The sequence below is a fragment of the Lemur catta genome, chromosome 3, assembly GCF_020740605.2.
Source record: "Lemur catta isolate mLemCat1 chromosome 3, mLemCat1.pri, whole genome shotgun sequence".
Classification (NCBI taxonomy): domain Eukaryota; kingdom Metazoa; phylum Chordata; class Mammalia; order Primates; family Lemuridae; genus Lemur; species Lemur catta.
Genome location: NC_059130.1, coordinates 113149785 through 113268974, shown reverse-complemented (window position 1 = coordinate 113268974; position 119190 = coordinate 113149785). Strand labels below are relative to the sequence as shown.

Here is a 119190-nt window from a genome sequence, read left to right as displayed (position 1 = left end):
ATACTGCAATGGGTGTAGCAGCACAGGTCCCTGGCGCTGGGCCTCTGAGCCCCGGTGGGTTTTGGCCTTGTCTTGGTGGCAGGATGAGTCTTGGTCAGCAAGGCAAGGTATAAATTCACAGACACATAAGAAATTAAAAAGGAGCTGGTTGGAAGTAAAACAGAAAGGTGGGTTGTTGGCGTGGTTGGTAGCAGCCGGGAATGCCGGCCACAGTTCAGACTTCATTCTCTTTGCAGCAAGGAGCCCTGGGGGTGCCTGCGCAGAGCTGGGTGTCAGCGAGACTAGACTGGGTGGGAGGTGGGAGAGGCTGGGGACCAGCAGGGCTGACTGCACGGGTCCAGGCAGAGATGATGCTGCCAGCCAGCCGGGCAGCGGGGTTGGAGGGGCGGGGCCACATGGGAGAGGGGGGGCCGCGTGGGAGAGGCGCTGCCGATTGGATGTGGGTGCCCAGCGAGAGGGCGGAGCCTGACTGGAGCAAGGACAAACTGAGCAGCATGGTTAGGTGTGCCAGCTTTGGGGGTGTTGTGAGGGTGGTGAGTTCTGATTTTTCTCTCCGTCAAGCTCAAACTGAACCACCAAGACAGCCCAGGAAAAAGTTGCAGCTCCCCTGCCCCTTCTCCACAAAGGTGGAAGGAGTTAAAATCTTTAGGAGAGATGAACTGTGATGTCAACGTTGTCAGCGCCTCTCTCCCCTAACTTGTTAGCCTACACGGAGCCAACGCTCAACTGGTTTTCTTTCCTTGCTCCAAGCCCCTGGAGAAATCCAGTCCACCTGGGTTCAAATCCTGCTGGAGCCACTTCCTAACTATGTAATCTCGAGCAAGTCACGTAAATCTCTGCGGCTCAGTTTCCCTATGTGTAAATAGGGAATAATGATCACTCACTCCTACCTCACTGGCAGGGTCGTGGTGAGCATCACATGCATCGATGCACATATAGAGCACAGAACAGCCCCTGGCGTTTAATAAGACCTCAGAGATGTTGGCTGTTATTATTACTGAGAATGAATGACTGGCCCACACTGCAGGTGTTCGGGCTGATGGTTTTGTTCATTGATAGTTATTGAGAGCTTAATATGTGCCAGGAATACAGCCACAAAACGGACAAATCCTAACCCTAACCCTAACCCTCACAGCCTTACAAAGGAGCCTCCCAACCTCCTTGGGAACTTAATCTCTCCATCTCTGTGATGAGGAGCTTCCCACAGTCCTCTGTACTGACAGCATGGAGGTCTGGGGCAGAAGATCTCTAAGACTCAGCTGTCCGTTATGGCTTCAGCTGTTTCCTCCAGGGAGGAAGCTCCCGTGGCCAAAGTAATCGAGCAAAAGCTGAGAATCCTTGAAAGTTCCTCTTTGCTCTGAAATATTAAGGAAGTCTAGGCCTTTATTATTCACAGCTCTATCAAGGTCTCAAGTTCAAGATAATAACAGTGTGGCCACAAGGTGGCACCACGACCCTGGCCCAATCTTAAAGTCATTTTTAAAATTATAGCAAAGTACAGATTAAAATACAACAAACATCTGTGAATCTATCACCTAGAATAAGCAAATGTTAAAGTTATTGCCATGATTTCTTTAGGTCTTTTTTTTTAACAAATAAAAGCCATCAAACAGAAAAAGCTAAAAGCAGGGAGACTAATATTCTATTCCACTACACACCAAGTGTTGCAAAGCTAAAATGCATGAGGCAAACGGTCTATCGGATACTCATCCCGTTCACAGCCCCACTGCCCCAGTTCATAGCAGCGGAAAACTTTAGAGGCGTTGCCAACCTCACAGAGCAAGTAGCAGAATTGGGATGAGGAACTCAGGACACTGGGCTCCACAGTCGTTCCACACAGCACCTCTTGAGTCACTGTTGCTCACATCACAATCCCTGGGCTGAAGGAGTTACTACGGGGCTGAATGTGTCACCATTGCACAGATGGGAACACTGAGGCCAACAGCTCGCACTGACATAGTATGGTAAAGTCTACAGATTACACTGTGTCATTTCATCCCCTCAACAACCCTGTGAGACGGGTGCTGTATTGTTCTGCTAACTATTGCAGAGGACAAAAGGTGACCCAAAGAGATGGAGCTGCTGGCCCTAGGTCCACAGAGCCAGTATGCTGTGAGCTGGATCCCAAGCCAGGTCTTTCTGACTCTCAGCTCCGGCTTGGTGTACACATCCTGTTCCTCGGGGCATGCAGACGCCTCACAGTGCTGCAGTGTGGTGTGGGGGGTGGGGTGGGGAGGGCAGGCCTCCTCCCCCTGCTGAGCAGTTCCATCTGTGGGCAAGACTGGGGCTCTGAGCACCCAGTAGCGGCTTAGGGGTGGATGGGGCGCTGCAGGGGCTGAGGTTTCTGTCAGGAGGTTTTTGACCATCTGTAGTGGCTCCCTCTGCCACAGGCATCGGGCAGACTGAGTTTCAGTTCCTGCTGGACCACTTGCTGCTGGTGACTGTGGGCCAGGACCTTGGCCTTTCAGAACCCCAGTTCTACTCGGCATTATTGTCGGGTAGGAATAAATACTTGGAGAAGTAGGAATATTGTAGGAGTAAGAACAGTGTAACAAAGCCCCTGGGAACAGAGCAAGAGCCTTAACTGTGGAAGGTGTTATAATATTTTTCTGTTTCTGTGGAGGGGGAAAGACCTCTCCTCATCCCCTTGGTACTACATTTTCTTTTTTTCCATAGCAGTTATCACTTTATGATTACTTTACTTTTTTTGTTTTTTTGAGACAGAGTCTTGATTTGTGAACTGGGCTAGAGTGCTGTGGCGTCAGCCTAGCTCACAGCAACCTCAAACTCCTGGGCTCAAACGATCCTCCTTCCTCAGCCTCCCGAGTAGCTGGGACTACAGGTGCACACCACCATGCCCGGCTAATTTTTTTCTATGTTTAGTTGCCCAGCTAATGTCTTTCTGTTTTTAGTAGAGATGGGGTCTCGCTCTTGTTCATGCTGGTCTTGAACTCAGCTCAAGCAATCCTCCTGCCTCGGCCTCCCACAGTACTAGGATTACAGGCGTGACCAACTGGCCTTACTTTACAGGTTTATTATGCTTATTATTTATTGTCTGTCTCCTTCCACTAGAGGGTAAGCACCATGGAGGTGCGGACTTTGTTGTGGTCACTGTAGTGTCCTGATTGGCCAGAACAATGCCTGACACCTAGTGGGCGCTCAATAAATATTTGTTGAATGAATGGATGGAATCCACAGTAACAATCGGCACAGCAGTGTTAGGTAGAGACTCTTCAGCCACAGGGAAGAGGTACACAGGGAGGTCACACTAAAGGGATGCCACACCTCACCTCTCTGCCTGCAGTGACTGCTACCGCACCTGCCTGGGCGATCCCCAATCTGTTCACACTCTGTTAGACTGGGAGTGCCAAGAGGTCAGGGACTTCATCCTTAGTGCCCGGCCCCTTTGGGGAACGGGATGGTTTCTCCTGGTAAGACCCTGGGAAGGGCAGCCCGCTGCTCAAACTAACTGTGAAGAGTGCCCAGAATTATTATTAACCCATTTTATAGACACAGCAACTGAGGCCAGAGGGGTGTCAAGTGATTTGCCTGTTTCCTAACTCCTGGGTTTCCCCGGAAGTGCGGTGACCTCGTTGCGAGTGGGCAGACCCCATTAGGGAGCAGTCCCCGGACAAAAGGAGGTCACAGCCCGCTTCTCTAAATTCTGCCTGCGCCGCCGCCGCGCGTGGGTTGCGGAGGAGTATGCGGGGGTGTGGGGGCTGCCATAGCCCGGGAGGCTGGCCGGCGCAGCTGGGGCCCTCGGATCGCTGGTCCCCAGGCCCGGGGTACCCGGCCCCGCCCGCCTGCGGGGCCCGGGCTCTGCTCTCCCCGCCCACCACGGGGCGGGACGCACGCTCCGCGGCGCGGGGACCGCGCGCTTCTGGCCCCATCCGCCCGCTCCTCCGCGCGCGCGGGCCCCTCGCGGCACCTCCCCGCTCCGGAGCCCCCGGCCCGCCGCCCACCGGCTCGCGGCGGCCTCTCCCCCGCCCAGCCCCGCGGCGCTCGCCGCAGTCGCGAGCAGAGAGCAGCGGCAGCGCCCCAGGTACCGAGCGCTGGCGGGAGGCGGCCGGCGACCCGGCGGCAGGGTGGGGAGGGGGCGCGGCCGCTGCCCTCCTCTCCCCGCGGGGCCTGGCCGGCCGCGTCCTCCCGCGCGCCGCGGGACCCGGGAGCGCCCGATCCCGGGGAGCCTCTGCCGGCGGCGACCTGCTTTCCCCGCCCGGGCTCCGCTCGGCCCCGAGGCCCCCGCCCTGTGACCCCCAGCGCTGCGGCACCCGACCTAGTGCCCCGCACGCCCACCGCCGCGGGGAGCCTGCCCTGCCGGAGAGCGCCCATTTGGTCCCTGCTCCCACCGTCCTCGTCCCCATCTTACCGCCCACCCCTCCAGGGGGCTCTGTTTCCACCCGAGGGCGCCCCCCACGACCTCCTCCCAACTTTCTTCCGCTGTCTTTAGGGGATTCGGCTCATTAGGTGCCCCTCCCTAAACTTCCCACCCGTTTGCTCCAGGTGTCCCTGTCCCACCCCCGAGGGCGCCCGTGTAGCTCCTCTCCGTCCTCCTCTGGTCGCTGACCCTGGACCTAGCGCCCCCGCCTCCGTCTTCCCACCTGCCCCCGCGGGGGAGGCGGAGGGACGCGGTCTGTTGTCACCAACGGCGCCCACCCAGCCTCCGCTCCTCCAGGCCACTCCATCACACCCTCACCCTCCATCCCCGGTCCCCATGGTCCCAGAGCCGGGGCCCTCCAACAACAGCACCCTGGCCTGGGGGTCGGGGCTGCCGGCGGCCGCGGGGGGCAGCGGCTGGGTGGCGGCCGGGCTGTGCGTGGTCATCGCGCTGACGGCGGCGGCCAACTCGCTGCTCATCGCACTCATCTGCACGCAGCCAGCGCTGCGCAACACGTCCAACTTCTTCCTGGTGTCGCTCTTCACGTCGGACCTGATGGTGGGGCTGGTGGTGATGCCGCCGGCCATGCTGAACGTGCTGTGCGGGCGCTGGGTGCTGGCGCGCGGCCTCTGCCTGCTCTGGGCCGCCTTCGACGTGATGTGCTGCAGCGCCTCCATCCTCAACCTCTGCCTCATCAGCCTGGACCGCTACCTGCTCATCCTGTCGCCGCTGCGCTACAAGCTGCGCATGACGCCGCCGCGCGCCCTGGCGCTTGTCCTGGGCGCCTGGAGCCTCGCCGCGCTTGCCTCCTTCCTGCCCCTGCTCCTGGGCTGGCATGAGCTGGGCCACGCGCGGCCGCCTGACCCGGGCCAGTGCCGCCTGCTGGCCAGCCTGCCCTTCGTCCTCGTGGCGTCGGGCCTCACCTTCTTCCTGCCCTCGGGTGCCATCTGCTTCACCTACTGCAGGATCCTGCTGGCCGCCCGCAAGCAGGCTGTGCAGGTGGCCTCCATCACTACCGGCATGGCCAGCCAGGCCTCGGAGACGCTGCAGGTACCCGGGGTGCGCAGGGAGACCCGGGCTTGTGGGATGGAGAGGAATGAGCAGCCACTGGGTGCCCTGGGGCATCACCACTCTGCACACACTTGCTGGTGACCTCCTCTCAGCCTTTCCTAGCTCCCACCTTTCTGGTCCACTCAGTGCCTGACCGTCCACAGGACAGCTCCATCAGACTGTGGGGCAGGCTTCTCCCAGGTCACATGTGCAACAAGGAATTTAGGGTGGCCCATCTCTCTCCATCTGCTCCTCCCCCGGTCTTCCCCATCATGGCAATGGCACCGTCATGGCATCCCACGCCAGAAACTTGGGAATAATTCTTGCCCTCTTGCTCATCCCATTCATTAGTGAGGCCTAATGGCATTGCTTCCTGAACAGGTGCCATCTTCACGGCCACTTCTTGCCTGGGAGCCTCTGATAGACTTCTACTGGCCCCCACTTCCGCTCCAGCCACTGCTGTGCATTTTCTGCACTGGAGCCAAAAACCCTGCTTCAGACCCTTCAGTGGCTCCTCATTGCACTCAAGGTAAAGAGCAAACCCATCTCAGGCTCTGGCCTCAGGATCTGCCCCTGCCAACCGCTCCAGCGTCACCTCCCCGCCCTCTCTTACTCTGCGGCAGCCTCGTGGCCCTTCTGACAGTTCCTAGGAGGCAGTGAGCTTCCTTCTGTGCCAGGGGCTGTATTTGCTATGCCCTCTGCCTGGAATGCTCTTCCAGCAGCTGCTTTGCCTGACTGTTAGCTCACCTCTTCCCAGGGGCCACCCCTGGCCACCCTGTCTGCAGACCCAGCCCTCCCCAACGCCGTTCCCTAGCAGGTCCCCTGGTTCATTTGCCCACTTGCTCATCCTGCCTCCCCGACTGGGATATAAGCTTTGTGAGGGCCGTGCATATCTGGGTCATTTTTGTTCCCCACTGCACATAGAGGGCGTGCCTATTTAGGTGCTTGTGAGTGGGGTAGGTGCTCTTAGCTCAAGGCCTTGCAGTGTCTGTAAGTGGAGTGGCTGCTCTTGCCACCCACACCACTCTGTGCTTGAGTCCCGCGGTCCACCCTATGGGGTGGGAGTGTACACTGCCCAGGCCTGGGTCCCAGGGACTTTGGCCACAGGCCCTGGGGAAAGTGCCAACTGGGCTCTCTTGGTGGAAGAAGCTCCAGGAGGATGGGGGTTGTCTTGGGGGGTCACTGGGTGGACAGGGACTTGGCCGAGAGGTGAAAGGCCAACATTCTCCTCACCCCATCAGTGAGGCCCAGAGCTGTGCCTGGCCCATCAGCTAAGAGGGCAGGGCCCTGTGTGGCCAGGGGGTCCTGGGAGCAGCCCTGCTCCTTCTCCCCATCTGCGCTCCCTGGAGAACGTTCTTGAGTCTCCCAGGTGGCTGTGACCCTGACTTGCTTCTCCAGGTGTGGGATGGCTGGCCTGGGCTGTCCACACTCTCTCCCTGGGTTCTTGTTTCCCAAACTTCAGGCGTCCGGGACATCTGCCTTTCTACCTCTCCCCACCCCCATCTCCAGCCACTTAATTCATGTGTACTTAGCTTTTTCTTTAAATCATCTGTCTTACCATTTTAGTTCCATGAATTTATTTAGAAAGAAAACTTCGTATCTCCTCCAGAAATGGAAAATCGGTATCCCTTGCCCTAGATTGAAGGCGATGATCACAAACACAACTTCAGTGATGTTGAAGACACCCTGAAGTCCAGCTTGGTGCACTTGAAGTGGCTGAGCCTGAAGCCTGCTTCCTCTTTGTTGAGTGTTAGAGGGTGTTAAAGACATAGTAGCACCAGCATGGGTCTTTCTCTTGACGTACCTGGAAGAGTTGGAAGAGAAGTGGCAAGGGCTAACGTTCTCTGATTCACTTATTTTATGGGGTGTCTACTGACCACCTGAGATTGGCACCATTCCCTCACTTGGGGAGGCTCTGCTCTCGTAGCTGGGGGTGTGGGACGTGGGCTTGTCTGGGTGAGGTCCGGGCAGGAGAAATCAGGATTCCAGGTTCCAGTGGCTCTGGTGACACAGGTTTTCTTTCCATTAAGCTAGTCAGCTGGTACCAGGATTGAGCTTGAGACTGTGGCCTCCGAACCCAGCCGGAGTCTCCCAGGTGCCATCAGGTGCAGCCCCGCAGTCTTTGAGCACTCACTATGTGCCAGGCGCCACTGAGCTAAGCTTATTAATCTCCCAATCACCCAGTGAGGCCAGTACTGCTGTCATCCCTGTTTGACAGATGGGGAAACTGAGGTTCAGAGAGAGGGGAGGTGGCTTGCCCAAGGTTACACAGCTGATGAGTGAGGTTCAAGGTCTGATCTGGCCAGTGCCACAGCCTCTGTCTGAACCAGTGCGCTGCTTTTGGGAAGTGATGCTCTTGAAACGCTGTGCTTGGGGACACCACACTGTGTCCCTTTACTTGTCTGTGCCATCTCAGTCTCCTCTGTCGGGTCCTCCTGATTCGCCCCAGCCGTGGCATTCCTGGGCCTCGTTCCCCGGCCTCTTTGCCCTTTTCCCACATTCGCTCCCTTAGTGATCTCATCTCGTCTCATGACTGCAGATGCCACCTGCACGCTGATGACTTCCTCCCTGGGCTGCTTACTTGACATGCTCGCAACAGAGCTCCGGATTTTCCGGGCCCCAGTCCTAGTCCCCCCATAGTCTTCCTTATATCAAGTCACTCGCTGTCCCAGAGCAAGTTGATCAGTTGTTCAGTCCAGGGACCGTGGAGGCAGTCTGGACGCCTCTCTTTGTCTCACACTCCACATCCAGTCCTCTTATGGCTACCGCGAAGACATGTCCAGGCTGGGACACTTCTCACCTCTCCACTGCTGCCCCCGGGCGGAGGCCCTCCAGCTGCTGCCTGGGTTGCTGCAGGACTCCCCTGGCTGATTTTCTCATGTCATCCTTGCTCCCTTTCAACCTCGTACAACAGTGAACACGATCCCTTTGAAGTGCAAGTCCTGCCGTGTCATTCCTCTGCCCCGTGACCTCCTGTCACCTGGCTCTCTGCTCGTTACGGGGCCTCGTCTCCTCCCACCGCCCCCCTGCTCTTTCTGTCTCAGCCACACTGCTCTCCTTGCCGTTCCTTGAACACACCAAGCATATTCCGGCCTCAGGATCTTTGCACTTGCTGTTCCCTCTGCCTGGGGTCCCCTTTCCTCACTTCCCCACGTGGTTCTCCCCCTGACTTCCACCGTTTCCTTCCAGTCTCTATTCAGTCGCCTTCCCCAATCCCTCTATCCACAGAAGCCACTGCCACCCCCTCCCCAGGTCCTGTCCAGCCCTCACTTCCTCAGTGATTTCTCTCAGCAGCGCTTACTACCCCCTGACATATTATGCACTTACCCCTTTATTTACTACTTTGCTCTACTAGAGCGTAAGCTCCGTGAGGGTGGGAACTTGTCTTTTTGATTTACTGCCGTGTTCCCAGCACCTAAAACAGCGCCTGGCTCGCCGTGGTGATCAGGAAGGGATGAAATGAACGCAGTGCCTCGGGGAGCCTGGGAGTCTATCCCCGTTCACGTGGCTGCCTTTTCTCTCACTCCTTTCAGAATCAGTTCTTGCATGTGACAACTTAAGCTTTTTATCATGTGGGTTCATTTGCTTGGTGACATGTACCGAGCACCTACTTTGTGCAGGAGCTGTCCTAGGCAGTGCACGTGCTGGCGGACAGGACTGCAACACCGGCCCGCCTGGGCTCTGTTCTAGCTGGGGAGACAGACACTGATCGTGAAACGCTACCATCATGAGGATTATGGAGCTTATAAGAGGGCACCTCACCCAGCGAACGTTCCCTGAGTATACGCTGGAAGGCTAAAGGGAGAAGTCACACTGAGCTCTAAAACCAAAGGCTGGGAGCAGCCTTCACGGGCTAGCCAGCACCCTACCTCTAAGGCAGAATGACCTGTGGGCCTCTCCAGCCAGAGATGTGTCTATTGGAATCCCCCACTTTCTGGAAAGCCTGTTCTGGTTCGTATGTGAAGTGTCAGCTCCTGGCTGCCGGCCTTGCTTCCAAATCACTTGGTTCCTAAGTGAGCCTTCTGCAGGCCTGTTTTGCTCATGGCCAGGAGATCGGGCTGTATTCTGGGAACTGGCTTCTGGGATGCTGCCTCTACTCTGACCTCCTGGGTCACCACCCCTTTCTTCCCACCGGAGCTGGCCTGTCTCAGAGACCGGCAGCTTCTAGCCTGGAGGTGGAGGCTCCCTCAATGCCTGGACCTAAAGGCACTGCTGAGAATAAATAAGACTTGGGGTGCGTCAGCCCCGTTTCCTCCTGTGCTCAGTCCCACTCACCCCTTGCTGCCGTCCCCAGTGCAGCCTCCAGCTTCCCTGCAGAAGGGAGGGAGCAGGGCATAGGTTCCCTAAGCCCCAATTTCTCTGGGGTCCAGATCATGGGAGATGGTAGCCTTGAGCATTTTATCCCTCCCATATAGACTATGCATGTAAATGGGCTTTTCTGCTTTTTTTTATTTTTTATTTTTGAGACAGGGTCTCATTCTTTTGCCCAGGCTGGAGTGCAATGGTGCAATCATAGCTCATTGCAGCCTTGAACTCCTGGCCTCAAGCCATCCTCCCGCCTCAGCCTCCTAAGCAGCTGGGACTATAGGCACATGCCACCACACCTGGCTAATTTAAACATTTTTTGTAGAAATGGGATCTTGCTGTGTTGCCCAGGCTGGTCTTGAACTCCTGGCCTCAAGTGATCCTCCTGCCTATAGCCTCCCAAAGTGCTGGGATCACAGGCATCAGCCACCACCGTGCCTGGCCTAAATGGGCTTTTAGAAAAACACTGGCTGGCTTAGTGGTTTCCCCAGGCCTTCCTGCTGCCCCAGGGGCTGGAAGGAGGGGCCCTGCTTAGTGCTAAGGCAGGGGCTGCGGGCTGGGGCTGCAGGGGTGTGGGGGCGGTGGTGACAGAGTGAGATGCTGCCAGGGGCATGTGCATGTGTGTGTGGTGGGGGGCGTGGGGACCAGACTGGGGTGGCCTTCAGCCTTGGGAGATTCCAGAGGCCCCAGGGTGCTGGGGCAGTTCAGGGGTGCAGCAGCAGTAGCCCAGCCTCTTCCTCTCCGTGCTGGGATTGCTGGGTCTCTCTGGCCCATGACCTCTGCCCACCTTCTCTGTTCCTCATCTTCCTCCCCCATTCCCTTCTCTGCTTTCTGTGTGCTTGTTTTCCCCTCCCCCCATCAATTTCTCCTCCTCCTCGTCTTTTCACCCTCCCTCACTCTCCTAAGCATTATTCTGCCTTAGTGATCCATCTTCCCTTCCATCTCTGTCCTTCCTCCTCCTCAGAGGAGGCTGTGATCACAGAAATATCTGCGAGGGGGAGGAGGGGGCTGAGCCGGGGAGAGGCTGGCAGAGCGGCACTGCTGAGTGTGGCGGGCATGGCTGCTGCTCGGAGCCAGGTGGCCTGTGAGCCAGGGCTGCGGCTGTGGCAGGAGCTTGGGTGTCTGGCTGCTCAGGGCTGGAGCTCTGCCTTGCATGGAAGCCGGATGACCTTGGACAAGGCATCTCACCTCTCTGTGCCCCAGGGGGAATGATGTTTATTCTCATGAGGCTGTTTGAAGAGCCAATGAGATAATATACATAAAGTACCCGGCACACATAAGGTGCTCAATATATGTTCCTTCCTCTCCTTTCCTGCTGGTGGGAAAATATATGCTTCTGGGAGCTCATGCCTTTGAGCCTTTCTAGGGAAAAAAGTCACCACTGCTGCCACAATGATCAAATAGCTGCAGCATCACAGTGGTCAAATAGCTGAGCCGGACACTAATAACAGCAAACAACAAAGACGAAAGCTAATGCTTACATGGTGCTTACTGCGTGCCGGGCACTGTTCCAACTTGCTGTGCGTTATGTTATCTAATCCTCGCTACAATCCTATGAGGTAGAAGCCATTATAATTGCCGTTTTGCAGAAGTGAAGGCTGAGACACAGAGAGGCGAAGCGACTTGCTGAAGGTCACTCAGCTAGTTAGGATTTGAAACCAGGAAGAGCCTGGTTAGGAGCTCCAGTTAGGAGCCAGGATTTGAAACTAGGCAGTGTGGCTCAGGTCTGTCTTATGATCCTCACACTATGATTAGGTGATGGCAAAAATTTTAAATTACAGAAGGGAATATGTAAGTACACTTTAAAATACAAATTCAACAGTAGAGATGAAATAAAAGACACCCCCTCCGAATTCCACCTAATCACCTTCTACTCCCAGGGACACTCTTATCAATTTAGGAAATGTCCTTCCATTTTTTTCTGCCTTTTTTTTTTTTTTTTTTTTTTGAGACAGGGTCTCGCTCTATTGCCCAGGCTGGAGTGTAGTGGCATCATCGTAGCTCACTGTAACCTTGAACTCCTCGGCTCAAGTGATCGTCCTGCCTTAGCCTCCTAAGTAGCTAGGACTACAGGGTAGTGCCACCATACCCAGCTAACTTTTAAATTTTTTTGTAGAGACAGGGTTGTGCTATGTTGCCCAGGCTGGTCTTGAACTGGCCTCCCAAAGTGTGGGGATTACAGGTGTGAGCCACTGCACCTGGCCAATTCATTCTTTAAAAACATCTGGGTAGCATTCTGGAGTGGGAATGTACCATGGTTTATGTAAGCACTCTTTCTGGGCATTTCGGCTGCTTTCAGATTTTTCCCATCATGCATAGTGCTGCGGGACACATTATTGTCTATGCCAGGTGAGCAAACAAGTGAGCAGGTATTTTTTGAACATAAGGACCTGTAGGATTGCTGGCTGGAAGGGCGCTGCCAGATTGTCCTCCAGGTAGCTGCTCTCTGACAGTGCCACATGCCGTGGACGTGTACAAGGGACACACAAACAACAGAACATGGCCATGAGGGGCCGTGAGGTGGTTACAAGGCAGAGAGAAGCCAGAAGGGTGATGCTGGTGTCAGCCAGATCCCAGGTGTGGCTGGTGGTTTCTCCTAGTTTCTGCTCCATGGGGGCTCTTGGTGACAGTAGGGGGGCTTCTTAACCCTATCCTGTCTGTGGCCCATGGATGCCATCCCCGAGTGTGCAGGTGACATGGTGAAGTGGGAAGAGTGCACTTTCTGGGGCCAGAAATGGGTCTCTGACTCAATTCTCACCTCCTTTGTGACTCCTGGCAAGTCCTTTTGCCTCTCTGAGCCTCAGTTGTCCCATCTGCAAAATGGGAATACTCATAACTATCTCTGAGAAAGAGCAAATGACTTAAGGAATATCAAATGCTCATGTGTAGTGCGTGCTCAAGAAATAGGGATGATAATGCTGAATTGAAGTCTCTCTGGTTTGTGTGGCCTTGCACTACTACAGTTGTGACCTTGGGAAGGTCCTCTGCCCTCTCTGAGCCTCAGTTTCCTTCTCTATTCCCTCTTGGCTGTGCTCTCTGGTCCACTCTTTGGGAAGAAGAGGAGGAGAAAGAAGGATCTTGGGTTGTTCCCACGGAGACCAGAGAGGAAATATCATTTCATCTTCACTCCCTTCCCTGGAGCTTCCTTCCAGATGGTTGCCCCGAGACATCCCCGAGTGCCTCAAATTCTCCCTTGCCCTAGAGCTCTCACAAGGCCAGGGTTGCTTCCTGCCCTCTCCCATCCCCAGGTCACCAGGGGGCAGAGGGGCACCTGGATAAGTGGGACCTCCTGGAGACAGTGTCACCTCCCTCCATAATGTCTGTCCCCATTGATGGCAGCAATTTGAAGGTGTGGCAGGTCTTAGGATGATTCTTTTGGGGAAGCAGGAGGCTCCTCCTCCAGGCTGACCATGGTGGGCCACAGAAACCATGTAGAGTCCACTTGGGAGGAGAGAAAAACTAGAAGAGGAGAGAGAAAAGCGGATGCTCTTTTTCTCCCTTGCTGACTTGGGCCAGACTTCGGAGCAGACTTGTGTATGGTGGGGTGGAGGTGGAGGGGCACCCTCCGGTCACAGAGCCTGAGCTGCAGGGTCGTGAGTCAGAGCTTCTGTCCTGGTGTCTTTGCTGCTTTGGGGAGGCCAGAGCTGCTGGCAGAAGGACAGGGACCTCGAGTGCTCAAAATCACCCCAACCTCACACACATATCACAGAACCAGCCTCGGGGCTATCATGTATGTAGCACCTACTCTGTTGGGCACTGTGCATGCATTTATTACCCACAGCCTCACTGCGTAAGCTGAGTATCATTTTTTGCCATTTTACAGATGTGGAAACAGAGGCTCTCTCAAGATCACAGAGCGAGTAAGTGGTAGAGACATGATTTGAAGCCAGCTCACCTGTCTTAAAAGCCCAGCTTTTGCCTCTGCAATGCTGTCCCACCAAGACAGCGGAGGGAAACCAAAGGCCTCTTAGGCTGCTCTTTTGCAAATTTGTCCTTGGTATTTGTGTAACCAGATTTCACCTGGATAAGCACGTTGAGAGGTGTGCTCCGCCCCCCTCTACCATTCCAGAATTAGAATCCCCGCTCCCGTGGAAAGAATTAAAACCCCCACTCCCATGGAAAGAGGGTATGTAGCTGGGGTTTCAGCACCATGGACAAGACACCAAGTTCGGTACCCGGAGGAGGCCCAGAGGAAGGATCCCGGGATGGAAGGAGAGCGCATGCGCATGAAAGTGGGTGGGGCTGTTGGCTTTGTGCTGCCCGGGTTGGCACATCTTGGCTTTGCCTCCTCCGCCCCCTTTCCATCTGCAGAAGATGGCCTGGGAATCTGGTTCCCTTCCTGCCTCCTCTGACCTCATCTCCCAATACCCAGCCCACCTCTGGCTGCCTCAAGAACTAAAGCTGGGCTTTATAGAAAGTGCTGGGCCTATCTGGCTGTCAAAACCCAGGTGTGTGCCTGGGCAGCGCACACCCCCTTTGCATAGCTCAGGATGAATCCCGCACACCATTGCACACTGGCATTTACTTACGCTGTAAATATGGGCGGGTCTCACTTCGTGTAAGTCTGATATATGAAAATCCAAATTGGTTGCAACACATGATTTGGAGGAGGGCTTCACATCCTAGCCTTTGTGGATGCCTAGAGGTTTCATGGTGGGAACCCACAGACTTCAAGGCAGTTTGTGAACCTTCTGGAAGTGTGGAACATTTTTTTTCTTGTGTGTATGTGTATACAAATGTATAAGCCTTTCATTTTCTGGGGAGAGGTTTTTTGTAGATTTTCAAAGGGCTCATGAGGTTTAGAAAGTGAAGAGAACTGCAGCACTGAGGGATCACACAGTTGAGAGAGGCTTTTAGTGTTTTGGGGCTGCTGGTTGCCAGTCTGCAAGGTCAAAATCTAACCTCCTACGCCCACGTCTTCCTGTCAGTCGCTCCTGGGGAGCAGCTTCTTTCTCCTCTGTCCCTCGTCCCCTTTCCTCCTCTTCTGTCCACTCCTGAGAACAGAGTAGCCTGCCAGTCCCACAGCATAATGGAGTTGTAAAATATCAAGGTCACTAGCATCCCTTGTAATCTGTAAAAGACTTAATTGCAAGCATTTGCCTTGTTGTGCATGTGTCCTCAAAAAATATCTTGTGGAACACAAGAGTAATCACACAGGCAAGACCATTACTCCCAAATATGAAGCGAATTCATATACAGAAAAATTGCCGAGCCTTGGACAGCAACGGGTCCTCTTTTTTTCAAGTACTGTTCCATTGCAGCTGATTGCAAAGGCGTTGGAAGGTGCTGGGGCTCGTTGTGATGCGTGTTGGCCTGTGTTGCCTGTTGTCTTTCCAGGGATGGTGGTTCTTCCAAAGCAACTGACTTGAGTTTGGGGTAGTGTTGCTGTGTCTCACTGTACTTCCTAGAGCTCCTTGTGAAATTCTGGGTCAGGGGCCGGGCTCAGTGTGGGACCAGGATCAGAGCTCAGTCTAGGTCCGTGGCTGAGGCTCAGTTGGAGACCTTGGCTTTGTAGGCCTTTATGGTAGGTGTCAGGATTCAGCCTGGACTTAGTTTATCGCTGATGTCAGGCCTCAGTCTAGGACTCCACCTGGGGCTCAGTCAAGGATCAGGGCTCAGTTTATTGCTGTACTAGGGCTCAGTCTAGAATTAGGACTGAGGCTCAGTCTGTGGCTAAGATCAGAGTCAGACTGCGGCTCTTTCTCAGCTGCCTCACGTGGGCCTTCCTTTCTGCAGGTGCCCAGGACCCCACGCCCAGGGGTGGAGTCGGCTGACAGCAGGCGTCTGGCCGCCAAGCACAGCAGTAAGGCCTTGAAGGCCAGCCTGACGCTGGGGATCCTTCTGGGCATGTTCTTTGTGACCTGGCTGCCCTTCTTTGTGGCCAACATAGCCCAGGTAATGCCACAGCGGGGGGCAGGTAAGTCCAGGCCTCGCTGGGGAGGCCCTGAGCCCCAGTCCAGGCTCGGGGAGTGGGGAGGGTGGCTGCCTCGCATGGTGCATGCCTTCGTGTGCATCTGCTTCGTCCCAGCTGGGTGGGGGGGTCTGTGTCCCTGCCCCAAAGCCAGACATGACCCGTCCCGTCCCCTCAGGCCGTGTGCGACTGCGTCTCCCCAGGCCTCTTCGACGTCCTCACGTGGCTGGGTTACTGTAACAGCACCATGAACCCCATCATCTACCCACTGTTCATGCGGGACTTCAAGCGGGCGCTGGGCAGGTTCCTGCCATGTCCCCACTGTCCCCGGGAGCGCCGGGCCAGCCTTGCCTCCCCCTCCTTTCGTACCTCTCACAGCGGCCCCCGGCCCGGCCTGAGCCTGCAGCACGTGCTGCCGCTGCCCCTGCCGCCGGACTCGGACTCGGGCTCGGGCGGCTCCTCAGGCCTGCAGCTCACGACCCAGCTGCTGCTTCCTGGGGAGGCCACCCGGGACCCCCCGCTGCCTACCAGGGCCGCTGCTGCAGTCAACTTCTTCAACATCCATCCCGCAGAGCCAGAGCTGCGGCTGCACCCACGTGGTTTCCCCACGAACTAACCCAGGCTTGGAGCTGGATTAGATGGAACTAAGTCTCTGGGGCCTCGGGCCAGCTCTTGGGTAAGAGCAGGAGGCTGCGGGTCTCCTCCGAGCTCCGGGGAGTACACAGGGCCAGCGCCTACTGCCCACTCCCGGGCCCTTTCCCGGACGGATGACAGCGGACTCAGATACAGCTTTCTGTAGAACGCCCCGGTGTGGACTGTAACCTGTGTGTACAGAGGACGGTTTGGAGGACTCAATGTTGGGGAGAAGGACCTCTTGGTTCAGGTTAGGATGAAAACAATCATGTCCTTTGCCCACGCCTCCATCTGCAGATGGGATCAGTGGTCGCCGCGCCCCTCACCACCCCCAGTGTAGTCAATGGACCATCATCATCATCGCCACCTCCTGGGAATTTGTTCAAAGTGCACATCTCCGCCCCACCCCACACCTGCTGAATCGGAATTGCCTGTTAACAAGATCCCCAGGTGAATCGTGTGCGCATTACAGTTGAGATGTGCTGGTGTAGGTGGTCTTTAACCCTGAGAATGATGCGCTGGCCGGTTTTCAGGTGTGCCGGCCCCTCGGCATGTGCGTGGCAGCACAGAAGAGCACGTGCCAGGTAGCCGGGCGTACACCTGAGTCTCTGCCCCACTCCTCTGGCACAGGTTACTCAACCTCCCTGAGTCTCAGCCGCCCCATGTGTAACGTGGGCTCGCGACGCCTACCTCACGGGACTGTCTTGAGAACAGACGTGTGCAGTAGACAGTCAGCAAGTCCTGCTACTCCAACCCCTGGCCGTCCAGCCCTGGCCTCTGGCTAGGGGCCAGGAAGGGCTGTTTGTTCCCACTGTTCCTTTCCCATTTTCCTCCTCTTCAGCCCCAGCCCAGAATCCCACAGCCTGACTCTGGTTCCCCAACCCCTCGTTCTGGATGCTGGGTGGGGCCCCGGCACTCAGGGACCTTCCCAGCCCCCAAGTGGCTGCACTATCTCTCCTGGGGGCAGAGGGGCAGACGGCAGTTTCTTGTTCAACCTCAGGGATGGGTTTTCCTCTACCCTGGGCTTCCTTGGACCTAGAAGGGAACAGCTGGGATAAACCCAGCCCCTCGCCCGCCTCCTGGCCTTCCCTGGGGCGAGAGATGGGAATGGCGGCCACTTGGGCCAGCAGAGGTAAAGAGGAGCTGTCCCTGGTGGTGGGGCCACCAAGCAGGTGGATGTACCCTGGCACAGGGGCCTTGTTTTGGGGGCCGGGGGTGGAGGAACTTTTGGTCCCTAAAGTTTACCTGCCAGAGGTCCCTTTCTAGCCTGAGGTTTTCTAAAGCTTCCGGTTCCCCAATTTCTATCAACCCAAGCTCCCGGGGTCCTCCACCCGCAGCCTGGCGCTCTCCTTGGTGCTGACTAGACTCAACTCCAGCCCTGGCGGCTGGCTGCAGAGGGGCCATGGTGCTTGCTGGGGCTTCCCCTGTCCCCCAAGACCAGCCGAGGGGACTGTCAATAAACACTAGCTGAAGGCTGTGGCTGTGGTGTGGACTGGATTCGATCGAGGGGCCACTTGGGGTTTGAGAAGCAGCTGGTGTAGTGGGAAGAGACCTGGGTGTAGGTGTCCTGGGTTCTGGTCCACACTCTGCCCCTAATTGCTTTGGGATCCCAGAAAAAATCATTTCCTCTTTCAGAGCCTCAGTTCTCCATGTGTGCCATGAGCAGTTTGGATTAACAGCAGCAGGAGCTCTATAAATATTTGTTGAATGAACAAATACACATACACCTAAGCAGCGATCCGCCTCCTATGTTCCATGACTCCGATTTCTCCTGCCCTCCTCCCGCCTCCCCCAGAGCCTGTCAGTACTGCCTCCACCTGGGCCTTGATTTCCCCATCTGCACAATGGGGGAGCATTATCTCTGGCCCTGTCATTGTGGGACGGTGTGGGGAGCAGAGGGAGGCTCCCATGGATGCAGATACAGTGGATAAAAGCTCGGGCTCCAGAGTCCAACTAACTGTTTTGTTTTGTTTTTTTGAGACAGAGTCTCACGCTGTTGCTCGGGCTAGAGTGCCGTGGTGTCAGCCTAGCTCACAGCAACCTCAAACTCCTGGGCTCAAGTGAGCCTCCTGCCTCAGCCTCCCGAGTAGCTGGGGCTACAGACTCGCACCACCATGCCTGTCTAATTTTTCTATTTTTAGTAGATACGGGGTCTCGTCCTTGCTCAGGCTGGTCTTGAACTCCTGACCTCAAATGATCCTCTCACCTCTGCCTCCCAGAGTGCTGGGATTACAGGTGTGAGCCACCGCGCCCAGCCTCAACCAACTGTGGTGTGAGACTTGGCTCCATCACTGGCCAGCTGTCTGACCCTCAGCAGGTCACCTGATCTCTCTGAGCCTTAGTTTCCCCAAGTATAAAATGCAGATTATAATAGTACCTACTTCATAGGTGGTTGTGAAGGTCATCGGAGCACAGGGTACATGGCAAATATTGAAGCAGCGGTAGCCATTGTTGTTATGTATTGTTAACCACCTCTGTTCCTGCTACAGGAAATCCCTTCCCCGTATAATTCATTCTTGTCAGAAGGCCCAGTTCCCAGCCACACTGAATGCTGATGCAGCATGTATTCGTGTTGCACAACTTTAGGGGGGCCACTCACACGTATCTATGTGAGTGATGCCCCTGTAGTTGTGCAGTGCACAGCCTGCCTGGCTGTATGGAGCAGATCTGTTTGGCTCTCCTAAGAGCAGAAGGAATAAGCTGCCCCGTTTGCCCCTGCGCCTGCTCTGTTGGTGCCAGGTGGTGTTGCCTGTGGGCTGGAGCAGGCCTGGGGTGTGGATGGAAGGCAGAAGGGCACCCAGCTTTACTGAGGCCAGGGGAGGGGCGGCATGGGAGCCCCAGGCTCCAGAGAGCCCTCTGGATCTTCTGACAAACAGCCAGACCCACAGCTGATCTAGAGTCCTCGTGCTCTGAACTGTGCTTGGCTGACTCCGCAGGTCTCTGGCCTGGCTTCCTCAGGGAGGGAGTGTTTTGTCCCCAAAGTCCCCTTCCTTAGATTTCCTTTTCCTTTCGGCTCCAATTCCTTCAACTTAGGAAAGACACTTGTGGAAATTCATCTACACCTTCACAGTCCCGTGAGGACCCCGTGTGTAAGAGTGAGCTGCACACAGCAATCTGGGAAGACGGCTCACGTCCCCCGCTGGGGTCATTCCAGCCCTGGGCAGGGCCCCTGGGTCTCGTGGGCACAGTCAGGGCAGCCCAGTGGGTTGGGGTCCATGCCATGGCTGCAGATACAGGGGCTCTCGGTGGAGTTGGCAGCAGCGGGAAGGGAGGCCCCCTCAGATTGGTCTGGCCCCGTTGGCACCTGGGCTGGGCTGGGGTCTGTGGACGTGGCCACTTTGGAGGTGTCTCCCGGTGTGGGACCCTGGGTTTGCCCAGCCTGGTGGGTGGTCTTGCCTGGTGTGGAGGCGCTGGCCGCCTGGCAAGGCTCCTCCCGGAGCAGGCTGCCCGGCGCCAGCAGGAACCCCTTCTCGTCCCAGCCCGGCTTGGTGCGGATGCCCACAGCCTTCAGGATGGCGTCCATCTGCTTGGCGTAGTCCAAGTGGCCGCTGACCTGCGGGAGGACAGTGAGTGAGGGCCACGGTGGGAGGGCTGGGCTCTGCCAGGGCTCCAAGCAAAGTCTCCCCTCGCCCTCGGCCAACCGGTCACCAAACCCAGGACTCCAGCTCTCAATGTCTCACATCCAGAGGGGGCTGGAAAGGCTCTAGGTTCAAAGCTGTTCTAGAGTTTATTAAATAAAGACGGAGGAAGTTTCTCTAAAAATTGTGGGTCCTCTGGGGGCAGGAAGGAACCTCCTGACAGATGGAAAGCTGGGGAGGAAGTTCTCATTCTGGGCCGCAGCTCCGGCTGCTGTACGAGGGCTCTGCCGCCCACCGTCCCTCTGGCTCTCAGTTGCCTCGGCTGTAAACTGGGGACAAGAGTGGCTGCACCACGGGGTGGCCGTGAGGACTTCCCCAGAAATAAAGCCGTGGCCCGGACTGCAAGGTACTGGCTATAGTCCACTCTCCCCCTTCTCCCTTAGTCATAAGAACCCCACTTTGTAGCTGGGCACACTCCCCGCCTCCCTTGCAGCCAGGGGTGGCATTGTGACTAGTTTTGCCCAGTGAGATAAAGCACTAGTGTGATGTGGTGCTCCTTGGAATTCTCTTTAAGAGGAGAAGTGCTCTTCTCCCCGCATCTCCTCTTTCCTGCAGGCTGGAATTCAGACAGGATGGCCAGAGCTTGAGCAGCCGTCTTGGGCTAGGAGTTGGCCCGCTAAGGAGGGCAGCGCAAGCCACAAGACAGGGAATTTTGGCCCCTGAAGACAGTGGAACCAGCCCTAAACTGCCAATCTGGCTTCTTCTATATGACAGAATCAACTCTCATGTGTTTAAGACGCTTAGCGGGGCCTCTGTTATACGGGCCTGGATCTTGACTAAGACAGAGGCCGAGGACTCGGAAGTGCCCACCCCCTTCCTCAGAGAGTAACACGTCCCCATTTTTGTGTCGGGATGTGTTGGTGAATGAAAAGTTGGGGTGTGACTGGAATGCCTGAGGCCCGGCTGTAATAATGCACAATGCCCAACACATAGTAGGTCCTTAATACATTGTGGCAAATAAGCTTATTGGACCTACTCCTTTGACAGGTGTCGGCTGCTAATTGTAGATGAAGAATCTGAGCCACAGAGAGGGAGAGTGACGTGGCCAAGGTCATACAGCTAGAACACATCAGAGCTGGGACTGGAATCCAGGCCTGTTGCTGAAGCCTGTTCTTTTCATAGAAAATCAGTTGGGGGTGGCTTTAAAAGCCATTCTCATTTGCAGATGAGGACAGCAGAGCCCAGAGAGGGATGCTGGTTTGCTTAATGACACACAGTGCGTGAAGAACAAAGCTGTGTGCGGTGCCAGACGCCGCCTGCAGAGGCTGCTTGGCGCAGATCTGCCCCCTGAGAGGGAGCTTCTCGCCCTCCCGGCCACTGGCGGGGACCGCTTCAGTGCCAAAGGCAAGCACAAGACAGAAGGCTCTTTTAAGGCTGGAGGGGGAAGGCTTATCTGTTAGCAAGAGAACAGGAAAACACTAGGGAGGCTCTTGTTGGGAATCTTAGCAAACCAAACAAAGACTCGGCTGGTAATGTCTGCATTTCCATTTGAATCACAAATCACACTGGGTTATTCAAATGATTTTTCAAGAACACAAAAAGATAATTCCCTGTACAGTTTTGTCATTTCTCACCACCAGCAGCTGCCTACCCCTTGTTCCTTTCCTTATTAATGCTTTTGAACAGCGGAAACGCACGTGTGTATCCACACATCTCAGTGCTTTTCAGGTCCCCAGGCTCAGGCTGGAGGTCAGGGTGGGGCCAGCGCCCTTCCCCAGCAGGGTGCGTATTTAGTGGCTGCCTGGGCACTAGAAAGAACGTTAGTTAGTAATCCGAGAAACTGGCTGGTCCTCACAATTCCTGAACCACGTCTTCCCCTAACCCTAACCCTAACCCTTCCACATCAAAGACTCATGACTTTGAATTCTCATTCAAAGAGATATTCAAGGGCCTGACAATTCACAGGAACTCAGTACATGCTCTCTTTCATTATTATGTTTCATATATGATCCAAAGTACTTTTAAAGAGACATTACCCAATTTGAGTTAGTGATACCTACCCGAATGGGTTGGTGAGAATAATATCTACAAATCATGAAGCACAGTGCCTGGTATGTAGCAGGTGCTCTGTAAATGAGTTCTCTTACTTTAGCTTCCCTAGAAGGGGGGATGAAGAGTAGGGAGGTAGCTGGGCTGATCCATTTGGGAGCCCAAGATAGCTGCTCAAGCTCCAGCCATCACGTCTGAATTCCAGCCAGCAAAGCTTCAGACCCACGGAGACAAACAGTGACTGCCTAAGGACAAACAAGAACTGCCTCCCTGTACCTTTTTAATGGAAAGAGCTGGTGCCAGGGCTAGAAACAGGCCAGGAAGGGAGGGAGGAGGTGTTTGTGGCCACTGGCTGCAGGTGATACCAAACAGAAACTCCACTGCACAGTTTCCCTTGAACACACAGCTCTTGCCCTCCTTGGTGACAAGTTGGTCTAGGTCTCAGGCAACCCTAGTCCCTGAGCCGTCATTTTACAAAGACCCAAGGGGAGCAGTCTCTGGCAGAGCTCTGGTTTCACAGTTAGTGGAGGGATGGGAGCCAGGGTGAGGTGCGCTGGGAAAGAGCCTCTTCTCAGCAGCGGAAAGTTCTGGTGTGGCTGATGTTGGATGAGGATTTCAGCCCCTGCCCATCTCCCTGGCTGTCCTGATTGGAATCTGCCAGCTGCCCAGATCTGCCCAGGACGTCACTGGAGTGGAGCAGCCTTCCTGGACTCCGCCTGCTGGTAGGGACCCGCCCTGGGGCTCCCCAGCCTCTGCGGACACCCTCGAGAGCAGTCAGTGACCCCGTCGTCACCTCCTGCTCATCCGTTTTTGTTCTCGGACAGACGGTGCGCTCCGCGAGAGCAGGGGCCACCTCCAACTCCCCCTGCTCCCAAGGCCAGCCCTGCACGTCCGGGGAGCTCCGCAGTTCCTGGGTCCACACAGCTATGGACGGGTCCCAGCACCTCCTGTTTCCTGCCTGTTAAGACACGTCAACTTGCTCAAATGGAGGCTGCCACCACCCACCTCTGCCTGCCCCAACAACTCCTTCCAAGCCCTTTGGGTTCCTTCACCTCTCGGGCCTCAGTTTCCTCATTTACAAAATGGGGCTAATAAGGATACTATAGCATGTGGGTGGGCTGTGAGGATTCAGTGAGCGCATGCGTGTAACAGGCTTGTCGGCATAGGTGAGAGGTCACCACCGGCGGCCACGGCGACGGATGAATGCGGGCAGCACAAAGGCAGTGGGTAAGAGCCCAGGTGCATCCGGCTCTACCGCTCACATGCTGTGGCACCTCCTGCTGCCTCAGTTTCCACATCTGCACAATAGGTTATTACGCCTTCATGGGACCATCAAGAGGATCAAATGACATATCGGTAAAGCACGCAGCGCCCGCTTCGCATCAGCTATTGTTGTTATTACAGGGCATCCACCTTGTGCCAAGCCCTTTGCGAAGTTCCAGAAGCCAGCTGGCATTTCCTCTGGGACGTGAAGAATCTTGCCCTGGGCTGGGTCTCTGCCCCCCAGAAGCCTCATGAGTTGGCCCCTGGGGTGGCGATTACCCCACCTGCTGCGACCCCATCCCCACGAGGGAGACTGAAGGGCAGAAGGGCAGCTTCATTCACCCCAGAGATGCCCCCTGCCTGTGACAGGGCCAGCCCCGTGGCGTGACCCCGAAGGGCCCTGCCACATCATCGGTCCAGCAGGGAGAAGTCAGGTCCTGCGGGTCTCTGCTCAGAGGAGAGGGCGACCAGCTGTCCCCGACAGCAGTGACGGAAACTCTGCCAGCGTTCTCAAGGAAAACAGGAGGGCAGCACAGGGCGGTGCTAATCACCTCTAATTGCCAGAGGAGGAAAGCACTGCTCTGCGCTGTGCTCCTAACGCGGTAAAGAGCTGTCATCAGGCAGGAGCTGGGAAGCCGCCACCCAGACAGGCTGAGGAAGGAGAGAAGTCTGGGGAGGCGCTGGGCCCAAAGGCAAAGGAACTGCTGGTGGTGGCAGGGATGGGACAGGAGGGAACTGGCATTCAGTGAGGGCCTCCCGTGCACCAGGCATCTCGCATGTGCTGCCCTGAAGTTAGGTAGTATCCACCATTTCATAGATGAGGAAACCGAGGCACAGAGAGGTTAAGTAACTGGCCCAAGGTCACACAGCCAACAAGCCAGTGGCAGAGCCAGGATTTGAAGCCAGGCCTCTCTGGTGCCAAAACTGTGCTCTTCCCACCAAATCCCATCCCAGGCAGAAGCTGGATCTTGTGGGGGCTTTGGGGCCTTAAAAGGAACTTTGATTTAAAAGGAATTTTTAGCTGATCTTTTTACTGTTGATTCTTCTGGAGAGGGAGGCTCTCGGGGCGGTGAGGCACAGAGTCACTGCTGCCCTTCACCCCATTCAGGGCTCAGCCACCCTCAAACGGGACAGGGATCCTGGACCCGGGCCAGGAGGCATCGCTCAGTCCTCGCAGCCCAGCTCACGTCATTCCTGCGGGGAAGCGGACCTGGGGTCAGAGTTCGGATTTACGGCTCTCTGGCTACGAGTCCATTCTCTTAAGCCTCAGTTTTCCAATCTGCGACTTGGGGATGCTTAACATCTGCCATGTGGGGTGGGTGTGAGGTTTACATCGTATGAGCCAAGAGTATCGGGGATAAAGATGGTCCGAAAGGCTTCCTGTGACTCTAGGCACGGTCTTTCCAGTGATGACTCTAACCAGGAGCAATCGGTTTCACAAATGGATGAGTCTAGAAACCCCTCTTATTCCTGGGCCTACACCAGTCCCCAAAGCTTCCAGTTAGGAAGGCACAGGGTGGCTTGATGTGTGCTCCCTGAGTAGGTGAGGACTTGTGTGTTAGGGTCCTGGGAATGTGGGAGGTGAAGGCAGAAAAGGGGATGAATTGGCTCCAGGGACCCTGTGTCAGGCCGAGTGACAGGCCCAGGTGGTCTCCAGGCAGGGACGTGGTCTATGGGCTGCAGGGGCAGCAGTGCCTGGTGAAGTTTTGGTTTCACGTTTTTTGTGCAATATTCCCCTGTGTTATCCAATGCCTCGTCAAGTCTCAGTGAACATGCTGCCCAGTCTGCGCCACGCTGGGGCACGTATCGGGGTCAAGGTGCCCCGCTTTATCTGCCACCAAGGCGCAGTCGGGGGGCGGTCAGGGCGGGCAGCTGCTGATGCTCAAGGGAGAGGCCAGAGCCCTTCAGAGGCTGCGCGAGCCGGGGGGGTTTCAGACGCGCAGGGAGGGGTCTGGTCTGTCTACTGTTACGCAGAAACTGGGTTACGCTCGGGCAGCCCTTGGCGCTTGATACCAGTAACTGGAAACCAAAGATCTTGTTCTCACGGGCCCCTCGCATCGCAGGGATTCTCACTGGCCGAAGTCGGCTTGTGGCTGTCACTGTGGCTATCACTGCCCTCCCCGGCCTGGTGTGGGGCACTCTCCCACCGCTTCTCATATCTCCCCGAGCGGGGGCTCCGTCCATCGGCTCCAGACGTGGGATTGCGTCCTGCTCTGCCATGTCCCAGTGGCATGACCCTGGGCAAGCCCCTCAGCCCACCAACCTCAGTGTCCTCATCTGTACAGTGGGGACAATAATCCCTGTGCAAGGCTTAGGGCGGAGCCATGCAGAGTCCACACGTGGAGCTATTAACTCCCTGTGACAGGTGTGTGGCAGGTTCCTTCAGGCCTAAAGGGGGATCTAGAAACTCCAGCTAAGTGTGTGTGGCTGCCCGGCAGGTCCCCGCCCACCCCATTCTCAGCAAGGATTCTGCCACCTGCCCCTGCAGCCCAGCCCAGTGTTTGCACGAGAACCCTCCCTTGGGAGCACATTTAAAATACAGACTCAGCTGTGCCCCTAGAGGCTGATGCGGACGGTCTGGGCAGGAGGGCCCTGGGCTCTGCATTCCAACCTTTCCCGGCCTGGCCCGGAGCCCTCCACCTGCATCCTGTGTGCTCTGCATGTTTCTGGGAGAAGCAGACGGTCCTCACCAGTTATCTGGGAGGTGGGTTGAAGGGGAGGCTTCAGGGCAGGACTGCAGGCTGGGGACAGGGTGGCAACATCGGGGCAAGAGCGTAGGCTCTGGAGGTTCCCATCTAGTCCTATTAATTGCTAGGAACATTTTTAAGCCTCGGTTTCCTAATCTGTGGAATGGGGACAATAGTGCCTACCCCAGAGGCCGTGTGAGGATTAGAGATGGTGTGTGCAAAGGGCCCAGGGACAAGGCCCCGCCCACAGAAGGTGCCTGGTAGAAAGGAGCTGCCTCTCCTCCAACGAATGCTTAGGCTCCCTCTCTGGGGTGGACCAGGCTGGGGCCAGGGGTCACTGGGCTGGGGTAACCAAGCCCCGCCCCGCCCCTCACCCTGGGCAAACGCAGAGCCCTGGGGGGAGGGACAGGCCGATACTCACCACCGAGGACAGGTCCACGTTCTCCACCCTCCTGTCCTGCAGCAGCACGGGCTGCAGGCCAGCGACACGGAGCTGCACGGAGGACGTGCGGTACACGAAGCTCAGCAGCCAGTCTCCCCTGCGGAGAAGGGAGCCAGCGTCAGCCTCAGGACGGCAGAGGACAGGACAGGACAGGACAGGACGGGCCCAGGCTGCCTCCTGGGGAAGCCTGGTGGGACTGGAGCTTCCGCTGGGTACCGGGGCCCCTGACTGTCCCGTGGAGGAACGATGGCGGGAGCAGCAGCAGCTGATGCTTTCGGAGCCCGGCCAGGGTGCCAGGCACGTGCCCAGGGCTTTGCACAAGTGCCACGGCAGCTCACGAAGGCTGTCTGCTTTGTTCCCTGCTGGGTGCCCAGTGCCAAGAACAGGGTCTGGCATGCAATAGAGGAGTATCTGTTGAGGGAATGAATGACTGAATGAATGAAGACACTGGATGAAGTTCTCGACAAGTCAGCGCGTTGCTCAGGAGAGCTCTCCTGGCTTGGGAGAGGGGCTGGTCCAGGGCTCCCTGGGAAAAGCGAGAAAGGAAGGGTGGGGAGTCGGGTCCTCCTCGGGGGAGGGGTGGAACTCTGGGGTCTGGGTGGCCCATCTGTGGCTGGAGGGACCAGCTCTGCTTTCTGAGGACAGGCCCAGGCCAGCCTGCAGGTCCTCCCTGCCCTCGGCCACCCTGGGGGAGGGGAAGGTGGTTGCCCAGGCAGGTCACAGTCCGGGGACACTCCTCCACTTTTGTGGGTGCTGTAAACCCCACTCCCTGCACCCTCCCCCAGCCAAACACACCCCCTACACTGTCCAGAGAAAATAACCCAACTCTCTGCTGGCCACTCTTCAGGTGCCGTGAGCACTGGCCACAGAGCACATGGTCTGAGGGGCCCACCAGGTAGCCTTCCCTCTCCAAGCCCTGGACTTTGACTGGGGTGGAGCCGGGCCACCCGAGGGCCTCTTGTGGGTGGAGGCCCTCCGTGCTCCTTCTACCACCCCCTCCCCACGTGGATCTGGAGCAGGGCCCACAGGGTGGCCTCTTGTCCCTGCGCTACAAGCAGTCCCACTGGGGACTCAAAACGAACCCTCTCGCCATGGAGTAAGACAGGTCTGAGGTCACACCTGGCTCTGCCTGTGGGACCCTGGGCGAGTCACTTCCCCTCTCTGAGCTTCACTTCCTCAGGGGTGCAACAGGGAGCAGTGCTACTCACCCCAGCTAGCTTCCAGAAGGTTCACGGAAAGCCCAAGTAAGTGAATGAATTTGCAGAGCTTTATCAACATAAACTACACATTTATAAATGTGTAGTTTGGTCATGTTGGCCTGAATTCCCTTCCCTCTCACTCCCCCCACCCCATGTTTAAGGATGTTCACAGCAATGATAAGGCCTTGGAGGCCAAGAAGCTGGAGCTTGATTTAACCAAGGAGTGACAGTTACTGTTTGGTCTATATGCGCCCTCCCCCCTTCCCTTTCTTCCTCCTCCTCCTCCTCCTCTCCTCCCTCTTCCTCCTCCTCTTTTCCGTCTATAGAGGGATGGCCCAGGGCTTCATAAAATAACTGAAAACCAAGAAATTAGTCGCAGGTGCTCATCAGAACAGATGGGTTTAATAAGATCTTGCTGCTTCCACACTGCACACATGCAGTTTTAATACATTCCCTTCGCTGTTTATAAAAAGTACCCCAAAATCATCTGTTATGTGAATAAGCCCAGCAATAAACACTATAGCTGCTATCATTTATTGGGCACCTACTAAGTGCCAGCCCTTTTGCTTCATAATGTCATTTAATCTTCCCAGAGCCCCTGAGCAGGAGGAACTGTCTTACAGGTAGGGACACTGAGATTCAGGGAAGCAGTTTGCCCAAAGCCACCCGAAAGGTAAATGGCAGAGCCAAGACATTAACCCAGGACTGTTGGACATCAAAGTCTTTGTCCATTCTTTTTTGTTTTCTTCTTCTAAAAACTATGCTTATTTTATTTACTTTTTTTGAGATGGGGACTTGTTATGTTGTCCAGGCTGGACTCAAACTCTTGGGCTCAAGCTATCCTCCCACCTCAGCCTCCTCAGTAGCTGGAACTATAGGTGTGTGCCACTATGCCCCACCAAAACTATTCTTACTTTAAAAACAAAATCAAATCAAAGTCTCTGTTATATCCTATTTCCAATCTCTGTCCACTCCTTAGGGGCGGCCACTCTTATGTTTGTCATGGTTCTTCTATACCTCACTGTACACTTATAGACATACACAGGTACATAGATGCATATGCAGAATTTTCTCCCTCCTAAATGGGATCGTAGTATAAACTGTTGCACTTGCTTTTTTTCACTTTAAATTTTCTCTATTTATGGCCATTTTTGGTTGTTTTAAATTTTTCATTATAAATGAAGCTGCAGTGATCTCTTTGGTACATCCTGCATTGCTATGTGTGAGTATCCTGTATTACAGAATCTTAGAATTCAAAATATGTGGGGTCAGAAAATAGGTACATTGGCCGGGCGCGGTAGCTCACGCCTGTAATCCTAGCACTCTGGGAGGCGGAGGCGGGTGGTTCGCTCGAGGTCAGGAGTTCGAGACCAGCCTGAGTGAGACCCCATCTCTACTAAAAATAGAAATAAAAAAATTATCTGGACAACTAAAAATATATATAGAAAAAATTAGCCGAGCATGGTGGTGCGTGCCTGTATTCCCAGCTACTCGGGAGGCTGAGGCAGGAGGATCGCTTAAGCCCAGGAGTTTGAGGTTGTTGTGAGCTAGCCTGACGCCACGGCACTCACTCTAGCCCGGGCAACAAAGCGAGACTCTGTCTCAAAAAAAAAAAAAAAAAAGAAAGAAAACAGGCACATTAAAAATTGTGACAGATACTGCCAATCGTCTCCTGAAAGGATTTACTAAATTCAGCCACCACCAACAGTGTTTGATGCCGCCCATTTCTCCAAATCTTCACTAACACTAAATGTTATTTATGTTTCAAATGTTTGATAATCTGATGGGCGATAAATAGTATCTCACTGATTTTACTTACTGCATTTATTTCATTGATGATGAGGTTGGGCATCTTTGCAAAAGTTTATTGATGATTTGTATTTATCCTATGAGTTTGTGTGGAGATATCCTTTGGTCATTTCTTAGATTTTTTTCATATTGATTTGTATGTGCTCTTTATATATTATGGCTTTTGGTCTTTTCTCTTGTTGTTCTTTCTACCATGTCCCAATTTTAAGCACTCAGTTTAGAGTATGAGTGATAGAGCCTAACTGATTGGCTGAACTCCTGTGTCCTAGTTAATGCCCTCTATTCACGGCTAAACCCATCTTTAGCTTTGAACTACTGAACTACTATTTCTGTGGGCTAAATCATCTGAATGATAAAGACTTTCCGAATCAATTCCATTTAGTTTTGGATGGTTGAGCTTAGATCAAAATTAAAGCTAACCGACCTCATCTGAGCATACACTAATTGCTAGCACGGGGAGGAAGCTAGCAGAAAAATATCATCTGGGACGAAAATTTTACTGTGTATGATTCAAACTGTAGATCAGCCGCTCACAGACTGGTGTGTTGGTAGTGCTGAAAACTCTCAACAAATAAGATCTGAATGCAGACTCCAGAAGGGCAGGGATTTCCATCTGTCTTGTTCAATGTCGGGGAGAATAGAGGGGTAGAGGGAGACAGTTCTGGTTTGGAGAAGACCCCAGTGCCTGGCACATGACAGGCACTCAATGAAGACCTGCTGAATGAAAGTAGTTTTAAAAACTCAAATATCCTATAAAATTGTGTCCTGGAAGGGAGGAAAACTCTCACAGAGGCCCATTAGTCTCATACAGAGTAATCAGACAGGCTTGACATAAATATTCTGGTTCTGTCATGATCTTGGGCGGGTGACTTAACCTCTCTGTGCCTCAGTTTCCTTACCTGTAAAGTGGGATTAGTAATACCATAGGGTTTAGGGGAAGATTGAAGGAGATAATTACAACAAAACATGGGGTCCGGCAGGTGGTAAAAGTCTAATACTTATTATACCCCTCCCACCATTGCTGCATTATTGCATTTTTAGATTTTTAAAAAATAATTGTGTTTCCATATGTGTCCTTTCTGTTAGACGTGTGCTTCTCTCATCTTGTCCATCCTGTATTCTCATGCCCAGAATAAGGTCTCAGGCACACAGTCTGTTGGATGCTTTTTTTTTTTTTTTTGAGACAGGATCTTGCTCTCATCACAGCTCACTGCAGCCTCCAACTCCTGGGCTCAGCCTCCCGAGTAGCTGGGACTACAGGTGCACACCACCGAGCCCAGCTAATTTTTCTGTTTTTTGTAGAGACAGGGGTCTCACTCTTGCTCAGGCTGGTCTTGAACTCCTGGCCTCAAGCGATCCTCCCACCTCGGCCTCCCAGAGTGCTGGGATTACGGGTGTGAGCCGCTGTGCCCGGCCTGTTGGATGCTTTTGAGTTGCCCCTGACCTCAGGCTGGAACCTCTTCCTCCTCCCATCCTGAAACACATTCCTCAGAATTGGGAACCCAGGGCTTTTCTCTTTCTCTGCTTTTTCCCCTTCCAACGCTCCCACCTGTCCATCCTTCTGGCTTCAGCTGTCGCCCAGGAGCCGATGAGCTCATGGGCCTTGCTCCGGTTCTAATTTCCCTCTCAGTTCTAGCACTGCCTTTCCAGCACCTGCTGCAAAATCCATGCTCATCGCTCAAAAGAATGGGCTGCTTCCCCTCCACATTTTTTTTCAATTGCTACTTTTAAAGTTGTGTTAATGGAGCCACTCACCTCCCATCAAAGCCCTGGCATCGTTTTTTCTTCCTTTTTCTTTTTTGCCTTCCAACAATAATCAGCCAACTTCACTGTTTCTTAAACTCCAAATGTGTCCTTCGGATCTGGGCTTAGAATGTCACCTTCTCTGGGAGACCTGGTCAGCATCCTATGTTTTTGTGGCAATGACTCCAAAATTATAGTTTGCTTATCCATAATCCTTCGGGGCGTATTGTGTTTCAGAATCCATAATATTTTGGATATTACAAAGGTAATGCTGCTTATAGCCGATATATCATAAGATATTCCTGCAAGGTTTGGGGTGGTGTCCCCCAGTCACTCAGCCATAAGCACAGGGGGACAAGTAAAGCCCATAATTGTCTCTCATCAGTTCAGGCCAAGTCTGTCACTACCTGAGTCTGCATTATACCTGGGGAAAAGAATCTTTGGTTTATTTATTTATTTTTTTTAGAGATGGGGTCTCACTATGTTGCCCAGGCCGTACTCGAACTCCTGGGCTCAAGCGATCCTCCTGCCTCAGCCCCCACCCCGAGGAGCTGGGACTACAGGTGCGGTTTTCAGAGCTCTTGGATCTTGGTGTCCCTGACAAGCTCGTGCACCTGCTGGAGTTGTCTGTTTTCCTGCCCGTCTTCCCTGCTGGATGTCACGATTCACAAGGCTGGGGCTGGGGCTTGTTTGCCCACCAGTGCCTGGCACGAGGTTGGTGCTCACTGAGTTTGCTGAATGAATATCCCAAGGGCTTGATGGTGATGATAAAAAAAATGGTAACATCACCTGTCACTCACAGGGCACGTATTTACCATATGCAATTGTGTAGTTCAAACATCATCACAAGCCTACGGGCAGTTGCTATTATTATCTGTCCTTTACTGATGGAGAAACTGAGGCAGGCATTAGGACCCTGGTCTGTGTGATTCCAAATCATGCACTCTGAAACACTGTCACCCTGTCCTTGGCTTCATCCAGAGGCTGAACAGACAGGCATCTTCTCAGGCTGATCCCCTGAGGGCTCGTGGCGGGCTTCACCCTTCCTCCTTCCTCAAAGTCTGGGTGGCAGCATTGGCAGAAACCCCGCAAGTCCTCCTTCTCAACCCCAAACAAGACTTGCTTCCTTTCCAGCCCCACAGTCATCAGCCTTCGCAGGTCCCCACACATGCTGGAGGGTCCGTCGTCGCATTTGGGCACTGGCTCCCCTATGGATTCAGCTTCCTGCTCTATCGCCCTGGCCCTGCCTTGGGCAGCGTTCAGACAGCTCAGCTTGGACCCGCTTCCCCCACCGCCAAAGATGAACATACGCGCTCTGTAGTCCTTGTTTTAAGACCTCCCTGTGGGCCCGTCTTTGTTTTTCAGTCTGTGTCCCACTTGCCCACGTACCTCACCCAGTTCCAATGGAGCAGAGCTCGTCCTGCAAGCTGCTCTCAGCCTGACACGGACGTCCTTTGCGGGATCTGCCCCTGGAGTCCATCACGCTATGGGCACCAACGCTTCCCAGGTCAGAACACCTGGCCTGGCCTTGCTCCTAACAGGGCCGTGCTGACGGGTTCCTGGGATCTTCCAGGACAGGCCTCAAATATGTGTCCCCTCACTCCAGGGCTCAGGCACACTAGGTGCACGGCAAGTGTTGTCACCTCCCCACAGGCGTGAGGCTTGCACAGACCTGCAGTAGCCATTGATGATCCTCCCGGACACCACCTTCCGGAAGGGCTCCCAGTGCTTGGCTTCTCCTTCCACGGGCGCACCCAGCAGGACGACATCCTCGATGATCCCTTGGCAATCTGGACAAAGAACCCAGAAATGGCCGTCAGTGTCCCTGGCCACAGTGGGTCCTGAGAGGGACTCTCCAGCAGTGGAGGATACAGGTGTCACACACATACACATGCATGCACATGTGAACACAGACACACACATGCAAATACACACGGGCACGCACAGTAATGGGGCCTTCCGCGGACTGAGCTCCAGGCCCTGGGTCAAGTCCCTGGTGTGCCTGATCTATTCCTTCAAAGTGTCATTATCCCTATTTTGGAAGTAAGGAAAACCAAAGGCATTTGCCAGATCACATGGCTGGCAAGTGACACAGCCCGGGTTGGAACCCAGGTCTCTTCCCACCGACCACGACAAAGCTCACACCAGCCGAGGACTCGGATTCCTTTAGAAGGGACTAACAGGCCCTGTTCCAGCGCACATGCCAGGTGGGAGACATCAGCACCTTCCTCTGCAACAGGTTCCCGGGGTCTGTGCAGCCGGGCGGCAAGATAGGGGTGAGGAGGACATGGGACGAATGGGTCCTGGGGCAGGGAGTGTCAGCTGCACTGATCTAAGGGTTCAGAAATATTTTAGGCCAGGGCTACTCAAAGTGCAGCCTGTTTGTCCTATAAGGACAGAAACAGAGACGCAGCACGTCTTTTATCTTGCTGCAGACTGGAAACCATAGCTGGATGGGTGTGTAGACCAGGCTCGGGCAAACACTGCTCTAGACAAATGAGAGGTGCACGCACACCCCCTCGCCCAGACACTGTCCCCTTCCTCTGCTTTATCTTCTTGTCACCTGTCACTGTTTATCATTTGTCTCCTCCCCTACCACTGAGGCTCAGTGAGGGCAGGTGCTCTATCTGCCTTACTCACAGCTGTGCGGCAGGGCTCAGTTGTGCCTCGTACAGAGTTGATGCTCAATAAAGATCTGAACGAATGAATGAATAAATGAGTGAATAAACTTCTGTCCACCAGGAAAGCCAGTGTGTGAACTTGGACACTGGTTCAAATCCCAGCTGAGCCACTTCTGAGCTATGTGACTTGGGCCAAGTCATGTAACTTCTCTGAGCCTAAAAGAAGACAAAGATACTGGCCTCATAGGGTCTTTATGAGGATTAAGTCATCGTGTGGGAAAAACCCCAGCACGGTGACCGCCCAGTGGAAGTGGGCATGCCCCCCGCCCTGGCCCCCCACTCCCTGCCCCCACCTGTGGCTCTTTCTTAGGATCCTGAGTCCCCTCACATCTGGGGACCTGCACACTCAGTTCATTCCTGGGGAATGTGCCCAGCTCTGTGGCTCTCTTGCTGAGTGACACAGGGCAGGTGGCCTCCTCTCTCTGTGTTCTGGTTTCTAACCAGAGCGCTTGCAGCTGTTGTCCATCTGGGCTTCCGTGTCAGAGTTTGTTGGAATAAAGGGTTCCAGGCTAGCAGGATTTTGAGGACCCCTGTGGTACCAAGCTCCCTGAGCTCTCCTCTGGTGCTGACGTTAAAAGATTCAGTGGCACCGAATTCTGGTTTCACTCCTTTTGCTTCCAGGAAGATGATAATCTGGCAGAAGGATTTAACACTTCAGTGAACTGACAGTTTGTGCGGAATGGCAAGGATGGCTCAGACACCCCTCGTGTGAGGGATGTTTCACGTGCGTATGTTGTTGGCAAGGCTGTCTCCGAAAGTAGAGATCAGTTTCATTCCAACCCCTTCTCTTGGGAGAGGAAGAAACAGGCTCAGAGAGGGGATGGGGCCTGCCCAAGGTCACACAGCCAGTGAGATTAAGTCTGGGACCAGAACCCAGACTACAGGAGAGCTGCCAGTCCCCAGGCCGTTCTCTCTGCTGTTTGCAGTAACAACACACACAGGGGTCACGTGCGGCTTATCGCTGCTCCCTGATTGTCAACTGGCTGTGGACCAGGGCTGACCACTGAGCTCAACGCTGGGGGCTGGCTGTTCAGGGCGGCTTCTCGGCCCAAAAGAGACCCGCCTCGCGGAAGCGCTGGGGGCTGCTTTGCAGCGCCTGGAGGGTGGGGGCCCCTTGTGGCCAGAAGCGGTAATAGCAGCATTCCTGGGCGACCGTTAGGGTCAGTGGAAAGCAGTCAGGAAAACCAAAAAAGGTAGTTAGTTGCCCCTGACCTTGAGCTGAGACTAGTAGCTGAATCTCATGGAACATTCCAGAGTGCAGCCAAACCAAGCCAGCGTGGGCGGTGAGCCGGCTTCTGTCTTATCAGGCCTCCCCCTTTCATCCTCAGGCTGTTGCCACACCCGATGTGCTCTCTGCACGGCTGCAGCCTGGAGTAGCCACGAGGCAGGGGCTCAGTGACGCGCAGGTGTGAGCTCGGGGAGGTTGGCAAGAATCACCTTAGACCCGCCCGAGGTGGCATCATTGGTGGCTGGTCAGAGCCCAGTACCTGCTGCCCCCAGCATGGGAGGGGCAGGACAGGAAACCTACGTTAGGACACAGACACTGCTGGCTACTATAGTCGCGGCTGGAAAGGGAAAAATGTCAAAGTCCACTGTTCGGTTCCCAAACCATATAATACCAGAAGATTTCAGCCTTCTAGGTAAAACACAAAAAATCCTCACTCAGGTACCACTTTTAGTGTCACGCAGGCCCTTTCCACAGGGACTGATGATCCCTCGATCGTGATGTGGGCTCAGTGTAGGATGCCCCCACTGCTCAAGACCAACAAAAGAAACTGGAACTGGGCGGGGCGCGGTGGCTCACGCCTGTAATCCTAGCACTCTGGGAGGCCGAGGCGGGTGGATTGCTCGAGGTCAGGAGTTCGAGACCAGTCTGAGCAAGAGTGAGACCCTGTCTCTACTAAAAAAATAGAAAGAAATTAGCCGGACAACTAAAAATATATAGAAAACATTAGCCGGGCATGGTGGCGCATGCCTGTAGTCCCAGCTACTCGGGAGGCTGAGGCAGGAGGATTGCTTGAGCCCAGGAGTTTGAGGTTGCTGTGAGCTAGGCTGACACCATGGCACTCTAGCCTGGGCAACAGAGTGAGACTCTGTCTCAAAAAAAAAAAACAAAAACAAAAACTGGAACTGAACATTTTAATAATAATTAATGTGAGACGACCTGCTTCTCTTTTTGCTGCAGGGACAATGAGCGTTTCCTAAAACGTGTTTGGGGTTTATTCCTACTGCTACCATCAGCGTTTCTTCTTGTGAATTCTTAAGGTGTTGAGTTAGTCCTACAGCTTTAGCGATGTTCAGACTTTTTATGTAAAAAAGGGCAGGGATCATCTTCAAGTTCGGAAGTCACAGACACATACAGCTTTAATGCTTGCATTTCTCATTTTTTAAACAGTTCTCTAGATGTTATTAATACCCTACTGTTACTGTCAGAGCTGGAAGCCTTTCATCCTGTTATAACTTTAGCATTAAGGCGGCTCCAAACCTCCGGTAGTTAAAACTGAAAAGCTCTACCAGGCACGTCGCTACCTCCCCCCTTAGAACTTTTTTGCCATTCACACGTGCCGTGAAAAACATTTCTTTCCAACACTCTTTGCTCTACTTCTTATTTCTATTCTTAACACGGGAGCCAAAGCAATCCTTTTAAAGTATAAGTCATAGGCATGAGGTGTCTTTTTGGGATGATGGAAATGTTCTAAAATTGGGTGATGGCTGCACAACTCTGTGTTTCCTAAAAATCGTGGAATTATATACTTAAAATGGGTGAATCTTATGGTACGTAAATTATACTGCAGTAAAGTCAGATCATATCACCCCTGTGCTGAAAACCCTCCTGGGCGGACCCATTTCTCATGGAGTCAAGATCAAAGTCATTGCAATGGCCCCTGAAGCCCTATCTGACCTTCTCCACTCTTCCCCCTGCTCCAGCCACACTGGCCTTGCTGTTCCAGAACACGTCAGGCCTTTGCCATTGCTATTCTCTCGTGCTGAAGGCTCTCCTCCCGGACACACATACCTCCCTCCTGTACCCCCCGACTCTGCTTCACTGTCACCCACAGGGGTAGGACAAGCAACCTCCCACCTGACCAGGTGCCCCATCCCCCTTCCCTGCTTTAATTTTCTCCATAGCACTTACCACTATCTGACTTCCTACCTATTTTTCTTTTTAAAATCTCATTGACAGTCTGTCTCCCACTAGAATGTAAGCTCCACAAGGGCTGGGATTATTGTCATTTGAGTTCACTCTTGAATCCCCAGTGCCTGGAACAGTGCCTGGCATCAATGCGGTGGTCGAGAACCATTTGTGGAGTGAATGAAAGAAAGCAATGAGACTCAGTGGTATGAACCTTCATGTTGAGAACAAATGCAAAGAGGGTTTTCTTTTCTTTGTTTCCTCTTGGCACAACTTCTTCCCAGCATCTGTGGTTGGGGACCTCTGAAGACTGGCTAAAAGCAAACGAAGAGTGCTAACTGCTGAAAGGACAGAGAAGAGTATTCAACCACCGTTCTCAGCTCTGCAGTTGCTTGTTTCTGGAGCTCTGCTCTGGGAGACAGATGCTACTGTCAGTGACAGCAGGCTTCAGGGGGTAAGAAGAACCGATGGTCCTGCCAGAAGCTAAAACCTCCTCCAGTCGCAGACAACGTGACTCGAAGGCTTGCGGGAACCCTCCCACGCAGTACCTAACACCGGCTGTAGTACAGAATCCCTATCACGTAGCTTAGCTTACGTTATGAAGGCTCAGGGTCTCCGGATCTTTCAGCTGATTCACAGCACATCTCAGGGGTGCCCCATCTCTGGGGGCAAAGATGCAGAGTGACTCTGAGGGCCTAAGAAATCACACGGGCACTAATCGCTGTGGGCCAACTAAATGCCTCGGATGTCTCACGAACCACGTGCCATGACTTTAAGACTGTTTGCAGATGTTGTGACTCGTAGACTTCCTGGATTCAGAGTCACTTGGACATTACATATTTTTTCAATCAGGAGACTGAACGTGTGACTACTACCATGTGTAGTCTGTGAAAATGTCTGCCATCAGAAAGGGTCCACGTGCTGAACAAGGTTGGGGACCACCGGTCCAGGGGAAGTGGCACAAAAGAAGCCTGGATTTGAATCCTGGTTTTGCCACTGTGGGAACTGGGGTCAGTTGTTTAATAACTTGGAGCTTCAGCTTCCTCGTCTGTAAAATGGAGAAAATGTGATGACACTGATGTCTTAGGGCCAGAGTGAGGTCACGTATACAGGGCAGTATCTGGCACGTGGCTTGGTCGGCAGTGTCTGTTCCACAAACACCACCAGCTTGGCAACCATGTAGAAATGGCGTGTATGAAATATTGTCTTTGGAGATGGCCTGGACACCTACAGCCAATGTATCTGTCTCTAGCCAGCCACCAAGTCCAGGTACTGTTTTGGGAGCTCAGCAGTAGTGACGCCTGGCAGGTGGCAGCAGTGACAACCACCATTGGTCTCCTTTAGAGCAGAGCCTCTGCAGAGAAGCAGCCAAAGAGCTATAAACTATGGTCAAACACTTCCTCATTTACTTTTCTCATTAAAAAATTTTACTGTGGTCAATGCATACAACGTGAAATTTCCCGTCGTAACCATTTTTGGTGCACAGTTCAGTAGCGTTCAGTACATTCATTGTTCTGCAACTATCCTCATTGGCTTTGAACAATCTGAATTTAGAGAATTTAGTTTATATTGTGTCTACTGCTTTTTTCGAGTTTTCGGTGGTTCACACTGGACTCCTGAGATGGCGCTTTTACCACCTGGCACTCACAGCAGCCTGGGATTATCTTAGCTTTTCAAAAAGAATCAAAATCAATAAAAATCAAGAGCTGGGAATGGACAGCTTCCTCACAATAGCAAACTTCAGTTCACACTACAGCCTTGGTCTTGAAAATTGTGTATAACTTGAGTTTTTGTAAAATTAAACTCAAAACTAAACCTAAAATGTTTTGAGGAGGATTGTGAGAATGTAAAAAAAGAAAGAAAAATATGAAAAAAATGATAATAAAATGTACCAAGCGGGGTCACTTTCAAAGAGCCTCATGGAAAACCCTTTTGGACAGGGAGGGGCCCTTTGCCAGCGGGAGCCACCCCTCCTAGCTTTACCCTTCGTGCCCTGCCTTTTCCTTACAGTAAGGCAAACCGTGCGGAGCTTCCCAGTCCCTCCGAACAGCCGTCCTTAGCTGTTACACCGGGATCTCATCACACGGCTGGCCAGGCGACACGGCCCATCCCGCATGCCTGGCACGTTGGCAATAATGAGATTCTCCTGGGCCTCAGAGACCAAAGGACTGCAAGTTTGAGAAGCAAAGAAGAAGGATTTTCCCCGTCCCGGCGGGGGTCCGTGTGTGCAGCGAGCGATAAGGTGGGACTAAGGAGGGAATTATCTCCCAGCGGGGCCAGAAAACAGACCTTGAAGGAAGTGACAGCAGCTGCACCTAGCACGGTTGAAATCCACACACACACACGTGTGCATGCACATGATAAACACACGGTGGGGGGCAACAAAGGGGAGAGGGGGACAGAGAAAGGAGAAAGCAGGGCTTTGACTGTCCCCCCAATCCCCCAGTGGAATGAGGTCCACACTGGAAAGAACTGCTTAAAGGAGCCGCTTTGGACATATTATCGGGATTAGGGATGGATTCTTTAAGGGAATGACTAAGCCTTCATCTCTCTCCTTTGGTTCTCATCTCTTATTTGGTCATGCACAGTGAGAGGCTGTTAGTAGGTTCCGGGACGCTGAAAATTAATCTGCATGGAGTGACCCTCCTCATCCCCCGCCACCGCCCCCCCGGGGGACCAAAGCCAGGTTTGTCCAAGGATAAAGTAACTGGTGGACACATCTGCAGTGCAGATTAATTTTCAAGAGGCAGTTTGGGGACTCAAGGGTCAGGATGCTGAAACGTATCTGTGCGAGCACACTGACAACCTCTTTTGCCTTGGTTTTATCTTGCAAACATCACGGGCAGTAGCGGTGGCCTAACTTCACAGGGGCAGGGAATGGAATTGGAGAGAGAGATTTTGCTGCAAAGGATTTTTTTTTTTTAAACAAAGTTCTGGAATTCTATATCTTAATCCTTCTCTGTCTCTGCCTGTCCTTGATCATCATCATCATCACTGTAGCTGGCTTCAGGCTAGGATCAAGACAAAGCGCTTCACTCAGCTCCCACTGCCTGAGGACAGTCTTCTCTGACCCTGAACCTGGGACTCAGAGACACCTGTATCCAGAGAGTGGAGCACCCATGGCCAGTCTCAAACTGTGGACTCAGAGACCCTCCCTTGACCCAGATCTGAGACCCACTTGTCTCCTGTGCTCAGCCCCTAAGCTGGGGCCTGGGGCAAGGCATTCTCAAACCCTGCACCAAAGCTTTTCCGGACCCCCACCCCAGCTTGGAACCTGGGTCAAGGCACTGCCAAATCTTGAATCCCAAACCCAAGTGTTCCCAGCCCCCATCTGGGTAGAGGGGGGTATCCTGATTCGTTGAACGCTTGGTCCCAGGTGACCCCAACCTTCACCAGTCCCACTCGCCTCCCTCCAGCTCTGCTTGGGATTTTGCTCCTTACCCCGATGTTCTGCAGTGTCCAGGACCAACGGGTGGGGTGGGGTGGGGGGAGGCCCCAACTGGGGGTGGGACACATATTATCAGTATTGCTGCTACAATAAAGGCGGTTGCATTTCTCAAGCCAAAAAAAAAAAAAGACGAAGTGCTTTATCCATCCGTTATTTCCTTTACTCCTCGCAACGATCCTGGGAGGAAAGCACCACTACTCCCATTTAGCGATGGGAGAGCCCAGGCTCAGAGACACCAAGTCGTTTGTCCAAGGTCACATAGGAAGTGGGTGGCATGGTGGAATTTTTGGTTGTTCCTAAATTTTCTCTCCTATTCTCCTGTTCTACTTCCCTTTGCAATCAAATATAATCTTGAACCAAAATATAGGTCCCTTTGACAACTGTGACATCTTCCCAAATTGTTTAAAAACAGTGCACACACACCCGCAAAGATTAACATTTCCAATCTGGCTGACTCAGGAACTACACTAGCAGGCTAAAATTTGCTAAAAGGTCAATATCCCGGCGCGTGGACCAGGCAAAGGGCACACAACTTCTTGCTTTGGTGCTCTCCGGCACATGTGCCAAATCAGAGGTGGGTGAAGAGATACTGCTAAGAAAAGAACAAAGGGCCATGTGAAACTCGACATGCTTTCTAGTTTGGTGGAGAGTTATGCAATCAGCCCACACCCTGCCACATGAACTTGACATTTCCTGTCAGAAGGATGAATTTAACCGAGTTAACAGACCTTAGCAATACCGCTGCCGGTACGCTGAGGCTGCGAGCCAGTGTGGAACCAGAAGTTTCACTACATCTGTGCATACCAGCAGCCCTCGCTGCACTGCGCCTCACTCTGCTGCACTTCACACTGTGTTTTTCACAAATTGAAGGTTGGTGGCAACGCCGCGGCAAGCAAGCGTGTCGGCGCCATTTTACCGACACCACGTGCTCACTTCGTGTCTCTATGTCTCATTTTGGTAATTCCTGCAATATTTCAAATTTCATCATTATTATACCTGTTATGGTGCTGTGATCCGTGATCTTTGATGTGACTATTGTAGTTGTTTGGGGGCGCCACACGCTGGGCCCATATATGACAGTGAACGTGACTGATAAGTGTTGTGTGTTCTGACTGCTCCACTGAGCAGCCCGTCCCCGTCCCCCTCCCTCTCCTTGGGCCTCCCTATTCCCTGAGTCACAGCTGTATCGGAATTAGGCCAGTAAATAACTGTACAATGACCTCTAAGTGTTCAAGTGACAAGAAGAGCTGCACGTCTCACTTTAAATCGAAAGCTAGAAAGGATTAAGCTTAGTGAGGAAGGCACGCTGAGCTGAGACAGGCCCAAAGCTGGGCCTCTTACACCGAACAGTTAGCCAAGCTGGGAGCGCAGAGGAGAAGTTCTTGAAGGAAATTAAAAGTGCTACGCCAGTGAACACACAAATGATAGGAAAGTAAAACATGCTTACCGCTGACATGGAGAAAGTTTGAGTGGTCTGGATAGAAGATCAAACCAGTCACGACACTTCCTTAGGCCGAACCCTAATCCAGAGCAAGGCCCTGACTCTCTTCCATTCTGTGAGGGCTGAGAGAGGTGAGGAAGCTGCGGAAGAAAAGTCTGAAGCTGGCAGAGGTCGGTGCATGAGGTTTAAGGAAGGAAGCCGTCTCCATAACATAAAAGTGCAGGGTGAAGCAGCAAGTGCTGATGGAGAAGCTACGGCAAGTTATCCAGAAGATCTAGCTAAGATCATTGGCGAAGGTCGCTGCACTGAACAACAGGTTTTCAGTGTAGACGAAACAGCCTTCTTTTGGAAGAAGATGCCATCTAGGACCTTCATAGCTAGAGAGGAGAAGTCAGTGCCTGGCTTCAAAGGACAGGCTGACTCTCTTGTCAGGGGCTAATGCAGCTGGTGACTTTAAGCTGAAACTAATGCTCATTTACCATTCTGGAAATCCTAGGTCCTTAAGAATTGTGCTAACTCTATCTGTGTTATCTAAATAGAACAATAAAGCCTAGATGACAGCACATCTGCTTACAGAATGGTTTACTGAATAGTTTAATCCCACGGTTGAGACCTACCGCTCAGAAAAAAAGATGCCTTTCAAAATACTACTGCTCATTGAAAGTGCACCTGGTCTCCCAAGAGCGCGGATGGAGATGTACAAGGGGATGGATGTTGTTTTCATGCCACTAATACAACATCCATTCTGCAGCCTACAAATCCAGGAGTAATTTTGACTTTCAAGTCTTACCATTTAAGAAATACATTTCATATAGCTGCCAAGACAGTGATTCCTCTGATGGATCTGGGCTAAGTAAACGGAAAACCTTCTGAAAAGGATTCACCCTTTTAGAACACTTGTGACACAGAGGAGGAGGTTAAAATATCAACATTCACAGGAGTTTGGAAGCAGCTGATTCCAACCCTCATGGATGACGTTGAGGGTTCAAGACTTCAGTGGAGGCAGGAACTGCAGATGGGGTGGCAACAGCACGAGAACTAGAATTAGACGTGGAGCCTGAAGATGTGACCGAATTGCTGCAGTCTCATGATAAAACTTGCATGGATGAGGAGTTGCTTCTCATGGATGAGAAAGAAAGTGTTTTTTTGAGACGGAATCTACTCCTGGTGAAGATGCTGTGAACACTGTTGAAATGACAACAGAGGATGTAGACTGTTGCATACACCTAGTGGATAAAGCAGTGGCAGAGTTTGAGAGAGCTGACTCCAATTTTTAAAGACGTTCTACTGTGAGCACAATGCTATCAAACAGGATCACCTGCTACAGAGAAATCTTTTGTGAAAGGAAGAGTCAGTTGATGTGGCAAACTCCTCCACTGCTGTGTTACTTTAAGAAACTGCCATAGTCACCCCAACCTTCAGCAACCACCACCCTGATCAGTCAGCAGCCACCAGTATTGACACAAGACCTTTCACTGTAACAAGATAATGACTTGCTGACTGTTAACATTTTTGAACAATAAAGTATTTTTTATTTATCTGAGACAGGGTCTCCCTCTGTTGCCCAGGCTGGAGTGCAGTGGCATCACTATAGCCCACTGCAACCTCAAACTCTTGGGCTCAAGTGATCCTCCTGCCTCAGCCTCCTGAGTAGCTGGGACTACAGGTGTGCGCCACCACACCCAGATAATTTTTTTATTTTTTGTAGAGATGGTGTCTCACTCCTGCTCAGGCTGGCCTTGAACTCCTGGCCTCAAGCAACCACCTGAGCCTCTCAAAGTGCTAGGATTATAGACGTGAGCCACCGTGCCCCGCCTGAACAATACAGTATTTTTAAGTTATGTACATGGTTTTTCTCTAGATGTAATGCTGTTGCACATTTAATAGACTACAGTAAAATGTAAATATAGGTTTTTTTTCTTTTTTTTAAGAGACAGGGTCTCACTCTGTCACCCAGGCTGGAGTGCAGTGGCACAATCACAGCTCACTGCCACCTCTAACCCCTGGGCTCAAGCTATCCTCCTGCCTCAGCCTCCTGAGTAGCTAGGACTGTAGGTATGCTATTTTATTTTTAATGTCTTTATATTTTACTCTTTCTTTTACTTATGACAAGTAATACTGACTGTCCATCTGAGGCAGAGCTGTATGAAAGTGACAGTGGTTAGGAAGCCTGGCCCTACATCCACAGTGGTTATTATTAACCTGCTCACGGTCACAACTGCCCAGTGTTCACAGCCTCCGTTACGGTTTAGCAAGCCTGTATCCACTTGCCTTTGATGTTCTCAGGACTAGAATGCCAGGCTGACTTCTTGACAGCACTTCTATTTTAAAAAGTGGTCATATTTCAACTGGTAATTTACTTAATTTGACTCGAAAATTCTCTGGGTACAAGATAAGATTTTCCCATGTTTGCTTCCCTTACCCCCTTCCCAAGCTCTATTACTCCTTTTTCTATTCCTGAAATAAATGCCATTCTGATCGCTGGTAAGAAATCGGCAATTATCTCTTCCTTTATTAAGGCAGGGAGTACTAATAAAGCCACGGGTGGTGATACATGTTTATGACCAATTATGCTGGCTCCTTGCATGAACAGCCCTGCCAAACTGCAGAGCCCCGAGTGGCTGGGGGTGGCCGCCAGCATCCTGCATGTCTGAATGTCCCTGTGAGCTGTGAGCATGAGTGTGTGTCCGTGGGCCTCCTTCGCCTAGGCCCAGGTCCCCAGTAGGGTTAGTGGTGACTCCCGGAAGCCCAGGGAAATGCAGTAGAATCAAGGCATGGACTTGGTCATCACTCCTCCTCCTCTCTAGTAATGACGTTTCAGGTTGGCCACATGTCAGGGGCCTCCTGGTTCCCTCCGGGATGCTGTGGAATTCTCAAAACATATTCCATCTATGAAAGACAAAGGGGCCACATGACCCTGATTTTGTATAGATTTAGTCATTAAAAAACAGGCAACTTGTCACTAATGGGTTCTAATTTTTATTTGTCTTTTCGTATAAGAGGAAAACCCCTTGTCCGACCATTTCTTCCTGACTCTTATCTGGGAGAAAAGGCCACTGAAACAACAGCGGATGTCGGGCAGCTGCTGCCAGAAAGTGCAGCCGTGCTCGGACGGGCACAGGGTCGGCTTTGCCAACAGGTGGGCAGGGCCTGACGCGGGTCCTGTGCCGCTTGGCTGTGCGGAAAATGACCCAAGAACCCTAAACCTGTGCTGTTGGGAAGGTTCCATGAGATGACGTCTAGAGACACCTGTCACAGCAGGCACTTGATACATACTAGTTCCCTCCCCTCTCTGTGTCTTTGGTGCCCAACGAATGCTTGTCAAGTCAGATGAGAACAAGGATGTAACTGCTGACATGAACGTTTCTCAGGATGTAAGAGCAGCTGCTGAGTCCTGCACGAGCCCTCAGGGAAAGGCAGTGGACCCTCCCAGCAAGCGCCCTCTGGAAACCCCTCTGGGCTGGGCTTGGGGGAGCCCTGGCTGTGGGAAACGCCCGCAAACCCTTCTCTGTGAAGCGCACCCCGGGCGCCACCCCCCCAAGCCGCCACAAGGTGGTGCTGTGGCGACCACAGGAGCTGCAGGTGTCTCCAGGGCTGGGCCCTACCCCAGTTCCTGGACTGCCACTCCTGTTAGGGAGGGAGAACAGCAAGGGGTGGCTGATCACACCCCGGAGTGCCTGCCCCTCCCTGGGGTCCCTGGGACGGAGCTATGGGAGGGCGACTCCAGACTTGCCCCTGCCGTTAACCCACTGTGCAGCCTGGGCCGGTTGGGTACACACTCAGCTGTGAAATCAAAGGGACAGATCAAGAAAGGGTCAGTAGGACAAAGCCTGGTGTGGGTGGGAGAAGGGTATGGGGCCTTCTCTTGGCTCCCTCGCTTATAAGTTATGTGACTATGAACAAACCTCCTGAGCTCTCTGTGCCTGTTCTCTTGAAAAACAGAGGCAGCACCAGGTGCCGTCCCAGCTGGCTATGAGGACTGACAAGATACCACATGCACGAGCCTGACCTGAAAAAGCCACCCTATCCTCTGTGTGGTGCAGGCCCTGTGCCCGGGCAGCCAAGGCCGGAGCCCCCAGCCCTGGGGAAGTGGAGTGTGCGGGAAAAGGGGAACCAGGACTAGGGTCTGACCCGACCCGCCTGCAGGGAGGGGTGGCTGGAGGACGGGGTGTTCAGGGACTGTGTTCGGAAGGGAGGCCCCTTCCCATCTGAGACTGCACCTGGTGGGAATGGAGTCTGCCTCAGCACTGTCCCCTCTGTGCCCTGCACGGGCCCTGGCGCGTGGTAGGTCCCCAGCAGAAGTTTGCTGACTGATGGATAAATTAAATACATCAAGTGAAAATGCCACCACTGAAGATTCGAGGCAGAGGCTGAGTCCAGGTCTCTGCTTTCAGTGGGACAGGCGAGGCCCCTGCATTCCGCACCCTGTTTGTTCATCTCTCCAGCCTTACTTCTCTCAGTTTCCTGGCAGAAACCTCGGCTCAGGTCCCCAACCCTTCCCAGACCATTCACCTTCCTGCCACTAGAGCTTGGGTACTGCCAGTCCTGGGCCCTCAGGCCTCCTGCCCCCTCGAAGCGTCTCCAGGGTTACCTGTTCTTCAAAGCCTGCCTGAAGCCTTCCCTGCCTTCTAGAAGGAAAGGCTCCCTCCTCTGAACTGCTGCAGCCCTTAATGTCTAGGCCGTTGAGATGCAGCATTTGGTACTGTTATTTACTGTTTTAAGGCTGGTATCTTATTTTCTTAACTAGATTATAGGCTCTCTGAGGGCAGTAAGCTGGTCAGAGGAGGCAGCATAAAAGAAGGGTTAACAGGAAATGGTTCAGAGTCAGACGCACCGGTTAGAATCCTCGGTTTGCTAACTGCTGGCTGTGTGTCTTTGGACAAGTCACTTAACCTCCCTGGGCTTTGGGTTCCCCATCTTTAAAAATGGAAACCACAACACCTGTTTCCAGGTGTCATAATGCCCACACCTTCCAAGGTGACTGGGAAGAAGGTGGAGATGGATTCTGTTCCTACCTGGCACACAGTAGGTCCTCAACATATACCAGCTCTCTCCCTGTCCTTGGAAAAATGGTTTCTTATTTTAGAGATGAGCAGGTGCTCTCCAAGCAATTTTTACAGAGGAAGGTGGCAGGACTAACTTCAAAGCATGTTCCCCGTTGTTCACTGGGCCTGCCATCCAGCCACCACAGTTCCAAGAAGCATCCTTCTCCAGCAACTGCTAAATTACAAAATGTAAAACCACCCAGATGAAAATCCAACTCGAGGCTCATTACCTAATTAAGTTCTTCCAAGTACCCAGGTGCGCAGCAGAGGTGAAGAGAGAATTACCTGCAGTCCCTGCTGCAGCCGTCCTGACACACCTCTGTACAATCAGGCAGGCACCTTATAAACGTCACTTCCAACCACGACATTCTCCTCACAGCTCCAGGTAGGTAAGCTCCAGCCCTGGCCTTTCTGGCTAGCCACAGGCAGAGATACCTGAGGCTCTGCCGGCTAATTAAGTCTGATCCTGAGCACTCCGATCTTAAAAGGACAGGGTGCAACAGAATAAATCAGGTTGAAATGAAAGGTCTTGCTACCATGGGGCTGGCATCTTCACATCCTCTCATGGACAGGAGAAAGACGCTGTCAGCTCTTTCTGTTTTTACTTTGATTGCTAGGAAGCTAAATTCACAGCTCAAATATAGCACTGGGTAATAACATAAACATATAATAATAACAGTAACAAAAACAGTGGCTACCGAATGCCTACTGCTCGTCAGCCATTCTGCTAGACGCTTTACGTCTACTGTTACACTTAATCCTTTTAACTATCCTAGGAAGAAAGTGTTACTAGACCCATTTCTCAGGCGAGGAGACTGAGGGTGGAGACTACTTGGTGTCTGTTTGCCCAGCGGGTAAGTGGTGGAGCTGGAACTCAGACCCAGGCCTGGCTGCAGGGTCTGAGCATCCTCTGCTCCGGGCTGCGCTTCCCTATGCTGGATCTTCCCAAAAGGCTCACGGTGTCTATTCCTATTTATGTTTTTTCTAGTCTTGATGTTTTATGTTTATCTGTCAGTTGTTGCTTTAGTGGCTGTTATTTCCTAAAATGTCCTGAAAATCCTTTGAGAAAGGATGATGGGGCTTTGCATAAATACCTAAATGGATGTCTCAGTAAATGAATGAACAAAAGATGAAAGAAATAAAGAAACAATAATGAAGATCTTACTAGAGACCTGAAAGGTCAGAGTTGACACAGGGACATCGCATGCTGGGGCGGCGGAGACAGGGGCCCCAGAACCCAGACTGTCATTGAAGCACAGGGTGTGGGCCACACACTGACCCACAGGCAGGAGCATTTTTACCTTTTGCTCTACAAAACAGACTTGGCAATTTTCTAAATGATAACGGTTTTGACAATACTGGCTGTGCAGGCTTGACGATCACGGAGATCTTAGATACAAAGAAAAAAAACAGTTTCCATTACAGAATGCTTTTCACCGAGATGATTAATTAATACGTAAGTTAAAGAGACTCTGGGGTGTTTTCTTCCCCAGTTGGAACCCCCCAACCTCAGAGGATGCTCTTTCACTGTAGACGCTGTGGATTCTTCTGTGCACCGAGACTCGTGCAAGGGACCTGTTTATGCAAAATTCTGAGTGACAGAGGGACTCAGAGGGAAAGAAACAATGGTCCCTAGAGGGGGCATCTCTGATACTGGATGGCCATCAGGGCTCACTGTGGCCAGGAAAAGATATATTCCTGGAGACCGTTCCCTCCATACACCTGTGCTCGCCACAGACACGTAGGCAGAGAATCTGTCCCCCGGGAGCGTGGGCAGAGAGTGTGGCAATTATTGGTGGACCTCGAGCAAGCAGCGTTCAGTCTGCAACACTGTCCCTTGTGAGTTTGCTTAATGGGGCCCTTCTGAGCTCTGGGTGCAAAATGGATAAAATAATGTTTCAGCAAAGTCCAGGACCAGGCCTGGGGACACGTTCGCCACCCAGGTACTGCGGCCCCAAACCTCTGTCTGGGGTGCCAGTGGCCTCTTATCACACATTCACGGAACACCAACAGTGCTCAACAGTACATGCTCAGTCGTGGGCTGAGATCCTTATACTTTAATCGTAATTTGATGACCCAGAAGGCACTGCAAGAACCTCTTCTTGGGGTCAGTACAGTGGGCCTCATTTCATTCTTTCAGCTCAGTGTTCGGGGCTTATTATGTGTTGCTTTATTTATCCTTATGAGGTCGGGATCATTTGATTTATTTTGGTAATGAGCAAGGCTTGAAGAACTTATATAACTTGGACAGGGTCATATTGTTCCCATGATCTTAACCCTGTGGTACGGAGAATCGTGGCCTTCTGAGTAATTATTAGCAGACTTTTCCCTTAATCAACTCCTCATTCTGATACACTTTATAGTTAGGGGCAGGAAGCGTGTCTACACATGGCTACAACAGGGGCCAGGAAAGACAGGCAAGGGAGATAAAGTCCCGGAATAAAGAACCCCTATGGACTTTGGTACAAAGGGTTCCCTGGCTCCAGGGAAGAGCTGCTGGTCCAGAGGTGGCCAGATGTGTGGCCCTGGAGCAAGGGAACCTGGGTTCCACCCAGTGTCAGCGACAGGAACAGCGGAGTTCTCCGCCCCTCTTCCCGTCATGCCAACACATCTCTCTGCCCACCTTCTTCCCAGGCCTCCCGTTACTGCCCCTAAGGAAAAAGGGGTGCTGGTCTGATTAGTCAAGCGCAAGGACACTGACGGGCCACATGCACTAGTGCGCAGGTCACAGCACATGGGGAAGCCAGACTGCAGGCTCTGCTCCCTCCCCATGAGCTAGACAAGTCCTTTGGGGCAGGCAGGGCCACCTCCTCTCTCTCTGGCCCTATGTAGGTTGAGTGTCCCTTACCTGAAATCCTGGGGGCCAGAAGAGTTTTGGATGTTGGAGTTCTTCAGATTTTGGAATATTTTTATCAGTTGAACATTCCAAATCCAAAAATCTGAAATGCTCCAATGAGCATTTCCTTTGAGTGCTATGTCAGTGCTCAAAAAGTTTTAGATTTTGGAACATTTCGAATTTTGGATTTGGGATGCTTAACTTGTATTCAACCCATGTGGGGGACAGTTCCCATCATTGTCTCCCCTTCTCCTTTGACTTCCTCCTTCCATGACCCTGGCCAGGATGCCACAGGTCCCCAGACCAGGACTGGAGCTTATGCGTGGCTGAGCCCGGGGCATGGTCGGTACAGCTTCTTCCCTGGGGGTTTTCAGGTCCCAGCCTAGGTGGCGTTGAAGCGGTAGGTACCAGAGTGTGTGCTGTCTCTCCTGGGAAATCGGCAGGGAGAAGGGGCAATTTCCAGGGCTAGGATTTGGGCATTCCTGGGTTCCCCCAGCCATACAGCATCAAACTTCCAACACAAGCACCAGGTACCACTGCCTTTCGGAGCATATACTCCCTGGGTCTCCTTTTCCTTGCCTGTAACATGAAGGTGTTGGACAAGGTGATTTCTGGGGGCTCTTCCAGCTCTGATGGGGGCCCTGGAAGCTAAGTGGAAGTATTTAGTAGGCAGTGGGGGCTGGGGGCCAATCTGTGAGAGGAAGGTGAAGCCGGTCACCGGGGACTACGCCCTGCGGGTTAACAGTGGAGCAGGAGCCAGGCCCCAGGGGTGAGGCCAGAGCAAGCCCGAAAGTTTTTGCCTTCTTGACACAGCTGAGACAACCCACACTCAGGGTGTGATCAAATGCGTTTTAGCAGGTGGCGACTGCTAAGGTCAAGGGTGTTTGCATCCTCTAGAGGAAGCAAATGCCTTTCAAAGAGAGTCGCAGGCCAAGCCTCTTGGGAAGACCCCAACGGCTGGACAGCCTTTATTTAGATTAAAGCAGAGATTAAAGAACCCCACATTCTGCTGACTCACTCCTCCCCCGAGAGCTGCCGGTCCAGTCTGAAGACATTACTGTTGCATTAGTGAGCTCAGAGGCAGTGAGTACTACAGCTTTGGAAAAATCCATTTGGCTAAATGAACAGAGAGAGTGAGAAAGGGACGCTTATTTACTGAACCCTGTGTAGTCACATCCGTCTTATTGAAAGGCTAGTTTTGTGGTCAGAGAGGCTGGAGAGTCCCAGGCCCACTGCATGTAAATTATTCCACCCATCCTGGGTGCAGGTGACAGAAAAGAACGTAATCCCTGCCCTCAACCTTGTCACAGGCAAAATAGGAAAATCAGTACCTATATCTCAGGGTTGTTTGCATATTAAACGAGAGAAAATAGGCAAAGCCCTTTAGCATATCCCCAGCACACAGTAAGTGTTCAATAAATGGCAGTTATTAAATCCCAGAATAACCCCTAGAAGCGTCAATATCCTAATTTTACTAATTAGCCGGAAGCTCAGAGAGGTGAAGAGACTTGCCCAAGGGCACCTGGACAGTAACTAGTGGGGTCTGGATTTGAACTCGGGTTTCTAGACTCTAAGCCCAGACCTCCTTTCATGTCCTCGACCGGTTGCCACGATCCCCTGCATCTTGAAGGCACTAGGAAAAGTGATCGCATTGAGCCCGTTTACGGACGGCGAAGGGATGGGGGAACCAGGACTGGCTGAATTAACGGGCCCCAGTGCCCAGAGTGAGGCAGGTCTTCGGGCTCTAATGTGCTGAGTGAACACACCCACGGCCCAGCTGCCTCAGCTCAGAATGTCTTGCCAACTGCAGGGACAGGGCCACGGGGCAGAGACAATATGTTATACGTTTAATTAATTTCCTTCAAAGCCTTTTGCAATGAAGAGGAGAATTAATGCATAAATAAACTGAAGAGGCAATTGATTTCTTGGTTCATGTGGCCATTGCTTGGCTCAGCCAGATACTATGAGTCAGTCTGAATTGAATTCACTTTTTTCAATGACTTAACTTTTGAAAACTTTTTAAAGCAAATACTTAGAAAAGATGACCAATCCTCTGTGATCTGGGGCCTAGAGTCTCTCGGTGAGTGCTCAGATGGTGGCTTTTCCTGGGGGCAGGCACCCCCTCCCTGCCCCTTGCCACCTGCTGGGGCCAGAAATACTCTTGGGTAGAAGATCAGTCATTGCCAAAGCAAATCCATGCCCTTGGCTGGGAGATGGACCACGGCCGGAGGGAGACGGTTCATTGCTGGGAATTCTGACTACGTTCATTTCCTGCGCAAAGGCACAGCCATCTGGCAGGTGCACGTTCTGTCTTTGTTTCAAGTGGGCAGGGTCACTACCCGGCTGTGCGTATGCCAGCTGACCATGCCTGGGGGCAGTCTGGAACGGGGCAGCCTAAGCACAGCTCGGCCGCTGGGAGGTTTGGGCAGTAGCTTAGCCAGCTGGCCCAGGTGTCGGGGCCAAGGCAGCTCAAACACCTCCCCACCCAAAGGCCTCAGGCACTGTCCTCTGCAGGCAGCGCTCACTGCGAACCTCATGGCTGCCTTCATGTCCCTCATGAATGAATCAGCTCCTAAAGTGTACTGGGCAACTCCTAGGTGCCACGGCCTGAGCCAGGAGCTGGTGATACAGAGATGACAAAACAGTGCCTGTCCCGACACAACCACGAGTTAGCAGGGAGAGAGACGTGTGAGCAGATGTGTCATAACACAACATGGGGAGTTCAGAAACAAAGACGGGCAAAGTGCCGAGGGAGGGGGCAGGGAGGTGGCCGAGTGGAACGATGCAGGTGCCGGGGGATGGCACGGGGTGTGAAGCCCAACTCTGCCACCTCCCAGCTCTACCTCTGGGCAAATCCTCTGCCTCTCTGAGCCTCAGTCTCCTTGTTTGCAATTCTGTAAAATGGGCTGAATGGTTCCCCCAGAGGATGCTGTGAGGATTGGAGTTGATCAAACTGTTGCCATCTGGCATCAGCGTGTACATCCCATCCACCTGTGACAAATGCCAGAAACAAAAAACAAACCCACGCTTTGCTGTCTGAGATAATGCAAAAATAACAGGTCACCTTGTCCAGTCTGGTTCCTGAAATAAATGAACATTTCCCACAGGCTGCTGACTCCCTAATGAGAACTCTGTCCCTGGTGTTTGGAACGCTGGTGTCTGAAGACTGCACGCCCCGCGTGGCTTCAATTACCGCACAAGAAAATGGCTGGTTTTCCATCGAGAACAAACAAATGACACCTTGGTGCCTTGGTCATCGTGAGTGTGTGTGTTTCCCCCTTAATTACCACGTGTGTGTGCATGTGTGTAATTTGGCAAGCCAGTTTTCTGAAGTCTGACTAGATTATACCTTTTTGCAAGAAGCAACTTTTCTAAATGCTTCTGAGTCTGAGTCCTCCTGCCGCGTAGAACAGGGAGGAAAGGATTTGGGGCCACAGTCTGAGGGAGACAGGAGTTGCCCTGAACCCCCAGGTTTCCTTCTTGTGTCCAGGGGAGCTCGGGGTGTGGCTAAAGGAAGGGCAGTTTATGGAAATCTCAGGAACTTGCAACCCCAAAATCCTAATGGATTTTTACCTAGGCAAACCACTTTGCCTGACACAGAGCCTCCGCTTCCTTAGCTGTAGAATGGAGGCAATGATCCTGACCTTGGCGTGCTGCAAGGCTTAGAGATCAAGTCATGAATAAGAACACGGGTCAGCCACTGTGGATCCAAACTCCAGCCTCATCATACTAGCCCTATAACTACGGGCTACTTACTTCACCTCCGTAAGCCCTGGTTTCCTCATCTGTAAAATGGGGATAATTGAAACCTCAGAGGACTATTGCAAGGACTAAATAAGGCATGTAAAATGTTTCACTGTGCCTGGCACATTGTAAGTGCCCAATAATTGTTAGCTGGGCAGATGATGATGATGTTGATGATGATTATAAAGAATCAATCATGAAGCATGCAGCAGGAATCTCAGCAAACGCCAGCTGAATCTGGGCCTGTTTTTGTCTAAAGAGAAGATCCTTCAGCTACACAAAGCATTCACAACACCTACTCAGAAGGCAAGGGATTCCCGCTGGACATCAGTCCTTCTCACTCAGCCTGGGCACACCTGAACAGGTGGCAGAGCTGCTCGGAGAATGTGAATAACAGCAGGAGAAAGCCCCTCAGATGCCCACAGATCTACAGGATGACGCACGGGGGTTTCTGCAAACCACCTGCCTGGAGCAGAGGAGCTGGGAGCCTTGCTGAGCATGTGACTCTGTGTCTCAGGGGCCAGCTTCTGTGACTCCTATTTCCTAAGCCAAGTGCTCCGGGGTTTGGAGTGGTAGAGATGACGGTCTCCATGTTAGGGCAGGACAAGGAGACAAAGGGATGTCAGCCCCACCTGGGCAGCTGCCCTAGAACCTGGTACAGAAGAGCAGCAAGAGCTCCCTTTCCCAAGCACCTACTATGTGCCAGGTGCTCCGTCGGATAATTGACACGTCATTGCTGACCCCGACACCACTCTGCAAGGCCCCACCCTATGTCTCCGGGAGGGCAGTTTATCTCAACAGACTGTGAGCTCCGTGAGGAAAGGGGCCACATACACTAGCTGTCAGCTCCACAGCCCCTAGCACAGCCCCTAGCACGCAGCCTACTGTGAGCCGATGGCGTGAATTCGATGTGGAACAGTTCTCTGTTTAGAAGTCTGATCTGGGAAACAGCTTTGAATGAGAACATCCAACCAGGAGGGACGGAAATAAAATGATATGATAAAAATAGGAGCTCTGGAGTTGGAAGAAGATATGTCAAAATCCTAGTTCTAGGGCGAACTGCTCCACCTTTCTCTGAATCTCACTCTTCTCATCTGAGAAATGGGGGTAGAAGTACCTGCCTCATGGGTTTGTTGTGAGAGTTGAAGAGAACGTGTGTAAGATTCTGAGCAAAACCCAGGCAGGCAGCTGGACCTTCACAGCCAGCAGCTATTGCTGCTGTTACTATTATTATAGTTATTCCTGTTTGTGGGCAGCTCTGTGTTCTCAAGGCATTTTCACCAGGTCATCTCCTCTGACTCTGTGGGCGCTGGGCACAGTCTGGGGCCAAAGGAGCTCAGAGCTTTGGCCGGGACTGCCCGGGCTCTGCACTGGCCTCCCCTGTTCCTTAGGCAGGTGACATGCTGAGTGCCGTCCCACCTCCGTCTGCGTGGAGGCCCCCTGGGTACCACCCATCACTGGGGCACTCGCCCCAGCACCCCCAGAGCCTGCTCCACTCTGACTTTCCACCACGGAGCACTTCTACCTTCTGAGTGTAACGTAAGGCAGAGGAGGGGAAGAGAGGAATGTCTCAACTTTTCAGATGAAGACATTGAGACTCAGTGAGGACAGTTTCTTGGCTGAGAATTAATTACAGAGGCCAGAATACAACTGAGGGCTTCTGGCCGCTAATTGCATGTGAAGTTCTAGTTTACGTTCAGGAAATGGAAGCTGCTACTTGGTGTCATTTTGTATGTAACCACGAGGCCCCCACCATGGATATAAGAATAAGACATGTGTGGTGGTCACTGGGGCTGTTTACCAAACGGTCCCAGCTCTCTGCCTTCTGAGCACACGGTAGGAAGATGTTTACTGGCCCCTCCCTGATGTTAAAAATGTCTCCGTGCCTTGGTTTGGCCAATGACACATGCATGAAAGTGACACGTGTTACTTCTAGGTGAAGGCGTTTAAGAGCTGGTGCATAGGCTGGGCGCGGTGGCTCACGCCTGTAATCCTAGCCCTCTGGGAGGCCAAGGCGGGTGGATGCTCGAGGTCGGAGTTTGAGACCAGCCTGAGCAAGACCCCGTCTCTACTAAAAATAGAAAGAAATTATCTGGCCAACTAAAAGTATATAGAGAAAAAATCAGCTGGGCATGGGTGGCGCATGCCTGTAGTCCCAGCTACTTGGGAGGCTGAGGCAGTAGGATCACTTAAGCCCAGGAGTTTGAGGTTGCTGTGAGCTAGGCTGACGCCATGGCACTCACTCTAGCCCAGGCAACAGAGCGAGACTCTGTCTCAAAAAAAAAAAAAAAAAAAGCCGGTGCATAACTCAGCACATCCTCCGACCCCCACTGAGGAACCACACGTTGACACGGAGCTCCCTTAACCTGGGTGTCTCAGTGACTCCAAAGATCAGTGCCTCCCTGCCTACTCAAGTAGCGCAAGTGAGATGTGAACCTTTGCTGTGTTAACATCTCTAGGATGTTGGGGATGTTTGTCACTGCAGCATAACCTAGTCTGTCCTCACTGATACACTGTGAATGCTGGTAACATTGGACTTCAAGTTCAGTTTACTCATGGAGCGTGCGCTCTCTGTTGGCTTTATCCCAGGTATAGAAGGCATAGAGGTCAGGCAGGCACAATCTGTGCTCTCAAGCGGCATGTGGCCTCGACGCCCATTTGAAAGGAAGCTGACCGCATGGAGCTTGACGGAAGGGCAGGCCAGGCTGTGAGGGGAACCTCGGGAACGGTGCAGATGCCCAGGCAGCCACCCCTGTTGTCTGCAGCATCAGCCAAAAAGGGAGAGGAAGCTGTGGAGATAGTTAATTCCACAGGCGACTTCTACTAGGGAGAGGACAGGAGGGAGGAGCTGTGTTGGGGGAGGGGGGGGGGAGGCTGGCTGAAGGACCGTGTGCTCTGGGCGACTCTGGGATTTAGTGCTCCGGTTCATTACTGACTCTCAAGGGACTCCACAAGACAATTAGTAGATTCAAATGCATTAGAGTCATTTCTTTTTTACATCCCAAACTCAGATAATGTCAGCTTTCCTGCAATTAGGAGAGGGTCTCCTCAGTGTGCAGATTAATTGGGTGTTAAACAAGCGCAGCTGCCTGAACCCAGACAGCTGAGCTGGAAGAAATTGGATGTGAGCAGCAGCCCTGGGCAAAGGGTGAAACTTTCACAGAAGATCACAGCCAGCCGGAGACATGGGGATGACCCATTGGTAACCCACGGTAAGGGCTTGGGAGGGAGGATGCTGAAGAAGAGGGCAGGAGGCAGCCGTAGGAAGGAATAGGAACTACAGGCCCTGATCCTGCGGGAGGCCATTTTTTCCTCGACTAGGTTCAGGGTTCATGCCATCTGTGGGGGAGGGGGTTGCTATAATACTGCGTGCCTCTCCTGTTTACTAACAGCTCCTGGCATGTTATCAGTAAGTATCTCCATATTATCAGTATCTCCAGGCTCTCACTACAGGCCAGCATTTTTACACGCTATTGCACATTATGCAATCACACTAACGACCTCCATGTAGATATTTAATACTGTCATAATTTGCTATGTTTCACACAAGCCCACTGAAGTTGAGAGAGGTGAGGTGACTGGTCTCACGGTGGGTTTGGGACTCAAACCAGCGGCCCTGACTCCAGAGCCCATACACTTGCAGCAACTAAGCTGGTAGCTTCATGGCGGGGAAGAGCCGTGCGGCCCATCATCTGTGACCACAGAGGCCTGCACCTGGCTGCATCCCACGGGCTCTTGGGATTCAGGACCTCTCCCTTCCCCTCTGCAGGTGGTGGTGTTTTGTTCCAGCTTCCCATGCCTATGACCCGTCAGGAGTTCCCCTATGTACTCTCTGGAAAGAGCTCTAGCGTCAGAGCGATCTCCCTTCCACCCAGAGTTGCCGGTGGGGTGCAGGGGGTTAAACCCAGCATGGCTGTGCACCCACCTGCGTGGGAGGACAGGAGCCGGCCACGCATCCATGGGTGTGTGCACAGCTGCTGCTCACATTTGGAATAAGCCACCACCAAGGGCAAGGCAGAGAATTACCAGAGTTCTTCCTCCTGTCTAGATGATGAGATGCAGATGGGGTGTTACAAAATAAGGGGGGAACCATCAGGCCAACTGAGAATAAAGACTGTGCAGAGTTTCCTGGTCCCAAGTTCTTCCTTTTGAAGGTGACTGGAGGGGGAGATGCCAGCTGGGTTTCTATTCACCTTGGAGTCAGGGTACTGTCAAATTCGTGTTATCTGCAAAGCTTCTGATCCTAGTCTACTTCTTTTTTAAAAATGTAGGAGGTTCTCTAAATAAAATGTTGCAGATCTATGGTGCCCATGTTAAAAGGACTCTCTCCTACCCACAAATCTTATCGCTATCCATGCCAAGTACACCCAGCATGCACACATCTCCCCAGCACACACAGCTGAATACGATGTGCTCTTCCCTGCAGGGAATTTCAAGCTAGTTGGGGAGATGGACATGCAGACCACCGCTGCTGACTCACGGTGGAATTCACTTGTTTACTTGGTTCATGGGTCCTGTGTTCACTGAGCACCTACTATGCACCAGGCATTGTTTATGGCTCATAAGGCGACAAGGAGAAGCACGGCCTCTGCCCACCCTTGCCCTGTCTGTGCTGCAGTTCCTGGCAAGGGCTGCACACCAGAATTGCCTGGGGAACTATTTCCAAAATAGGCATACCTGACCCCTTCCAAGTAGGGCCCTGGCATATATATGTATTTAGGGGGAGACTGCCCGGGGGTTCTGATGTGTACTCCCAGGTAACAGTTACTCGTGGGCTGGACAGAAGCAGGTGTAACAGGTGGACAGATCCGTGCCGAGAAAGATGTCTAGGAGTTGGAAGCTGCAGTGAGCTATGATGATACCACTGTACTCTAGCCTAGATGACAGAGCAAGACCCCTGTCTCAAAAAGAAAGAAACAAACACCAGACATCACCATTTCCAGACACCCCTGAACTCCTGACAGCCCTGCCTTAACCTGCGCTGGCCGACCCTCTGGAATGCCCCTCCCTCTAGCTGCCCACCACTCAGGGCTCAGGTCCTCTGCCAAGCACAGCACAGTGGCCAGGCTCTTGGGGTTGAATCCTGCTGTGGCACTTAGGATTCTCGTGCTTAACCTCTAAGCCCAGTTTTCTCATCTGAGAAGCAGAGAGAACAGCAGTGTCTTCCGGCTAGGGCTGCTGTGAGGGAGAAGTGAGACAATATGTGCAGGTGCTCAGAGCACGGCTGGACACCCAGTGGGTCTGCACCCGCTCATCAGCACCTGCTTGACTCCTTTGCCCGCAGTCAAACTCCTCTGTCTTCCTGAGCACTCAAGGTGTACTGGACACTGTGCTGGGGACTCTGGGGGTGGGGGGAGGCCAAGGTCGGGAGAGTGGACATGCCCAGACGTGAAAAGTGGGGGCTGGAGGGTGGACATGGAAGGATAAGCTCCTATATCTACACATAACTCACCCAGCTCCCTGCGCACAGTAGGTCCTCAGATTAGGGTTCAGAGAAAGAAACATTTGCGTAGTGAACCCAAATTGGGGCCAGGAGCTTCCACATTCATAGTCCCATTTTAATCCCCCACTGATCCTGGAGGTAAGTGTGCAAAGCCCCATATCCATTTGAGGCGGCTGAGGCTGAGAGGTTAAGTGACTAGCCCAAGGTCCCACAGCCCATCAGTGGCAAAGCTGGCAGCCAAATCCAGGTCTGCCCCATACCAAAACTCAAATTCTTACCCATGGGCCATTATGACCCAGGGCAGGGACAGTGACCAGGAAAGAAGTCAGAAAGAAGCTGCTTTAGGAACCATTTCCCAAAAAGCTGTGGTGCAGGAACATCCCAGTGTCATGCTAACCAGTCCTGCCACCAAGAGGCCACCTGCCTCCCTCTTCCCTCTCGCCAGTTTCCAGCCTCCCACTCCAGAGGCAACTGATCAGTGACCTCATTTCCAGTTACGATGCCCAAATGGTTAACGGTCATTAATTTAATTTGCTCAGCAGGGGAACTGAAGACTTGGCTTGTATTAACGATACGAAGTTAACACATGCTTTACGGTAAGTGGAGGCAGAGTCATGCCTTCTCTAAATGAAGAATCAGCTCTATTAATAAGACCACGTTGCTCCAGGTAACGAGCCTGGCAGATGCTTTGCTGCAGGGGTTGAGGGAAAGATGACTAGGAAAGGAGCAAAATGACGACAGAACAGAGAATGGCAGCTTTTCAGCAGGAGCAGATTTAGAGAGCAGGGAGGAGTCTGTGCCAGCCCACAGCGAGCACTGACAGCCAGACACATGAGTGAGGCCAACCTGGACATTCCAGGTATGCCAGCTCTGACGACAACTGCACGAGTGAGCCCCGGCCAGGAAGGAGAACTGCCTGGTCAACCCATAGAACTGTGAGAAATAATCAGTTACTGCTATTTTAAGCCACTATTGGGAGAGGTTATTTTGCAGCAATAAATAATGGAGACAGACTGTCAGCGAATGTGATACAAGCAAAGATCTTCAATGTGCATGTTTGGTTTGCCTGGCTTGGGCACCCTAGTGATCTGCCGTAAGAAAAGTGTGCCCTGGGAAGTCACTGCCCTTCAGTCTCACCAGGACAAACACGTGACACACATGCGAGCCCAGCCTGCAGCCTGGAGCCCAGCTCACCAGCCTCAGCTAGAAACAGAGGCCATCTTGGATCAACCGAACCACACAGCCAACTTGCAGACTCTGAGCATGAAAATATTTGTCCTTGTAACCCTCTGAGTTTTGGGGTGGTTTGTTATGCAGTATCATGATAGCTGACTGATACACTCATCCTGCCTCTTTATAGCTCACACATTTTTTTAAGAGACAGGGTCTCACTCTATCACCCAGGTGTTGGTTTCAAATTCCTGGGCTCAAGCCATCCTCCTGCCTCAGCCTTCAAAGTACCTGGGACTAAAGGTGAGGGCCACTGCGCCCAGCATAACCCACACATTGTACGGCAAAGACCCTGTGTCTACGATGTGAGGACTGTCCCCCAGTTTTTCCTGAGAGAGATTCTGGTAGTGTAGTTACATTTGCACGAAGTAGCGGTAATAAGGAAAATAGCATCATGCAGTAGGAGGCAGCAGTGTTGCTGCAGCTCCACAAAGCCATTTACTAAAAGGGGTCGGGGGCTGAGGGCAGGGAGACACTGTGGGGACCCAGAAGGTTCCTCCCAGCAGGACACAGGGTCCCAGGTGGATCATCTGCAGTGGGCAGAGCAGGAAAAGCAGGTGAGGATGTCTTACTGACTTGTTATACCTCTGGTGATGCCTGGGAGGGGGAAGAACGTACACAGAAAGGGAAGGTACAATGTTTTCCATGGAAGAAACAGAAACTCACCCTTACCCAAATTCACCCCTGCTTCCTTAGTGGCTTCTGCCCGACCTCTGACCCAGCTTGGATCTTCCTGGTGGACACAGCCCAGAGCTGGCTCCCGGGCCCTTTGCACGGGGGTCCCAGGCTACCCAAAGCTGCTGGAAATAGGACAGGGGTGGCTCCCGCTGCTTTCACAGATGTGGACAAAACCAGGGTGGGGGCTGCTTACAGCTACGAGGGAGGAGCAGGGACAGCGTGGAGAGGCAGGTGGGCTCACCGCAGAGCACACACGGCAGCTCAGCCCTCCCACAGTCAGTGCCAGGGGTGGCACGTCCACCCTGCCTGCTAGCCAGGAAACCTGCTCTTGTCCTCAGTCCACAGTGATGGTGGGGAAACATTTTAGCAGAAGAAAAGGAACAAGAATGAGACGTGCCCCTAAGCTCCAGGGTCTCTCCCATGCCCTCCGATCAGGCCACGCTGAAAGTAACAGCAGTCAGCCCCTGACCCTGGCTGTCTCAGCCCAGGCCAATGGCTGCCCTTCCCGCCCTGCCTTGCTCACCAGCAGCCGGGCAGCAATTGTGCCCCTGGCTCGGGCTGACCAAGGACGGTGGCCAGGGCTCATCTGAGGGGCAGCCTCGGCTTGGCAGACACTGACGTGCAGGAGCTGCAATGTGACATTCTTGAGCTGACTCTGATCAACGAGGGGTTTTAAAATTTGCAAAAGTGCCATACAGAGTACCCATTTGCTTCCCAAAACAACCCCGTGGGGCGGGAATCATTAGCCCTACTTTATATGGGGGGAAACTGAGGCTCAGAGAGGCATTGAGTGGGATCCTAGAGTGCTGGCTGCAGCTCCAACACCTCTCCCTCCCACCCTCTGCTCTCGGGCTCAGGAGTCCCTGTCCTAGTTCCTTCTCTTGCCTCCAGAGTCTTGCCACTGCTGCGTTCGCTCTGCCAGGAGGTGAGTCCCTGTCCCAGGAACTTGCTCCAAGTGCCCCGAGCCCCGCAACTCAGTGCCCCCAACCAGCGCCCGCTACGGGCGGCCTCTGCTGGCAGCTCTGTCCAAACCCCATTCTGCCCTGGAGACCTCGCCCACCTGAGCCCTGGACCAGCGGCCCCTCAAGCTTTCTGCTGCCTCAGCACAGAAGGATGACACTGGAGGCCGGACACACTCCCAGGGGTGTCTGTGGTGGGCTGAGCAGGGCCCACCCTCAGAAGGTACGTCCACCTGGAACCTGTGAAGGAGACCCTCTCTGGAGAAAGGGTCTTTGCAGATGTGATTAAGTTAGTGATGTTGAGATGAGATCCTCCTGGATTGGAGGGGGCCCTAAATCCAATGACACTGTCCTTACAAGAGAAGAGACAGGGAGGAGAAGGCCACGCAAAGACAGAGGCAGAGACTGGAGTGACGTGTCCACTGCCAAGGAATGCCAAGGCAGGCCAGCAGCTGCCTGAAGCTGAAGAGACAGGAAGAATCCTCCCCCGGAGCCGTCAGAGGGCAGGAGAGCCCGCTGACACCTCATTTTTGGACTTCTCGTCCCTCCCATTCCACTCGAGAATGTGCACTGAGATGCAAAAGCCAGTGTCATTACTGTAGGACTGTCTGTCTCCCATCACTCTAATTTATGTGATCATTTTCCAAACAGTTTAATTATTTTTTTTCTCTATTTTAAACTACTTTTAACTTAACTGTTATTTCTAAGAACAGGGAACACACTTTGCAAGGCTCATGACCCCTGGCCCAGAACCTCTGTCGTGTGGGACCAACTTGGGAAGGGTTTTCATCCGCGACAATGATCCGGACTCACCTTTCTCCTGAGCCATCTCTTGCAGACAGAAGTAGATGACTCTGGCTCCCAGGCTGAAGCCAATCAGGGTGACAGGTCGCCGGCCCTGGGTTGGGGGAAAAGACACGGTGTCTGGAGGGGATCCGGCCAGTTCTAGCAAAACGTCAGCCCTGAAGAGGGCGGCCTTTGCACACTCCTCAGTGCCTGCCTCTCACCACATGAATCATGCATGCCCCGTCCGGCCCCTGAGCTCTGATGTCTTCATCAGCAGAGTCAGGGCCCTCATTTACGCAGGAGGGCACTTGCCGCCGGAGTCGGCTTCCTCTGAGGCCAACAGGCAGCCTCTGGCTGGGTTAATTCCCTTTCATCTCAAACCATTATCCAGCCGCCATCTCTTCTCCAGGAGACAGGACTGGTCAATTACAAGAGCAACTTCCCCTGGACTCTCTGCCTCGTGGCAAATGACTGCAGCATTGCGGGACCCCTTCTAGAGCTGGGGAGATCAGACAGAGGCACCCCCAGGTGTGACGGGTACAAACGCAAAAGGGTTTTGCAGATGTGATCGAGTTAAGGATCTGAGATGTAGAAACTACCCTGGATTACCTGGGTGGGCCGAGTGCAGTCACAAGGGTGCTGACAAGGGGAGCAGGACGAGTCAGGTAGACAGAGGTGACGCCATGATGGAAGCAGAGGAGCAGAGAGAGAGGTGGCGGGGTTACACTGCCGGCTTTGGGGATGAAGGGAGGGGCTATAGGCTAAGGATGTAGGTGCCCTTGGAAGCTGGAACGGGCAAGGAAGTGGATGCTGTCCGGGAGCCTGCATAAGGAATGTGCATGTCGGACTTCTAACCTCCAGAGCTGCAATATATTAATAATATATTTGTTTGTAAGATAATAAATTTGTTTTAAGCCAATAAATTTGTAGTAATTTGTTACAGCAGCAATAGAAAACTGATACATACCATCTTGCCCTGGAGGCTGACACCCAGACTGCTACATGGGAGAGAATTAACTTCTATCTTGTTTGAACCAATGCCATTTTGTCTTTGCCTTCTAGTCAAAGAGCTTTTATATTTCTTTTGACAAAGACACAAGGATTGGATGGGGATTACCAGTTTCCCAAGCAATTTACCCACATGGTAGAGGCTGCTAGTTGTCCCTCAATATCCATCCTCACTTTTTTTTTGAGATGGGGTCTTGCTCTGTTGCCCAGGATGAAGTGCAGTGGTTTCATTATAGCTCAACTCTTGGGCTCAGGTGATCCTCCTGCCTCAGCGTCCCAAGTAGCTGGGACTACAGGCACATGCCACCATGCCCAGCTAATTAAGAAAAATTTTTTTGTAGAGATAGGGTCTTGCTATGTTGCCCAGCCTGGTCCCAAACTCCTGGCCTCAAAGAATCCTCCCGCCTTGGCCTCCCGAAATGCTGGGATGACAGGTGTGAGCCACCATGCCTGGCCCAGTCTCGCTTTTTCCCATGGTAATTGCATTTCAGCTTGGTTCACTGCCATTCAATAAAGATTGTATTTCCCAACTTCCATGGCAGCTAGGTATGATCATATAACTAGGCTCTGGCCAATGACACGTCAACTAAAATGTTGGAAGGGGTTGTTCTTTCTTCTTCAGCTCTTCCTTCCTCCTGCTCCCTGGAGCTCAGATGCTGCCATCTTGGACCACGAGGTCAAGACTACATATGGCAGAGCAAGAAGGTAGAAGGAACCCGGGTCTCCACACCATGGCACACAATTTGAGTGTGGGATAGCCTCCCTAGGCTTTTCCAGGAAAAATAAACTTCTATCTTATTTAAGGCACTGTTGTTTTGGGTTTTCTCCCACTTGCAGCCAAAACAAATCCTAACAATATAGTCGTCTCTGATACTATTTCTCAAACTATTATCTCCATTTACTCAAGGTCATTTTGAAGGGGACAATTTCCTTTCCATGGTAAGTACAGCTTTACTGGATTCAAATTTCAAATTATGATTTCTCTTCCTTACCATTTTACATGTTGTTTGGGCTACTGAAAGTGTCCTCAGTGTGGCAGCTTTATACTTCTAGGAGGGAACACCTCCCACTAGCACCTGGAAATTCCCCTTGTGGCTGAGACACGTGGTCCCATCACTTAACTGGTTTCACTGTAAACTGAGTCAGAGGTTTCCATTGAAATATTGCCCAAGTGAGCGGCACCCATTATTGCTAAATTCCTTCATTAAGACCTGATACACAGGAGCCACTTTTGCTTCTGCAAGGGCCTCCAGCCCTGTTGCTACCTGCAGATGCCCCTGTTATTCAGTCCTCACCTAATAACCTTCTGGACATGCGCAGTCTATACAGTCTGTAGTTCTTACTGGTCCATCCCAGGGCACTCGGCACCTTCATCACTTGAACTAGAGACACACTAAAGACCAGCCACTCACCCAGAGCCACTGGGCTACCTCCAAGTGGCCTTGCTGCTAAGGCTGATGTCTGTGCACAAGTGAGTACCTGCACTCCCCCTCCTCCCCACCCCCGCCATTCCCAGGTACCTGCTGCCGGGAGAGCAGGATGTGGGCCAGGTGCTTGCCAACCTCTGCGGATCGATGGAGACACACACCCCAGGGGTTGTCGATGACGTTGGCGACAGTGAGGAGTGAGGCTGGCCAGGTCAGGGCAGCCACAATACCTGGGGAGGTGGCACATCAGTGATGGAGGGACTTGGGTGGGGGGCTTCTGGGCAAGTGACTGGCTGACTGATACTCCAGTGCATGCAGAGTCTCTCACTTGGAACCTGCCAGTTTCCAAGTGTGGTCAAACTGCTCAAGAACAAAGAAGTCTGAAACTCATGCATTTCTGATATATGGACTAAATTCCATGCATTTCTGATATATTGACTAAATTCCTTCTGCTCAAGCCCTTGTCATATGTGAGATTCTGAAGATGGCCCTGATTCGTCACCCTACCCTGTATCCTCCCACTTTGCCTCACAACTCTGCAAGGCCCCACCCCGCCCACCCCCATCTAGACTCAGCCATGGGAACTTGCTTTGGACAATGAGATGTTAGTAGATGTGAGGCTTGAAATGGACGTGTGCACTGGGGCCAGGCTCCCTTGCGCTTCTACTGTTGGCCTGGGCTAGCCAGGAGGAAGACGAGAGACCAACGGAGCAGAGCTGAGTTGTCCCAGACAAGGCTGGCCTCAAGCAGCAGACAATTGGCTGGCACACAGATATATGAGCAGGCCCAGCTAAGACCAGCCAACTCCACCTCCCAGCTCCTGTGTTATTATGACAAATGATTGTTATTTTAAGCTGTCGAGTCTTGGGGTAGCTTGTTAGGCAGCAATAGCTAACTGATACATCATGTGATTAGAGGTTTACCTGTCTCCTCCTCTCAAAGAGCTTAAACAGGAATGTGGCCGTAACCTCTCTGTGTTCCTAGGGTCCCGCACAGTGCCCAGCTCACTGGGGGCCTCTGGCATGCAAAGATATGGTACCACTGTGGGATGGAGGCAGTGGGCATGCTGTTGGCAGGGGCTGGAGGAACTTACCAGACAACGCTGTGTACTTTAGGGCCTCCTGGGCCACCATGTTGGCAAGGCCACTGAGGATGGTCTCCAGGGCGTTGCCAAGCTCCATCAGGTACTTGGCCTCCCAGGCCAGGCAGTACTGCTCACGGCTGCGGGCCAGGGCAGCCCACGGGGCGCTGAAGGTGCCTGGGGAAAGCACAGGTAGGTGGGGTCTCTCCTGTTGGTGGCAGAGGATGCCCCACCCCACTATCCCAGACAAGCAGTGACAGAGGACCACTCACCCTCGCGCAGAAAACAAGAGGCCCACCCCCTGCTGTGCGCGGCAGTGTCAGCAGAGCAGGTGGAGCACCGTGCTGCTCTGTGAGTCAGCAGGCTGGGGTTCGAATCCCAACGCCTGCATTCATTAGAAGCTGGGTGACCCTGGGCACATCACTATCCCACCTTAAGCCTCACTTTGCTTATATGTGAAGTGGGGAGGTTAATATTTATCTCCCTTCATAGGGTAGATATTAAGGGAGACCAATAAGTGTTTGAACTAGTATATATATAAAGTATTATTTTTTCTCACTCTGGCATTAAGCTGATGACAACACCACAGGAGCACACGAGGGGACAGCGGTGTGGCTCTGGGAGTCAGCAGCATCTTGATTCAACAAACACTGACTGGGAAATAGCTAGAAACTCGGGGAGGAGGTGTTTGAGCCCAACTCCGCCACAATCTTGCTGGGTCACCCAATTCCCCCGAGCCTCAGTTTTCTCATTTAGGAAATGTACAAGTCAAATGACCCCATGGCAGGATGATGGCCACAGTGGCCACGTCAGGTAGGAAGGTACGTGACTGCCCACCTCCCCCTTCCTCCCCTCTTGCCCGCCCAGCTCCCTTTGGACAGAACAGCGGGGCATCTCATCTGGCTCCATCCATCTCTGCCTGTGGCCCAAGTGACCTTTCACATCATAGATCTCCTCCCACCCCTGCCTAAAACCCTTCAAAACCTCCTGGATCAGTTCCCCTGGATCACCCTTACTCGTCCTTGAGATTCCAACTCAATCACCTCTTCCACAGGGAAGCCCTTCCTGGCTCCTAGGATAGAACAAATGCACCCTGCACCCCCCACACCCAAAGTTCTCATCACGGTCTGTAATTATCCATTTATTTTTGCATCCTCTGGTTGACATGCCTCTCCTACAGTCTGCTTTGCCAAGCACTGTATTCCCGAAGCCTGATGACGTGAGGTGGAGTGAGCACTCGTACAGACATGGAGCATGACCGAATGGTTCTGGACATCGACTACGCCTCTACCTGCCCCTTCAAAGGCCTCATCCTTACCTGCAGGGCTCTACATTGACACAAAGACAATCCTGCAGGGTCCCTCTCTCAGCTCTGCAACAATTCGGGTCAAATGCCTCTAATTATGGATAAAGTGACAGCCAGCCCTGAGAGAGGTGGTGGACACAGAATGGGGGCTGTGGGGCCAGGGCTTGCTGTGAAGCCAGCCTGGGTGGGTTCCCAGATCAGCAGCTTTGGCCGGCGTGACCCATAGCAAGGCACGCTGCCCTGTGACCCTCGGTTTCTACATCTGTAGGAATGGAATTAACAACATCTGACCCACGGGTGTGGCGGGGAATCACACGAAGTACTTTGTGAAAAAGCATTATGTAAACTGTAAAGTGCTATACTGCAGTGTGTTGCCCTGTAGCTGAGAACATGGGCTGTGGAGCCAGACAGAACGGGAGTGAATCTTTCCACTGCCCCTGGCTGGCTGGGTGACCCTGGACCCCTTAGGAGCCTCAGTTTCTGCATCTCTAAAATGGGGGGGGGGGCGCTAATCACACCCACTTCCTTGGCCTGAAGTGAGGAACTAAGTGAGCTAATCATACCAAGGCCCTGGCTCGTGGCACGTGGCTAGCGACTAAGCTACTATCTTTATTGTATATAACCATGATTAATAAAGGGGCGGGCCAAAGAAAGTCCGATTGCTCCCAGCCAGCCTAGGATGACAAGGCTCCTTTCCTGGCTGTCAAGGAGGCAGGAATAGGTGATTTTTTTTCCTTCCTGAACTTTCTCTAGCTTGGCTGTGTTTCTTTTAACTACCCCTCTGCCTAGGTACCACACTGCACTAGACTGCTGGAGATCAATGAAGACTAGGTACCTCCCCCTGACCTTTGACCTGGGGCACACTGAGCAAATGCGGGTAAAATGAGGACATAGGATTTGCTTTCCATACTGGTCAGAATCGCAAATTCCTTCACCCAGGCTCTTGCCCTTCCTTCCTGTAGCATGGAATGGTGGACACAAATGAGAGACCCTGGGTTCGAATCCTGCATCTGCCGCCCCCCTGCCATGTGCCCCACTAGGTATCCTCTTCCAGCAGATCAGGATGAGAACAGCCCTACCTGGGTGGACGTGAGGATCCCATGACGGAATGCACACCGAGTTCCTACGGTGCAGGCAGAACGCCTGACTCAGGGCAGGCTTGAGCCAGGTGCTCAGTGAATGCTGAGGCCTTCTGTTTTGGGGTGGGGGCCTGGCGGCCACACACCAGTAAGACCCTGGTGCCTGCTCAAATTTTCTCACTTGTGTGTGGTTCGGAAGAGCTGTGGCTTCCACCCCTGGGTCCCAGAGACTTGGGAACCCAGGAGGCTCTCAGTATGTGTCCCTGGTCTCACGGATTCCCGGGCCCATTCTGCTCTTTCTCCAAGTGATGTGTTTGCTGAGCCCTTGCAAAGGGGAGCCAGGCAGTGAGTGGACCACTGTGTGAATCCTCAGTGCCACCCTGGTTAGAATCCCCCAAAACACACACATTCAAATTACAGCAGCAAAGGGACTCATGTGTGTGGAATGCCAACTAGAAACCAGGTGCCTTCCACGTGTTACTTAGTTTCGTTTAATTTTTGCAGCAACCCGAAAAAACAGAAATAATTTGTTCCACTTTACAAATGAAGTAGCTGAGGTACAGAGAAGTTAGGTAACTTGCCATGGTCACATGCCAAGATGTACTGATCTCTCACCCGCATGCTTAAGTCCACTCGCTCCAAGGACAGAGTCAAACTCCTTGCCACAGCTCACATGCTCCCGCGTGGTCTGGCCCTGCCTACTCTCTTGCCTCTGTCCCCCTGCTGCAGTCATCCTGGGCTCCTTTTGGTTCTTTCATACCACTAGGCCTTTGCACATGCTGCCCCTTTGCTTGGTATGTATTTTTTGCTCCTTCTTTAACTGGCTAACCCTTAGCCTAAATGCCACTTCCTTGAGGAGCCCTCCCCAGACACACCCTGTGCTTCCCCTGCTGTGCCATCCGTAAAGCTTCCCTTTAATCACTTGGTCTATCTTCTATCTTGGACAGCACGATCCAGGGCAGAGGCCACGGCTGTGCTATCACCACTAAATTCCTAGGGCCTGGCTCTGTGCATGGCACGTGGCAAGTATAGCACTCTGTACATTCCGCTGGGTGGATGCACAGATGGGTGGACGGATGCGTGGGTGGATGGGTAGATGGATATGAGATGAAGTCACCTTACTTCTCTGAGCCCCCTGCAAAGGGGGCTCCCCATACCCACTCCCTAGAGACATTCACAAGCAAGAACCCAGCCCCAAGTCTGGCCCACAGCAGCAGGCTCAGCTCAGCCAACGCCCACCCCCTCCGCTCCTGGCCCTCCTGGTCCTCACGGTATTTGCCAGACGCCAGCCAGCCGGTGATGGCGATGGTGATGTGCAGCTGCCTGCCCTCCGTCAGAGGCAGGAACGTGAACTCTTCAATGGCCCCGACACGCTTCTTCATCTTGTATCCTAAAGACCCAGATACGAGAATGAGAATGGAGGTGACCGAGGCCCCAGGGAACATTGGCCAGAGTGGCTGTCTCTGCTCACACACTCACACAGTGAGCACCGACCGACCGTGTGCCCTGCCCCTGGACAAATGCACTCATGTTTGAATTCATTAAGGGAGGTGCCATTATTGTCCCTGATTAAGGACGAAGGTAAGCAGCTGCCTGAGGCTGGCCAGCCCCCGAGTGGCAAAGCTGCGGTTTGAACTCAGAGCCCAGCTCTTACCACTGCTCCGTCCTCAGTTGGTTCAGTATCTTTTTCCTGCCCACACACTTCAGGGGTAAAACACATTGCTCTTAGTAAGAGCGAGTCAAGCGGACCAAGATTCTCAACAGGTGAGCCGCACTCCACCTGGGGAGTTGAACAGGGATCTGTGTATGTGGCGGGGGCTGCTGACACATGGGACTTGGGAAAACTCCCCCGGGAGGTGCTGGTGAGTGAAAGGTGGCCACATTCTCCCTGAACATGAGGACGTCCCAGCATGGTCTCTGAGGTGGCTTTCCTGGAAACTTCTGGATGGTGGAAGCAGGTCTGACCAGGGTCTTTCCCAGGAAGTATACACGAGGTGCCTGGGGAAAAGCCAGCCTCTCCGACTCGGCCCTTGCCCTGAGCCATGAGAGCTACCGGCCCCGTGGCTCCGGCAGGGCTGGGACCAGAGTGAGAAATGCCGTGTGTCCCCTGCCTCCCAGGAGCCCACACTGGTGAGAATCTGGGTGTGTCCTTCAGGAGCTGGGCCACCCTGGCTGAAAATCCCTCCGACCCCACTAGCCCCCTTGAACCCTACCTGTCAGGCCAGCTCCAGCCGCACTGAACAGCGAGGTCATGACAGCTATGCCGGCCGTTGAGCCCAGGGCTGCCGCCCCAGCACTGCCAATGATTGTCGCAGCTCCGGCGGCAACAAGCGGGGCAGCCAGGCCCCCGGTCACGCCTGCGGGGAGAGCACCAGGTAGAGCTGGGAGTGAGGATGTGGCCTGAGAGGGCCTAACCCTATCAGCTGCCCACGGCGCCTCCCACGGAAGCTTCTGGCAATGCTAATGAGCACGTTGACTACTGTCTGAGCACCTACCACACACCAGCGGCCACCTCCCAACCAACCCTCTGCACTCTCTGCTCTCACCCCCAGCCTGGCGTCACCTCTCCATCTGCGTGGCCCGGCCTTACCGATCAATGTCCCGCCTCCAACAGTCGCCAGGCCTATCAGGAGACAGCGCTTCCATTTCCTCCTGTTTTCTTTCTTCTTCCGGGATGCCTCGGCCATCCTGGGGGAGAAGTGGTTGGTCTTCAGGGCCAGCTGTGCCCAGGCCCCCTGGAGACGTCCCTGCCTCACCAACCCCCGAACTGGGGCCATGCCAGGTAGGTGCTCTGTCATGCAGAGTGAGGTACTGAAGTCTCCCAGGGCTCCTAGATGGTTTTTAAAAGCTGAAAACATTCTCAAACCCAGATGGGGACTCTCAGCATAGGGGATGTACTACTTACCCAGTGGATCCATCCTAACAGGGTTGCAATTTGAATAACGAAAAGACAAAAATATAATAATAATAACAGCAAGAGAAATACAAAAAATATCTTTAAATAAATGGACCCAGAACAAGTACAAAATAGAATCACATTGAAGCTCTGATTCGGGGGGCGGGGGCAAGGGCAATATACATAACCTAAACTTTTGTACCCCCATAATATGCTGAAATAAAAAAAAAAAGAATTTCGTTTCTAAAAAAAAAAAAAAAATAGAATCACAGACTCTATCACCTCCTTCCCTCCCTCCCTCCTTTCTCCCCCATCCTGCCACCTGACCCCACCTCCCTCTGGGACATTTGGAAACCAATTTCCTTCAGGATAATCATTTCGAAGATAGGTTAGAGGAATGTCTGCATGGGAGACCTCAGCCTTGGAGCAACAGCTGGACTCGTTCAGACTTTAAATTTAAGCACTAGAAAATCTAGCAGAAGGAAAGGGTTTAGAGTGAACTGGGGTCAGGCGAACCCAGAGAAGGGTGGTTGTGAGTGATCGGGAGTGACGAAACCCAGTTTTCCCATTGGACATTCAACCCTCAGCCGCTCTGGTGAAGGTGGGATGGAGCAGTCATTACGTGGGAACTCTGAACCGAAGCTGGAGTTTGGACAACTGCATGAGGAGTGATAGCAGAGGATGGTGATAATAAAAGAAGAAAAGTGGTTAATATTTACTGAGGGCTTCCTAAAGCCCAGCCACTGTGCTTTGTACTTCACAGGATTTATCTTATCCTAAGGAGCAGGATTATTATTGTCCCCACATTACACATGAATTAGGGGTTAACAGTTACCTATCGAGCTCCCCAGGGACTGTGGAGTCTGTTAACAGACTGTAAAGCATTTAGCATGTTGGCTGGCACACCGCAAGCATGGAACAAAACAGCTGTGGTCATAACGATACTGCACCCCCCCAGCCTCAGTTTCCTCTTTTGTAAAATAGGGACAATATTAATAACAAGTACCTCATAGGGTTGTTGGTTTGTAAGGATTAAATTCATTCCTGCTTCATTGAATCAATTAAGTTTTATTGACAATTGAGGCCGTGCTGGCACTTTTGGGAGCTGCATCTCTGTAAGAAAAATGCACGTGCTCAACCAGTGCCTGCTTCCCTCCCATCTCCCTGCTCGTGAACCACACATTTTACTGAGAAATAGCTCATTCTCCAGCCATCTAAAAGAAAGGGATCGGAGTCGGGCATTCAGGGATCTGCTGTGCCTTTTGGTTTCCTGCCAACAAACTTTTTTCCTAAGCACAGCACTTCTCAGTGGCTGCCTTATAGAGAAGCAGAAACCAACAGCAGGAATCTCTTTGCACACCGTGGGTGCCTCTAGCAAAGTGGAAGGCAGGATGACGGCCAAGATCAAGGGTTCCAATGTCAGGATTTTACCCTGTAAACATAGGCCTGAACCCTCACTCTGCTGTCGTGGTGTCGCCACCCACCAAACATTCAGTCATCCCTCTCTGCAGGAAGATTGTATGTCCCTGCCCTGCGGAACTGAGTGGTCATATGACCAGCTTTAACCAATAAAATGTAGGTGGAGGTGATGTGTGTCCCTTCCAGCAGAATCTTTAAGGGCCAGTACAGGAGCCTGATACATCTCCTTTCCCTCTGTGCTGAGACCAGCAATAATCCAGACAGGGGTCACTCTGTCAGCCTGGGACTCAGAACCAAGACAATGTGAATTAAAGCTACAATCTTCAGCGGACATGGCGTATGAACAAGAAACACACCTTTGATGCTATAAGCCATTGAGATTTGTTACAGCAGCAAAACCTCGCCTATCCTGATGGATAGGACCATGTACTAGCTTTGTGACTATGCACAAATTACTTGTCACGTCTCAGTGTCTTCATCCAGCAAATGGGGATAATAACAGTACTTAATTCCCAGGGGTGTTGTGAGGACTAAATGAAGGTGATCCACATACAGTGACTGGCATCTCGTCCCACAAACGGGTTCAATAATCATTCCATATGTGTGTGGCTATTATCATTCCTTTATTATTACAATAATTTCCTCCTAAACACAGGCTGGGGATATACTTTGACCTTTAACTGCCTTGACCCTTAGTTGATGATTCCTGATTCAGTTCAAACAGGAAGGCTGGAGATTACTGGCTCTCGGCAGAGTCCGAGGCCTGAGAAAAAAACTCAAGCCGGTGACAATATACGACAGGAACAGGCAAAGGGACAAGCGGTGTGGCTCTGTGAGTCAGTGGCATCTTGATTCAACAAACACAGAAATAGTCTGGAAATTTGGGGAAGAGGACCTTGAGCCCAGCTCTGCAGTGATCTTGCTGGGCCACCCAGCTTTTCCAATCTGTGATGTGAATGTGAAAGGGCCACAGCACCAGTGTCAAGTAGGAAAGTACAACCTGACTGTCCGCCCCCCGCTCTTCCTCCCTTCTTGCCCGCCCTGCTGCCTTTGGGACACTGTCACCTCCCCAGCATGACTCTCAGGCCCCTGCCTCCTCCAGCTTCATCTTTCCTCATTTCCTGACACTTTACCCTCTGCAAACGTTGAAGCGCCTGCAGGCACCCTGTCCTCAGTTCCTGTCTTCTTTCTGGCCCTCACCCATCAAGGACCTTCTCACCTTTCTACGTCTGGTTCAACATTCTTATCCTGACATCAGAGTCACCTGACGTGTGACACCTCCTCCAGGAAGACTGCCAGGAACCCCACGGTTGCCGAAACGTCCTGACTCTGGGCCCTGACTCTGGGCCCCTCTAACCCTCTGTACTGTATTACCCTGGAATTCCACACCAGTGATTTTCAAAGGCTGGGCATCGGAATCACCAGGGGGTCTCTCTTTAAAAACACAGCTTCCTGGGCCACGATCTCTGGGCCTGAGGGTGAAGAATCTGTATCTGCAACAAGCTCCTCCAGGATTCTGCTGTATTTCCAGTCTGAAAATGGCTGGGCTAAACCTTCAGGGCATGGACCAAGCCATTTCCAGCTCTCCACCCTCAGCAGCTTGTCCTGGGCTTGGAACCTGGAACCTCAGAACATTTTTCATAAACTGAACCTAATTATTCCAACAAGGATTGGAGGTGGCCAGCTCGCTGTGGGGATATACTTGATACACTCCCCTACTCGCTGTCCACATCTATGAAAACCGGAGGGGCACAGGATGGACATCTTGGCTAAAAGCAAATATGCAGCCGGAGTATAGGCTAATCACCACCCAAACGGAAACTTCTGGGATATTAGAACAAATCTGAAGTGTCAGAAAATTTTCATGATTACGACAGATTTATTATTAAGAACATAGACAAATTCTTGAGTTAGCGTAACCAACATTTCTCAGCACCATCTGCTTCTAGGCTGTCCCTGCAGTGACACCTGCATGTCTCTGATACTAGACAGTCATCATTTTTAGATGAGTTTGATGATGGGGGGAAGATCCATGGCCTAAATGGAATAAAATAACTAAAAAGGAAATATAGTCTTCTATGGCAATTTTATTTAAATGCATGAGTGCTAATATATCACATAATTTTTTTTTTTTTTTAGAGACTCCAGGCCAGAGTGCAGTGGCATGATCATAGCTCACAGTAACCTCAAATTTCTGGGCTCAGGTGATCCTCCTGCCTCAGCCTCCCTAGTAGCTGAGACCACAGGTGTGCACCACCACACCTGGCTAATTAAAAAAATTTTTTTTGTGTAGAGATGGGGGTCTTGCTATGTTGCCCAGGCCAGTCTTGAACTCCTGACATCAAATGATCCTCCCAACTCTAGCATCCCAAAGTGCTGGGATTGCACTGTGCCCAGCCTCAAATCAACTTTACAAAGACTAGCTGGATGATATGCTCTAGTTTCTAGTACTATTCTGCTTTATATTATTATTTAAATGTTTGTTTATTTGAATCATTTGTTGATTCAAAGATATTTTTTCTAAAGTTACTTAGTAAAGGCACTCTCTCCTAATATTCACCTGAACAGCCAATCTACTTCCCTATTAAGCATTTTCACTTCTTAATAATTGTTCTGTACTTAAAATGAATAGCTTTTCCAGTCATGGTTAATTATGGCAGCATTTTACTCTTGCAATTACTTTAATTATCTGATTGGATTTCAACACTGAAAGCACAAGAGGAAATGTTTGCTCTGAGTCACAAAAATAACGTTTCTTCCTCTTCCTTGGAAGTGAAAATTCAGAGAATCACACTAGACCCAAATGGCAGCCTTGTTCCTACTATCAACTTTGCCCGATGACTAGGCACAATGGCAACCCATACTGTCACACAGTCACGGCCACACTCACGTTCCAAAATGCCAGAAACTAACTCGAGTTGGCATTCCATTGTCAGTTGCTCGAAGATGGAGACTGAAGCCGCGCCGCAGACTTGAGGCAAATCCTGGGCCAACGCCAAAGGTGGCTCATGAAGAGGGAGACCCCCGTGCTGCTCATCTCGAGGATCCACGTTATTTCCCTCCAGAGGGTGTTTCCCATCCTTATCCTCACTGCCTCCTCCTTTTTTTTTTTTTTTTATCACTTACTTATGTTGATAGACAGGAAGAGCTTATCTCTGAGAGGTCTACAGACACTTTACCAGTAAAACCTTGGAAGAATTATCTTTCCTGCTTTCCTCAGAATTAAGGAGGGAACCTGGAATGATCAACCAGGCCTGGAATTATCTACCAGGCCTTGAGGGATACTGTAAGTGACATGCAGACCGGATATGGTGGTTGAATCAGAGGATGCTGCCGACCAGCCTGTGACCTTGGTCCTGCCCCTTTGACTTCGTTTCTTTATCTGAGAGATCCTTAGGGGGCTGTCATGAGATCAAATGAGATGGCATCTTGTGCCTGCACCTAACAAGCACTCAATAAAACTTAGATGTTCACAATGTTACAGTGATGTGACTGGTATCACCTACAGCAGCATATGGGCTAACGTGTACTGAGGCCAGTGTGCCAAGTATTGCTCTAAGCTTTTGATACGTGTTAATTAAGTTAATCCTCTTAAAAACCCTATGATGCAGACAGTACTATTACCCCATGTGAGAGATGAAAAACTGAAGCACAGAGAGGTGAAGTCACTAAACAAATGAGGGAAGCTTGGATGACCTTAGGGCTCAGATGGGGACCCAGGAACAGAGGGGTGGTACATCACACTCTAAACCCCAGCTGCAAAGAATCAATTTAGAGTGCCCAGTGCTAAGGTCACCTCCCAGAAATATAAAACCTTAGCGTTAAAATAAATCTATATATAATTCAAGCCCCTAATTGCCTAGGTAAAAAAAATGGTGCTGGTGTCCAGGGGGAAGAGCAACATGCTCAAGGCCATGAAGAGCATGAGTAGCAGAACCAAAATGAGAACCAGGTCCCCTGGCTGAACAGGTGCTATTGCTTTCCCTGGGTCTCAGATCCTTTCTGAGACCACAGGTAGAATCTGAAAGGTCCCCAAAGTCCCTAAAATTGAATAAACAATTACATGAGTAAAGCAGTTTTCTGGGGAAAGAATCTATACGAATCATAACAATCATAATAGTCCTGTTAAAAATAGCAAATAATGTTTGTGGACTTGCTACTCTGTCCCAGGCCCACTTGAAACACTTCACATGTGTGAACTTATTTGGACCCCAGAAGAATCCCGTGAGGAGGAGGGTGCTGCTATTGTCCCCATTTTGCAGGTGAGGACACTGAGGCCCAAAGAAGATAAATAATGCCCAAGCCCGCCTGGCTGGTAAGTGCCAAAGCTGGCCTGTGTTAGAACTTCTGGTTAGTATCTTCCCTGATTTGGCATTACTAGTATTATCAGAACAAATTGCTCTAGGTAATATGTATGTTTATGATAATAAGATTTCCAGACAATAACTGAGAGTTTCCTTAATTGCAAGGCATACAAGGCCCTACAAAGTCCCAATATATCCAAAGAACCTTGGGCTTTGGGCAGCCCCTGTTGATTACGGTAATTGGCCTGGATCCAGGTATTTCTTTTTTATTTCTATTTTTTTATTTTTTTTATTTTTTTTAGAGACAGAGTGTTGCTCTGTTGCCCTGGCTAGAGTGCTGTGGTGTCAACCTCACAGCAACCTCAAACTCCTGGGCTTAAGCGATCCTTCTGCCTCAGCCTCCCGAGTAGCTGGGACTATAGGCATGTGCCACCATGCCCCGGCTAATTTTTTTCTATATATATTTTTAGCTGTCCAGATCCTTTCTTTCTATTTTTTTTTTTTTTTTTGAGACAGAGTCTCGCTTTTGTTGCCCGGGCTAGAGTGAGTGCCGTGGCGTCAGCCTAGCTCACAGCAACCTCAAACTCCTGGGCTTAAGCGATCCTACTGCCTCAGCCTCCCGAGAAGCTGGGACTACAGGCATGCACCACCATGCCCGGCTAATTTTTTTTTTTCTATATATATTTTAGTTGTCCAGATAATTTCTTTCTATTTTTAGTAGAGACGGGGTCTCACTCTTGCTCAGGCTGGTCTCAAACTCCTGACCTCGAGCGATCCACCCACCTCGGCCTCCCAGAATGCTAGGATTACAGGTGTGAGCCACCACACCCGGCCTGGATCCAGGTATTTCTTTACTGACATGGCTTTGAGAGTCAAAGCCAGTTTGTTTTTAGGTTATTTCAACAAACCAACTTTCCTCCTTTCTCAAAGAAATACCTCTTCCCTTTGACCCACAAACCCTGGCAAGGAAGGCGGCTCTGGCTCTGAATTTGGCTTCAGGATGAAATTCCTAGCTGGACAGAACTGGTGCAACCCGCTGCTCAAAGAACACCACTGCGGCACAACAAAACCCAGAGGTGGGGAGACGTGCCTGGTGCCAGGAGCCCATGATTAACCTGTGACTGGGGCTGATTTATTGCTCTGGGATTAGATCCTGTGTAAAGTGTTCTGCAAAGGGCTGAGCTCCAGCCAAGTTACCAGGATTGCTTCCCTCACACACTCTTGAGTACACAGGGACATCAAAGCTGCTCTACAACTCATCGGTACAGGGATATGTGGGGAAAGGGAGGACTCACATCTACTGAGCACTTGCTACGTGCCAGCCCTGGGACAAGCATTTTATAATATGGTCACATTCATTCTTTCCAGTGACCCAGGGCAGGCACTATCCTTATTCCTGTTTTACAGATAAGAATACTGTAGCTTAGAAACAGGAGGCCACCTGCCCAAGGTCAATCAGCAGATGGGTGTCAGAAATGGGATTTGAACCCAGGTCACTTGGGCCCATGGACGAGGTGTCATAAGAGCCTGAGGTGGAACCAGGTGTCAGGGCCACGGGATGTTAAAATCACAGATTCAAGGCCCTTAGCAATCATCTATTCAATCTCTTTGTAAATGAGGTCTAAGGCCCAGAGAGGGCAAATGACTTGCTAAGGCCACACAGTGAATCAGGGCTACAGCTGGGACTCTTCGTCCAGTGCTTCTTCCACGTCACTGCACTATCTCTTAACAAGGGGAGAAGGGGACTCTGTTATTTGTAAACCGCACTTAAGTGGAAATCCTCCGTCCCTGCCCGGGTCGCAGGGCTCTCTTACTCAGATTCCTCCTCTTTGGTTTCCTTCAGGCTCTCAAGGAATGTCTCTTCGAGGAAATCCAGCTCCTCCAAGGGCACCTGGAGCAGGGAGTTCATGTGGCAAATGAGGACTCTGGCCCGGGCATCGTAGCGCCCTCAAAAGAAAGAAACATCACAGGCAACCGATCAGTTTAGGTTTTATGCACAGAGATGCTAACAGCAGCGTAACAGATAAAACCCCAGCCCTGGAAACATCCTACACGCATGACCCCGTGAGGGCCAGTCGGTAGAACGATGGCACAGCTTCCTAGACAGAATTCTACACAACTACTAAAAATGTTCATCGAAAGCAAGGGGGTATTTCTCATCAGTCAACTTAGCAAAGAGCAGATATTCAAATCCCAAAGCTGTAAAGGAAATGATACAAACGGGCACTCAAAGACAGCGCTGGTGGGAGTATGTGCTGGTGCAGACTTGCTGGAGGGCAATTTGATAATATGTAACTAAGACTTTTTAAAAAATGTATATCCCCTTTGCTCCAGGAATTCTGTTTCTGGAATTCTAATCTTAAGAAAACAACCCTAAGTGTAGACAATACTTAGGAAGAAAAGGCACCGCTGCTGCATTTATAACATGAAGTTGGAAATAACCTGGAGATTTCCAACACCAGGGACTTAGTTAAGTCAGCCATGTACATCCATCCAGTGGAAAACTATGGGGCCATAAAAAATGATTCCTAAGAAAATTTGTAATAGCTTTTGAAAATAAATGCTATGCAACGAAAAAAATTTTAAAATAGATAGAAGACTGATTTGATAATCTGCATAGGGTCTCAACTAAGAAAGAAAACACTGCACAGAAAAAAAAGTGAAGGAAACATGTCACATATGATTTTTTTTTTTTTTTTTTGGAGACAGAGTCTCACTCTGTCACCCCAGCTAGAGTGCAGTGGTGTCATCATAGCTCACAGCAACCTCAAACTCCTGGGCTCAAGTGATCCTCCTACCTCAGCCTCCCGAGTAGCTGGGACTACAGGCATGTGCCACCATGCCCAGCTAATGTTTCTATTGTTTGTAGCGACAGCATCTTGCTCTTGCCTAGGCTGTTCTCAAACTCCTGACCTCAAGCAATCTTCTTGGGATTTCTGTCTTCAGGCAGCACAGCAATGGACAGGATCCTATGCAAAGTGTCCCTACTCTAGCCTAAGCTGTCAAGCCCCATCCCATCTGCCAGACAATGCCTCCCTGTGTGGCATAAAGCAGCGGTCCCCAACCTTTTTGGCACTAAGGACCAGTTTCATGGGAGACAATTTTTCCATAAACTGGGGGTCGGGTGGAGGGATGGTTTTGGGATGTTTCAAGTGCATTACATTTATTGTGCAGTCAAACCTCTCTGCTAATGATAATCTGTATTTGCATCTGCTCCCCAGTGCTAGCATCACCGCCTCAGCTCCAGCTCAGATCAGGCATTAGGGTCTCATAAGGAGCCGCAACCTAGATCCCTCGCATGCGCAGTTTACAGTAGGGTTTGTGCTCCTGTGAGACTCTAATGCCGCCCTCAGGAGGCGGAGCCCATGCAGTGATGCCAGCGATGGGGAGCGGCTGTAAATACACATGAAGCTTGGCTCACCTGCCGCTCACTTCCTGCTATGTGGCCCAGTTCCCAACAGGCCACAGACTGGTACAGTCTGAGGCCCACGGGCATGAAGGACACTTGTGGGTCTCCTCTTGGGTGACCTCAGAACATGACACCATCCAGCGGCTCAAGCCAGGACTGGGAGCCCCCACAATTCTTCCCTAGTCCCCTTCACGTGCAACGTCTCCAAGTCTGTTCGATTCCACTGAACATCTCACTGCATCCATTTCACTTCTTCCCATCCCCACAGCTCCCGCCTGGCCCAGGCCCTCGGCACATCTTCAGTGCCTAGGCCAGGGAAACCCTCCCTGGTCACACCTCTGCCCCCAGAACCAGCTGTGCCTGGTCCGGCATGTGGGGATCACCCCTCACCAGCTCCCCCTTCTTCAATACCCTCCCTCGGCCTGAGCACACTGGGCTGGCTCGCACCCGTGTGCCTCTAACTCAGCAGGGCCCACGGGGACACCCGCTCCATCTGCCCACGAAGGAGGTCTGTGCCTTCCAGTGGCTACGAGGGCGGCTCTCGAACCAGACAGCCTTGGTTTTTATCCTCTCTCTGCTGTTTTCTACCTATGGGGCCTTGGATCACTTTAACCTCCAGACCCAGTGTTTCCCGGGATGGCGAGTAGAAATCACTTAGGACAGTGCTTTACGTGAGGTGAGCCGTATTCGTTTCCTGTTGCCGCTGCAACAGTTACCATACTTAGTGGTTTCAGACAAAACAGATTTATTATCTTACAGTTCTGGAGGCCAGATATCCTAAAATCAAGGTGTTGGCAAGGCCGTTTTCCTTCAGCAAGCCCTAAGAGAGGCTGTCTCTTGCCTTTTCCAGCTTCCAGAGGCTGCCTGGGTTCCTCCCTCCAATCACCCAACCTCTGCTCCCGTGGTCGCATCTACTCTTAGATCTTTCTGTCTCCCTCTGACAAAGGCCTGTGAATACACTGGGCCTATCTGGATGGTCCAGGATAAGCTCCCATCTCAAGGTGCTTAAGTTAATCACATCTGCAAAGACCCTTTTGCCATGTAGGGTAGTGTATTCCCAGGTTCCAGGGATTAGGAGGTGGGCATCTTTGGGGAGCCATTATGCTACCACTTAAGCCTTAAACTTTTATCTTCCTCCAAGATGTGGCTCAGCCATCACCTCTCTGAACCTTCTCTGCATCACCCCTTCCTTCGGGGGTCCGTGGTCCCTTTCACAGGCTGCTCTGTCCCAAAATCTCCCCCACGTGGTTGTACCTGTCTGCGCCCTACTCCACCGCAAGCCGACTCATCTGTTTGTCCAACCCCAGCACCTACCTGGGGTGTGGCCCATAGAAAGAGCTCAAAAAATGTTTATTTAATGAATGAACAAATGAATCAACTCTTCTGATTTTTAGGTCAAATTCTTTATGATTCAAGTTTGTGCTTCCAAATGGGATCTTTTTGACAAAGAGAGAAAGTCACAAGGACTTGGCATTCAGCTACTCTGCACCCACCTGCCTTGTGTGTACGGGACCTGTGAAGATGTAAGTTGTTTAAAATGCTAATTCCCAAATCCAGCCGCTCATCAGCATTATCTTGAGAAACCTGCCAACAATAAGGTTTCCTGAGTCCTGGTATATGAGACCCTCCTTTCCCCGGCCTCAGGTTTCCATGTGAAGGACTGTTTAACGTGATGTAGCCCCTGAAGTCTTGAAGTCTGAGGTTCCAGCTTCTGCAAAAGAAATCAGTTGCTTCCTCGGCCCAGGTCCTTAGAGTGAGGCATGGTTTCACGGGGCTGCCAGCATGGGCTCGCTGCCCAGATGCCACCCTGGATGACGAACTGTCTACGTGCTGGGGAACAGACTTGCATGTTGTCTTGGGGTTACTAGGTCAATTAAAACTTCCTTGTAAGAGCAAAGACTATTTTGCCCAGGTGATAATCAGGGTTGTGGAAACCAAAGCTCGGCATGATGATTAACTGGTGACAACTATAATTAGTTCCTAATACATACTCCACTGGTCAAGGCTGTGTTGATTCAGCATCTAGAATGCAGGCTTCCAGGTGCACGGGTGATTAATATTCCCATGGTAATCTCGGGCATGGGGCTCTGTACCTCGACCTCGTTAAGGGTCACTTCAAGGACTTTGGTGGCCAGGCTGCTGAGTTTGGACCTGACGTTCTATTTAAGGCAGGTGGATAAGGTGTGTTGCTTCTATTTAAAGTGCGAATATCCTCCCCTGGAGGGTGGTGGGGCAGGGCATAAGTCCTGGGCTACCCAGGAGATACTGGTGTTCTCTGGCCTGGGCTCTACTCCCAATTGGCCTGGATGGTCACCTCATTCCTTAAGGGCCTGTCTATCCTGTCTCAATAAAAGGTACCCCATTCACCTTGGGGCTCAGACCAAAGACCTTGGCATCATTCTTGACTCTTTCTTTTCCTCTGTCCCCAACATCGGAACCACCAGCCGATACCGACTGCACCTCCAGAGTATTATATATCCTGGGTCTGACACTTGCTCCATCTCCACTGCCACTGTGCCAGCCACTGCTCTCCAGCCACCAGCCACATCACTGGTTGCTCCTCGTTCCCTCTGGCCTCTGAACTTCATTTGCCACACAGCAGCTAGAGAGACTCTTTAAAGTCATCAATCTGATCATGTTCTCTCCTGGCTTAAAAGTCTCCAACAGCTCCCCAACACACTCAGAATAAAATCCACATTTCTTCCCATGGCCTGCAAGGCTGTCTCTTATCTGGACCCTTCCTGCCACCCTCTCCCACTTCACCTTCTGCCTGTCCCTGCTTCATGCACCAGCATCTCTCCTGCCAAGAAGCCAAGCTGATGGCTGCCTCAGGGCCTTTGCACTTGCTGTTTTTGGTATCTGGGAAGCTTGTCCCCAGAACTCTGCTCAGCTGGCCCCTTTTCAGTCAGGTCTCAACTTAAAATATCATCTCCTCAGAAAAGCCAGTGGCTCCTGAACTAGAGCTGCCCACCCCCAGTCATCCTGTTCCTGCTGCCCGGATTCCTGCCATTGTTATATCTATGTATAGGTTAACCGTCTGGCTCTCCCCATCAGAATGACAGTCCCACAAGGGCAGGAGCCTTTGCCTTGTTCCCTCCCGTTCTCCCAGTGCCCAGGACAATGCCTGGAGGTTAGTAGGTGCCCAACTGAGACGTGTTGACTCATTAACTGACCGAAGTTCTCCCTCACCTGGCAGGGTTCTCTGCGGTGCCCACCTGCCCCAGAAAGCACAAAAGACCTCTTCCTGCTCCCCACCCCCACCTGCGACTGATGCTCCCTTTCCAGCACCCTCCAACTCCTGCTCCCCCAGGGGACGAGGGAAGAGAGTGGATTAACTGGTGAAGGCCTCTCTCCTCCCCTGGGTGGAGTCTCCTCTTACAGTGGTGAGTTATCCTTAAATGTCAGAGTCTTGACCGTGCTGGGAACACTCTGTGCTATGTCCGCTCATCACTCAGTTCCTGCCTCAACTCAAACGTCGCCTCCCTGGAGAAGCCCTCCCCAGCCCCCTCCACTGCTTCCCATCCCTTCCTGGGAGTTATTGCTTGTTGCCATAGAAAACTATAAATTTTTATTTGCCTATTTGCTTATTGTCTGTCTCCCCCTCTAGAATATAAGCTCCAAATTCACCCTGTACCCCCGGCACCCAGACCCATGCCTAAAACAAAGTGGAGGTTTACTAATCTCTGTATGAGTGAAGAATGGAATGTTTGTAGGAAAGAACGAAGGGCTGACCTGTTGGGAGAGGAGTAAAACAGGGGAGGACGATCGTGCTGGATGGGACCTGCATCCTCTTCGGGCTGCAGCATTCTATGCCGAGGAGTCACATTGATCTGGAAGCCTCGTTTATCTACTGCTCACTGTGGGCCAGAATCCCTGCTACTCCGCCACATGCCTTGGTTTATTGAACCCTCACAACTACGCGAGGAGGTAGGCACTGTTAGGATCTCCATCTTATCGAAGAGGAAACTGAGGTGCAGAGAGCTCAGGTCACTGGTCCAGGCTCATCGGCCAGTGGGCAGTGACTCGGGCAGCCTGGCTGCAGAAGCCGTGCCCTCGCCCCCGACCTGTGACATGGGAAACACAGCCACGAGACAGCTGTCTCCCAGACATGCCCGTGTCTCCCAAGCTATCCCCACTGCCCGCCCCCCACGCTGCTCCTGAGAGCTGCTCAGATTCTAGTGCCTGGGCCAGTGCTTTTGGAACCTGCCAGAAGGACTGAGGTGGGAGAAGCTGGTCCCCTGAGGTCCTTTCCAGCTCAGAGATCTCAGGGTGCCTGCTCCACCTCACAGGGAGGGACCTTCAAAAGTCCAAGGTCAAATGGACTTGAAACAGCCCGACAGTGACAGGGTGACATGGAGTCTTGAGACTCATGAGGGGCTAGTGGTTTTTAAACTTTAGTGAGCATAAAGGCCATGGGGAGCTCACGGAAATCCAGGCTCCCCGGCCCCCAGGCCCGAGGTCCAGAGTGGAGTGCAGGAGTCCGTGCTTTTAACAAGCACCCGGGGGATTCTGAAGCAGGGGGTTCCTACTCCAAGAGGCAAAGCAGTGGGCTCCCCTCCTGCAAGCGAGCTCTGCCCAACTGAGAGGGTCCGCACGCACTCAGGGAGGCAGCAGGGTGGTCCACACAGCTCTCCGGGGACCTCTGCAGGGAGGGGAAACCAGCATCCACGGCCTGCTCCTACATGCCAGGCGTCACGTGAGGAGCTGGCACTCATGACTGCTAATCCTCCCAATGGTTCTAGGAGGCTGTCATTATGATGCCCCATGTTGCAAATGAGGGCAGAATAGGCACAGAGAGGTTAAGAAATGTTCTCAGAGTCACACAGCTGAGAGAGTGCTGGAGCTTGATTATAATCCAGAATTACCTGATGCCAACATTTCTGCTGATACCACTGTGGCTGTCTTTGAAAGGCAAATCTGCTATTCTGGAGTGAGTCTGGGGTTCTAGGACAACCCCACGTGGCCAGCTGTGAATCCCATCTTCCATGCACACGGGATATGTACACAATCCCAGGGATAGCCCTAGGCCATGGGCCACAGGAGCACCCCAAAAGTACACAGCACCTGGGCAACTAGTTCTTTGAAAAGTCGGGGGATTGGGGAGGGCGACCCAGGGATCTTGGCTCTGCCACCAGGGGTGTGCCAGCCCACCAGAACTGCTGGACAGCCCTGTGCCCACCTCGCCACACAACCACACACTGTGGGAGGTCTCAGAGCCCAAGGGGTGCCCCCGGTTTAGGAAGAGCAAGGGACATGTCCTGAGCCAGCCTGTGTGTTCATGACAGCCGGGGCCAGAATCCACATTCCTGGGCTCCTGCCCCACCAGTACCTCTCAATACAGAAGCTACTGTGCTTTGCATAATACTTTGTATCCAACACTGCCTTACCCATGGGTCCTGGCACTAAATGCCAGTTGCACCCTAGGTTGTAACAGCCCCGACCCTCCCTCCATTTCCAAATGTCCCCTCCCCCAGCGGGGAGCAGTACAGTCTCCTGTTGTAAGGTGCTGAGCCAGCCTGTTCTCAGCAATGGCCCCCGCTCTGAGGACGGGAGCAGGAATAGTGGGCCTGGAGTTGACCTTGTACCTGCTGGGACAGCCGCAAGGGGAGCCCAGACCTTTGGGAAGAGCTCATGGTCAATTCCTGCCCTTTGGGGCTGCCCTCCAGACCAAAAGAAAGGAACTCAGAGGCAGAAATGTCAGCCTTTGTCATGCATACTTATCTCACTACCTACTAGCCAAATGGCTTTAGGACAGTCTCTTAACCTCTCTGAGCCTCAGTTTCCTCATCTGTAAAAGGGGAATAAGAACACATTTTCAATCTGGCTTTGCTGAGCTGCAATAAGAGGATACACGTGTTGAGTCTGGCCAGCACCCAGGACACATGGTAAGTGTCATCTTTCTCCCGTCCTCTCTGGGAAGCCATGCTAAGAAGCCACGCTCTGCACCTGGGCTGCCTGCTGAGTGCCAGGGCAGGGGCCCTCTGCCCCCTTCTCCCTGGGCCCGAGGCCACACTTCGCAGGGACTGCTTGCCCCACCCACTGCACAACCATCCCTCGAGTTACCAACTTTTCTACTGACACATTCTTTCTGGAATACTTATTATTTATACCCATTTTTACCCAAAGTGAATTATTCTCATATAAAGAAGAAACTGCACCATTTCCAGCTCCATGCCGCTTGCCCATTGCTGGGCACCAGGTTAGGCTCCTTTGTGTGCCCAGGGCTGTCACTTTGGGAGGCTGAGCCTGGCCATGGGCCCCTCACGGGGCAGCAGTTTAACCTCCGAACGTTTTGGGGCTGTTTCCTGCCTTTTGTCCCTGTGGCTTAGGACAACTAAGGGTTTTAGGGTGGCGACAAGCTTACTTCAAGACCAGGGTTGGGGGAGCAGAGGGCGGGGAGGAGGGGCATCTCTGAGACCCTCCTCTACCTCCACCTGGATGCAAGACCGGCAGGATCACTGTTCCTCGGGCTCCTGCCGCAGGGGGCACCCGCCCTTTTAAAGTCAGCTGTGGGGGTGAGGGCTTTGTCTCCGCGTGGGAAGCAGAACAGCAGTTAAAAGGTGGGCTCAAATCCTGACACCTCACTTTCCAGCTGTGTGACCATGGCAGGTCATGTCATCCTCTGTGCCACTTTCCTCTGCCGTAAAATGGGGACAGTAATAGTCTCTGCCTCCTAGGGTCACTGTGGGGCTTCAAAGAATTAGTACCTATAACGAAAGCACTTAGCTCAGAGCCAGGCATACAGTAGGTACTCAATGAACATCAGCTGTTAGGATTATTCCCAGTGCCTCGCACGGGCTGGGCACACAGAGCGGGTATTTAGTTCTTATCGGCTGAGGGATGAACCAGGCTGTTTCGATACTGACTGTAAGGTGTATGACTCTCAGGGATGCTGCCGGAGAACCCGGCGACCAGGTGACACGATTTGCATTTCACCATGACCCAAGACTAACATCTCAAGCCTTCCTGATCCATCAGGGAGGTTTGCAATCCGGTAATAAATACCAGGGAAGAAAGCAGAGCCAAGTTCGCTGCAGCGCACATGTGTGCCCCGGCCCATGGCCTAGACTCGATCCCGCCTTTGGATTCTGGGTACAGAGGGCAGAAACCATAATTTGGTTTAAGTTTCCCGGGCACTGATAGAGAGTTCACAGCGAGATGCACTCTGCCCTAAATGGAATCTCGAAACTTGCCTTGAAATGTAACCCTAGGTTACTCACTTAACCTCCAGAACCTTAATTTCTCCCCTGAAAGCACCTGCCTGCCCTGTAGATCTGAGGATGACATGCCACGCAACAACTCACAATCTATGTAAGGGGCCAACAGAGCAACTGGATAACTTACAAAGATTACTAAATACAAACAAACCGGCCCCACCTGAGATGGTCACATTTTCAGTTTTGCCTCCTCGAGGACATCTAGCAATGTCTGGAGACATTTTTGGTCACCACAATTATCGTACGGGGCACGCGACAGCCCCCATGATAAAGAATTATCCAGCCCCAAACAGCAGCGCCAAGGTTGAGAAACCCTTACTTAGCCTTATCAGCTCAGATTCGGTTTAACCTTCATCACGTAAGAGACTTATTTTTTTCACTTGTGTGGGCAAAGCACTTCGTGGGTTGCTACCAGATGAGAAGAAAATGGTTAGCACACTCTAAAAATTCCACCCAGCTGCCAATATGGCATCGTTTTGTGACTCAGATCCCAAAACTGTCAGTAAAGGTCAACCTTCCAGGAAGTTCTGAGAAATGCAGCTTTTCATGTTGATTTCCCGGGCTGATTCCATGACTAATCGCCCACCTCCCACCCAGGGAGAAATCCCGCAGCACAGAGAGCTTCCTCCTCCGCAGTGTACCCCTCCTCCAGCTCTGTAGAAGGACTCAGGCAACCACCCTGCTCAGCAGCTAAGCTCGTTCTCTAGAGAAAGGCCACCCACCCATCCTGCTCCTCTCCCTCCATCCAACAAGCACCAAACGCCCACCGCGTCTGTGTTGCTGGGATACAGTGGTAAACAGGCCAGACAGGGCACTGGCCTCAAGCAGCTTGCGGGAAAGGACTTAAACAACTGGCCCACGTAGGCCACTGACCTCTTCCTTACAAGATCTTTGACCGTGTTCTCAGAACCCAAGACAGTTTAAAATTTTTATGTTTAAGAATTTTTTTTAATGGAGCATCTAGCACTTGTTCCTTATTTGTACTTGAAATTGCAGTTCGGAGAAGTGAAATGACTAGACCAAGGTCACATACCAGAGAGTCTCAGAGACAAGATGAGAATCTAAGTTTCCTGATTCCAGGGTTTTCCCATTTCACCACGACCCAGCCTCGCCCCAGCAGCTTTGCCCAGCGTGCCAGCTCTGGGCCGAGCACTGCACACGACTGGCTCATGTCATCCTCGCTGCCACCCTACAGGTAAAGACTACTGTTATTCCCACTGGACACCTGAGGAAACCGAGGCACAGAGACGTGCAGTAACTTGCCAAGGTGGAGCTTGGATTTTAACACCCAGGCAGGTTGACCCCCCAGATGCTTTAGAGAGGTCAGACATGACAACTGTCAGCAAGCCCCTCTCTGGGCCTCAGTTTCCCCATCTATGTGATGAGAGGGTGGTCTAGGCGATTTGAGGGTCCTCTGGAGACCTTTCAAGCTCTGGCTCCTGTTCCCACGGGGTTCCAGTGTGCCACTGATGCTGCTCCTGTTCTTAGCCATTGGCACCTGCTGGCACTATCAGATAAACCAAGGGCAGCCCCAGATGTTACCGGAGACTGGTAGTATTTCTATAGGAGATATTACTATATTCCTGCAGGGACTCTATTCCTCAACCCTTGTGGGTAAAATCTGCTAAGGTTTTGGTTAACAGCACTTGTTTTAGCATATCCAGCTCTGCCACTTACCAGCTTAGGCAAGTTCTGCACCACTCTGAGCCTTAGTTTGCCCATCTGTGAAAGCGGGCGAGTGGGCGGACCTACGTTAAAGGACAGCCTCAAGGATGAAACAAGACAATGATTGACAGGGGCCAGGTAAGGTGACCCGCACCTAATAGGTGCTTAATAAGTGGTGCTTATTCTCAATAGAAATTTAAAAGGCAATGCTGGTTTAGTTTTCTAGGAGAATGCCCTCGGGAGGGCATGAAGCACCAGGCAACGACATAAGACAGGCCACTGTAAACCCACTCGGTTGTTCTGCAAGAGCCAGCAGGCAGGGGTAAGGTGAGGTGTCCTGGTGCCCAAGGGTGCTCAGGACAGTCTGTGGTTTGTGGGAGGTGGCAAGGGTGGGTCAGGAAGAGGTGGCAGGATGCACATGACTCACCAGGTGAGGAAAGAGCAAGTCAAGTAGATTTGGGGCACAGGCGGCTTCTCCTTCCACCCAGTGAAGAGGCAATGGGAGGAAGTGCTGGCCCAGGAGGCCAGAGACCTGGTTCAGACTCCCAGTCTACCTCTGCCACTGTGTGTCCCCAGGGAAGCCCTCTCCCCTCTCTGGGCTTCAATCTCTCCACCTGTGAAAGTGAGAGGATCATCCAAGTTGACCTTGACGTGTGGAGTCTCAGGTCTGCAAGACGGGAGCAACAGCCTTGACCACGTCACTGGGGGAGGGGAGTCAAATGCCTGCTCGAGCCCCGGCGCCATGCCCGGCACACAGCAAGTACTCGGTGGCTTTGCCGTTATGATGATGATGATACCAGATTCTACGTGCCGAGGTGCCGCCCTGCTCTCCAGCAACTCGAGCCTCAAACCACTGGGCAAACCCAGCCTCTCTCTCCAAGAGAGTCCGGGAGGGTCGGATATTATTATTCTTCCTTCTCTTCTGTTAAAGTAAAGTAATACAATCACTCTTTAATGAGATATGTGACAACTCCTGAGAACGCACAGCCCCTGAAAATGTAGGCCTCAGGGCGTGCAGACAGAAAACACTCCAAACTCGGAGTCTGATGACCGAGGGGTGGTCTCAGGCCAACCCCACCATGTTCTTGGGGGCCGTGTGGCTTCTCTGCTAAAGGAAAGTATTGCCAAAGGCCTCGCCTGCCTGAGAGCAGAGGCTGCCCCAAGCCACCCCTTGAGGTCCCATTCGGCTCTACGATATGGAGTTAAAATGTTTTGTTTGGATAGAGTTGGCCCAAAAATATTCTTCGGGGGTGAGCCTTCCAGCGCCTCCTCAGACGATAAAGTACACGGGAATCCCTGGGTTTTGCCAACGTGCAGACCCTGACTCAGTGGGCCTGGGTGGGGCCCGAGACTCTGCATTTCTCACAGCAGGGATGCTGACACTGCTGTGCTCCGCACACGAGGGGTAGGAAGGTCTTAGAGGTCAAAACAATAAGGAGAATTTATTATTCTCTTAACACGAGCTCGAGGGTAGGGTGACCTAGTTCACGTGACCTGCTGTGTGGGCTGGAGGGAGTCCCAGCTCCCTGCTCTCTTAGGTTCTCTGACCACCATCTGCTATAAAAGGGTCACTGGAGGCAAATGCCAGAATTCCTGAGACAGGACCCCGATCCCCTTGCAGCTGGCACCAGCAACCAGGATTCCAGAAGTCACTTGAGTCCCCTCTTGCTCCCCCATGCCCTCTCTCTGGCCTGTCGCGATTCTGGGGTCCCTCAGGTGACTCCTGGAGCAGCCACTCCCTGCTGCTCTCTCTGCTGCCCCTGCTGAGGCCGTGCGTCCTCAGACCTGCCAGGAGAATCCACCCTGCTCCCCTCCCCAGGTCCGCTTACCCAGACGGAGAACCTGGCCCAAGCCCTGCCCGCCGCGCTGCTGCCCACCCACCTTCCTGGGGGCTCTCTCCTGCCCAAGCTCCTGCTCTTGAAATTCTGTTCTTCCTCTTCCTCCTCCTCGCACTAGCAGGGTTCCAGCGGGGAGACAGCACAAGTTTCCCTATTTCAGGGTCTGGCAGTTGTTGGAGATTTTATTTTCAATTTGGGATTCCCTCTGTCAGCTTGCCATCAAACACCAGAGGTCCTTGTGCCCAAACTTCTACCCAGTTCAGATGATGAAAGAAGCCACATAGGCAATAACAGGAGAGCCCAGGCAGAGAGGAGGTGGTGGGAAGAAGTCGGACGGGAGCTGCACCCAGGGCGAACACCGGGGGCTGGGACAGCGGGTTGAGTGGTGGCCCCATAAGTGTCCCAGAACCTACGTATGTGACCTTATTTGGAAAAAGGGCCGTTGCAGATACAATAAAGTTAAAGATCCGGAGATGAGATTGCCCTGTACGAAGTATCCTTGTAAGAGAGACACAGAGGAGGGGGCGGGGAGGAGGAGGAGGCCGTGGAAGATGAAGGCAGACACTGAAGTGATGCAGCCAGGAGCCCAGGTACACCTGGGGCTATTGGAAGCTGAAAGAGGCACAAGGGATATTCTGTCCTGCAGCCATCGGAGGGAGGTAACCCTGCTCACACCTTGGTTTCAGACTTCTGGCCAACAGAACAGTGAGGGAATAAAGCTCTCATTGTTTCAAGCCACTCAGTTTCTGTCCATTTGTCTCAGCAGCCCTAGGAAACTAACATAGGTGGCATCCCACATTGCCACTTCCTGAGCAACCTTGGGTAAACTGCTTAACCTCTCTGAGCAGACTTCCTTATCCATCAAACGGGCCCATAAGATCTATCTCAATTCATTCAATCGGTATTTACTGAGTGTGTGTGATGTGCCAGGTGCTGTGTCAGGCCTGGGAAGTGAACAAAATCAGACACAGGCCCTGCCCGAGTGGAGCGTCTGGTCTGGGGGGGCCGGGGAGGAAGCCCATTGATCAGAGAATCACGTAACCATGGTCGGCATGGCCCGGAGCGCGTGCGAGTCACGACACCAGGAAGGCCTCCCCTGGGAAGCGATGACTGCGTGGAGGGATGAGGGAAAGGCGGAAAGTAGGTGGGCAAAGAGGGGCAGGAAGAGTGTTCTAGCCAGGGGAATAGAGTGTACAAAGGTGCAGCAGTGCAGGCAGCACACGTGTGCGGAAGCTGCCAGGAGGCCGGCGTGGCTCGGGCCACACTGCAGGGGGTGACTGTATTGAGAGATAAGGCGCAGGGGGACAGGGGCTAGCCCACTAGAGCCTCAAGAGCCACGCCAGAGAGCCGGCCTTTCTCCCAAGTGCAGCGGGAGCCGCTGGCAGGCGATCAGCAGGGAGGTGGTGCGGTCACATGGGCCTTTGAAAAGATCATTGGAGCTGCAGAGTGGTGGCAGGAAGACCAGTGAGCAGACCCTGCTGTCATCCAGGAGGGGTGGCGGTGGCTCAGACCAGGGGGTGGGTGGAGGTGGGGAAGGGGCCAGATGCAAGAGCTGCAGAGGAGGTCCCACCACAGGCCCACCGTGGGGGACAGTGAGACGAGCACTGAGAAGGACCCCACAGTCTTGGCACGAATGAAGGGCTCCCAGCTCCCCAGCAATATTGGGCTCTCTGTCCTCCCTTGTGCCAAAAAGGCCGTGGGGGACCTGGCCCCAGGTGCCAGCATCTATCACTGGCTTCACTGGCTGGGGGTGAAGACGGGCACCCACAATTTACACAGCTTAGGAAATCAACTTACCATCCTGGAGGGAGAAGCTCAGCAGGTCCTGAGGAGAAAGGCACTGGAATCAGTGACACGGTGATAGGCAACCAGCCTGCACGTTCGACAAATACTTATTAACTCCTCCCACGGAGAACAAGACAGACACAAAGCTGTGCCCTGGATCCTAGAAATATGGGAGAACTCCAGGCAGTGAGGGAAGGGCTATTTTAAATCAATGCACTTGCCCCCTCGACAGCCTGTGTCACAGTTTCCGTGTCCCCTAACTGCACACACAGCGGGTGAGTGACATGCTCAAGGGCACACCACAGAGGTTCAAGTCCTGGTTTGGCCATTTATCAGCTGTGTGACCTTGGGTAAATTACTTAACCTCTCTGTGCCTCAGTTTTCTCAACTACTACCTACCTCATAACATTGCTTTGAGACTTACACGAGTTAATTTTTATAAAGGTACTAGCACATAGTAAACACCACTAGAGGAGCATTAAGTCAATACTAAATATTCAATAATGATAATTCAACATCAGCTCTGATCATCTCATAATACGATATTATGAGGATATATTTTACCTTTCAACCACTTCACCCCCATTGGAAACAATTTTCAGACTGCCTCTGAAAGACAATATTTGTTCCACTGTGCCTGGCAGCTGCCACCAGGTATTAGGTGTACCTGAGTGATCACCAGCGTGTTGTCCTTCAAGATGGGGTCCTTCAACAAGATCTGGGCAAAGACGTCTGTTCCTTCACCTCCCAGGCCACCAGCAAATGCAGTCATGGTTGGCAAGACGGCCTCGGACAACTGCAGCCACTTCACCAGGCCCCCCACGAACTCTGCGCAGAAGGAGCTGAAAGGCAGACGGGGCTTAGATCCCAGAGCACCCAGGAACTCGGCCTCACAAGGCCACTGGGAAGTGCAGGTCAGCTGTGGTCGTGGGTGTGAACAGCCGGTACACACACACACACACACACACACACACACACACACACAACTGAGTGACTGTGATCCTAATTTTAGGTGATGTGCATTTGATTAATAGCTTCTTCTCCCACCAAAACTTTTACCACAAAGGCCGGCAAACCACAGGGATGAGGGCAACGGGCAGTTACGGCTGTGCTGGGGGCTGAGGAACCAAATAGGAACAAGACTCGTCTCACAGCAGGGTGGAGTGGCCCCAGTGCCGTGTGGTGCGCTAGGACAGAGGCAGCATCCAGTCCTGAGCATCCCAGACAGGGAGCCCCACGGCCACCCACGGAGGTGATGGCAGTGACTGGAAAAGTCTTCCCAGAGAAGGCGATTTGCCGCTCTTGGGAATCACCAAGGACGTGCTTTCTGGAAAAAGGCTGGCTGCTGCAGAAGTAGATACAGTGAAGAGGGCGGGTGCCCTCCCCACCAGGTGCACTGCCACCGCGGGGCTCTGTTTTCAGTGGGCATTTGCGTGGAGTCCCGCAGGAGCCCCGGGGGGAGGCTGGATGGGGGCCGTGCTAAATGAGCTCTATGGGCTGAGACACAGAGACGGGGAGCCCATGGCACTTGGGGGACGTGGCAGAGTCCACCTCAGACTGCTGACACAGAGCCATCTCTGGGGCAGGTGCGCGCTGGGTGGTGGGTAGTTGGGGGGAGGTGGAGCAGGAGAATCAATTAGGAGGTGATTACACCAGTCCGGGGAAGAGGCTGATGACCAGACGCCAGGGCTGTCTCCAAAATCCGAGTCCCAGCCTGCCTTGAACCACACTGCCCTGGGACTCCAGCCCGGGTTCTACACTCTATAGGCACTGTGACCAGATCGGGGTGGGCTCAGGCTTCCCAGGAACAAGCACAGTTCCCTAGTGATGGGGTGACCTCAGGAGCCCCCCTCCCCTTGTACCGCATGGCCCACCCATCATATTCCTTAGTGTGGCCACAAAGTGGAACGACCTGAGGCCAGGGCCCTGGATGGGAGCAGTGAAGAGCTTGCGTTTGAATCCTATGGTTGGATCCCCAGGAAGCTGCCCTGAAATGGAGAAGGTGAGGGCTCCCCTGGGGATGAATGCTGTTGGGGGGGGAGGGAGGAAGCAGGCCTGGGCGAGGGGGCAGTTGAGCCGTGGTGCAGTCTCAAGGGAGGCCTCAGCCCACCCTTCAGAGCTGCCCTGGTGGGTTGAGAGGGCCAGGCCTTCATAGCCCCACGTCAGCCAGTCACTGGACACAGGCACCCCAGGCCAGAGGCAGAACCTTGGGCAAGGCGGTTCTCTTTAGCTGAGGTGGGTCCCAAAAGGGACAGGCAGCTCAGGGCTGGGCTGGTGACCCTCTCAGCTGCTGAGGGTGAAAGTCCATTTGAGGGCACAGCACCTTGGGAAAGTACCTTGACCTCTCTGTGCCTCTGTGTTCCTATCTTTAAAATGGGTTCAAGGCTGGGCGCAGTGGCTCACGCCTATAATCCTAGCCCTCTGGGAGGCCGAGGCGGGTGGATCGCTGGAGGTCAGGAGTTCAAGACCAGCCTGAGCAAGACCCCGTCTCTACTAAAAATAGAAATAGAAATTATCTGGACAACTAAAAAAATATACATATAGGAAAAATTAGCCGGGCATGGTGGCGCATGCCTGTAGTCCCAGCTACTCGGGAGGCTGAGGCAGTAGGATCGCTTAAGCCCAGGAGTCTGAGGTTGCTGTGAGCTAGGCTGATGCCACGGCACTCACTCTAGCCCGGGCAACAAAGTGAGACTCTGTCTCAAAAAAAAAAACAAAAACAAAAATGGGTTCAAGAGACAAACTTCATAAAGTTGGTTGAGGATTAGACGAGGTGATACACATAAAGCAGAGAGGACCTGGCATGTAGTAGATGCTCAACTAATGTTAGCCATCATGTTTATGTACAGGGTCACAAAGGGAGGCAGTTGGGGACAGCGTTAAGAGTCAGACTCTGGCGTCCAACTACCTGGGGGAGACCTGACTCTGCTGTGTCCTCACTTCACCTCTCTTAGCTTCATCTTCCTCTGTAGTAACATGTGGACGATAATAAGGCCTGCCTCTAGCTTAGCTGGGAAGATTAAATGACACAGTAACCGTGTCTGGCACCGGGGTAAACACTCAATAAATGTTAACTACTGCTATTACAGTGATTACCATTTAATCCACTACAATTTCCTGGGATTAGCCTGGGGTGGTGTGTGGGTGTGCATGAGGGGAAGGAGACAGCTAAGTGAACTGAACATTACTTAGCGGTGAATTTATAAGCAGAAAGGGCGTAGGGCCAAGGGCAGTAGCGTGGCCTGACCCTGCTGTCTACGAAGAAAGTCTTGGATGTAGAGAAGCGCCTTGTAACAGAGTGCAAGGAGCACAGCCTCTGGTTCAAATCCCAGCTCTGCCACTAGCTGTGTGATCTTAGACAAGTTACTTCACCTCTCTGGGCCTCAGTTTCTTTATCGGTAAAACAGTGGAGATGATGAAACCTATTTTATAGGGTAGACGGAAGGATTAACTAAGTTAATATTTGTCATGTGCTTAGAACAATACCTGGCACGTATAAAGCACTATATATGTTTCTTTGCATGGGCAAATAAATTAACAAATATATATGTAAAGTGCCCGTGCAATGATGTATCAAATAACGAGTAGCATTTTAGATCGGCAGGGCCTTGGTAATTGCTACTAATGTGGCTGGTGGTCTAGTTGAAATACATAAAAAGCCACAGTAACAATGACAATAATCACAGAGCACCTGTCTGGCAGGCCCCGTGCCAAGTGCGTTATACACACTGAGTTGTTTAATTCTCACCATAACCCCACAAGGGAGGTAGGTACTATCTTACCCCCATTCTAGAGATAAGAAAACCCAGATCTAGAGATGTTAAGTGACAGCTCCCAGTTCAAATCTACATCTCTGGAACCCCAAAGGCCATGCTTGCTCACTGCAGAGACTGCCCCTCTCCCGCAGTTACATCCTTAAGCATTCGCTAGACACTGGCCACTCACAAAACAAGGGCATCAAACAACCCCCTCTTACAGATGGTGCACCTAGGCTGCTCCTTAAATGTCTTTTTAAGGGTCTCACAGCAGGGAAGGGGCAAAGTCTCACCTGGAATCCAGGCTTCTAGGCTCACAGTCAGTCCAAAGTTCCTCCCATTCACCAGGGCTTAGCAAACTGCAGCTCACAGGCCAAATGTGGCCTGCAGCCCATGTTTGCAAATAAAGTTTTATTGGAACACAGCCACATGCATTCCTTTACATACTGTCTATGGCTGCTTTGGGGCTGCAACAGCAAAGTTGAGTAACTGTGACAGAGACCACCCCACCTGCATTCCTAAAATATCTGGCCCTTGGTAGAAGTCTGCCAACTCTGTTCTACCCCATTAGTTTCTCCACGTTTAATAAATGGAATTAATTCAAGGGAACAGCCTCTGCGATGTTTACGGCACGGATGAGAAATATTTTAGAGGTTTGCTTTTATATCCCATGGGGACAAAAACCGCCACAGTGTTTTCTAAAGATTACTGAAACTAACAGCATACCTGGGCTTTAGAAAGATTGAGATTTTTTAAAAAATGTGTTTTGTGCCTCAGAAGACAGATCAACCATGTGGAAATAACTGACATACTGAATTGGAAACATTCAAGAAAGAACATCCCAAGGCAAATGTTTATGGCCAGGCAACAGCTGTCTGTGTTTGGAACAACACTTGGATGTCATGGGGCTGTGGGGACACAGGACAAGAACTCGCTGCCCTGTGTGCCCTCCTAGGTGGTGCCTAGTACAGGCCTGGAACACAGTACAGGTTCATAAATACTCGTTTATGGAAACAAAGTACACGAAGCTCTTCCTTGGCTATGTGCTGGTTTATCAGGTGGGGGTTCCATTATTAATAGTTAATGGCAGCCAATGCTTGTTTGGCAGTAGCTCTGTGCCAGCCTCTGCAGGGGCCATCAATACGTGCCCTCCTTACAGCCACCCTCTCTGATGGTGCTGCCAACAATGTTGGCTGTTTCTCTGAAGCCATAATTCCCCGGCGGAACCCACTCCCACAATGGAGACTGAAGATGGCAAGTGCCTTTATTCGATATCAGGCATGTGACAGGATCTAGCCAATGACACAAAAGGAAGGCTTCTGGGGCTATTCTCAGAAAGCTCTCTCCCCTGATGAGAGACCTGAGAATTACTGCTCCCCTCCTTCCTGACTTGGGCCTTGTCCTGAGATGGAGCTGCAGCAGCTATTTTGTGATCAGGAGGGGGCAGGCCAATAGAACTGTTGGGAAGCCAATCCAAAGGCCTTTTGAGGCACTGAATCAACCCTGGAACTACCTACCTTTGGATCTCTTGTTAAGTAAAAAAAATAAATCTCCTGTTGTCTAAATCTCTTTTAGTATCATGTTCTATTACTTGCAGCCCCAAACACCCTGACTAGTAGGAGTAAGGTCAATATTATCCTCATTTTCCAGAGGAGGAAACTGGGCAAAGAAAGTAAGTCACAGAGTTAAGCAAGCAACTACTACCATTTTTTAAGAGCCTACTATGTGCTTTACCTATATCACCTGATTCTTGCAATCACCCTGCAGGTGGGTATCATTAGCCCCACGCTACAGAGGAAGAGACTGATGCTTAGTGAGGGGAGTTAAACAGCCTGCCCAAGGGCACATGCAACTGGAAGGTGGCAGAGGTAGGATCTGAACCCAGATCTGAGGCCAAAGCCTGTGGAATGTCTCCTTGTTAACAAAGCCAGCATTTATCCACCTCTTCTTTTCCTGAATCTTTACCAAGTGTCTTTGCTGCACTGAGCTGCGCACGAGGCACTGGGGACTCAGAAGTCAACAAGGCGGCCTCTGCCCTGAGGAGCTCAAACTGGAGGAGTGATGGGAATGGAAGTTTTCCAGTGCAGCATGGTGGGTGCAGTGATGGGTCACTGAGCATACAGGTGGAGTGACACCCTGGTCTGCGGAACAGGCTAGGGGAGGCTTCCTGGAGGTGACCCCCATGGAGTTGAAAATGCTCAAGTGTTCAGTCGAGTGGATTGATAAAGAAAAAACAAAAACGAGGCTGGGCGCAGTGGCTCATGCCTATAATCCTAGCACTTCTGGGAGGCTGAGTCAGGGGGATTGTTTGAGGGCAGGAGTTCAAGACCAGCCTGAGCAAAAGCAAGACCCTGTCTCTACAAAAAATAAAAAAATTAGCTGGGCATGGTGTTGTGCGCCTGTAGTCCCAGCTACTCCGGAGGCTGAGGAGGATTGCTTGAGCCCAGGAGTTTGAGGTTGCTGTGAGCTATGATGACTCCACTGCACTCTAACTCCGGTGACAGAGTGAGACTTTGTATCAGAAAACCAAACCAAACCAAACCAAAACCAAAACTAAAAACCCCAGATAGCTAAGACCCAAGGCATGAGGGAAGTGTCTTAAAAACACTGAGATGTAAGAACTTCTCATCATCTCCTGCCCCCCAACCTGTGTTCCCTGTGCTAGTACGGATATCTCTGTCCCGTGCTCTTCTCTCCACCTGAACCTTTGGAGCCACCGTCAGCTCCTGCCTCTGCCTCACCTCCAACATTCAACCTGTTCCCAAGTCAACTCCATTCTCCCTGACCAGAGTCTGCTCCAGGTGCGCCCTCCCTCCAGCCCTCGGTCACTGTCCTGGTTCCCCTGGTCAACCCCACCAGCCTCCTAACTGGCCTCCTCCTGCCTCCAAGCTCTCTCTTCCATTAGAATCCTTGAAGGCCAAAGCCCATAGTGTTAACAATTCTGCTATTCTGATTCCAAATATGTAATTTTAAAAAACACACAGTAGATATCGGCAATGACAGGCATTAGGTATAACACTGTTATTAAACCTGTCACATTCGTTGTTCCCACTATACCCTGTTTAATCCTGTCATGGCACTCACTCCCCTGTACCTGTCCACTGCTACACTCAGCCACCTGGGTGTCCACACCTACACATAAGCATCTTGAAGGCAGGAGCCAAGCCTTGCTCTTTCTTCCACAGGGCTACTACACCCAGCACATAGTAGGTACTCAACAAATCCATGTTGCATGAATGAATAAATCCCTTATCTCCCTCCTAGACTGCGTCCTACTTCAGGGGAGGGATGGTGTCTGTCTCATTCCCATTCACCCTCCATGTATTTCAGATTGTTCCTCACACACAGTAGGTGCTCAAAATATGCTTGATGAAGGCAGAAATGAATGAGTAACTGAATGAGGGGACGTCTTATGCCCCTACCAGATTCAGAGTTCCTCAAAGGCAAGGACAGTGACTCGCTCCTCTTTGTACTGTGCCACAGTCCCTGGCAGGCTGCTTGGCTGTCCGTAATCGTCTCCCGGAAGAAGCATGACCTTCCCTCCGCGAGACAGAAGAACTCACCTGTGCTCAGGTTCTGGAAATAGCTGGGACAGGGAGATGCCACAGAGGGCGGCATAGGCGAAGCAGTTGGCCTCAGTCAGCTCCTGGCCCGTGGGCGGGTGTGGCTCCTCCTCCGAAGCTGGCTTGGCCACCTGAGGCCGCTGAGCCTGCCATGTGGCCATTCTCAGCCCTGCGGGAAAAATCCCAGTGAGAAATGCTCCGGGGGTAGGCAAAGGTTACTTAAATGGGACACAAAATGATAAACTATAAAAGATGAATCAGGCTTCACTGAAATGAAGAACTTCTACTCATCACTTTTAAGAGAGTGAAAACACAGACTGGGGTGCGGGGGAGGTTTTCAAAACGTGTATCCACAAAGGACCTGCACCCACGGGGTGCAAACAAGTCTTACAAATCAGTAAGAAAAAGAAATGAAGCAAATGTTACAATGGGCAAAAGACTTGAATAGATTCTTCATAAAATATATCCCAATGGCCGACGAGTATCTGAAAAGGTGTTCAACATCATTGAAATTTAAACCCGGATGAGATGCTACCACTTGCCTACCAGAATGGGTAACACCAAGAAGATTGACAGTACCAAGTGCTGGCGGGGGTAAGGAGCAAGCAGAACTTTCGCACGCTGCTGGTGGGAGCATATATCGGTACAACCATTTGGAAAGCAGTTTGACAAAAGCTGACCACGTCTTCCCTGGGCCCCAGCAATCCCACTCCTGAGCCATGAGGGCCGTGTATGCAAAGACACACCCATGAATGCTCGTGGAAGCGCATTCACAATAGTCCCAAACTGGAAACAACCCACACGCCCATCACAGTAGACTGGATAAACTGCATCCTATTCACACCACGAAACATCACACAGCAACGAAGAAACAACGAGCTACGCTTATCACAACAACATGAACAAGTCTCACAGACAGAATGACACGCAGGAAGCCATTCGCAAAAGAGTACAGACTGCGGGATTCCCTTTATATGGGATGGAAGAGCAAGTAACCCCATGGCTGGTGACAGAAGTCAGAAGAGAGGTTACCTGTGGGAGGGAGTATTGGATTCAAAGGGACACCAACATTGACCCGGGTGGTGGTTACACAAGTGTAACATATTTAAAAATCCACTGTGCACTTTGTGTGTGGTATACTCAATGGAAGGAAGGAAGGAAGGAGGAGGGGAGGGAGGGAGGTCTCCTCCTTGTCTTCCCTCTCTCTCTCTCTCTCCTCCTTCCCTCCATTCTTTCCTTCCTTGGGAGGGAGCAGAAGAGGGAGGTGAGGAGAGGCGGGGAGGAGAGGAGAGAGAGGACAGGCCAAGCTAGGCATCGGGGGACAGGAATGGCCCTGGGAGTGGCCACGAGGGGTACAGGGAAGGATGCCAGCCTCGACTGCAGGGCACCAGGGATATGAACACAGGCTCAGAACCACAAAGACCTGGGCTTGAAAACAAGCACTGCCGCCTAGTAGAAATGGGACCCTGGGCAACTTCACTTTTCCACGCTTAGATTTCTTCCCCTGCAATTGGGACCCCATGGCACCTACCTGGAAGAGCTGTGTAAGCTGTAAACAACACAGCCCACGTGGGTTAGCATTTGCAAACCTAGAACGGAGCCCACGAGGCTTCTGCCATATGAATGTTTGTTAAAGAAATAAGTGCATAAATAACCCACAGGAAAATAAGTAAGATGCTTCGCATGGTGCCCGGCACCAGCAAAGATGTAATAAATGACCACAAGGCCTAACATTACTACTGAGTTACTACCGAATGCCGGGCACTAGGGCTGTAATTTTAACATGTGTCATCTCAGCCAACTCAATGAGGCAGGTAGGACCATAATGGCCAGTCTGCAAATTAGGAAACAGGCTCAGAGAAGTAACTGTGCCCAGTCACAGGGCCAGTAAATGGCAGACTGACCGAGCCCAAAGACAGAGCTCTTGGCCACCACCTCTGTTTTAAATACTGGCCATACTGCCAAGAGTTTTCTAGTCTAATAACCATACTCCACGCTGCTCTTGATCCCTAAGTTTGTTCCCAACTAGCTGAGCAACAAAAACTTTTGTTCTCGATATATTACTTCTATATAGGAGTTTTACTTAAAAGTCTGTCCACAATAATAATTCATTATTCAAAACAACCCTGAGTTTTGAACCCAGGGTTCAAAACAACCCTGAAGGCTGGGTGTGGTGGCTCACGCCTGTAATCCCAGCAGTCTGGGAGGCCAGGAGTTCAAGACCAGCCTGAACAAGAGTGAGACCCCATCCCTAACCACCCCCCACCAAAAATAGAAAAATTAGCTGGGCGTGGTAGTGCACACCTATAGTCCTAGCTATTTGGGAGGTTGAGGCAGGAGGATTGCTTGAGCCCAGGAGTTTGAGGTTGCAGTGAGCTATGATGACACCACTGCACTTTAGCCCACGTGGCAGAGTGAGACTCTGTCTCAAAAAGAAAAAAAAAAACCCTAAGTAGTTAAAAGCAACAAATCAATACTTTTACAGCATGTAACAGTTTGCGAAGCTCTTTCCAATCCATTTAATTCTCACAACTACCATGAAGGTTAAGTAGTGCACGAACCATTATGATTCCCTCTTATAACTGAGGAACAGGCCCAGAGAGGCAAAGTGATTTTTCACAAAGTCACACAGTAAGTGACAAGATCCAAGACACCTTTTGACCCCAAACCTTGAACTCCTTCCTCTACATCGGCACAGAGATCTTTTTCCCCTTGTTTCAGATGGAGAAACTGAGGGCCAGAGAGGTGAAGACCTTGTCCAAAGTCACCCAGCAAGACTAGGCTCAATGGTTGCTCCAGGAACCCAAGTTTGAGATTCACGGCAGACTTCCCTGGCTCAGAGGGTCAGCCCAGACCACGGGGGTGGAGAGACGCGCACGGCACAAACCACAAACTGAGGGCAGTGCCAGCCACGATGTCAGCGGGCTCAGCAATTTCCACTGCATTTAACCGATTCCATGTGCCATATGGAGGCCGCGGTAATCGCATCTATTACCCAGAGGAGCCCAAGGTGGTATTTTATTGGGCTGGTATCTGGGGAGCCCACGTCAGTTCTTAGCTCAAGAATAAACAGAGAAACGTGAGCTGGCCTGTCTCTAACCACAAGGGAGAGGGGGAGGTGCTTAGTGTACAAAAAGCTCAGCTTGGATCAAATTCATTCATTCGTTCAACACATACACTCTTGATTCCCTACAATGCATTCCCTATATAGTGACCCTAGTGGCATTTTTGTCACCTATGCTGATCATGCCACTCACCTACATAAAAGCCTCCAAAGGCTTCCCACTGCGCCAGGAAAAAATCCCAATCCCCATGTGATGGCCGACAAAGTCCTGCGTGGCCCAGCCTGCTGCTGACCTCACACCCACGCCCACGCCATTTGCTCACTACGCACCGGCTGTCTTCCTGCTCCCGCCTCCAGGCCTCCGCACCTGCCATTCCCCCTGCCTGGAACACTCTTCCCAGACCCTCACTTCATGCTGGCCTTGGTCTGGGTAGCACCTCCTCTGACAGACCTTCCTGGACCACCCAGGCTAAAGTACCTCTGCTCCTCTATCTCAGCACTCTGTTCTATAATACTTATCCCTATCTAAAATGATGGGGTTTTTTAACTTATTTTTTCACCTGCATGTACAGATAGGATGTAAGCTTCCTGGTCGGCCCCGGCTTGTATTTCACTGCTGCACCCAGCTGTGAGCGCAGGCCCGGGAGTAGCGTAGACATCAACCAACGCTCGCTGGATGAAGGAAGAGGGGTGTATGACGTGGGATGCTCTGTTCTGGACCTTGGGGCAGGTCAGGGGACAAAACTGACAAATGCCCTGCTCTCAAGGGGCACACATTCTGCTGGGAGACAGGCAACAATACACCGAAACATAATGATAAAATGATTTGGGTCCGTGGGTCAAGGTTGCAGAGCTAAGCAGTGGTGGAACCAAGAGTCACACTCAGAAGGTCTGGCTGCAGCGTCCACGCCCTTAGCAGCCCACTGAATAAATAAGCAATGGACAAGGGCAAGGGCAATTAGGCAGGGTGAGGGGGACATGAAGTGACGGAGGAGGAGGGCTGGCTACTATGTGGGTGAAAGGTGTCATTCCAGCGGAGGCCTGCAGGGAGTCACAGAATGGGTAGGGGAGGGCGTCCCAGCAGAGGAAACAGGAGGTGGTAGAGACAGACAAGCAGACAGATGACAAACCTGCAGCATAAACGCTGTGACGGGGAAACACAGGAGACAGAGGGACACCAAGAGGGAACCCAGCGCTGGAGAAGGTGACAGTTAAGCTGAGCCCTGAAGAACAAACAGGAGTGAATCAGACAGGGGTGGGGGTGGGTAGGAAGGGCATGTCCTGGGCAGAGGGGACAGCACGTGTCAAGACCCAGAGGTGGAAGAGAGACAACATCTTTGAAGAACAAAGAAGACGTTTGGTGTAGCCAGGCCTTGAACGATGGGAGCGCCAGGGGTGGGAGGGAAGAAATGAGGTTGCAGTGGAAGCTGCCAGGGATACACCATGCAAAGCCAAGTTCATCCAGCTAAGGAGTTTAGACTTCACTGTAAAGGCGATGGCCATGTAGGAAGCTGAGTGAGGTATAAGGGACCTCACGGTACTATATTTGCAACTCCCTGTGAATCTATAATTATTTTAAGGTAGAAAGTAAAAAAAAAACACTATAATTCTGCATTTCTGTAGAATTTTAAAGAACTTTTCTTAAGGCTTAAGTAAGCTGTAAATAAATATTTCCCTTTTAACCAGTTAATCTAATCAACATGTATCAGCACCTACTCCAGTGGTGACTAAGACAGACATACAAAGACCCCTGTCAGGGAGGTTATATTCTAGCAAGGGACATGGACAATAAATATGTAAACTCAGAAGTAAGATTATTTTAAATAATGGTAAGGGGATCTAAAGAAAACGAAACCTTAAATAATACCCAGATTTTGAGAAACAACTGTGGGCCTCCCCTCTCTCTAAGTCTGCAGACAGGCTGTTCAGGTTTTATAGCATTCTTCAGGGAAATATGCAAATCGCCCTGGGGGAGCGAACCAGAAAAACCAGCCTGTGGGTCCCCAGGGTGTGGGATCTGGAGCTATAGGAGAGGCAGCTGGTCGGCCCAGGCTGGGGGAGCCTTGCAGGGCACTCTTTTCCTCTGGGCCTTTGCCCCTGCAGGTTCCTCTCCTTGGGGTGCCTATCTCAGCAGGTGGCTGTGAGTGCTGAGCCCTGGCAATTCACATGGATCAGCTCATTTAATGACCTTATCCTAACTCTTTGTACCCTGAGCTCCGGTTACTGCACCCGGCCCCTCGGTAGGCACTGTCTCTCCTCCACATCTGTATCCTGCTGCCCGACCAGGTACCTGCCACAGAGCAGGTGCTCAGAAAGAAGCGGGTGTCAGTTACATGAAAGAATGAATGAACTAGTTTTTAGGCCTAAGCAAGAGCTAGATTTTCCTGTTTCTGTCCCTAAAGGCACTCCTGTTCTCATGCTCCTGGTAAAGAGAGACGGAATTACCTAAGGATGTCCCTGGACCCAAAACCAGGGTTCCCCAAACTTCAAATAATTTGAACTTCATCCTTACAGTCATTGTCAATGCTGGGGAAAAGGAATATTATTTTCCACCTCTCTAAGCCTCAGGAGGGTTTTTAGTAATGCCTTTCCTCTGGATGTCACCCTCCTCCGGGGCATGAGAGCATACCTATACCGTGCCTAAAAATTAGGATACTCAAACTATGAGTCCAATCATTTAAAAAAGAAGCAGAGAAGAAATATGACTGGAATAACATCCTCCAAAATTATCTCTGAAAGGTGAGGTAGCAGAGACATTTTTGTATCCCCAACTTTTCTGTCATATATACATATTGCGTTTGAACTCTCTAGAAGTTATTTCATACATGTCCCTACCTGTAGACTGTTAGGACATGCATTGGGACGCTGACCGTGGCTGACTAAGGTGGGAGGGGGCGGTTGGATTCTGATAATTTTAATTTTTTCTTTATAAGTTTGTGTTTTGTGAATTCTCAGTAAAGAGTATTGATTTTAAGATCAGAAAAAAATAGATACAATTTTAAATTACAACATGGTGTGCTGGAGCTGACGCATACCAGCTGTTGAGAATCAACTCTGTGCATCTCCTCCCAACTCTACGCCCTGAAATCAGCATAGTGGGAATATTTACACCACAGACATTAGCAAATGCTACAAATCAGGGATTTTTTTTTCCTAGACAGGTGGTTACCAGCATATCACTGGATATACAATATAATTCTACTTATGCTTTAAAAAAATGTTTCACAGCGCAAAAAGGTCAGAAAGAAATACATGGAAACGTTCAGGGTCATTGTCTCTTGGCTGGTGGGGCTCAGGGACTACAGGTGATGGGTATTTGTTCTTTCTACTTTTCTGTAATTTTAGCATTTTCTGTCATGAGCTTATTGGTGCTTTAATAATGTAAAATAACACTAATTAAAAACAATTCTGCCCCTTGATCCCTAGAAGGCGAGTGTTTTTAGCTCAGAAAGCCCTGACCCCATGTGGGACTGAGGTCACAGTTAAGTCCCACTCATTTGACCAACAGGTCTTATTAGTCATGAAACAGACAAGGGTTGGCGTGACGACAGAGGCAATTCTCAGCTCTTTGCAGTGCTGGGATGGAGGAGCTCGTGGTTCCAACTCAGATGGACGGGCTGGCCCCCCAAACTGTTCCAGCTGGGTGAGCACGGCAGCACCCACGGGGTGGGAGAGGTGCCACCTGCTGTGTATACGGGTTCTCGGTGGCCTCCACCCCTTGATCTGATTTGGGATCAGGATCCAGTCCAGAGTTAAACTGGGATTTTTCAAGTGTCTGAGAAGCTACATTGATTCCAAGAGAGTACCGGGTTCCTGCAGCGAGAAACAGAGCCTGCTGGTCAGGACCTGCAGTACCTCTGTGCCCTGGGGTCACCCATTGTGCCCGGGCTGCCCCAGCAGCACCCCCGGGAATCAGGGGTCACTGACAGAGGAAGTAGCTTGTCTTGGGGGGCTCTTGTCCTTGCCCAGGCACTGTGGAGACACCAAGAAATCCCAAGAAAGGCCTGCACTTGACCTAGAAGAGCCCCAACTCTCAGGGAAACAGCATATCCAGAGTGAGAACCACCAGAGCAAACCCAGGCCTATAGCTTGATTGCACAGCCCAGACCCAGGATGGACAGGGATGATTCTAGAATGGGACCTTGTTTTGATGCTTCATGATTATGACTTTTGTCTAGCCAGTCACAATATCCATCACTAAAGAAAATGCTAACTGAGTCATTTTTGTCAGCAGCGGGGGTGGACAGCCATTCCACAAATATCTGTCCTCAGCTCCGCAAGCACCCACAGTGGGTGCTCAATGAATACTTGTTGACTAGGGCCATAAACAATACAGTGGGATTTTTCCTCGGGGAGATGAAAAATTCTAAAGTCAGCACCAAGAAGAAAATTAAATATGGTCAATATCATCCTTGAAAATCCTTTCAATCATCCTTAAAGCTCTATGATCTCGGCCTTTAGAAGATCACATGCAAGAATGAACTTTTGTCTGTCATTCCACGCCAGCCAGCTATGTCCTTTTCCCCCTTGGAGCAGTCAGTGAAGGTCAAGGTCAAATTTGCCATGAATGTGTTAGTGTGTGTGCTGTGGGGGGTGTCGGGGGGCAGAGGGTGGAGTCTCTTTCTCTTTCTGGTCACAGTTGGATTTTTAAATGATTCCGCAGTGCAACAAAATAAGCATTAATAGAGAGATGGCTGCAATGTCACAGAAGGCTGAAGACTAATTATTCCGATGCCAAGGAGAAATCAAAGCACTAGGCTGAAAAAAATCCTTTACAAAACATAGAGCTATAGCACCGTCCTTAGGCCAGAAACTCTAAAGATCGCAGTTGAAGGTTAACATACACACACACTCCCACACCCAAAATAAGACAATCTTGAGATGCCCCTAGAATGGAGGATTCTAGGCAGGCCCAGTTTTAGCACCCACCCCCGCAGCATTTTAGGAGAGAAACTCATTCATTTTACACCTCTATCTGGAAGTCAAATTGGAAGCTAGAGGTAAATGAGGCATCTTGGGAGGTCTCCATGGCAACAGTTCCAACTTAGAAGAACCCGAAGGGTTTTAGACAATCACATTAAAGATCAGAAGAAAACAGAGATGCTGGCCTGGAAGGAAAGCTCCCTCCCACCCTCACTTCAGCAGCCTGGAGGAGGGGCAGGGGGACTGGTGGGGCAGGGCGACAGTGCTGCTGGGATGGATACCCAGCCCTGTGATGTGTGCCCACATTTACCGCTGCTCCCTTCCTCCCCTGCCATGCCCTGGCAGGAGCCACCGTCACCTCTCACATGGCTCATGAGAGGCACCTCCTCACCCATGCTGTTTCACACATGGCATCCAGAGAGGTCCATCTCAGATGGAGTCACATCACGCTCCTTCTCCGCTCCAAACCCTCCAACAACTCCTTTCCCTCCCACAGTCACTAACTCTTACAATGGTGACAGGGCCTATGCCATCTGGCCTAGTGGCCTCTCTGCCCTCCTCCTCCCCTCAGCCCCCTCACTCATGCTGTTGCAGCCATGCCACCCTCCTTGCTGCTCCTAGGTCCACCAGCCACACCTCACGGCCATTGCACTGGCTGTTCCCTCTGCTGGGAATGCTTTTCCCCCAGATAATCACATGGCCAACTCCCGCACCTCCTTCCCATCTGTGCTCAAATCTCACCCTCGGGGCAGCCACTCTGATCCCCATCTCTCACCCAGCACCCTCTACCCTACTCCTCTGCTTTTCCACACATGCCACTGTGACATACCGCATCAGCTACTTGTTTAATTTGTTTATTGCCTACCTCCCTCTGCCTCGTGTAAGCATAGTAGGCACTCAGAAGCATTTGCTGAATGAATGGTGGTTTCCACTTGGGATGATTAAAAAATAATTTGAGAGGCAAAGTTACCCGGGAAGGAAGGGGGGGAAATGGCAAAGTTTGCAATGGTTCATTTGACCCACTGTTTGAGCCCTGGCACCTCATTTTCAAATTATAGCAATAAATAATCCAGCAATCCCACTTCTGAGATTATATCCAAAAGAACTGAAAGCAGGGTCTCAAAAAAATTTGTATATTCATAGAATTCCTGTTCATAGAATTATTCTCAACAGCTAAGTGCTGGAAGCAACCCAAATGCCCATTGACAGATGAATAGATAAACAAAATGTGCTGTATACACACAATGGAATGTTATTGAACTTTAAAAAAGGAAGGAAATTCTGGTACATGTTACAACACAAGTGAACCTTGAAGACATTAAGAAATAACCCAGGTAGCAAAAAGATAAACAGTATATGCTTCCACTTACATGAGGAGTCAGGTGTAGCCAAATTCATAGAGGCAGAAAATAGAGTGGTGATTGCGGGGGGCTGGGGGGAGCAGGGAGGGGCTGCGGAGCTGTTGTTTAATGAGCTTCAGCTATTGTTTAATGTTTATAGTGCTTCAGATCTGCAAGTTTAAAAGTTTTGGAGATTTGCTGCATAACAACATGAATATACTTAACATTATTAAACTGTACACTTAAAATTAAGATGGTAAATTTTATGGTATGTGTATTATAATTTTAAAAAATTTTAAATTATAACAGTAAATGCTTGGTAAATGTTATCTACCTCACCCCCAACCATTTCCATGCATTTTCTCATTTCCTCCCAGCAATCCTACAAGGTGTGTGCTATTATTTCCATTTTACAGATGGGGACAGAGAGGCCTGGAAAAATTAAAGTCAGGGTCCCAGAGGAATAGTGTGGTATTTAAATTTGTACCTAGGTCTGAGACCGAAGGCAGCCACCTTAACTATGATGCTACTCTGCTTCTCTTTGGTCTAGTTTACACCCTGAGGTGATCAAAATGGTTTCAAACACAATTTGAAAACCACCAAATTTGATGACTCTCACTACTTCCCACCTCCCCACAGGCTGACACCCCACTTCTAGGAGCCCCATGCACCTCTGGATGGGCCCAACCTACCCTTCCCGATTTATTTTCCTGCACTCCCCTCTTCCGGCCGGTCCTCCCCATGGTTTCCAGCCCACGCTGGGATCCCACCTCTAGCCTCAGCTCATGCTGCGCTCTTGGTCTGGGGCCCCATGTCCTTTTTCCAAAGCACAGTTTAACAATAAAACCGGCTAAGATTTCCTGGGAACCTACTATGCTTGTGATCCCATTTCAGCTTCACAATAACCTTATGAAGAAGAGACAATGACTGTCCTCATTTTACAGACGAGAAAACTGAGGTTCACAGAAGTGGAGGTCACACAACCAGCAAGTGGTAGTTCTAGGATCCTCCTCCAAGGCTTGTGTGACTTTCAAACTCCAAGTTCTTGTCCACTTTACTAAGGGGGCTCAGGGGCTTCCATGTGCCATCCTGGATTTGTCCAGCTAATGTGGGGCATGCTGCCTCTGGAGCCCTGTGGGCTTGGTTTGGGCCATCCCATTTCCTCTCTGGTACACTGGCCAGTTGTCTATGTGTAGAAGGGTCAGGGTGACAGTGGATGAAGCCCAGGGGACCAGTGCTTCGCCATTAATGGTTTGGTTATTCATTCAGGTCTAAACTGGCCTCACCACTCCCTGCCTCCCATCAGACCCTGCATTGATCACTACCTGACAATACATCACAGGTTTATTTGTTTATCATCTGTCCCCCTCACTAGAGAAAGCTCCATGAGGGCAGTGGCTTTTGTATTGTATTCCCAAATGTATCCTAGAATAGTACCTGGCAGAGCAGGTGCCCAATCTCTGTGGCTGAAGGAATGAATGAATGAACACCTACCCCCACAATGAGAAATGACTTCAGCATATTTTTTTGAAGGACGACACAGTTTTATATAAAGCAAGGCCCCCAGTTTGCTCAACAGGTCCTCCCTACAGGCAGATTTCATTACTGGGCACCTATGAGCAAACTCGGCCCCAACCCCGAATGTCAGGGTGGTGTGCAGGGTACAGGCAGAAACTAATCCCAGCAGTGAGTGTGTAATTCCACCCTGAGCTTAACCTCCAACACACTGGTGGATGTCTTGTGACCTGGGGTGTTCGGAATACAAGTCTGGGGAGGGCTCAAATTTGAAGACTGAGAAGGTATTTGCCTGGGAAATGGGAGGCCGGGAGGAGCAATGGCCAGCAAGGGCAGGTGCCAGGGCCCTAAGGAGGGAGGGGTGCTGGGCACGGAGGGCTGTTGCTAAGTGCTCCGAGGTGCGAGTGGAGGTGGCAGCCAGGCAGGGGAGCAGGGCTTTCTGGCCCATGTTAAAGGTTTTTGTTCTTTTCCGTAAGAAAATGAAAGCCACAGCAGGGTTTTAAGCAGAGGGTGCAATTGGATCAGGCTGGCTGCCAAGTGGAGGAAGGCTAAGCGGAAAGTAGATTGGCTTTCCCTTCCCGCCCACTCCTGTCCACTGTCACACACCCAAGGAAGGCAGGTCTCCGCTCCTCACCGGCAGCTCCAGTTTGTGGTGCACAGAGCAGCGTTTACAAAACACACAGGCCATAAGAGGACAGGATGAGAAACCACCTAATGACATTTCTCAGGTCCCACATTAGGCAGCCCAGGTGGCTGGTCCAGCGTTGGAGCCCAGTGGGTACCAGTGTAGGGAGGGATGGTTTGAGCCTTTTGAGGAATCCTCCAGGCTCCAGCCTTCACGGGAGCCACACGCTGAGCTGTGACAACCTCATCAGTCAACTGTGCCCATCCAACCCCTCCTTGGACCTTAAGCCTAAAAAGTGAAAAGTCTCCCAAAGTGTCAGACACCACACCGGGCCCTTGGTGGCTTCAGCTTGTCCAATTCTCACGACACCCTTGGAGACAACAGATTACAAATGAAGAAATGGAGGCACAGAGAGGTCACATAACTTGCCCGACTGAGTGGTTATGAAGCTGCAAGGCTAGCCCCTGAGCCCACCTTTGTCTGATGCTGCATGTGCGGCTGCAGCGGTTGTAAAACCGAAATGCTGATGCTGACATGAGCATCCCATTTCTGGAGCTGGGGCCGGGAGCCTCAGCCACCTCGCCTGGAGCTCAGCCGCCCCCATCTCTGACTCTTACACTTCTTTACTGCAAACAATAACAGGTTATCGACAGAGTCATTAGAGCCTCTAAATAAATACGCTCTAAATAAACACACCTTTGCTTACACCTGATTTGGCAGAGTCTCTGATACAGGCCACACTTTGGACTGTGCCTTACGATTTTGACAATCTCATCAACCCTATGAGATATGATCCCCGTTATATAATAAGGAAACAGAGGTCCAGAGAGGTTGAGTGAGCTACCCAAAGTCACACAGCAAGGCAGTGGCAGTACTAGGTTTACAGCCCAGGTCTCCAGGCTCTGCAGTTAGTTTAGGGCTTCCTTTGACTCACTCTTTACCCACCTACTCTCGCCCCCAAAATCCTTGGGGAGTGGGAAAGCTCAGGCTGGCAGAAGCATCTTAAACAAGGCCCATGAGGACCAAAAACTCAGAGGTCTTGAGGCCACTCTAATGAGTCACTAGAGAAGTCACCCTCTGCCTTCTTCACATACTTCCCTGTTGGGGGGGGGGGATCCCGATGGCCTCTCCTCTGTGTCCAGCCCTCCCTCCCCAGACTGAAGGGCAGTGTTTTATTCCGCCCTCTGGAGTGTACTCCCTGAGGGCAGGACTCATTCACTGCTGTATCCTCAGTGCCTAAACAGTACACACAGTAGGTGCTCAATAAATATTTGGTGAATGAATGTATGGATGTCCCCAAAGCTTAAAAGGGGTTTCATATTTTCTGCAGTGAAATAAACACTGAGGAAAAAAGACTTAAGAAAAAACAGACTTAGGAAAAAAATAACTAATGTGTTGACTCCCACTTTGCGTTAGGTAGTAGTCTTGGCTTCTAGCCGGGCCCTGCTCCTAACTCCCCGTGCAGGGCAGGGACACTGCGGAGGCCAACTCTGTGCCTGGCACTGGGTCAGGCTCTCCAGTCAGGTGGCCCAGATTCTTATCCTCTTCTCCTCTGTGGCAGTGTGCTCTTGGGGAAATCCCTTCATCTCTCTGAGCCTCAGTTTACCTACCTGTAAGATCCACTCAAAAATCAGCAGCAGTAATTCTTCCCTCCTGTGACTTTAGGTATCAGGGCGAGAAGACACGGCCCGCCCGCAACATTAGGAGCCTGGGCTTTTCTCCAGGGGCTCCCCGAGCCCCCTGGAATTCGCAGTTGGAGAGTCTGCAGGAGCGCTCAGGGCTGTAGGGGCAAGGAGAGAGGGGCTGAGGGGTGCTGGAAGCTTCCTCAGCAGGGCGTGAAGGGGACTAGTGCGACAAGGGAAGCCCCATTAACCTGTGTGACCTTGGGCAAGACCCCTCCCTCCCTGGCTCCGACCAGCCTCCTCACGTTTCAAAGTTGTGGCTGGGTGACCTCCAAAGGCTCAGAGGCCCAAGCTGGGAAGCAGGAGACCCGAAAGTTCTGCCCGGCCTCAGTTTCCCCATCTGCCATCCTACGTGATTTCTAAGACCACTTCCGGCTCTGAAAACCAACCAATCACCGGGGCAGCGCGGCCACCGCGGGTGGGCCCGGCGTCCCGAGCGGCGGGGCGGGGCGGGGCGGAGGGCAAAGGGCCCCGAGCCGGGCCGGGCTGCGGGAGTCCCCGCGTGGGGCCGGCGGCGCGGGCGGCGGGGAGTGGCCCTGCGGGGTAGCGCCACCTCGGCCTGGCGGCTCCCGGGATCGCTTACCTGGAGCGGCGGCGGCGGCGACGAAGGCCAAGGCGGGTCCGGCTCCTCCTGCCCGCCCCGCCCCGCGCCGGCCCGGGCCGGTCCCGCCGCCCGCCCCGCCCGCCGCAGCGCCTGGTCGCGGCCCGTGCGTCGGAGCGCGGGGCCTTTCGGGCTCGGGCTCGCGGACTTAGTGTCCCAACCCGCTCGCCCCTCTGCCGCCACCGCCACCCACCGTCACAGGGGTGTCGCTCTCAGGAAGGGACGGGCCGGTTGTGGGTGCAGTTGCCCTCCAGGAAGCGGCAAGACGGGCGGGCGCGGGAAAAGGGCCGTCAAGGTTGAACTTTGCGGAAACGGCTCTGTTGGGAAAGTGGCGCCCCGGCGACTGGCATGGAAATTTTCAAAAATATGTGATGTAAAATTAAAGAACCCGCCACAGAAACAGGCTTGCTGCAAGTGTATGCAGCACTTTGAAGTTGACAGAATATCGAGATATCCAGGGTCTCCCTGGTTCTGATTTCCAGTCTTCCTAATGCCAAGTTTGGTCTAGTCTCAGGGCCTTTGCACGGGAGGCTGCCATGCCTGGTCTCTGCCCCAGACCTTCCTTTTCCCCAGAATGTTTCTGGCTTCCCATTCTGGTATCCACTTGCCGTGGCATCTGTGAGTCTTCTCTGACCAACCAGCACGTTCAGTCGTTGAACAAATTTACTGAGCACCTACTATGTGCCAGGTACTGTTCTAAGGGCTATGGAACCACACACCAAGCATCTAGTCCTGTTCTTTTTTTATTTTTTTATTTTTTCTGGTCGAGTCCAAGACAGAAGAACCTGTTCTACTTTAATTGTAGCATTTATCATTATACAAAATTATTTCGTGTGCTTTTCTGTTTACCAGTTTATGGTATGCCTCCGCAACTAGAATTTAAAATCCCTGAGAGTGGGGGTGTTGGCTACCTTGCCCTCTGCTGTGTGCCCAGCCCCAGGGACTGTGCCTGGCACTTTGTATGTGCTCTAAATCACTTGATGAATGGATGCATGGATCTTATTCCCCTAGCAACCCTGTGAATTCTCATCACACCCATTCTACAGCAGAGAAAACTGAGGCTCAGGTCAGGGGAGTGCAGAAGCCGCAGAGCTAATGAGCACCAGAGCAGGAACAGGAATCGCTGTGGCTTCAAAGACTGTTGCTCTTTCTCCCAGTGGAGAAAGTCTAGGACTATGAGTGGAAAAGGTACTGAAGAGAGTGAGAGACCAGCATTCCAGTCCAGAGGCTGTCACTCATGCACTTGGTGCAATGTTCTAGCCTCCATCTGCTCATCTCCCCACTGGCCAATCAGGATCAAGAAGAGCAGCTCTGCTCACCTATGGGGTTATTGTGAGGGTCAAATGGGCCAAGAGTGTGCAAGCTTTAGGGGCATAAGAGGTTATATCTGAGTGTGTGGACCTTGTCAAGATGGAAGGCTTCCAGCTAGCCCTCCTTCACAGAATGTCTGGCAGCCCCTTCCAGCCAGACTGGCTTTGTGGGACCAGGCACCACTCTACACAAGGGCTTTGCCCTGTCTCTGATTTGGTTAGAGGCTGTGTGTTGAACACACTTGCCTTCGGGCATTGCATCCAGTTCAGCTGTTACCTTCCAGCTGTTGCCGTCCCAGTCACCCCCACCGCACGCAGGCCCTAATCCCATTATCAAGGCTGTTGGTAGGAAAGGTGGAGAAAATATTTAATATGTTTACACCTCTCAGTGTATGCCTTTGAGATATTTTAGGTTTGAACACTGAAGAATTTAATTTCTTCATCTATACAGTCAGGAAGATTATGGTCCCCACAACCTTCGAGAGTTGTCGCGAGGATTAAATGAGTATATACAGGTAAAGTGCTTTGAACAGTGTCTGGCACACAGGACACACAATAAAAATCAGCTAATCAGCTGCTGTTATTCTTTCTAAAATACACTTCTGACAAGTAGTCTTCCTGTCAACTCTTCCCCAAAGGAATGTTTAGGGAGTTGTGTTGGAAGTGGAAGCCTTTTATTAATAATTAACCATTGACTAATTCAACCAGGAATTATTGAGTTGCTGGTGGGATTCTAGGCATTGAAGATACAGCAGAGGAAAGAATCAAAGTGTTTCCTGCAAAATCATGGAGGTTACATTCTGGTGTGGGGGACGGGCAGAGGGGAGATGGGGAATAAAATAGTTTTTTTTTGTTTGTTTGTTTGTTTGTTTTTTGAGACAGTGTTTCACTCTGTCGCCCTGGCTAGAGTGCAGTGGTGTGATCATAGCTCACCACACCCTCAAACACCTGGCCTCAAGAAATCCTCCCGCCTCAACCTCCTGAGCAGCTGGGACTTGAGCCACCGCACCCAGCCAACGAATAGATTTTAGTGTGTCTGGTAGTGATAAGTGTTATAAAGAAAAAGTAAAGCAGGGAGGGTGTGCTGTGGTATATGAAGTGGTCAGGGAACGCCTGCTGGTGACCTTTGAGGTGAAGGGAAGCCATTGGGTATGGGGCAGAGCATCAGAGGCAGACCCCGCAACTGCAAAGGTGTTGAGGTGGGAGCGCAGGTAGGAAAGGTGAAGCGTGGTTGGCACTTTTAAAGACAAGGCCGGAGACTGGCGTGGAGAGAGCTGGGGGAGAGAAGCAGATGAGATGAGATCAGAGAGGTAGTGGGGGACATACCACTGTGAATTTTTTAAAAGTGCTGATGCTCAGGCCTAGGGTTGCCCGATTTAGAAAATGAAACTACAGTACACTCTGCTGTACTGGAATTCAGATACACAGTGAATAATTTTTTAGAGTGTGTATGTCCCAATATTGCATAGGATATACTTAAACCAAACAATCATTGTGTATCTGAAATTCAAATTTATTTATTTTATTTTTTAAATTCAGGATATTATGGGGGTACAAATATTCTGGATACATTGAAATTCAAGTTTAACTGGATGTCCTGTATTTTATCTGGTAACCTTACTAGGTCCCCACCCCAGAGATCCTAATTCCATTGGCTTGGGATCAGGCCAGGCATAGGTATTGTTCACAAGCCCACCAAGTATTTCTAATGTGTGCCTGGAGTCAGGAACCACTGATGTAGGACTTTGTCTACTCGGTAAGGGCTATGGATGGAGAGTTGTAGGGGGTTTTGGGGAGTGAATTGACATGACCTCACTTTTTAAAAGGATCCTGTCGTGGGGGAGGAGAGAGGAACAAGAGCGGACAGAGGCAGCTGGTTAGTAAGAAGTATAGTCCAGGGAAGGGGCCTGTATTTGTTGAGCACCTACTATGGTTAGGCACAATAAGAGTGTATAATGGAGGCAGAGGTTACTGGGTCCTGCCCCAGACCTACCCAATTTAGAATTTCTCAGGGGTATGGGAGCCTAGGAATTTATATATTTAACAAGCTCCCTTAGTGATTCTGATGATTAGTTGGGTTGAAACAACTAAATTGTTGGATTTAATTTTCCCAGAACTTATAGCGATAACCATGAATATTGTTTAGGGTGCATTATCCTTGTGACTGGCTCTATGTGCTTTACATACATCCTTTATATCGCTTAATCCTATGCAGTATATACCACTTCTCAGAAGAAGGAACTAAGGTGCAGAGGCTAAAGGATTTGGCCAGGATCACTGAGCTACAAGATGGCAGAGTTAGGATTTGAACCCAGGTCTGGCTGATTCTGCTATCTGCCTTCTCTTAGGCCAAAATGTCAACACAAATTCAAGGATATTTCGGTGATTTGCAGATAACGGCTCCTCAGTGGGAGAAGCTTCCTCTGCCATGTCCCATTATGTCTGTCCTAGGACTGAAGTGGGGGCCTGACCTGGCCTGGGTGTTTGTTGAATCGAACTGAATTGTAAGAGTGATATTACTGAAGGCACGCCCATGTCCTTTCCTGTAGAGTATCTTTATGATGCTCTTGTGCTGAACTTGAGACTGAATGAGGCAGGGGGCCATTTATGGCCACTACTTCTTTCCTAACTACACTCAGAAATAAACCCAGCTCCCATGGGGAGGGACTGGACATTTCCTCAGAGGAAGGCCAGGGCAGAGGGTGCTGCAGACCATGTGTGGTTACCATGGGTGTCACATTACTGAACAATATCTTGTTTGTGTTTCTAAGATATCTCTGACCCAAAGCACTGAACAACTTCTTGTTAATTGGACCATCAGCTGGAGTTGGCAGAGCTAAGTGGCAGGGATTTGGAGTCTAAGCCACTTGGGTTAATATTTTTTCCCCATTGTTATCACGTGTCAGGTAATAATGTTATAGTCTCCTGCCTTATTTCTTACACAGAGAGTTGGCTCATGTCTTCCATCTGCTTCTTATCTAAGAATGCTTTGCACTTGCCCCTGTTCTGATATTTTCCAATATGTGAGAGGTACATAGATACCTTTAGCTTGTACATCCATGAGCTTGTGTTAAATCATCCTGAATCACACAGTGAGAAGGTTATTCCCTTCAATCCTTATTCTGTTGAGAGCACAGTTTGAGACTATTAAATCTTTAAAACTCCAACATTTACTAATCTTCCTTTTTAATGAAGGGAAAACAAGCCTCAGTGTAGGGCCTATTGAAAATATTGAGTTACGATATAATCATTATGTCACTTATTTATTTAGTACACTTTTTACTTTGGAAGGATTTTAGATTGACAGAAGAGAGTACAGAAAGTTCTTGTCTAAGAACCATATACCCTTCACCCTGTTTCCCCCAATGTTAGCATCTTATGTAACTATCGCACATTTGTCCAGACTGAAAAACCAATATTGATACCTTACCGTTAACTAAAGTATGAGCTTTATTTACCAGTTTTTCCACTAATGTCCTATTACTGTTCTAGAATCTAGTCTAAGGCATCACATTGCATTCAGGGTTTTTTAAAAATTTATTTTCAGTATTGATTTCATTTTATATATTTTTAGTACTTTCTATAATGGCATATGATCCTGGTTTTTTGTTTATGGTTCTTTGTTTATGGTTTTTTGTTTTTTGTTCTTTTAAAACATGGAGCAAAGTGAGAGGATTTGAAAAAGAACAATAATAGTAAGAGTGGTATGCAGGTATGGCAAAAATTCTCAATTCCCTCTGGGTTGGCTTCACTCATCAGAAAATCCTCCCATAAGGTGAGAAGAAGGTCACCAGCCACACTGGCAGTCTTCCCAGCCACAGTAGTTTCTCCCACTAGTCATCAGAATGTATGTTTATGGCAGAATGTCTTGTCTCGTGTGAGTGTCACACGTGGACCAACATAGAAA

General features: G+C 51.5%; 2 protein-coding genes across 9 annotated transcripts; one reads left to right on the top strand and one right to left on the bottom strand.

The window, feature by feature from the left end:
- Positions 1–4714: 4714 nt before the first annotated feature.
- On the top strand, positions 4715–18007 carry HTR6 (5-hydroxytryptamine receptor 6). The gene is made up of 3 exons (XM_045546473.1): positions 4715–5428; positions 15470–15628; positions 15823–18007. Exons 1-3 carry the CDS (start codon positions 4715–4717, stop codon positions 16258–16260), a joined length of 1311 nt encoding a protein of 436 aa, XP_045402429.1. The 3' UTR covers positions 16261–18007.
- Positions 18008–18728: 721 nt separating this feature from the next.
- TMCO4 (transmembrane and coiled-coil domains 4) lies at positions 18729–114246 on the bottom strand. Of its 8 annotated transcripts, none has more exons than XM_045548539.1 (14): positions 114167–114246; positions 100224–100392; positions 93573–93747; positions 92918–92945; positions 78806–78938; positions 70963–71060; positions 70586–70729; positions 69643–69762; positions 66000–66164; positions 65000–65136; positions 62499–62583; positions 32720–32837; positions 26276–26393; positions 18729–19830 (listed from the first exon to the last, which is right to left on the bottom strand). In XM_045548539.1, exons 2-14 carry the CDS (start codon positions 100382–100384, stop codon positions 19423–19425), a joined length of 1890 nt encoding a protein of 629 aa, XP_045404495.1. In that variant the 5' UTR covers positions 100385–100392; positions 114167–114246; the 3' UTR covers positions 18729–19422. The 8 variants fall into 8 exon arrangements, with proteins under 8 accessions (XP_045404495.1, XP_045404496.1, XP_045404493.1 ...); XM_045548540.1 differs by lacking the exon at positions 114167–114246 and adding an exon at positions 113956–113975; XM_045548537.1 differs by lacking the exon at positions 114167–114246 and adding an exon at positions 113301–113417.
- Between the last annotated feature and the right edge of the window lie 4944 nt (positions 114247–119190).

Excerpts from the sequence above, each read along its gene's own strand:
- HTR6 (XM_045546473.1), top strand. The coding sequence starts at position 4,715 with ATGGTCCCAGAGCCGGGGCCCTCCAACAACAGCACCCTGGCCTGGGGG. Across the intron at positions 5,429-15,469 it reads AGGCCTCGGAGACGCTGCAG|GTGCCCAGGACCCCACGCCC; the intron begins GTACCCGGGGTG and ends TCCTTTCTGCAG. Across the intron at positions 15,629-15,822 it reads TTGTGGCCAACATAGCCCAG|GCCGTGTGCGACTGCGTCTC; the intron begins GTAATGCCACAG and ends CCGTCCCCTCAG.
- TMCO4 (XM_045548539.1), bottom strand. The coding sequence starts at position 100,384 with ATGGCCACATGGCAGGCTCAGCGGCCTCAGGTGGCCAAGCCAGCTTCG. Across the intron at positions 93,748-100,223 it reads TTTCCAGAACCTGAGCACAG|CTCCTTCTGCGCAGAGTTCG; the intron begins GTGAGTTCTTCT and ends TCTGCCTTTCAG. Across the intron at positions 78,939-92,917 it reads GAGCTTCTCCCTCCAGGATG|GGCGCTACGATGCCCGGGCC; the intron begins GTAAGTTGATTT and ends CTTTCTTTTGAG.